Raw genomic sequence first — 123437 nt, forward strand, 5'->3', positions numbered from 1 at the left:
GTAATGCAGGTGGGGGATGTGTCTCCATAGGTTCCTCTTAGAGCATGGCTTAATTAGGAGAATTATGATATGTAAGTCCAAGAAATTGGTCCTGAACAAATGATGGGTGAATAAGGGCTTTCATAGGGGATTGCGATTGTGGTAGTTGGACTTGCAATTGTAATTCTTTAAAATTGTTTGCAACCATGGGACAAAATCATGGTCATGCACTTTATCAATTAGGCCATTTTAGAACTTGTGAGAAATTTTTTTACCACACAATATATATCAAATCAATAAGTACATCTATAGGTAAGTTTCTTGAACGTTTAGGCACACTATTAATGGCCTTTGACAAGTTAGTGTTCATGTGTCCCCAACAATGATCCTCCGTGTGTCTTCAACCACCTTTCTATTGGGAATTGGTTTATCCATTCAAATGCTTTTGCATAGTTTGTCTCTAATATCTTCATAAATAACTCAAATTTTCATAATTGCTTTTCAGTTATAGTGTGGTATATAAATTATTTTAGCTTTTTATTCTTGAAATATGTTATGAAGTTGTTGAGAAAATAACGTAGGTAGTATAGATGATGTCCTATCGGCACACACCACCCATTTTGTGAGTTCTCCACTTCATTAAGTATGTTCGCATGCCTATTAGAGATTAAACAAATATCATTATGCTCCTTAACAACCAACCAACTCAAATTGCTAAGGAACCATGCCCTTCTATTGTTCTCGCTCTCTACAAACTACAAAACAAAAACAAAAGTTATTTTTAGAGATGAGAAATTCGTTCTAAATAGTAAAATTTCGTCTTTAAAGGTTTAAAGACGAAATTAGAGTAGAAAATTTTTTCATCTCTAAAAGGGTCATCGCTAACCAATTAGAGATGGAATTTTTTCCATCTCAAAAAGAAAAAAAAATCTATCTCTAATTTGGTTTTGAAATCAATGATAGAACCAAATTAGAGATAGAAAATTTTACTTTTAGAGATTGAAATTAATTCCATCTGTAAACTTCAATTCGAATTTTAGAGAAGAATCCATTTTCATCTCTAGAATTGGCTCAAATTTGCCAAAAATGATTGATTTTTATCTTGGGTGTTCTCACGATACCATCTATGTGACTAGACTAGTTGTAGCCATTGAAGAATAAAGTCTTTGTAGCCTTGGCACAAGTAGGAAAGACCAAACCTTTTTCGGGGCTATGTTTTTGCTTTGATCTCTTTTACTGGTTTGTTTAAAACATTTATTCCCACAAATTTTACAACTTCTCTCATTCTCATTATCTTTGTAAAACAATATGAAATCATTAGGACAACAATAAATCTTTATACACTCTAACCTTAATTTTTTCACTGATTTTTTTTTTTTTGCACGGTATAAATTAGTGGGCATATAGTTACCACTAGACAACACATCACCTATCATTTGTACTATGCAATTAAAGCAACCCTTGAGCATATTATAATCACTTTTGAGACTTAAAACTCTCAATTGTCATAGATAACTCAGATAATTTTTACTTCCCACAATGGAGCTGGTGTAGCTAATAATATCTTAAAGATATTTTTTGCATTTGGATTGGGATCTCGTGTCACATTATGTCCATTTTCTAAACCATGTTACTCAATATGTTGAACAATTCTTGGTCTTGCAGCATGCATGACCATTTGCTCATAAAGATTAAATTCTTCTCTATGTCTACCATGCTTGGAGTATGAATTTTCAAATACTATTGACGGAAAAGGGGGCATTGATTCTCTATAATTAGTCTAATAATAATATTTCTTCATAAACCCATTCCAACATAAATCTTCCATCACCTCATCAACCAATTTGAATTTCTTATATTTGCATTTTAAACAAGAACATCTCAACTTTCCTAACCTCTAAAAGTGATCTTGAGCACATGCAAAATTTATTAGCTCTCTAACCCCATCAACAAATTCATTAGCCAAATGTTGATTAACAGTTAACCTATTATCCATCATCCTTTTATGCTAAGAGATTTCCATTAAATTTGATTCTAAAAATAAAATAAAATAAATAAAATGTTATCAACAACCATAACGGTCAATTTAAATGACCATAGTGGTTAACCATAGTGTTGTAATTGCACATGGTTAAATGACCAAGAGTAACATGTCCAAATAGCCAGCTTAACAGAATAAATTCAAATGTTAGCTAAGAAGTTATGTTAAATTGAATCCTAGATGCATACAATATACATATATAATATCCTACAATATGCACACATATATATACACATAATATATTACAATATACACATATATACAATATTTAACACATACAATACACACACATACATATATATATATATATATATTTTATACTTGTGTTTATAGCGAAGATGGTGATGACAAAGATAGTTGATGGCAGTAGATGGCAGACAATGAATGGTAAGAACGATCGAGATGGTGACAATTATGGTGGGCAACACATGCCGATGAGCGACGATGGGGGTAGCTAATGACAAGGATGGATCAGGTTGGATCGGTAGTCGATCCTTGGGGATTTTGCACCTTACCAAAATGTAGGAGGAAGAAAAGGATCGAGCATAACAAATATACAATATTTAGAGACTGATTTTTTTGTCGCTAAATTCCATCTCTAACATTTGTCTTTGACTGACATAGCAATTAGAGACAAAAATAATTTTGTCTCTTATGGAAACAAAATTAGAGATGGAAATTTTTTTCTTCTTTGAAGATGTGGAACATTTAGAGATGGAAAAATTCCGTCTTTGAAGGAAAAAGAGTTTCAGAGATGAAAAATTTTCATCTTTAATTCAGAGATAGAAATATGCAATCTCTGATTTAGAGACTAAAGTTTTTCATCTCTAAAGTTGTCTCTAAAGGCTTTTTTAGTTCCCTTTCAAGATTCGTCTTTGTTAGAGACAAAAATAAATTGTCTCTAAATTTCATCGCTAAAAATGATGATGATGATTATTATTATTATTATTATTTGTAGTTATAAGCTAAATGCCAAGGATACCAATATATTATTCCCATCAACAACCAATGCAATCAAAAGAGTTCCTTTGTTCTCGCTAATAATGTGAAAACCCATTAATATAATAAATTAAATGACTATAACATTAGAGAAAAGTAAACAACACTTGACAATAGGTATGAAAAATAATACTCAAGTTTGCTCTACAAATGACTTGCATCATAGGTTGTAACTCATTGTGAGATTCCTCTCAATTACCAAATATCAATGCAATTGTCCTTTATTTTTCACCCCATGCCTTTTAGTAGTTCACTTGGTACTCAAACCTTTCAAGGGCGTGTTATTGCATCACACGCATATAGATTTTTTTTTCCTTCAACACCAAGCCATTCATTACATGAGTAAGGTAACCAAAACCTAATTGGCAAGATCACTACTCATTACTGCATTCCAACACGTGTGCGATCTCTAAGGGCATGTATCAAACTATTTTCACTTTACGTATCACGTACTCTTTGAGTGCATGATGACATATGTTCGATGATCTCACACAAGATATGTCTTTACGACATGCAAAACTTGTTGCTTGTCCTCGAACTTTAATTCCTTTCAAAGACTTCGATTTTAAGGTGAATATGAATTTGACCCACTTCCATCTCGTTGCTCTTTCTAGCCTTGTGAACCCAATCATCTGTCAAGAATTCAACGGCTTGACAAGTATTGTGATGCTCAACTCCCAACCCTATGCCCGACTTATTCGCATGACCAAACTCATAGGTATGATCTACCCCCAAATTCACATCCTTCTACACTAGCTCATTGTCATAACATGAGGCCATTAACATAGCATCCACACCCTTTTTAAGAAGGAATCATCTTCGTAGTGTACTATCTCCTCCACATTATATTATGCATCATTGTCTTCATGACAACTTCTACCAGCCTTAATTTCCATGCCACTCAACATGCACAAATTGCAGTTGCCATGAGCCTCACAAAATGTAAATCCCCCAAAATACTTATGGTAAGTGATCTACTATCACATGGCTATATAGGAGTGATGTTTGAGGTATAAAATGACACATTAGTTGTGGTATGCATTGTTGGGAAACTTTTTGTTTGTATAATCCTTGACCTCCTCATAGGTTGCTATGCTTTCTTATTCAAGGAGATGCGTAGAAACTTAGAAGACATTTTGTTGTAGACCTCAATAGCTATCTCCAACAAATAATCATCCTCTATTGTCATATCCCCAAAAGTCCCTTCATGTTGAGTCAATGTTGATACCATCGTGACTTCTTCCAACTCCAAGTCAATCCCCTATCTTGTCATATGTTAATCGGAATAGTTCTTCATATGTCCTTCCTCTCCTTATCTTGAACATTTTTTAGTTCTCCCTAACATAGATTGGACAAATGCTCCCAATGTCCATTTTAATAACACACAACCCCTTAATGTTTGAGTCTCTATATCTAGCACAAAAATTGACAATACATAATATATTATATATGTATAAATGAACACACACATGCGTATATGTGATCATAATATTTGATCATATATTTGTTCATCCAAATATGCATATATTCATATATATACATGTATGTGAATTTATACATAATACATGCATACATGATACAAGATATAAGTACATATATTTATTTATATGCTTATATACATATTTATGCATTCTTATTCCAATACATATATGTAAATCAACATATATGTATATATTCATGTATGTGGCCATATATATGATCTAAATATACATGTATATATATGCATATGTACAAACAACCACATATATATACATAATGTGTATAGCATATGTATATATACGTGTCAATAGCCAATGTATACAACATATGAAACCTTAAACAAGCAAATCAATTCAGATAGCAATGGACCAAAAAATTGTGGTATACTTTAGAATTGTTGAATCTTCTAACAGGAGACCTAGGGTTCGTGAGGAAAAACCCTAGAGAAGGGTCTAGTTGTTCGAATACCAGTTGCTAGTCATTGTTCGCATATTGTAGTTGTGTTTCTATGGTTTGGGAATTGAGGAAGAAAATTGCATTCTAACTTAAGCAAGCATTTTTAGTTAAAAGGAGCATACAATTAAAAACGTACTTAAAAAGATCATTTCTCAACATAATTAGAAAGAGCTTTATATGCGTGGTAGCAATATGTACTTTACTAGTATAAAACTAAGAGCATTTCTTTTAGAAAATGAAAAAAAAAAAAAAAAAATCTTCCTAATTAATGTGTTTTTCTACATGGACTAGCTACACGGGCCACCTTGCTATGTGGTATGCAAGGTAATAATAGTCCCGCTGCTTTTTTGATAAATAAGTTTGTCCTAACACTAATTAGGTAATATTATTTAAAAATAATAGTATTTTAGCAAAAAAAAAAAAAAAAAAAACCATTTAACCTGATATTTGATTTAAAAAACAGTAATGCTATTTGTATGTAACTTTTGACATTCACAAAATTATAAATGCCTTTTAAAGTATTATAATTCTCGAAAAGCAATTGATGATTTGTGAAAAAGTGTTATTAATTTATTAAATAAAAACTGAAAATATTATGAATGTCAAAATTAAATATCATAAAATTAAATAAGGACAAATAACATTATGATTTGAAAAAGTGAACTAGAATAATTATGCCACGAGGGTTGAAGAAGTTCTGGTCAATCCGCAAGCTTGTACTAAAATTGGATATTTTAAAAGCTGAAACTGAAAGCTGGTTGGCGGTTGCGGTGATATTCTTGTAGAGCCTGGAAAAGAAGTTTTAAGGTTTCTTTTTTATTTTGTTTTTCTATTTTTTGAAATTTGGGTTCCGCTTTTGTAAAACCATAGAGAAACCTCAAGAATTCGATTCACACTGATCCCAATACGGCAGGGTTGAAGCTTCCACGCCTTAATTTCTCTCTCAGTCTCAGGTAAAAGCCCCAACACTTGGAAGTATTCTTTTCGTAACATGCGTTGTACGCAGTCGTGAAAACATACAATTAATATTTCTATGTACGGTTGGATATGTGGTGTTAAAGTCTAATGCTTTTGCTTCAAGTTTCCGATAAAAAGTATACTTTTTTAACGACTTTGATGTCTGAGTTCTACTCTTATGTAAACACACGCACAGAGAGATTATGAACGGTATGTTTTTTCTTGTTTTGGTATGAATAGAAGGGACTGTTTCGTGAAGACCTTTTGCTGGATTGATTTTGAATGGGAAATGTTTTTCCTTTTGGGTAACCTTTTTCACGGCGGATATAGAGTGATTTGGCCTAGAAAAAGGTTCTGATTCTGTTGACTTTTGTGAGAATTGCGACTAGTAATAAAGGATTTGTGGATTTAATTGGGGAGCTTGAGTATATGAGGAGATTCATGAGTTGTTTTAGTGAATTTGGATATAAGGGCGTTGACGATTTTCAGCAGTTTATGTGGAATTGAGCCATATGGAGAGGAGTGTGTTGTTTCCTGGATATTCATGATATGTATCTTGAGAATTTGATTATTCTCTGCACTTTCTGATCATTTTGGTAATATACTCAAACTTGGGTATATGATTGTTCTGAGCAACATTTGAATGTTGTGGTATTTCTGTATCAAAGCATTCTCTGGGAAGTTGTTGGAAGGTAAAAAAGATTCAAATTTATACGGATTGTGAAACTTGAGGAATGAAGTCAACGACTTGCATGCTGGTTCGGTCCTGGAGGTGGTTGGTCTGCTTTTGGTTCTGAATTGAAAGTTGTTCTGGTTTTGATATTCAATGGATGATCAATGCAGTTCAAGTGCGCTGCCTCCTTTCCTCGCCAAGACTTATGAGATGGTGGATGGTCCTTCCACTGACTCCATTGTCTCCTGGAGTCAAAGTGGCAAAAGCTTTGTTGTGCGGAATCCACTAGAATTTGGAAGAGATGTGCTACCCAGATACTTCAAGCACAATAACTTCTCAAGCTTTATAAGGCAGCTCAACACATATGTAAGCCAGTTGATGTTCAGTATTTTTCAAATAGTACCGTGTAATTTGGTACTTCTTTTTTCTCTTTTTCATATTTTCTTTTTTGATGGCCAGGGTTTTAGGAAAATTGATCCAGAACAGTGGGAATTTGCAAATGAGGGTTTTATAAGAGGGCAGCCAGAGCTTTTGAAGAACATTCACAGACGCAAGCCAGTTCACAGTCATTCCTCCCAAAACAACCAAGGGCAAGGAAGCTGTTCTTCATTAACTGAATCAGAAAGACAGGGGTACAAGGATGAAATTGAGAGGCTAAAATGTGATAAAGAATCACTTATTTTGGAGTTACAGAGGCATAAACAGGAGGAACAATGTATTGATCTGCAAATACGCTTTTTGACTGAATCTTTTCGGCATGTGGACCAATTGCACAAAAATATGTTTTCTTCTCTGGCTCACACCTTGCAGAAACCAGGGGTTGTATTTGATTTTGTGCCAGTGTCAGATGCACATGAAAGAAAGAGAAGGCTGCTGACAAACAATTATTTACATGACAAAGGAAGCGGTGGAGATATTCAAATTGGAACTTCTCAAATGGTGACCGGTGAAAACTCAAGTGCTAATTCCTTTTCAATGTTAAACAAGGAGTTGTTTGAGCAGTTGGAGTCTTCCTTGAAGTTTTGGGAAAATGTAATACATGATATTGGTCAAGCTTCCATGCAACAAACATCAATCTTGGAGGTGGACAAATCTAAAGATTGTGCAGGTAGTCCATCTTGCATGGAGTTTAATGTTAATTTTGGGTCCAAAACTTCTGGAATAGACATGAATTCTGAGCCTGCTGCTCCTGTACTCCCTGAGGTTGCTGCTTTAGAAGACAAGGCAGATAAACCTGTAACCACTGTACCATCTGGTGTCAATGATATGTTCTGGGAACAGTTTCTGACTGAGAATCCTGGTTCTACTGATGCTAAAGAAGATCAATCAGACGAGAAAGACCTTGATGGCAGAAAGAGCGACAGTGATCATGGAAAATTTTGGTTGAATATAAGAAGTGTAAATTATCTTGCAGAGCAGTTGGGACAGCTTAAGCCAGCACAAGGAACTTGATGGTAGTAGGTTTACTTGGGCTTTTCTTTTTACTCATAAATTCTCACGGGGGGGTGTAAATTTACTGACTTCTGGTTTTATCAACTATAAAGTCTCACTGATGTTGTATTATAATCTTTTCTAGTATATTATGATACTAGATTGCATGATATTTTCACCAACAATAATCTTTAGTTTTTATAGTGGTTCACTGATTGTTGAATTTAGTTATTCTATTTAACCTGCATGAACCTTTGCGTTAACATTGCCCACATCTGTCTTCTCTTTTTTCCTTTCAAAAATCATTCCAGTATATACATGTATACAGCAGACTTTCTGTATTTTTTTTTTTTTTTCACTTATGATGCTCAGAATTACTACGTAAGTTTATTATGAGAATTCCTCGCTCCTATGAACCTTCACAGTTTCCTATCTCATGCGGCATTTTATTGTTCCATCAGAATTTCATGGACTTACCACTTTGTACTCAGCATGGAAGAAAACCAAATGATCCAACTTTATTCTATTGGCAAAAAAAAACATATTTATGTTCCTAAACTTTTATGTTTTCTTTTTTCTTGTGAAATTCTAAATTTTTCGAGATTTCAAATGTCCTTTGAACTTTGACCAAAAGCATATTTATACGTCTAAACTTTTATATTTTTTTCTTGTAGAACCCTAAACTTTTTATAATTTTAAATGTGCCCCTGAACTATGGAAAATTACTCATTTAAACACCTAAAATGTGCTCCTATTTACTTATTAGTCAAGTATTTAAATAAGTGATTTTATAAAGTTTAGGGACACATCTGGAACTACAAAAAATTTAGGGTTCCACAAGAAAAAAATGTAAAAGTTCAGTGATATGCTTTTGGCCAAAGTTTAGGGACACATTTAAAATCACGTAAAGTTTAGAGTTTTACTAGAAGAAAAATATAAAAATTCAGGGACATAAATATAATTTTCACGCTATTCTATTCCATGGAGAGAGTCTTGATTGCCGAAAGGTTTTTACTATTAATTAGCCAAGAACCTTGTCACCAAATTCAAACTTTTGTAATATCCTGTTAATTATTTCTTTCCTAGATTTTTGTGTTCCTTGCAAGCTGAGTTTATAAAGCAGTATTGTTGTCCTGGAAAATTTTGTGCTTGATTAATTAGTGCAATTGTAACGTAAGAACTGTAATATTCTTGTATACAATAGGGCTAATCACCCTATATGTACAAGTAGAGATTTACAAAGTAGGAAAGATTACAGAAAGAAAACAATGAGGAAAATAAGCATAATCAAATTTGTACAAAAAAAAGTCAAACAATAAACATGGAAACCAATCCCACGCTCAATTCCATGATCACGAGAAATTGATTGGGATGAATTCCAACTAGATTGATGATTAATTCTTCAACACTCCCTCTCAAACTTGCATATAATCTTGCAAGAAAATATATGTTGACAATTCCTAACTTGCATATAATCTCCTGAAATCTTGCTGATGGAAGACATTTGGTTAGGATGTTTGCTAACTAGTTTTCAATTGGCATATAAGGAGTAGTTATTAAGCCACTGTCCAATTTTTTCTTCATGAAATGTCTATTGACCTCTATATGTTTGGTGCGATCATACTAGACTGGATTGTGAATAATACTGATAGTAAACTTATTATCATAGTATAGTTTTAATGTCCCTTCCAATTTGATCTTGAGGTCATTTAAAATAATCCATAGTAATAAAAGTTCACATACTTCATGAGCCATAACTCTAAACTTTGCCTCGGTACTTGATCTCGCAACCATACTTTGTTTTTTTACTTCTTCATATGACTAACTTTCCTCTTACAAATGTACAATAGCCTAATGTGGATCATTTGTGTAATACCATAGAATTCCCAAAGAATTCAAGTGTAATTTACCATGAGCTGTAAGTGAAGTTTTCAAGTAAATTCGGGGAAGATTGGTATCAAAATAGCTTGAAAAAATGATTAAATCAACTGTAGGGAGTGCCCTGGAATCGAGATATCTAAAAAAAACGATATGGTATTGGAGAGCATTTTGAGACGTGATTTATGGTATTGAAAGAAATTAGATCGGAAACGATTTTCGGTACAGCTAAAATACAGCTATGATTTAGGCTGAAAAATCGAATTGTCGTAAGGGACCTCCAAAAACTCAATGAAACCTTGAAGGTGTTTCAGTTTTTTGTAAGGATCAACCCTGAAGTGATTTCAGGATGAAACAAAGGTCCTGTGAGAGCTTAAGGACGAAATTGTCCTTATTGAGTAACCTTGGAGTTATTAACTTTGTGTTTTAAGTATCGTAATGTAAATTAATTTGATATTTGAGGGTGTAATTGTAATTAGAGAATTACGCAAATGAAATAAGGATGAAATATGGGATTTAAATGTGTAATTTACACACATCTATATATAGGTATGCGCATGAGACATGGGGGTAAGTTTTGCAGCATTTGAGGGCATTGGGCTGAGTGATTCCATAGAATTTAAGAGAAATGTCGGGAGAGAGAGTGGTGTCCAAGGCAGGTAAAGTGGTGGGTTTTCTATAAATAGGAGGAAGAGGTGGAAGTAATTAGAGGAAAGAAATAAAAATGAAGAAACATAGAGTTGGTCGAGAGGGGGAAGAGAGAGATTGAAGGAGATCGTGAGAGAGTTGGGAGCAATGTTGGTGGCTAGAGGCAGTCGCAAGGATGACAGGAGTTGGCTGCACAACAAGTAACAACCATAGTTGCAAGCTTAAAGCGGCCATGACAACATACAGTAAGCTTGAGCAACAACAGGGGGTGGCTGCGAACGGCAGGCAGCAGGAGGTGGCTTGGAGTGGTAGATTTCAGCTATGGCGGTAGCAGCTTCAAGCTACTGTGCAGCGGCAACCATTGCGATAATGGCAAGCAGGGGCGGTAACACGGTGGTAGTTTGGCAAAGCAGTAGTGGACGGAGTGGCGGCCGGTAAGGGCGGCAACGGTCGGTGGCTGATGCACGCAGACGGCAGTGGTCGTGAGGTCGTTCGCGCGTAGAATGAGTAAGGGATGAAGAAGAAGGAGAAGAAAAAAAGAAGAAAGAAAGAAAAAGAAATGAAAAGAAAAAGAAAAAGAAAAAAAGGAAAAATAGGAAAAAAAATGGAGAAAAATCTTAGAAAATTTTGGAAAAATAGGAAATCATATTTTATTAATTTTTTAGAGATTTTGGCAAGGAAATTATCCAGGCACGCGTTTTGAGGTCAAGACACGCATACCGAGGAAACTTGAGAGGTTAAGTCAATAGGTCGTTAAGGCTCAAGGTTGAGTATAAGTGTGATTATTTAAAGTGGGCACAAGAATTGAGAATTTGCATGCAAATTGAGGCATTATAAGTACATCTAAAGCTGAGTTGTTTTATCCCAAAATTTATTTATATTATGTTTTGCCTATATTCAGCATGATATTTATAATGGTTGCTAAATCATATGTAATTTATACACATTTTGTCATATCTGTATATATATTATTGCATTGATAGTGGTGATTATTTTCACATAGCACGATATTATTGGCATATTGATACTTGTGCATGAGATTGAGATGCCACCCTGATAGTGTAGCCGTAATTCCCCAAGGGTAATGATGGAACAACGTTTGGGGGTATCCCGAAAGCAAGTTAGGATTACTACTGAGGGTTCCGTATCGGGCAAAAGGGATAGGGAAGTTACACTGGGGCATATGTTATTCATGTATTTGCATCATGCATTAATGTATTTGTTTTTAAACACTCACTTTAAGATTCATCTTTTAATTGGGTTATACCCCTGGAACATTCAAAAGTTCCAAATAGGACTTGTAGTTTAGGCAAAGAAGTGATTGAGATGTGACAGCACGTGATGACGTGTCCGATAAATTCAACATGTTGTTCCGATATTTTGCTTATTTAGGAAGATTCAGTTATGTTTTAGTCATTTTGAACTTATGTTCCATTTGATGATCAATCTCGTAGAATAAAGTGTATTATGTATTTGAATAATGTTATGAGAAATTGATCATGTAATATTGTTTAATGTTGTTTAAGGTATTTATTGGTTATGTTGAGGTATCATTTGATTGTATCAGAGGTGCTTAGTTGTCATATCTGGAAACGAGTCTCCATGTATTTAAGTATTTGAAGGTATGATGGTATAGATTCTTATGTTATGATTAAAACGAATTCGGTTATGTACCATATTAGGTTTTGATTTTAGCTTCCGCATATGTGATGATTACCTGTCTTAACTTATTCATTTTTTAAGTTTAATAAGCTGAAAAGGTAGAAAAAGATTATTAAGGAATGATTTATGTTGAGTTTATATTAAAAAAAAAGTTATATCCCTGAAATTCCTTAAGTTATTTAACGCTTGGAAAAAGAGGGGCGTTACAGTTGGTATCAGAGCAAAATTTTAGTTGGAGACTTAGAAAAAGTCTGACTTGGAGATTAACTATTATCTCAGTTGAGGATTCTCATAGCTTAGCCCTATTTGGAGATTTAGGGAATAGCAACTTGGAGACTTGAGGGGATCTGATATAATTAGAGCTAATTAGTAGAAACCCCAAGTGGAGGCTTAGGAAAAAATAGACTAATGGTTCATAGAATGAAATCCCTACTTAGAGATTTAAGGATTATTAGTTGAGATTTAGAGGTTATTGATTTGAGGATTTAACCTTGTTAAGCGATAGAATAGCTGGTCGGAATGACCTAGCTATGAAAGTTAGGTTCTGATAATATGATTTGAATGTAAGGTTGATTTGGTAACCATGATTAGGGATCTATGAGATTTAGAGACTGTTGTTTTAAGGTCATTAGTCGAAATCCTTACGTTGAATGATGGGATAACTAGTAGTTATCGAGAATAATCGAGTCACGAATGGTTAGTCTGATGTGGCATGACCTAGCTGTCAAAGTTAGAATTGTGAACGACGATGTGAGTCATCGAGGTTCGAATTTAAGAACAGTTTAGTAACTTTGAAAATGAGATGTGTAGATCAAGGATCCAAGGGATTGGGTCAAGTATGAGAGACCAAAGATTGTCGAGTAATGGCGTATGAGTTATGTCAATTGATGAGGCAACAGTGGTACAACCAATATGAATCGCAGAGATATGACAAGGAACCCTAGCAGCATGATAGCACTATTGGTTCGATATTTGCAGTGACATATTTGAATCTAGGGACCCACGTGCAAAGGGTTGAGGGATGGCTTGCGGTGAGGTATGGGAGGCTCGTCGACCAAAGTATCATAGTGGACTGCCTGGGAGACAATCAGATGCTTAAGATTTGGGACATCATAGTAGGGTTTGTACCTTGTATGGGGTCCAAGTTTTAATGGTTTAAGGTGCGAGGTGTGCCACTAGCTTGTTGATTGAGGCCGAAAGCCTAGGAAATCAACCCAAAGTAAGATGGATCGTATTGTAGAGACACGATCTAAAGAGAGAGAAGCAAGTAATGTCTTGAATATGGACTGTGTGTTCTATTTAAAGAATTGCATTTAGGTTCGTGGTCATCTTGTGAGTTGGTGATGAGACGAGCATTATGAAGCTCGAGGGGTAGATTAACCTCGGTGTCTAGTGTGGCAATGCTAAGTGGGATCATGAGATGGTCGCATTTGTGTTTGCCTCAAAGAAAGAGTTGAGTTCCAAAGGAAGAGCTACCCGACGTGTGAAATGGATATGGTAGATGTGATGCATGCTTATGAGCCGGATAGGCACCACCTGAGTAGTGATGTGATCACCAGCCTTAATAAGGGCCTAGAGAATGGTTCTTATAGAATGAGTGAGACTTGTGGAAGCGACAGCGAATGATAGTTCTTAAAGGACTACAACGAAACCGTACAGTTTTGCTTGAGGTGTAACACTACAAAAAATCAAAGTTTTAGTGACGAAATTTTCTGTCGCTAAAACATTAAAATCCGTCACTAAACTTTTTAGCGACGGGGGACGACTCGTCGCTAAAGTTGGCGTCGCTAAATTTTAGCGACGGAAGAGTTTTGTGATGGATTCAGCAACGGGTAACAACCCGTCGCTAATCAGCAACTTTTTTAAAATAAAAAATAAAAAATAAAAAATAAAAAATTTTAAATTATTTAAAACGTAAATTAAAATTATTAATAATTTATATAAATAAAAAATTTTAAAACATTAAATTTTTTTAATTATTTTCTATAATAATTTTAATAGATAAAAAAATTAAAGTAAATTAAAAATAAAATTTTAAAAATTTACAATAAATAAAAATATATTTATAAAAGAATTCATATTTAATTATTATTCGAATTTTTTTATCTTTTATATTTATTTAAAAGAAAATTTCTATATAAATGAAATTAATGATAATTAACAATTTATTTTAATTAATTATTATAAATTAAAAATATATTATTTTAAAAAAAATCAAAATTCATATTAAATCAAACTAAATTCATATCAAAATTCATAACAAAACTGAATTTGTAAGTCAAACTGATTAATTCATAAATATTCAGTTACAATCATCATCATTTTGTTCCTCATCATCAAAAAACTGATTAGTCGGTCTTGGTTGAATCGATGGTCCAGATTGCTGATAAGACGGGCCAGGTTGTAACGCCATCATTTGTCTATTCATCTGCTCTTGCCATGCCATCATCTGTTGTTGCCACTGACACAGCTGCACATTCTTATTTCTCACCTCTGTCACCTCCGCATTCATCCGAGACTCGCTGGTTGAATCATCATCATTTTGTTCCTCATCATCAAAAAACTGATTAGTCGGTCCTGGTTGAATCGATGGTCCAGATTACTGATAAGACGGGCCAGGTTGTAACGCCATCATTTGTCTATTCATCTGCTCTTGCCACGCCATCATCTGTTGTTGCCACTGACACAACTGCACATTCTCATTTCTCACCTCTGTTACCTCCGCATTCATCCGAGACTCACTGGATTGCAGCTGATTTTTCACTTGGACGACCATGGTTTGAGCATAATGTAACTCCTCGTTCAGATGGGTGACCCTTAATCTTATTTGTTCTAATTCCGTCGACAAACCATATGAACCACTAGAGCTGCTATTAGATCCAACCGGGAAGGACTGCCTACCTTGAGAGCCGAGACCGTAGACACAACCTTTCTTGTTCCTACCAGAAACAACTTGATAAAAAATCTGACGTTCGTCGATTGTAGGTGGAGAGGACGACTCATTACCACCAGCTGACGCTGAAGATGCCTCTACACATAATCTCTCGAACGCCTCCTATATAAATTAAAATATTGACGTTGTCAACTAATTAAAAAAAATTATTAAATTATAATGTTTATTAAATTGTACAAAATACAATTACTGCGACGGTCTTTGATCTATTATCAACCCACATTTCTTGTCCTTGATCATTCTTTCGAGTGTGGGTTCTCCTAAAAATCTCAAATTCATTGGGCTCGCGGTCTAATTCCTTTGCCTGCATGACAAATATATGAAATAAATAAAAAATAATATAAACCATTATATAAATTTATAAAATTTACATTTAATTAGTAAAAAAACTAATTACCATTTTTCTTCGGCTCTTTGTGAAAGGAATGGATCCACTTGTGTGGATTAACCCACCAATCTCGGATGCGCAATTCTTTTTGTTTTGTTCTACTCTCTTCTTGTATTCATCTTCATCCCACTTGGCCTGTAAAGCTCGCCGCACCATCGGATCCATCCATTCCCCCTTATCTACACCTTATTTAATTTTGTTCAAATTATTTCTAAAACTTCTCCAACTAGATTTATTCCAAGTGATCCATATACGATCATTCTCATCGGGTTGCCACTTAAACTCCTTCTACAAACAATTAAAAATGAATAAATATGTATACAATTTTAAATTGAAATTTTTTATAATTAAGAATTGCAATTAAACTTACGCTAAATTCGTCTAGCCATATCCGTTGTGTTAATTCAGGCACGTCATCCCAATAAAGCCAAGCTTCAGTGTACCGTCTCTTCCAAATCTTGGACTGTACACCTGGTGAGCCAACCTCGGGAAAAAAACTATAAAACCAATATTTATCATGTAAGAAATTGCATTTATATGTAAAAGAATCACAAACAATTAATTAAAAAGAATATAATTAAGATACTCACTGATCATAGTTCTGATTGCAGGATAACTCTACTCGGTGATCAGCTCAGTCGGTATTAATTGGCTCAGATGGAGTCGGGTCAACATTCTGCTCAAGAAAAGATGTCGAAGGATGTGCATGTGGTGTTGGCATAAATGAGTATGGATATGAACCTCCTATGGGATGAAAAGTAGACCTAAGATAGAGGAAAAAATGTGGTGTAGTCTTAGGTGGGTGGGATGTGGGTGGGACTATAGTATAACCCATAGGATATGGCATAGAGGGGAATGGTTGTTGGAATTGAGGTATGGGAACGAAAATATGTGAGTGCGATGGCTGAGAATATAAAGGAGTAGACGGAACTATATGTGTGGAAACAGAAGGAGAAGACTGTGAACCAGCACTACTAGGATCTAAGGAAGGTGTGTTCTTATAAGATCGACGTCTTCTTCTACCCCTACTGCCCCTACCCCTGCTTGGTTCGGGAGATGAATGCCTTAACATCTGTTTTTGAAATTACATGAAACAAAAAAACACGATAAAACGTACAAGGTCACAGACATTAAAAAATACAAATGATTGATATTATATCATAATATATATATTTAAATTCACATGCATTCATAAATATATTAATCTTTTTCTACAAATTCATCACTATCTATGTCATCAGACAATAACTCTTCTTCATCGTCTTCTGATATAGATTTTTCCTCTGCATCATCATCTTCTTCTTGCTGAATAATATTTGAAATATCTATTTCCTCGACTATCCCATCTAAATCTTGTAAACTACCTCTAAAGTCATCAGTTTGATCAATTTGCGAGAGTTTTGGTATTTCATCCTCCTGGAAAGGTTCTTCCATATTAGCCTCGGGAGTCATTATTTTAGGTCGTGCCTTTGTTTTAATAACAACCATCCAATCATGTTTATCATGGCAAGTGCTGGGGTACGAGGCGTTATACACTTGTTCAGCTTGTTGAACAAAAATGAAAGGATCATATTTCTTATATCTTCTTGATGATTGAATCTCGATAATACCATACTTTTCGTGAATTTTGGTTCCCCTGGGACTTGGATCGTACCATTCACATTTGAACATAGCTATCCTTTTGATTGATAGGCCTGCATATTTCAATTCAATAATATCTAAAATTTTTCCGTAATAATAGGTCTCTAAGGATTCAACCCCTGTCCCAGGCACGCAAATACCAAAATTTTTGATAGATCTACTAGTACTCCATTCGACGGTATGAAATTTATATCCGTTCACGAAATACATTGGCCAATACCGCACGTTTGGAGTCGATCCCCATCCTATATTCTGAATTAATGGATCTGTAACAACTTGAGTATTCGACTTAACCTGAGAAAATATTTGAATCACATAATGTATTTTTAAAGTTTAATTAAAAAATAATCTAATATGAAGTAACATACTTGACGATGGAACCACTTAGGAAAATGTTTCTCGATTTTTTTGTTTATTTCTGCGTCAGTGATATTTGAATATAGCTGGCGCAATAGATTGGTGTACATGCTGAAAAATTTAAATGATATATCAATCATTTAATATGAACCAAGAATAAACTTATAAATATATTCATTTAAATTTTAATTCTTACTCGATATAAGGTTCGACCTTCGAAGTATTCAACAAGACATATAATTTGGCGGCTTCAAACTCTTTCCCATCCATCCACCTGATTTTCATTGCTCCGGCAACACGGCTTGGATAATTGAACACGGAAATTTGTGGATATGAATAATCTCCCCCATCGTCATTTCGAGGGACTCTTGTTCTTCTTGATGGAACATTTGGTGCAAAATAATATGAACCAAATGTGAACGTCTCCTTAATTAAATATGCCTCACATATGGATCTTTTTACACGAGCTTTATTGCGGACCTTCTTCTTTAAAGTGTTGAGAAACCTAAATCATTCGAAAATCTCATCAATATAAAAGAATTTTATTATCGTTAAAAATTAACAATTCAAATTATACTAGACGTACCTTTCAAACGGATACATTCATCTGTCTTGTACTGGTCCCCCCACCTTTGCTTCGTAAACTAAGTGCACTAGGAGATGCTTCATTGGGTTAAACCATCCGGGAGGAAATACACGTTCTAATTTACATAAAATGATGGGTATATTTTGTTCCATGACATCTAGGTGTTCAATCCTCAATATTATTGAGCAAATATCTTTGAAAAACTGGCATAACTTAGTGACCGAATTCCAAATTCGATCTGGTAATGCTGCAAATGCCGTTGGAAATAATCGCTCCATGAGAACATAGCAATCATGACTTTTCAACCCAACTAACTTTGTATTTCTGATATTAACACACTTACCTAATCTGGAAGCATATCCATCAGGGAGCTTAAGTTCTTTTATCCACGTAAAAAAACTTAACTTTTATTCCCTTGTGAACGTGTATTAGGCTTTAGGTTTCTAATATTTGCCCCCACCACGGTCTATTAGTTTAAGTTCTTTGCACCTACAATATTCTTTAAGGTCCATTCTAGTCTTGATCTTATCTTTAGTTTTACCTTTCAAATCCATAACTGTATTGAAAAGATTGTCAAAACTATTTTTCTCAATATGCATAACATCTAAGTTATGTCGGATCAGATTATCTTTCTAATATGGCAATTCCTAGAAAATGCTTGGTTTTGTCCAAATGTGCTCAACACCATACCCAGGCATCGCACAGTCCTGTAACTGGAAGATAGAGAAAAAATTACAGACTCTCTGAAAAATGGTCTCTCCAGTTAATCGTGGTGGTGGAGCAGAATTATCGACTCTGTTTTTTCTAAATGCACTTGTATTTCTCCGGAAGGCGTGATCCATAGGTAAAAATTGTCTGTGACAGTAAAAAAATAACGTCTTTCCACCATACTTGAGGTTGAATGCTTTACTTTTCTCCATACAATATGGACACGCTGATCTACCCGATGTCATCCAACCAGATAACATTCCATAGGTAGGAAAATCATTGACGGTCTACAATAGAGTAGCCTTCATGAAAAAATTATTTTTGGTTGATATATCATAAGTCATAACACTTTCGTACCACAACAATTTTAGTTCATCAATTAAAAGCTATAAGAACACATCTATCTTGTTTTTCGAATTTGATGGACCTGAAATAATTACAGTCAAAAAAAGAAACTCTCTCTTCAAACATAATTTAGGAGGCAAGTTATATGGTGTCACAATAACCGGCTAACAAGAATATGGGCAACCCAAATTACCATATGGAGTGAATCTATCTGCACAAAGACCAAGCTTCACATTTCTAGAATCAACGACAAAGTTAGGATATTTCTGATCAAAATGTTTCCATGCTTCCCTGTCAGACGGGTGAGACAAAACACCGGGCTCCCTCTGACTTTCATAATGCCATCTCATGCTCGCAGCTGTAATCGTAAAAGTATATATTCTCTACAGTCTTAGTATGAGAGGCAAATACCATATTTTTTTATAAAAAAATTGTTTAAATTTTTCTTTCCTACTTCTTACAAGTTTAAAACGAGGATGACCGCAAAACTTACAACTCATCCCGGATTCGTCATCCTTGTAGTACAACATACACCAATTTGAACAACCATTAATCTTCTGATAACCGAGGCCAAGCTGCGAAACCAATTTCTTGGTATGATAAAAATCAGTTGGCACCCGATTACCAGTTAGCATTGTTTGATGCATAAACTGCATGATTTCATTATATCCACCTTCGGGAATGTTGTAATCAGACTTTATACTCAACATTCTAACTGCAGCAGAAAGTTCACTTTCTACTTCGCAGTTTGGATACAACGGAGCTTGTGCAGTAGATAACATGTCATAAAATGCTTGTGCATTTTCATTTGGTGCTTCATCTACATTGTAAGTTTGATAACCACTTCCAGTACCAGTCTCTTGCATTATATATGACGCATTTGATGGCCCAGCCGCATTTTCATTCGGTGTTTCATCTACATTGTAAGTCTAATAACCACTTCCAGTACCAGTCTCTTGCATTATATATGGCATATTTGATGGCCCAGCCGCATCCATTACCATCTGTTCATAAGAATTAAACTGATCCCTAAAATTGTCTTCTCTATAATATTCATTTTCAACAACTGAATGAGGCACAACGGGCACTTCTTCACCATGATGCGTCCAATAATAATAACCTTTCATGAATCAATGTTTACAAATATCTCTTTTCACCTCATTGACTGATTTAAACATTATACACTCGCATTTCATACAATGACACTTTAACTTTCCTTCTAATCTTATAAAACTTTCTTGGGTAGACGCAAATTGAATGAACTCATCGACACTCTCATAAAATTCTCTAGTAATCCCACCATTTTTTGGGTTACATCTATTATCAATCCAATTACGATGCGACGAAATTTTTATTTTAAATTAAATAATATGTATGACGAAAAAAACTATCCTAAAAATTCATAAAACCATCATTTAGTATGTAATTTATAATTACACTTTCAGATGTACAGAACTTTAAATTTTTTAACAAGTAACAAAAGTTTAACCAAATAATTAATAACATTATATTTGTAGTTATAATTTTAAAATTGTATTAAATAAATAACTAACTCGACAACTATATTATCGAATATTCAACTGTTATATTTAAACATATTATTTATTGTTAAACTAATCATTTTTTCAATTAAACTAGACTATACCACAAGTTTTTATTTATTTCAATTATGTATTATTGTATAATTTTGTTAAGATTAATCTTCATTAAACCTAAAGTTAAACCCTGCTTAAATCTTGAAACCCACCAATTATTATTAAAAAATTAAAAATATATATTTAATATTTTAAATTTATAATATATAATTAATAAAATTAAAAAATTAAATTATTTTAATTTCTGATAAGAGATTTAATAAAAAATAAAGTTAGAAAATTAGGCTATATTCTTAGAACAATACTAATACACAAATATTTTTTGTGAATAATTATTTTAATTAAAATTAAAGTCAAAATATGAAAATTAATTAAGAAAATATTGATTTGGCCCTAAAAAAATTATTTAACAACCAAATTTATAGTAATATTAATAACTTGATAAAAATTTAATATAAATTATCTTACAAATTTTAATTTTATTCTAAATTTACAATTAACCAAATCCGTGAACCAAAGCCCCGACCACACCATATTTAAAACCCTAATTATGATTATTATTAATTTAATTAAAATTATATATTATTATCTAATTTTATTAAGATTATACATTTAAAACCCCAATTGTGCAAAATGATTTTATTTAATCCTACTAAAATTATTTAACTATATTATTAATATTAATAACATAATTTTTTTGAAATAATATTAAATATAAAATTAAAATTTTATTTTAAATTTATTAATAATTTATTTTTATAACACTCACCCACCTGAACCCCTAAGCAGCCCTATTTTGTTATTTAATTATAATTTTTTAATAATTAAAATTATTTTTTAATTTAAATTTAGCATTAATTAAACCCCATATATCTTATATATTCCAAAATATGAGACATGTAAGAAAATTATATAACTCTTCAAACTTTGCCATTAATTTTTGGCATCGCAATTCATTAGTATTTAAAAATGTTGAGTATTAGATAAATTAATTTGATACCTCATAACCCTCCCAGTCAACATGCCAAACATAAATGAAACTCCACACCTAATGCCAAAGATAAATTAATTTATGAATTTTGTACAAGCAATTGCAATTATAATGGGATCAACATGGAATATTCCATGTTTGATTCCAGTGCTTGTCGTGCCAGTGACTAGAGCATTGAATTAAATGATCACATCACAAATTAAATCATTTTTGAGTTATAAATTAAATCACATCATAAATTCTAAATTAAAACATACAAGAATCCACTCATTTAATGTTTTGATTTTTCTTTAATTCTAATTTGCCCAAATAATATTGATTAAACTTTTTATGACTTAAAAACTAAACAAAATCAGATAATATACATATATTATTAAAAATTAAAACTCCTATTCTTATTATTCATTCTATATGTCAAAAAAATGAAATTAAAAACAGTTTCATCCACAAAAAAATTAAAAATAAAAAAAGATATGTTTTAACTTAGAATAAAAGAAAAAGTCCAGATGAAAATTTACTCAAAAATTTTATTTTTTTTAAATTTGTTTAAAATCATTATAAAATTTATATCTATTTTTAGATTGAATAATTATTTTTGATATTAAAAATAATAATTACAAAAAACTCTTATATTTTTTTATTTACAATTTTTTTATCTATTTAAAATATCATTTACCTATTTTTATTCGTTTCTCATCTTTCTTATAATCTAAAATCTAATGTATAAAAGGCATAAGGAGAAGAAACTCTAATTTTTCCTCTATTAAAATTCTTACAAATTATTTAATTTCCTATAATAAAACTCCTATTTTTATTCATTTTTCATATTTTTAATCATTTTACTAATTATTTAATATAATATTTTTTATATTAAACATTTATTTTTAATTTAACCCCCTAACAGCCGCCCCTCCCCAAGTCACAAGGTTTTGAACTATATATTATTTTAAATTTAATTTATTTAATTAAATCACATAATAATAATAATAATAATAATACAAAATATATAATAAACTCTCCCCCTAACAGTCGCCCATTCCCCCACAGTCACTCAATTTTTAATTATATACTGTTTTAAATTAAATTTATTTAATTAAATCACATAATACATAATAATAATTTATAAATAATAAAAAAAATAATACTAACAAATATTTAAAATTATAACAAAAAATATACTAGCAGATTATTTATAACACTAAAATAACAGATTATACTAACAGATTATCTGTTATAAATAATACTAACAGATTTGTTTTTATTTTTGTTGTAAATAGAATATTATTTTAGTTATAAATATAAATCTGTTAGTAACATTAATAAATAACAGTTAATTAATATTATAATAAATATTAACATTATAATATCTCAAAAATTGAGAAATAAATAATGAATATTAATTCGGTATTTGAGGACATTAATGAATATTTGAGAATTTAAGAGGAAGTATTTATTTGTGTGGTTTTGAGGGAAATAAGGAATTAAAGATAATTAATTAAATTATTTAGGAATGGTTAATTATTATTAATTATTGTAATTAATGTCATTATTAAATATTTGAAGATTTAAAGAAAATAATTATTATTGGAGAGTATTTATGGAAATAGTAAAATAAATTTATTGGTGAATTTTTGAAAGTTTTGGGGGGTAAGGGAAATAAGAAGACATTGGGGTTTAGGGGGTGTGTGTGTGATTAATGGAAGTTATGGTGCTGAAATGGAATTTTTGAAAGTGGCATAGAATCATTTTAGGTATAATTATATATGCATATATGTTGAATGAGGGCAGCCAACGCGGATGGTCGCGCGCGCGAGGGAGCAGCATGAGGTCGCGGGTTCGAGCCCCGCGGGTGTGCGCGTGCTGTGATGGATTTTGGCTGCCAAACGTGGTGCCGAGCGTCCCTCTCTGGCCTTTTCAAGGCAGCAAAATATGTGTAATCGGCCAGCATATTCCAGCAGCAGAAGAAGGAAGGAAATTAAGAAGAAGCCGCGCGCAGCAAGGAAAATTGGGAGAAAAATAGGTAAAATAGAGTTAGATTAAATTTTAAATAAATAGGTAAGTAAGGTGATTTATGTGAATCAATTGATACGGTTCGAAATTTAATTTAGGGCGTATTTTTATTAATTTTGGTTGATTAAATTATTATTTTTGTAGCGTGTATTATTTTAATCGCGTGTGGGCGTATAAGCACTAAAATCAGCTAATTTAAGGCAAGTTCTTTACTCCCTTCGTGATTCTCATTCGATTTATAAATTTTATGTTCTCCCTCAACTCGATTTGGTTATAAAAATTAATTGTGTACGTTATAGTTAATTATTAACGGAATTTTATTAAGTTAAATTAAATATAAGACTCGTTGGGGTTTTATTTGTGGTGCGTCTACGTAAGATTTTAGACGGTTAAATTATTTATAATACACGGTTAGATTTAATTATGCGAACCATGATTTTATTAATTGCTATTAAACGTTTTACTTTGCAGCGGGAGTGCAAGAAAGAGAAGAAACGGTCGTATAAAGCCAAGCTCTTAACCCTCTTTTCATGCTCTTTAATTCCCGTGAGAGACTTCGTGATTTCTTGTATTTGATCCCCTCCCTTACTCTAATTCGACGTCGGGCATTATTTATTGAGGATTATTCGTTGTTTTAATTTAAATTAAATTCGAGACTTCTAGAGTTTTATTTATTGTGTGCCTACGGGGGTTTGTATTGCCCCCATTCCTTTCGAAATGATGCTGGACCCAGCTTGGGGACTAGGTTCCTAGACGTGTGGGTTTATTTCCAATTTTTTCTGATTTATTTATGGTTCGATTAGAGCTATCGAGCAGTAGGGCAGAGGTCGGTTGTTGGTGACGTTGGGGTAGACTATTGTACGGCCCTGAAGTGAACCGTCGGGTGGACACTCCTAGTCACTGGCCGTTGACCGGTGCCGGGCACTACTGACCAGCTCTGCCAGTATGTGATTTATTGCACGATTAGATGTATCATATTACTGTTCATGATTTGATATGCACATGGGTGCGGGTTGCATGCTGGGATATTCATTTATTGAGTATGCTTGGACACGGACATTCTAGCCTGGTTAGGTTGCATCCAACAAGGGCATATGCATCGTGTGTGGTTTAGTATGTGGGTAAAAGATGGCCTGATACTTGGGTGTATGGGCGTCATTGTATCACGTTGATGCCCACTACGCCATTGCATTTCTATGTGCATTACATGGCTACTGGTAGTTATTAGTTCTCGGACGGGAGTACCGTTCCGAGGGAGCCTATGGCTCGGGTGTCAAGAATACCGACATGGACGAGTGACGGGAGTATCGCCCCAAGATGGCCCACACAGATTTGCTGGAGGTATTTGTTACCATCCAGGGCAGTGACAGGTTGGTATGAGACTTGGGTGCCAGGTGTCTTATGTGGGCCCCAAGGACTGGTATGTGCTTTTATTATGCTATACTATTGTGTTGTAGCGTTTTACGGCTTGTGTGTATTTGGGGGTTGGTATTCTGGGAGAAGTTTATTGGCTTTGTGCAGCCTTCAGCCTTTTTTTTCCTCATGTTTATTGAGTCTCTCGACTCATCTTGTTTTTCCATTATTCCAAGCAGTGGCAGCGTGGGCCATGGGCAAGAAAGTCAACTTTTAGCGACAGAGTCAGTATGGTGTACAGGCAGTCCCGTCTATCTCTATCTACTTTGATGTCTGAGTAGGGTTTATTCTATTATTTTGTACTGTGCCAGGTCTTTTCTCGAGCCTCGTATATGTCAGCACAAGAGTCTATGTTTATTTATTTATCATGTGACCGTTGTGTTAGTGGGGTACCTGTAGTGTATGCATGTGTTTAGCTTCGCTTCCGTTGTCCTTATTTTTGTGTATGCATGCCTGGGTGGTTCTTGTATTGTGTTTCACTCTTTTCTCCTCCCGTAGGCGCTCTCGTTCGAGTAGTCCTGGTGGTTGGGGATATCCGGGCGATGGTGCTTACAAACATTAACAGTTAACATAAATATTAACGTTAACAACATTAACAGAAATACTAACATTAACAACTATTTACAACTTAACAATTAATCAAATAGTGCATATTATATATGTAAACAGTTAATAGAAATATTAATATTAATAACATTAACAGAAATATTAACATTAACAACTATTTACAACTTAAAAATTAATCAAATAGTACCTATTATGTAACAAACATTCAATACTGTAATTTAAATTTTAAATAATTAACAACTAAAAATAAAAAATACCTTCAAATGTTGATCAGCTTTGAATGTAAATCACAATGAAATAAAATCACTATCAGTGAGAGTGAGACAGTAAAGAATGGAGAAAGAAAAAGAAGAGAAAAACAAATTAGGAGTAAAAGGAGAGAAGAGATGTGAGGATCGGAGGGGAAGGGGAAGGGGGGAGCTTTAAAGGGAGAGGGAAAGAGGGGGGCACTTGGCAGAAAGGGCGAGGGGGGGTGGCGGGGGCGGGCAGTGCCCACCACAGTCAGTGACGAGCACTACCCGTAGCTGGCTGCAGGGGGCACAATGTACTGCGCCCCATTTATGTTAAATATATTAAAAATATTTAATATATATTATATATTATTTTAAATTAATATATATTTAAATATATATATATTTTTAAAATACTTTAAAATATAATTAATTTATAGTTATTTAATTTTACAACATTAAACTAATCAAGAAAAAAAAATTTTACAATCAAGAGAGAAGAAAAATGAAAAAAAATTAATAAAAATAAATCAATTACAATTATTTAAAGAATAATGACCAAAAAATAAATACAATATTTTTTAAGAATTTGTAAATTTATTATTAATTGTAGAAGAAGAGATAAAAATGTATTTTTTTAGTTTTTAAGTGATTAATAATATTTATGTTATAAATAAATATAATTTTACTAATTAATTTAAATTAAAAATTACATATATTTTGTAAATTAAAAATGATAAGTATTTTGAGAGAAAACTAAAATCAACAATCATCTACAAAAGACAGTCACCTATCGCAGATGGAGAATTATTGCCGAGTGATTGTTAGTCGGTGGAAAATAAAATTTTAAAAATTAATTTATTTTTTAACTAATAAAATTAATATAGTTCTTTTATAGATATTTGATTTTACGACTTCACATTAATTAAAAAAATAAGTATAAAAGATAAAGAATTAAGGAAAAAAATAATAAAAATAAAATACTAAAGAGTAATTATTAATTCCAAGTACTTTTAATGCAGCTCAACTGTCTTAGTAGTTCAACTATCAACTATAAATACTTAGATGCTGCAGCATTAATTAATTATGGAGTTAGAGAATATTCATTAAGTGTTCAAGTGTTCTAACTTACGAGTTCCTATATTTTATCTCTAATGCTTTAAATTGAGATAATTTTTCAATTACTATTGTTGCATTCATTATTATATGTAAGGGCTCACTCTCGAATATTCCCGCTAGCATAGGATATTCGAAAGGAGATCATCACAGAGATGATATAGAATAAACTATAATAAAACAAACAACTAAATTCATTACTAGCATTGGAAACTAAATTAAGGTTCAGTTACACTTCCAATATCTCATAAGTTTGAGCTCAAAGGCCGTACAAAATAATTAAGAGGCTCTAATGTTAACTAACAAAATAAAAATCATTTCATCTTAAGCCTCACCAAAATGCTAAATAGGATCTTCAAGTTAGGACGCGTTTTCGTACACCACTATCTCTGGGCTTTAGTTCCACTGGACTCGCCCTTAAAAACAGCCTTCCCTTTACCTGGAATGGCAAGGAAGATCAAGTGAGCCACAAGGTTCAGCAAGTTCGAGAAGCAATAAATAGCGAACAAGAATCAAGAATAGGGTCACACCAAAAAGAGTAATCAGGAACTCGACAGTTTCGTTCAAGATTCATAATTTATGACCTTATCAGTTTCAATTTAAATGTATCATGTCACCATATATTATGCAAATGTACATATAACATTAATTATCAGAATCCAATCTCGTAGACTCGCAAGCCATTAAACAACATATGCCAAAGTGCATCAAGAGAATAAAAACTCACATTCAATATGGAGCCAACCTATCGGGCTACGGCAACCTCGTCCCATGCTAGGTGCTCTAGGGTACCCTTCCCTCTGCGCAAAATAATGTGCGCAAAATTTAATAACAATAGTATATATATCATATTTTGACATGCCATTTATGAAATCACGCAAGGTTACCAACCTTGATGCCACGCTCTCAAATGCATAAATAAGTATCCATATGGTTTAATACCACGTATTGATGACAAATATACCTCCACAAAAGTCTCAAATTTATAATCAGAGTTCCCATGCAACTAAAAGAACCACATCAAGTACATTAGCTCTATTAATCTTTATACACAGTGGCATTTAATTTATTGGCCCTATTCCAATGACTATTAAAAAAAATGCAAGGAAAATTTTGATATGAACTCTCATAAATTTGGGCATATTCAAAAATTATTTAATAGATAATTAAATAATGCCTATGGCAATATACAATGGGTGCGTGAGTGTTAAATATGTGTATACATATATAAATATATATATTATTTGGGTGCTCTTAAACTTACAGAGAGTAGCAACACACATGTACATATATATATTTTAAGTGCCTTACGTTCAACTCACAGAGAGTAGCAAACCTACATATACATACATAAATATTTTATTTAAGTGTCTTATGCCTTCAGTGAGTGTTCAACATGGTATTAAACCTATATATACAGATATATTATTTGGATTTACATATTTGATAGCATGTAAAGATATTAAACAAAACAGAGGCTAAATGGGTGCTAAACGTGTGTATACAAATATATATATATATAAGCATAATTAAAGAAAGAAGGAGAAGGCTTCTGTACTAAAAGTCCACCTTTACATTAGAATAAAATAAAATCTAATAATATATTTTTTCTTGGGCTTTAATGCCCTCACTTTCTCTCTCTACTGGCGCATATATAAACCTATAAATGGATGGATAGAATATGGTCAAGGGAATAGTCGTGTAACAGTGAGGGGAAAAAGCTCCCATCCGGCCACCCTTTCACGTTTATAAGTATATGTATATATGTGTATGTATATATATAAATGGGTCGGCTGGAATGGGGCAACTAAGTAACGTATATACGTGTATATATATATATGGTCACTGGTTGTTCGATTGGAACAAGGGACCTAAATGGCTGAAAATGTATATATATATATATTTATATATCAGTGTTACTCAGCTGGATCAAACAATGAAGCTGTAAATATCAGTGTTACTCGGCTGGATCAAACAATGAAGCTGGGTCTTATAAATAAATATATATATATATACGAGTTTTGCTTGGAACAGGGCATCCATGGCCGAACGTGTGTATGTATATATATATATATATAAGATTCAAAAAGGCATGGGGGAATATATAAATGGAGCAAGCTGGGTCTTATATCGGATGGGTTCAGCGAGCTTGGGGTTATGGCATCGGATGACCAACTTATACAGATATGAAAATGAGCAAATCCTCGTATCTTCATTTACTAAAAAAATACCATTCATAGAAGGGAAACTCAAGGTGAAACGAGACCCCATTAGAGACCACAACGAGACCCAAAACCGACCGAAACGTTGCAGCACAATGTTTCAGAATTTATAATCTATAGACTAACATTCACTGCGTGCAGCGCAATCTATGTATATGTATATATATATATATATGGAACTCACTGGTATAGAGAAATGTATACTTATATATCTACATAGGGACATTCCTGGTTGAATAAGAACTCCATAATGAATAAACATGCTGATACGTGTATATATATATAGCGAATTTGGAATAGAGGCTAATGATGGAGATTAACAACTTGGAAAAATAGTCTAAGAAAACTTACTGAAAGTTAAAGAGGTTGAGTAAGACTTGCAGCAACAGCAGAGACAACAATAACCATTATGAACAGAGGAACTTGCCTGATGAGGTGCAAAAACTCCACCAACAACAAAAAACACACAGCAACAAGTGAAGAAGAAGATGCAATGCAACAGTGGGCAACATGGGTATATTATAGGTGCTGAAAAGTAGGGATATGGTCTCTGTAAAAAAAATATAAAAGATACAGCAGAAATGACTGCTAGACTGCACTGTTCCCCCTCCCAAAAGACTGATTTTCCACTTTTTTTTTTTTTTTTAATAGACAAGCTTTTTGGGGCGTTTTTGACATTTGGTAATTATTTTTATTTTTATTTCTTTTTCTTCTCTTTTTTTTTTTCATATAATAAAATTTAAATCTCTTTTATCATTGGGCCCAAACCCAACCCAACAATTTATTTAACCCACCTTATAAACCCATGAACACATTTAATTATTTAAATGGAGTCTAAAACATTAATTTCTCAAATTCTTAGAAATTAGACCCATACACTTAAATTCATGATCACATGCACCAAGAAAATTTCATATTAATCTAAAATCATTTCATATCATCAAAATAAATTGTTAAAATACTTCGACCCATATTTAGAATGCCCATGAATTAAAATTAAATATGAAAAACGCCTAGGCCTAATTTAGGGTCATTACAGTTTCTCCCCCCTTCAAAGAATTTGGTCCCCAAATTCATACCTCGTCATGAGAATAGCTGGGGGAAAAGACGGCTCATCTCATCCTCACGTTTCCAAGTAGCCTCGTCCGGAGAATGATGTTGCCACTGAACCCTCACAAAAGAAATCGACCGGCTTCGCAACACTTTCTCTTTCCATTCCAAGATACTGACAAGCATTTCCTCGTATGCCACATCTTCCCTGACCTCTATAGTCTGATAGTCAATAATGTGCTGAGGATCCAACACGTACTTCCTCAGCATGAACACATGGAAGATGTTATGAACGCCAGATAGTTGCGGTGGCAAGGCCAACCTATAGGCCAGAGTGCCAACTCGTTCCAAAATCTCAAACGGCCCAATATAGCGAGGGTTAAGCTTCCCCGACACCCCAAATCGACGTACGCCCTTCATGGGCATCACTCTCAGCCATACATGATCCCCAGTCGAAAACTCTAAGTCTCGCCTTCTCTTGTTCGCGTAACTCTTTTGTCGATCTTGGGCGGCCTTCATTCTCGCTCTGATGATGCGAATCTTCTACGTTGTTTGTTCCACAATCTCCGGCCCCAACAAGGCTCTATCTCCAACCTCCTCCCAACAAATGGGTGATCTACATGGCCTACCATAAAGCGCCTTATAAGGTGGCATACCAATACTGGAATGATGACTATTGTTGTAGGCAAATTCTACTAGTGGCAGGTGGTCATCCCAACTGCCATGAAAGTCCTCTAATGTCCGTATGGTCCTCTCTGTTTGCCCATCTGTTTGTGGGTGGAAAGCAGTACTAAATCTCAACTTCGTTCCCATGGCATCTTGTAACGCCCCCCAAAAGTGTGAGGTAAAATGGGGATCCCGATCCGACACAATACTAGATGGGACCCCATGCAATCTCACTATCTCCTCGATGTACATCTTAACTAAACGGCTCAAAAGATAAGTCTTCTTAATCAGCAGAAAATGGGTTGATTTAGTTAAACGGTCTACTATCACCCATATAGCATCATATCCCTTTTTAATTTTTTTTATCGCTAAATTTAAATTTTTTTTTAAGCGTGCTAAATTTTTTTTTTAATTTTTTTTCTTTTTAGTGACGGGTTTAGCCCCGTCGCTAAATTTAATTTTTAAAAAATAATTTCTTTTATTTTTTAGCGACGAGTGTATCACCTGTCGCTAAATTTAATTTTTTAAAAATAATTTCTTTTATTTTTTAGCGAAGGGTGTAAATTTAATTTTTTTTAATTTCTTTTATTTTTTAGCGACGGGCGATGCTCGTCGCTAAATTTAATTTTTTTAAATTTTTTTTATTTTTTAGCGACGAGTATATGCCCCGTCGCTAATTTTTTTTTTTTAAATTTCTTTTATTTTTTAGTGACAGTTTGTTCGTCGCTAAATTGAGCGACGGACTTTCTGTCGCTAAATTAAAAAAAATTAGTGACGAAAATTTCATCGCTATCCATCCCTAATTAGCGATTAGTGACAGAATAGTTCCGTCACTAAATTTCGTCGCTAAATACTAATTTTTTTGTAGTGTAACCATATGAGGGTTGATGCTTGGTGTAGGAGTAAGCCTACTATATGATCGGGTGGATGGTAACAGCTTGTCTGCTGGCTAACAATAAGTGTAGTGCCTAGAAGGAACTAATTTGATGGTCGCATGTCGATAGTTAGCTAGATCTGAAGAATGAAATGCGAGAGGCAGTAGAATCTTAGTGAGTGAGATTTCGGGCAGTAGAACATGGCTAGTCTAAAGCTTTGACGATGAATTCTGGATGACAATCTCAGTTCAAGGTAGAGTTCAGGTACCAAAAAGGTAAGAGTTGCTTGAAAAGTCGTATCAACATAAAACGAAGACATAGTTAACAGAGGTTGTGACTACAGTTTAGTGTGCCAAATGGTCTTGAGGATTTGAAAGCCTATGAGAAGAGACACGTGAATGGGTTATGTCTTGTGCAACTGCATGGGGACTTGAATCATTATTTGAGGTTTAAGGTATCCTTAGGTAAAGAGTCCTTGGAAGTTTTTGAGGTTCGGTTGTTTATAAAAAATGATTGGCACCAAATATCGTGATCTGATTCGAGGTTTTTGGAGATAAATCGGTTTGGCATTCCTGAGGAAATTCCTTAAAGGATTGATTTTAAGGGCTATTGAGAATCTAAGGACTCGTGATGAGACTTCAGAGTTTTTCAAAAAAGAAATCCAGCGGGTCTTTTGGGAAATATCGTTGAGGAAATAAAAGTTTGAATCTCTTAGAGTTGTGGAAGCCATTATCTAGCGAGGATTGGAGTACCATAGGTGACGTAAGTAACTACCCGCTCTAGTTAGTGAGATGGTTATGGATTGATATCTTTGACGTGCTTGCTAGGTGATGGCAGATGTGTCAGGATAATAGATTGCAGTAGGAAAAGTTGCGTTCTTAATAGACCTAAATCTATTAGAGATCCAAGATTTTTGATTTTGGAGAATGGAACTCTTATAGGGCTAAACGATTAGTCTAGTTAGCCTTGGTGGACAAATTGGGAGATGTATAGCTGGACAATCATTGAAGTGATGTCAACAAGTTGTGAATATAAGAAGCCTGTGAAAATGAGATGCAGGCGCATGCTGTCAGTAAAAGGCCAAAAGAAAATTGAGAAATGCCAGGATGTATTCTCGGGAAAAAATTATTTTTGGGATTATTTCTTAATGATGAGTCTGAATTTGCCAATGATAGCTTGAGATAATTGGATGCTTAGCCACGTGTGACTTGACTGGGGATGTAAATTATCAAGCTGGAATAAAATGATAATTAAGAGTCAGTATCTTTTACCTCGAATTTGATAAATTATTAACCAGTTGCAAGAGGCTGGGATATTTTTCTATGATTGATGTGCGATCGAGGGTAAGATAAGGGAATGAGACATTCCATAATCGGCATTTGAGTTATGATTTGATGGTTTGACCAATGCACCAGTTACGTTAAAGTCACATTAGTAATTATGTTTATTGATGATATACTGGTGTACTCCTCAAATAGGGAGACGAAGGAGGAACATTGAGGATAATGTTGGGAACTCTTAGGGAGCATCACAGTGGATGTGACCGAGATTGGTTTGCTAGGTCGTAAGCAAACTGTGAAAGAAATGATAAGAGCATGAGGCTCCATGATGGTGAACGTGAGGTCAAAATTAATTACCATAAGCACTACGAGGTTCGAAAGTTTCGAAAAGTCAGATATCTCGATAGGTTTCGGGAGACGAATCAAAAGTCTTTGAAAGGAAATTAGTCCAAGCAAAGTAACCTGAGTTGGTGTAACTTCGAAAAGGATCGAGGATCTGTGAAATTTGGAGATTTGGGCTGGTACTAAGAGAAGTATCAGAAGTGATAGGAGTTGGGTCAATTACAACTCTCGGAGACGGGACAAGGAGGCTCTAGCATGACGATAACACCATGGGTGTGTGGCCTATAACAACGGATTTAAGCCTGGGGACTAAGGCAGAGGACTAGTGATGAGCTCGTGACTAATTGTAATACCCGGGAATGATTTGAGGATATGAACGGTATATAATGAAGGGCATAAATGGAATTTGTGGAAAAATGAGACTATAGGGTACACTAACGCAGCTTTGGACGACTGAATTAGTCGGAGGGAGTACCTCGGATCCTAGATAGCTAAGGAAAATGGTTTAGTATTGACGAGTGATTCGAGTTATGGTTTTAGGCATCAAAAGAAGTTGGATTGGGAATAGTTTCCGGTACAACTATCTACCAGGTTGAGAAAATCGAATGATCGTAAGGGATGTAATACTCGAGATTTTTATATTCAAATACTTGAGGAAATATGATGTTTTAAGGGATTGTGGATGTTTGGAGATAAAAGTTTAATTTCTGAGCCAGGGGTAAAATCATAATTTTTGAAGTTCGGGTAAAAGTGTAATTTACCTAAAAATTAAGGGTATTAGCGTAATTAGTCCATTTTTCAAGGACTAAAATGCAATTAAAAATTAGTTCAGGGACCATGTTGAAAAGGGTCTAAGTGCAATTATCCAAAAAATTTGGGCCAAAGTGTAATTCTTGAAACCTTTTTATTAGGGGCATTTGGGAGATTCAGGAAAAGTCTTATAAATGACATTAGAGATAAGATGAAGTCTCATGATAACGTTAGAGATAAGATAAAGGCTCATGATGACTTTAAGGATAAGATTTGGACAAGATTTGATTGGAAAAGATTTTGTTGGATATGATTTGATTTGGATAAAGATTTGATTTGAATAAGATTTGATTTTGATAACAATGATTGCATAAAATCTTAAAAGATTTGGAAATGATTTGGAATGATTGCAAAATATCTTAGAAGATTTGGTAATGATTGTATAAAATCTTAAAAGATTTAGAATGATTGTAGAATATCTTAGAAGATTTGGTAATGATTATATAATATCTTGAAAGATTTGGAATGATTGCAGAATATCTTAGAAGATTTGGTAATAATTATATAATATCTTAGAAGATTTAGAATGATTGCAGAATATCTTGGAAGACTTACAATGATTGTAAAAGATTTTGGAAGATTTGAAATGATTGTAGAATATATGTTTCTTGGTGGCTAAGTTTTCCAAAACCTATAAATAGGGGTTCATGGCTAAGGATTCTCTCATTCGAAATTGTTAGAAGTTCGTGCTAGACACGAGTGCTTCGGGTTTAGTGGATAGAGGGCTTTTTAAGCATACCCGAAGCATCACACGTGCAGAGCACTTGGGCAGCGCGTAAGGGCGTGTAAGGAGGTGGTTTGGTCAAAATACTTGAGGAGTTACACAAAAGTCGAGGTTGGGCACAAGATTCAAGGTGTTCAGAGTTTCGTTCAAGGTGAGTGTTCACCCCCAAAACTTGATTTATTATTCTTGTTCTATTTGAACATGTGTTGATTTCATACAAAATGGTTTTGTGCATTGAAATGGTAACCGGTGACGGTTGGTTTTTATAAGGGAGGTTCGTCCCTAAACATTTTGAACTTATGCATTGTATTTTATAAATGTTGTTTATATGATGCATTGAATTGTGAAATGTGGCATTGTCTTGCGTTTTATGTGTACGTATGGAATGTCAGCCTAAGATGTTGTCTGGATAGTGTAGCCATAATTCTCCAAGGGCGTGACGGAATAATAGGGGTATCTGATGCTGGTGTGCATGTCAAGATAGCCGCATTGGTTTTCGTGCCAGACTGTTTGGTCAGGAAAGTTGCACTAGGACGACTAGGTGGTCCATACAGTGTTGTTCATGTGGGATGTCAGCCTAGGATGTTGTCTAGATAGTGTAGCCGTAATTCTCCAAGGGCGTGATGGAATAATAGAGGTATCTGATGCTGGTGTGCTTGTCAGGATAGCCCCATTGGTTTCCGTGCCAGCACGTTTGGCCAAGGAAGTTGCACTAGGATGACTAGGTGGTCCATGTGAAATTTTGGAGTTGGGATTGTATGGTGGTTCCTGGATGCTTAAGGTGGGAACGTATTCTGGTGAGATGCGTTGGCAACCCCATTTAAGCTAGAATCGCGTCGCATCGTCGTGTCGTCAAGTCGGTATGGTGGCATAGTTTTTAGAGAAATTACTTTTTTCCCGTGGTAGGGTTAAGCACGTGGGATTCTCTTGGGCTAGGGCTTACCGGGTGTATTGGTTTATTTCATGTCTTGCATTCATTCATGAAAAATGTGATTTTGAACTCTCACTTGGATGATTCATCATCTAATTTGGACTATGTCCCTGGAATATTCAAACGTTCCAGGTAAAGACAGCGGTGTGAAAGGAAAGGGGATTGCCGAGGAATGACGGCGATTAGTGGATAGTTTACTTTATGTCATTTTCAATTATGTTGTTTATTTTGAAAACATCATGTAAACGTTGGCTCAGCTTTATATTATAAATAAAGTGGTTACGGTTATGACCTGTTAAGGTTTCGATCTAGCTTCCGCATTTGTGTTGGGAACCTGTCTTAGTTATTGATGGTTCACAGTTGATATACTGAGAAGGTGTAACGGGATCTTTGGGGAACGGTTTATGTTGAGTTTCTGTTGTTGGTTGGAAAAAAAAAATATCCCCGGAATCTTACGTTACGTAATGCCCTCCCGGGAATTAGGGTGTTACACTAATGACCGTAGCAGTTGGGCTGACTTGCGATATGGGTCGGGGACCCATGGGTCAGAGCTGCATAGTGAACTACGAAGGCGGTCAGATGCCAAAATTTAGGTAACATCGTGACGGTTATGTTTTAACTAGGATCCAAGTCCTAAGGGACCGTAGCACTATGATATGATCCCTATCTATCTAAAGATATTTGATAAACTGTTGTCAGGGGTTCGTGATAGGACTCCCTAAAATAGTTGTGTCCATGTCAGGACTCGTGAGAAGAGTCAAGTGAGTATGGTCTGTCGGATGTGGGGAGAGCTTATGATAGCTCAAATGACTGGGTTGCGTGTTAATGCAACATAGACGGGTGATCATGTATGGGTTATGCCAAGGCACAAGGTAAACTACCCAATGTATGACTTGGAGCTAACAGCTGTGGTATGTGCTCTTGAGATTATGGAGGCATTACTGGTATGGTGAGACGTTTGATGTGATCACAAACTACAAGGAACCTGAGGTATGTGTGCAATGAGGTGCCTGACGCTTTGAGTAGAAGTGTGCCTACTGTAACTGGGTGGATAGCTGTGAGTGACAGTTGTTGGAGGCTTTTAGCCTGCTGACTATGAGTGTAGTGCCAAGGGGATTGTTTATTCTTATCGCTGGCTTGACAGTTTAGCTGGATCTAGTGAACAGGATATAAAAGGCATGTGTGGATGACAAATGTATTTGTCTAGGGATTGATGAACGTGGCCAGCCTAAGGGTTCTGATTTTTGAGATGCGAGGTGACATTCTCAAGCTTTGGGGTAGAATGCACGTGCCTAAAAGTTTGGGATATGTGTGGTCTCCAGTAAAGAGCCACAACAGAAAATTCTATGAATGACACAGTATGCTCGTAAGCACTGGACGTGTAATAAGTGCAAACTAGGATGTTTGCTAGGGTTGAAATGATACGTGATTGAGGTGTTCAGGTAATGAGCTGTGATTTGTCATAGTTACTTGATTGGGCAGATGAAAATTTTGAGGATGAAATTTTTTTAAGAAGGGGTGAATGTAATACCCGAGAATTTTCAAAGGACTCAAGTGTAATTTACATTGAGCCGTAAATGAAGTTTTCAAGTAAATTCGGGGAAGATTAGTAGCTAAATAGCCCAAAAAAGTGATTGAATCGACTGTAGGGAGTGCCCTGGAACCGAGATATCTAAGAAAAATAATATGGTATTGGCGAATATTCTGAGATGTGATTTATGACATTGAAAGAAATCATATCAGAAATGATTTTCGGTACAACTAAAATACAACTATGATTTCAGCTGAAAAACTGAATTATCGTAAGGGATCTCCCAAAAGTTAATGGAACCCTAAGAGGGCTTCAGTTTTTCGTAAGGATCAACCCTAAAGTGGTTTTGGGACGAAACAAAGGTCCTATGAGGGCGCAGGAACGAAATCGTCCTTATCAAGGAATCTTGGAGTTATTAATTTTGCATTTTAAGTATCGTAATGTAAATTAATTTGATATTTGATGGTGTAATTGTAATTAGAGAATTACGTAAATGAAATAAGGATGAAATATGGGATTTAAATGTGTAATTTACACACGCACACACACACACACACACACACATATATATATATGTATATATGTATGCACGTGAGACATGGGGGCAAGTTTTGCAGCATTTGAGGGCATTAGACTATGAGGCTTGGGGATAAGCTTTGCAGCATTTGGGGGCATTAGACTATGAGGCTTGGGGATAAGCTTTGCAGCATTTGAGGGCACTAGGCTGAGAGATTACAGAGAATTTGGGAGAAATGTCGGGAGAAAGAGTGGTGGCCAAGGTAGGTGAGGCGATGGGTTTTCTATAAATAGGAAGAAGAGGTGGAAGCAATTGGAGGAAAGAAATAGAAATGAAGAAACAAAGAGCTTGTCCGAGAGGGGGAAGAGAGATATTGAAGGAGATCGTGAGAGAGTTAGGAGCAATGCTGGTGGCCAGAGTCAACCGCGAGGATGGCTGGAGGCGGCTGCACAACAAGTAGCAACCATGACTGTAAGCTTAAAGCGGCCATGACAACATGCAGTAAGCTCGAGCAGCAATAGGGCTGTTGCGAACGGCAAATAGAGGCGATGGCTAGCGCAACGAGGTTGACGGTGGCCGACAGAGGCCCAAGCGACGGCAACAGAGGTGGCCGGAAGTGGCCTGCAGTTGTCGATTTCAGCCATGGCTATAACATCTTCAAGCTGTTGTGCAACAACAACCATTGCGATGATGGTGAGCAGAGGCGATAGCGAGGTGATAGTCTAGCAAGGCAATGAAGGACAGAGCAGCGGTTAACGAGGGCGGTAATGGCAAGAGGTTGGTGTGCGCTGGCGGCGGCGGTTGTGAGGCTATTCGGCTTGCAGAAGGAGCATGGGGGAAGAAGAATGAGAAGAAAAAAAAGAAGGAAGAAAGAAAGAAAAAAAGAAAAAAAAAGGAAAAATAGGAAAAAAATGGAGAAAAATCTTGAAAAATTTTGGAAAAACAAGAAATCATGTTTTATTAATTTTTCAAAGATTTTGGCAAGGACATTATCCGAGCACTCGTTTCAAGGTCAAGGCATGCACATCGAGGAAGCTTGAGATGCTAAGTCAAGGAGTTATTAAGGTTCAAGGTTGAGTATAAGTGCGATTATTTGAGGTGGGCACAAGAATCGAGGATTTGCACATAAATCGAGGCACTATGAGTACGTCTAAAGATGAGTGGTTTTATCCCAAAATTTATTTATGTTATGTTTTGCTTATGTTGAGCATGATATTTAGATGGTTGCTAAATGATATGTAATTTATGCACATCTTGCCATATTTGTATATATATTGTTGCATCGATAGTCGTGATTATTTTCACATAGCACGATATTATTGGCATATTGAAACTTGTACATGGGATTAGGATGTCGTCCTGATAGTGTAGCTGTAATTCCCCAAGAGTAATGATGGAATAACGTTTGGGAGTATCCCGAAAGCAGGTTAGGATTACTACTTAGGGTTTTGTACCGGGCAAAAGAGCCAAGGAAGTTACACTGGGGCATATGTTGTTCATGTATTTGCATCATGCATTCATGTATCTGTTTTAAACACTCACTAGAAGATTCATCTTCTAATTGGGTTATATCCTTGAAACATTCAAACGTTCTAGATAGGACTTGCAACTTAGGCAAGTAAGTGATTGAGATGTGACGACACATAATGATGTGTTCGATGGACTCAGCATGTTGTTCCGGTATTTTGCTTCTTCAAGAAGATTCGGCTATGTTTTAGTCATGTTGAACTTATGTTCCATTTGATGATCAATCTTGTAGATTAAAGTGTATTATGTATTCGAATAATGTTTTGAGAAATTGATCATGTAATATTGTTTAATGTTGTTTAAGGCATTGATTGGTTATGTTGAGGTACCATTTGATTGTATCAGAAGTGCTTAGTTGTTATCTCTGGAAAGGAGTCTCCATGTATTTAAGTATTTGAAGATATGATGGTACAAATTCTTATGTTATAATTAAAGCGAATTCAGTTATGTACCATATTAGGTTTCGATTTTAGCTTCCGCATATGTGATGATTATCTGTTTTAGCTTATTCATTTTTTAAGTTTGATATGCTGAGAAGGTAGAACGAGATTGTTGAGGAATGATATATGTTGAGTTTATATTAAAAAAAAAATTATATCCTTGAAATTCCCCAAGTTATTTAAAGCTCGGGAAAAGAGTGGCGTTACAATTTGTCCATAGGTGAACCTACATAGTCAGCATCAGAATATGTTTATAAAGTCATAGCACTATTGTTCCAAAACATGATTCCTTTTCTTGGAGTTGCCTTTAAGTAATGTATGATGTAGTTTGTAGCCTATAGGTATTCTTCCTTTGGATCATGCTTAAATTTGCTAACTATTCCCACAGAGTAAGCAATATTGGGCTTGGTATGAGACAAATACATGAAACCTTTGGTAATTGCCTTTGTTAACTGTGTTATCTTTATCTTTTGACCCTATTCTATGATTTGGCTCAATGGGAGAACTTGTTGTTAAGTTTGTATATTTCCTTTAGCATGTTCAAATTATACTTCCTTTGGGATAGGCATGCAATATTTTTTAAGTATGTTACTTTAATTCATAGAAAGTATCTCAACTTACCAAGATCTTTAATCTCAAATTCTCATGTTAGATGTTCCCTTAGAGCAAGTCTTTCAGTATCATCAATGAAAATAATATCATTGATATAAAGTAACGAGCCTGTGATCTTACCTTCTCTATTATGTTATATGAACAGGGTATGATTTCCTTGACTTTGTTTATATCTCATTTGTCTCGTTGCCTATGCAAATCTTCCAAACCATGCATTCGAAGACTATTTTAACCCACACAGTCTTTTTCAAACTACACACCTTATTATCCCCAAATAGTTCTTCGAACCCAGGTGGAGGCTCCACATAAACTTCCTCTTCCAAGCCACCATGGAGGAAGGCATTCTTAACATCAAATTACAACATGGGAAAATTAAAACAAACAGTAAAAGAAATGAGTATTCCAATTGTATTCATCTTGGTTACATGAGAGAACGTTTCTTCATAATCGATCCCATACGTTTATGTGTATCATTTTGCTATTAGTCTTGCTTTGTCTCTTTCAAGTGCCCTATCAAATTTGTATATATTTCATTGTAAACACTCATTTACTAGTTTCTTATCATTTGGTCTAGGTATAACCTTCCAAGTTTTATTCTTTTCTAATGCTCTCATTTCTTTCTTTATAGAAAATGTCCAATTCTTATCCTTAAATGCATTATGAACTGACTTTGAGATTTCTATAGTGTCTAGTGAGGTAAGAAATGATTGATATTGTGAGGACAGTCTATGGTTAGATACAAATTGGGATATGGGGTAGATAGGATGTTTTGTGCATTCTCGAGTGCCTTTTCTTAATGCAATAGGTAGGTCAAAGTCATGGGACTTAGGTTCCTCCACAAAGATTGGAGAAGGGATAGTGTTATTACTTTCATTCAAGCAAGAATCTTGAACTTGTGTTGGTCTGGGATCAGTTTCCGTCCTTCTTGAGTAAACAAGGGTTTCTTGTGGATTTAAGGCTGGTTGTTGTAATTTGGTAGTGTGTTCATCACAATCAATATTTGACTAAATTGGGGGAGATTAAAGAGATAAAGTGGAAGGTTGCGATGGAGGGGACCCTAGTGAAAGGAGTGAAGAAGGTTGAGAAGGTGTGAGAAGGTTTAGACGGGTGTTTAGAGTGAGGTCCCTATCTTCACAATAGTGCTACCCCTAAAGATAAGGTTGGGGAGAGAAGAAGAATGGGGTATCTATTAGTGATATATGCCTTAATGTTGGATTTAGATGACATCTAGTATATATAATAAGGATACATGTATTATATTTTTGCAATTAATAAAATAGTTATTTCTTCATTCATTGCTTTCCAAATGTGTATGAATAAGTCCCTATATTTCCTAATGGTCATATTCTTGAGTTGATAAGAATATATGACAAGGATTTACATCATAGGATTTATGGTCCTTAGATTTATCAGATGAGGATTGTGATTGATTGATTATGGACTAGCACATGGGTTACTACATTTAATTAGTATGAGATACTAATGATAAGTAATAATGAGTCGCATGCCATATTACATGAGATGTAGCTAGTAGACATGTGGGTGCATGTTGGTTGAACATCTATTGAATGTGACATTTGTGACAAATCATATGGCTAAAAGGATTAATGATCTATTGTTGGTTTTTGATTGTGTATCTGATCCTCAAATAAGATGTGACAAAGTTGTATTGTGCATTAGTGTAAGAGATTTGTCATTAAGCAAAACTATTTGGTGTAAAAGGTGAGAATGCTCTCTTTGTGGTATCTGCGTAGTGGTGTATGATGACAAATGCTCACCAATGGGATCCATTAACCTCCGATAATGGGGGTGAACATCCTATGCAATTGCTGTTGGTTATGGTTGGAAAACCCCTAACCAAGGTGAGCATGATAAAAAAGAGTTGCTGATGTCGAAAGGAGTTTCGATGTATTATCTTGATCACACCGTACTAGATCTTGGTATAGTTACCGAGTCCTTTGAGTTTATCAATCAATTACTCTCACTCGATCAGGATATTAATCAGTGGAAGGATTATATTGCATGGTAATCTAGAGCCCAAATAGGTTCATTTGAAGTATTGACTTCATTGTTATTAAGATCGTCCTAATACTATGCTAGAAATCACTCAAGACCTTTCGAGGTGTTATGAGAAAATTGAGAGTTTTTCATAGTAAACTGAAATGTTCAGTTGGCATTAAAAATTTTAACATATCCTAATTGTTACATGACAGTGAACCTAGAAGGTCATACACATACTGGGTAATGCATTGGATTAGTGAGTCTTTACTACATGTGTTCTCAATTATCATTAAAAGTTAATAATATTGATGGATGTATTGTTAAGAGTTAACAAATGGATCAACAAACTATTGAGAGTTAACAAAAGGACACCATTAAGAGTTAATAGCAAGTCTTGGTTCCATTAGGAGTTAGTGGAAGGGTCATTAAGAGTTAATGGTAGGCTTTGATGCAATTTGGTGAAACTTTGAAAGAAAGGCTTGAAACAGTAGATAGTGGCTCTTAAGTGGTCGATAATTTGCTTGAAATTGTCGACTGATTGTCTCGAACAATTAATAGTTTCACTCAGTAAGATTTGATCTCGCGTGCTTTTCTTCCGTCATTTCAGCCGGCAAAGCATTAAACAAAAGAGAGAGATGAAGAAATAAAATAAGAAATGAGAAGAGAGCTTCTAGGGGTTGCCTCATACTTCTTCTCCTTTGTCCGATTTTCAATAAGGGTTGCCCATCCTATTTGCTCTTCATTTGCTTTGTCGCCCTTCTCTTCTCTCCTTACTCCCTATTTCTATTGGTCCCAAAGGTTGTGAGATGACCGGTTCATCTAAGGAGAACCTAGCTTAGCTCAAAGTTATTTTCGTTCTTGCTTGTTTAGCATGTGGGTGAGGCAAAGGATTCTAGTGTAGCTTAAGTGTGGACCAACTTGGTCCCCCCTACACTAATGGGGGCTGGCTTGGCCAGCCAAGGAAGTAGGTACCGGAGTAGACTAGTTTGGTGGGAGTTGTTCGTGAACAGAAGAGTTTAGGTCCAAGTGCATCATAGGCGTAATCAGCAGCAACATTTCAACAGAGTGAGGTAATCATTACTTCTATATTTTGTTTTGATGCGTATATATTTGCAAATGGTTGTCTATACCTAGTCTTACAAGGGCTATTTTGTATTATTTCTGCTACGTGTGTGTGTTTTTGAAAAAGTTTTGAAAACCACAATGACTCATTTTCATGATAAACTAAGTGTTGGTGCATTCCTTTCAATATTTTCATGAAAGGTAACATCCATGGAAACAAAAAGTTACGAGATGATGGATGACATTTTATTTTCCAATGGTGCTCTCATTTCTTCATCTACAACAACTTTCCACTTAGGATCTTGTAGAGCTTTCTGAATATCCTTTGGAATCTCTACACTATCTACACTTGCAACAAATTCCCTGTATTGAGTAGACAATTTAATGTAGGTTAAGTGATTTGATTTAAGGTATTGAGTGCATGACCATACTCCTTTCCTAAGAGCAATTGGGAGGTTTAAGTCATCAATCATCATATCCTCGTTTGTGGGTTCTAGACTTGGTCTTGATTCAAATGACTATACAGCTTGGGGATCTTTCGGTCTCCTTGAATAAACCATGGTTGGTTTAATAATACTAGGTTCTCTCTTTCTAGTTAATACCTAATTATGTGCTGAAACTTCTAAATTTGAGCTATGAGAAGGAGAGCTTTGGGAAGGAAGAGAATTTTGACAGGGAGATGAGTGAAATGAAGGTGATATGGGTAGAGAGATTGAAGTATCTCAATGGTTATCTTTACTTACTTTCTTTCTCTGAAGAGAACCATGGGGAAAAAAGGTTTGGTCCTCAATAAAGATAACACCATATGAAATATAGAATTTGTTCGATGAGGGTACCCTTTTGTGGTTGGTGAATTTCCCATAAACACACATTTAATGGCTATTGGATAAAATTTTCCCTTGTAAGGTTGCTGATTATGGACCTAGACAATGCATTCAAAAAAAATTTTGGAGATAATGAGTTGAGTAATTGGGCTTGAGGGAATGTATTGAGTAAACAGTTGAGAGGAATACAAAGATTAAAGGTTTTTAAGGGTAAGCAGTTGATGAGATAGGCTACTATTAAAATAGCTTCCCTCCAAAACGAGTTAGGAACATGGTTAGCAAACATATGGGATTGGGCTACTTCTAGTAGGAGTCTATTTTTAGCCACTCTGTTTTATTGGGGTGTGTGGGTGCTAGAACTTTGATGAAATATACCTTAATCAATAAGGTATTATTTTAGATCATTTATAAAATATTCTCTTCCATTGTCGGTTTGCAAAATTTGGATGTTGACTTGAAAGACATTGGTAATATGTTTATGAAACTATTTGACAATATTGTTTGCCTCATTTTTCTTTCATAAGGTACACCCAACATACACAAAGATGGTCATTAATAAAAGTAATAAACCTGTAACTACTCATTTATTGAATATTTGAGGATATTAGAAAATTATAATTTATTGTATATTTGTCCATGAAGTGATTGGAAATTTGTGAAATTTTAGGGTTGAACATACTTTTGGGAATTGGTATAAAATTAATTATTGCGAATACATATCATGAGGGAGTTAGTGGCTTGGTGGACACGTGCATGCAAGGAAAAAGCTTGGGTAAGGCAGGTCTTGGTTCAAACCTTGTGATAAAAATGTTTTATTTTATTTCCAATGAAAGGATATGGGATTAAAATAAATATAAGTTGCGCATATATAATAGCGAAGATACTTGCAGTTCAACTGATCACGCACGCATAGTGAAGATACTTAGAGGTGATAGGTCATGGGTTCGATTCCTTGGAAAGGCAGGCACGAGAATTTTTTGGAGGAAAGCTAGATTAATTCCAACTAAGGGAGGTGCCAAACGACCCCGTTTCGGGGCCGCCATGCGAGACACCATATGTCGACATATGTTGTCATCCGCCAAACTTCAGAATTCTCCAGAATTAAGATGCAATTTCAACCATGTAAATTGAGGGCCATGTGAAGAAAATAATGTTGTTCACCTGTATGGACTTTCTCATGATGGGCTCAAGGATTGAGGAGGAAACCATGGGCCTAGGAATTGCAACAAAGGAATGGGTTGAGAACAAGATGGACGGCTAGGCTATAAATAGGGGGAAAAAGAAAGGGAAATTAGAGAATAAAAGGCAAAGGGTGAGGAGAAATTATAAAGCATCCAGCGTGAGTTTTAGGAAAATTAAAGGGAGAAAGTGGCGCGAGGAGGAGCAAAGTAAATAGGGTATTATCTAAAATTAGATGAAATTAGTGTTAGTAGCACGTATCTAAATAATTCTTTTATCTTGTTGAATTCTTTTATCTTGTTGTGTTAGAGGAATTTCAAGGTGTATTGACGGTGATTTTAACAGTTTAAGGGATTTTGCAAGGAAGGCAAGTTCTATATCTCCTTTTCCTTCGAAAGCAAATTCCTCTCTCTTCTTGCTCTCTCTATGGTTTGAATTCTCTATTTTATAGTCTCTTTTGGATGTCTTGAGTCGTGAGCCCTTTAAAGGGCAATTTTGTTGTATTTCTTCCAAGAGCTTGAATAGGGTTGGTTCTCCCTATGTTTCTTCATGGAATGATGCCTAACCATGTTGGGGTAGGTTCTAGTTGGATGCATGCATGCTGGTTCTTATGATTTGGGTCCTTTATGTTGCTATTCAGATTGCTAGATGAATGGGATGTCGACCAATTGGGCATGGTTGTCGACTGTTTGGTGTTATGGGAGGAAACTGTCGACCAGCTTGAGCAAGCTGTTGACCGATTGCCCCTGAGACAAACTGTTAACCAATGCTCAGGAGTTTATCGACCGATCTTGCCTTGTCTGTATTTTACAACATGTTAATGTGATGTTGGGGGTTGGGTTTGCATCTGGGGGATCACATGTTATGAATACTTGGGCACGGGCATGTTAGAATGACTAGGGTTGCGCATGAGCATTGCATTGCGTGTGTATTATTATGCGGACGAAGCATGGCTTGATGCTTGATTTTATGGGGCCTTGTATCACATTCATGCTTACTACACCATTGCATTTCTTATATGTTGCATTACATGGTGCGCACAACGGATTTATCCGCGAGATGTACATTCACAGGCTTAGGTGACAAGAGGACAGTCTTGAGGGCTCAGGTGACAGGAGGATTGTCTCGAGGGAGCTTCAGCTCGATTGTTGTTGTGGGAGCTTTGGCTCAGTATGTTGGTATGAGGATTGGAGCACATGGTGCAGATTTTGGAGCAGCGACTGATGTTGATTTACTTGCCAGTTCATGGTAGCAGACAGGTTTGGATTTAGGGACTTGGGTACCGGTGTGTCTTATGTGAGCTCTAAGAACCATTATATGCATGTTTACTTATGCGTATATTACATGGTTAGATGTTCATAGTATGGATGTGTATATGTATATGCACGTGTTGCGCAAATGGTTTATTCCCTCAACTCTATTACCCTTTCATTCTTTATATTTGTTGAGTCTTGTGACTCATTGTTGCTTTATATCATTCCAAGTGAGGGCAAAGTGATCGTTGAGGGTAGGTCCAACTGAGTCTAATCCTTTATGAGTAAATGGTGTGTACAAAGATTCCTTGACCGAAAGATGCCTGAGCGATTTTGTGTTTGTGTCCAAGGAGGATGCTATCATATTTTGTTAAATTATCTTGATTTGGGCAGATGGGCATGGACGTTATGCAAGAGAATTATGAATATATTATGTCATCCTTCCGTTGCATAAAGGAAAAATTAAGGAAAATTTCTGGTCATTATAGAACCATTTAAAACTCATTAGAGAATGAGAATGAGAAGAACCTCAAATGTCACTATGAATGAGATCGAAAGGTTTTGACATTTGATATGGATGAGAAGGACAATTGCTCTTGGTTTGTTAAGCATAAATATAATGTTCATATTGAAATTGGTTCCATTTAATTTGTATCAAATGATCTAGAAAGAATGGTTTTCGAGAGATAGTAGTTGGATAGGGTTTGAATAGAATAATAAATACCTTATAGGGAAATGGACAATGAGGAATTGGAAATAGTTGGGCAGGTTTTGAATAGATTAATAAATACCTTCTAGGGAAATGGACAATGAAGAATTGGTAGAAGGATTAGTCCTGACCATTGATAGCTCTAATATCATGAATAAATTTAAACATGCTAAATGATAAAAAGTTATGTTCGAGTATCTTAGATGAATTACCCAAGTATGAAGAAAAATTAACTCAAGTAGGAAGAAGGAATACTCGATTGAATATGAATGTTTTTCTCTACCTTAAGTTGAACTCTGGAATGATGTATTATATACACAAAAACATCTAAAATATCTTCTTAAAATACATAAATACATTTGAATTATAATATAATTAAGATAATCAAAAAAATTAAACTTCATTTTCTACTAAAATTATCTTCTACAAACTATTTAATCTCTTTTTCCAGAACCTTATCCTCTTATCTTATAACCTTTTCTTATCTCTTATCTCCTATTACTTTATCTTGAAAATATCCCAATCACCTTATCAATTGATTTTCAGCTATGAGAGATAAACAAGATTCAACTTTTAATTTTTCCAAACAGTTTATTTTTATTTCAATGATTTTCTAGTATTAAACGATTTGAGCAAACACACTAAACTGTTTTTTCATTAAAGTGATTCTCTTAGAAGTGCTTTGTTGCAAAAAGTAATTCTCACGATATCAAAAAAATTTAAAACAATACCGAAGGGAATCCGCAAAATGGTGGATGAAGAACTAAAGGGAATGACGGAGACTGGGCAGCCTGTTAGCTTATGCTTACCGCATTTGAGGGCCGGTAATTGCTTTATCAATCTTCAGAGTAATAAATAGCATTCTGCCAACGTAATTACAGCTCACTATACTACCACATTACAAATAAGAGTCTTTCATGTTCAATAAACCTGGCTCCTCAACCTCAAGCTAATTAACCGGAAAATTTGTCCATTCTCATAATTTACAGCTTCTTTGTTAGTAGATGATGATGATGCAATGCAACTAATGTGGGAGGAAAAAGGATAATTCGACCAGTGACTGCGAAGGAAACAACTTAAATTTTCATAAATAAAAGCTGACGCATTCATTTCTTCTTCCCTAATTTGTTCTTATTGATCGAATCAATGTGCAATTGAATGCAATTACTTGCCTCTACTTCGGGGTTTTAGCTTGAAGGCACCTTCCACAGGAGACGAATCTGAGGAACGTTTGTGGCTTCCTTGTCCTAATCTTCAAATGAGAAAGCTGAATAAAAACAAGTTTTCAGGTAACAACTTCAATATCACCAAAAAGAAAACAATTGTAAGTTAATAGCTGATGTTTCAGACGACTACATAATGTTCTCACAGATGAGTGCTGCTAAAAGAAACCTAAAGGATACAAATTTGTGTCTAGAAGAAACCTAGACAGTAAAGTGTTCAAAGGTCCAAGGAATATGTTGTAGTGATGGAGGACCTTCCCTTCCACTCTTTTGGGCAACGACTTCAGACAAAATTGAAAAGAACGTGAAGCCTTTTTGCTAAATAAGACATGTTTTATATACACATATATATTATCCTGTAATAGTCATTATCTGCAATATTGTCCTTGCATGTCAAAAGAGACATGTACATGCAAATATATGATATGATGTCCTGAGGTGATACACTGAGAGGAACACCAGCCATACCAATATGTATGGTCTATTCAATAGAATCCCTGTTCCAATATGGTCTGATATGAATGTGGACAAGGCCCGGATACATCAATTATAATAAATGAATGGATAACAATTACTTTGCATTTCCATGATAGACTAAGTGAAATCCAACAAATGAAGAAAGATGAGAGAAAATAGTGCAAGAAGAAGGGAAGAGGAAGAAGGATAGAGCTCAAAGCTCTTCTAAAAATTTCACTTTAGGCTAACTCTTAAAACTGCTAGAACTACGACAATAACACACCAAACCTTAGTCCCACTAAGTTGAGTCAGTTAAATAAATTTTAACTTGTCAACCACCTATAACTATACTGCTGTGAGTGAAGCATCAATACAGTGCCGTCTTGATGGAGGGTAGAGTTGGCAACCTTAGCTGCCCAATATGGACAGCTGATCAATGGCCACTTGGCAACCATCAAGGCCACACCTCTGCCTGATGCCTCTTGATTGTCCTTTGGCCTCTTTCTGTTAATTGTGTTATACGATCATCCCGTGGCCGTCGATTTTGCCTTTATTGGATCAAATCTCAGCTGCTCAGAAGATATATATATATATATATATATACTACAGTGCATCGGGATTGTGAAGGAGAAGAAAAATCACAGAAAGAAAGAGAAAGGGGGGAAGAGCGATCGAAGTAGGGTTTTTCGCTTGGTGAGCAAAGTTTTTCATTCTTGAAGTTTTTCTGTTCTCGTTGTAATCTTTGGTTTTTAGGGTTTGCTTCTAATCTGTATTTGATGATTGTGAGGCTATTTTGTTAGAGGAACCATTGATGCACAGTTTGTATGTATTGAGAGTGTAACCTTACTCGAAATAGTGTAGTGAGTTCTTTTTTCCTGAGCTCAATGTGGATGTAGCCCAATTCTGGGGTGAATCACGATAAATCTTGTGTGTCCCCTTTCTCGGTTCTGTTTTTCCTTTCTTGTTTGCTTGCAATTTAGTTTTTGCGTAAGTGTTTGTATGATTTTCTTTTCCCGAAGTGTTTGGATTCTGTGAATACTTGTTTTCTATTTGTTTGGGTCTTCCACTCGTTACAACATATACTTTTTGTAAGGCCATTATAGAGGTCTGCACCATGATTTTCTTAGTCTTCTTCTACCTCTTTTACAACTCCTTCCATTCCATTCACTTTTCTCACAAAAGAGTTTATTAGCCTTTTTTTTCCCATGTCCAAACCATTTTAATTGCATCTCAGACATATTATCTTCAATAGACACTATTTAACTTTATCACAAACTCATCTAGTTTTTAATTGTATCATTTCTTTAAAATCCCAAATATCCTCATCTTAGTTACACTCAAATTTTCTATAGGTTCAGGTTTACAATCCAACATTTTGTGCCATACAAAATATTTATCTATTGCCAACAATATTTTTATCTAAACAAAAAATATTAATGTAAGAAAATTTGAATAATATTCATATATTTTATATGTACGTTTTTTCCTATATTTATATGCAATGGGCTGCACTTTCTAAGAAAGAGCATAGATCCTAAATCAAAGGAATTGATTCCTAAATAAAGGATTCAAATCCTTAATCAAGGGGATTAATCAATCAGATCTCATATTATAGGAATAAATCAGGAAAAAAAAACATATGAAAGAATTAATTTTCCATCAATCAGAGATAGAGAAGATGGCGGTTGCAAGGCTGTCGTGAATAATCTTTAACACTCCCCCTCAAGTTGAGGAATGAATATCTGTCATTCCCAACTTGCTAGTCAGGTTCTAAAATCTGCTTGGAGGAAGTCCCTTGGTCAAAACATCTACAATTTGTTCTTCAGAAGGTACATAGGATAGGCTGACAAGTCCCACTTCTATCTTTGCCTTGATGAAATGTTTATCAATCTCCACATTAGTATGGTCATGTCCCACAGAATTATGTGTAATATTTATGATTGACATATTATCACAATACAACTTCATGTTTTGATTCATCCGAATTCTCAAATCATCTAGAATGATCTTAAGCCACATTAACTCACAACTACAAAGGGCCATTGACTTGAATTCTGCTTATGCACTTGATCTTGCCACCACATTCTACTTTTTACTTCTCCATGTAACTAAATTATTCCCTAAGAAAGTGTAGTAACCCGAGGTAAACCTTATGTCAGATAAAGAGCTTGCATAGTCAGCATACGTATATGCTGTTAGAGATAGATTTTGATCAGGTCTTAAAATAGGATACCTCTCCCTAGAGTAGATTTTAGTTAATGGAGGATTTTGTGAATACCCTACATGTGTTCCAACCTTGGATTATGCATAAACTGACTGACAACACTAACTGTAAAGGCTATATCCGGCCTTGTATGAGAGAGATAGATCAATTTACAAACTAGACCTTGATACCTTCCTTTGTCAATTTTACTATCGTCATGCAATTTAGTCAACCTATGATTTTGTTCAATAGGGGTATTTGCACCCTTACCACCTAGAATACCAATTTCTTTCAAAAGATCTAGCACATACTTTTGTTGAGATAAGAAAATACCTTCCTTGGAATAGGCTATTTCAATCCTAAGAAATATTTCAACCTTCGAAGGTCCTTGATTTCAAATTCCTTAGCTAATGTTTCTTGAAGACATCTTCTTTCAACCATATCATTCCTAGTTATAATAATGTCATTCATATAAACTAGAAGTGCAGTAATTTTACCTTTGGATGAGTGTTTTATAAACAGAGTGTGATCTCCTCTGCTTTGGCAATACTCCCTCTTCGTCATGACCTGTGTGTATCTCTCAAACCATGTGTCCTTAGGGACTATTTTAAGCCATAGAGGGCCTTTTTAAGGCGGCATACTTTATTATCTTTAATATTATATGCAACTATTGGCGGTAACTCCATATGCACTGTCTCCTTTAGGTCTCCATGTAGGAATACATTTTTGACATCAAATTGTTATAGGCTCCAACCAAAAACTGCAGCCAAAGATAATAAGACTCTGACAGAATCCATCATTGCTATAGGTGCAAAGGTCTCTAGATTGTTAACCCCATATCTTTGAGAATATCCCTTAGCCACAAGCCTTGCCTTGTACCTTTCCAAAGAGCCATCTACATTATACTTCAAGGTATAAACCCATTTGCATCCTACCAACATAACTCCCTTTTTGGTCTCGTGACAATGTCCCATGTCTCACTCTTCTCAAGTGCTTTCATCTCCTCTTTCATGGCTTAAACCCAATTTTTGTCTTTCAAAGCTTCTTGTATATTTGTGGGAACATCAATAGAATTGAGGGTAGTAAGAAAGGCTTTATGCTAAGAAGACAGTTTATCAAAAGAAAATAAAGTGGGAAATTGGATGCTCTGTACAGCTCTGGGTTCCTTCTCTAAGCCAATAGGGAGATCAAGATCATGTGAAGTATTATTTATGGAAGAGTGAGTAGGGAGATCAAGATCATGTGAAGTATTATTTATGGAAGAGTGACTGAACCTGGTTTTGAGTTGAATTAGACTTCCCTTTCCTTGAGTAAACATGTAGTGGATTCTTGAATCTTTGCTGCTTCTCATTAAGATCCGAGTTGAGAATCATAGTCAGTGTGGCTGGGTTCTGAAGAATTGGGTTCTGGAAAGGTTTGCCCAGCTAATCCGGTAGATGGAGGAATTAACTGTAATGGAAAATTGTCATCATCCTTGGAGTGAATCTCCCCCTGATGATGAGAAACAGATGGACAAAAAAAGGGATCAACTTCATGAAAAGTGACATCCATAGAGACAAACATCCTTTTGGATGAAGGATGGTAACACTTGTACACCTTAAAGGCTCTTGGAATTTGCTTATGTGTTGCAAGGATATGTGAACAGAAGCAACACATCCAAACACTCTAGGTGCTGGAACAATGTGAGGGACAGCATTAGGATAGGCTTCGGAGAGGAGTTGAAGTGAAGGTTTGTTTCCCAGAAGCTTAGAATGAACTCTGTTAATGAGAAAAGTGGCTGTAAGAACAGCCTCCCCCCAAAAATGTTTTGGTATGTTCATTTGGAATAAAAGGGAGTGAGTAACATTGAGGAGGTGTTGGTTTTTTCTCTCTGCAATCTCATTTTGTTGTGGGATATCTACACAAGATGATTCAAGAATAATCCCTTCATTTTGAAATAATGTGTTGAGAGAATGATTAAAGTATTCTTTTCCATTATCTGACCGAATATGTTTAAGACACCAAACTGAGCATGAATCATTTTGTGAAAAGATTGAATGGTAATCCCCACCTCTGACTTTTCTTTCATAAGATAGACCCAAGTAGTTCTAGTGTGATCATCAATGAAGGAAATAAACCAAGGAGAACCGTTGACATTTGGAATTTTAGTAGGACCCCATACATTGGTGTGAATCAAGAAAAATGGCTGAGAAACCAATTTATTGCTGGCAGGAAATGAAACCCTATGATATTTAGCATACTCACATAAATCACAATAAAGGGACTCAATAGCAACATTCTTAGAAAGAAGGGGAACATTTGTTTAAGCAAGACAAATGGTGGATGGTTGAGCCTACAATGCTCTAGCCGGATTTTTGAAACATTAGAAGACACAACTGTTATAGGAACCTTAAGAATTACAGCTAAGGGAGAGTAAGACACCACGTCTTCTTGAGGTGGTATAGTCCATCCTTCTCCTTAGCATATCCAATCATCCTCCCTATGTCCCGTCCCTGAAATATGCAATGAGTAGAATGAAAAATGGCTAGGCAGTTTAAGGACTTAGTCAACTGATAAATAGATACGAGACTTGTGGATAGATTAGGAACATGTAAAACATTCTCAAGGAAAGCTGAAAGTGTCAAATGAGTATGACCAAATCCTGTAATTTCAACAGGTTTACCATCAGCAACAGTTATTTTTCTCTTTCTAAACTGGGTTGATAGGAGTCGAGGATTTTTGAGTTGTAGGTCATATGGTTAGTTGCTCCTGAGTCAATGATCCAAGAATTAGCATTGAAAGTAGCAGACATGAGGCATTTACCTGATTGAGCGAGTGAACAAGAGTTAGACGAGAGAGTGTCAAGAAATCCTCTTAACTTTCCATCTATTCCTTGTTGAACACTTTGAAGTCAGTGATATCGTGGCTGCCTTCCTCTTTTGTAGCACAGTTTGCTTTACCCCTCTGATTTTTAATTCTGTTCAAGACTTGCTCCTTACCATGTAGTTAGAAACATGTCTCCCGAGTATATCTGGACTTTTTATAGTGAGAGCACCAAAGTCCATCTCTATCAGATTTGGGGGTTTCTTGTCATCCCTCATGATTCTTTTCACCCCATCCTTGTCTCTGGCCATTAGGTTTGTCGGAAATCATTGCTGATTCAGAAGTTGGATGGAATTCTAGCATAACAACCCTTCTACTCTTGTCTCCTCTTATAGAGTACACTTCACTTAAAGAAGCCAACTTCTCCCTTCCCAAAATCTGGATTCAAGCTCGATCGAATTCTACATTCAGTCTGGCTAAAATTGAAAAATTCTCTCTTTCCATGACTTCTAGGAGGATCTTGGCATCCTCACTGCACTTCATTTTCAGATTTTGATAGTGGTCTAATTCTAGTCATAGAATGTTCATCACATTGTAATAATCAATAACCGAAAGATGAGATTCTAGGCTTAATCTCATATAAGACTACTGCATCATCTATCTTTGAATATGTCCTCTGAACCATGTCTAAAATCTCCTTGGCTGTAGGAAGGAACATGTAATGCCTGCTTATTTCCGACTACATGGAGTTCTAAAGCCAGGACATTATCATTGAATCATCAACATCCCAATCTTGGAATTTTGGATCATCATGGCTCGGGCCACTTTTGATGCAGGAGCATACGTGAGAGAAGAGATCCGTGAGAGAAGAGAAGTCTATTTAATTTTATTTTGTTTTCTGGTGTTAGTCTTTGAAAACCTTTTGACTTCTATGTCTTGTGAATGTGTGTTGTTTGTCTTGGAAATATGGCTTGCTTTGGAAAGTCCTAAAGCAATAAGTGTCTAGGGAAAATAACTCGGTGTATCTTTTGTAATCTCTATATATATCTTTGAGAATGGAAATCTGGAAAGTTTTTGAGAATATATATATATATATATATATATTGCAAGTCCTCTCCTTGCTTGAAGTGAGTGAGTCCTTCTAAATATCAAGCGCGTGGCTTGGTCGTGTGAGTGTTTTCGGCGATTAGCAACGTCGAGTGACGTCTGTTCCCTCCGGTTGAGTGATTCCTGGAATTATCCTAACTTTGCAGGTTCCGGCCTGCATCAAATTGGTATCAGAGCAAGAAAATCCAGATTTCGGGCAATTTTTCTTTGTTCCAATGATTATGCCTCCTAGGAGGCGACGAAATGTTGAGGATATCACTTTACATGACGAGGTCGCTAAATTGCGACGGTCTAATCAAATGCTTCAAGAAACGATGACTAAGATTCTCCAAAGGATGCAAAATTCCCCCACACAAAGTCAAAGAAGTCACTCCAAAAATTCAAGAAGCCAAGATGACATGGAAGAGGAATCTGATTTGTTTAGTTCGAAAGAAAATTCAGAAGCAGTTTTTAGTGATCGTTGGGCCATGGAACGATTAGCAAGAGCTCTTGAAGGGACAGATAGAAGTATCCAAGTTCACGTACTGGACTTCGAAGGAAAGTTAGATCCTGATGAATACTGTGACTGGATTGCATCTTTGGAAGCATTCTTTGAATGAAAAAACTTGACAGAAGAAAGAAAGGTGCAATTTGTCGCTACAAAATTGAAGGGCCATGCTTTGGTTTGGTGGCAGCAATATCAACGAAGTTGAGATAGACGAGGAGTCCCAAGAGTTCACACATGGGCAGAGATGAAGTTAAATTTGGATGAGAAATTTCTTCCGCTAGATTACTCACAGTCCTTGTACCAAAAGTTCCACCGTCTTCGCCATTGCAATGAACAATCTGTGGCTGATTACACAGAGCAATTCTACAAGTTGTTGAGTCGGATTAATCTTATGGAAACAGATGATCAGCTTGTTGCGAGATACACAAGTGGCTTGAAACTCAATCTTCAAGGGGAGTTAATGATGCATCCCTTCCATTCGTTTGAAGAGGCATATCAAATGGCACTTAAAGCAAAGGAAAAAGTTAAATGGGCCTCTTTTGGAAAAGGTGACAGCAGTAAAGCTTTGAAACCAAAGATAGTGATCCCCAACAAAAAAAATTCAGCACCCAACTTTGAGCGTCCAAACCCACATGCTGGGGGAGGAAAAAAGGACCTTGGTAAGACTAGATCTTTAGGTTTTAAGTGTTTCAGGTGTGGTGAAGCTGGTCATCGTGCATATGAATGTCCTTCCAAGAAAGCCGAGGTGAATGTTGTTCAAGAAGGGCAAGAAGAAGAAGAGGAAGAGCCTATTTATGATGAAGAGCCTGAAGGTGGAACTAAAAAGGAGTATTGTGAACCTAACTGAGATGCTGAAAGTCTTGTGATTCGACGGGTAATGACTGTTCAAGAAGATGATCAATGGCTCAAGCATAACATCTTCCGAACTTATTGCTTGACCAATGAAAAAAAGTGTATCTTAATGGTTGATTCTGGAAGTGTAGAAAATATGGTGTCCAAGACGATGGTCAAAAAGCTGAAACTTCCATGTGAGCAGCATCCTAAACCCTACAAGGTGTCATGGTTCAAGAAAGGAGGAGAGGTTTTGGTAACACAAAGATGCCAAGTGAAATTCTCCATTGGAAAGTACGAAGACAAGCTCTATTTTGGCGTCCTTCCTATGGACGCTTGTCCCTTACTCCTTGGGAGACCGTGGCAATATGATCGATGTGCTCAACATGATGGGAGAAAGAACACCTACACAGTTAAGAAAGGCAAGGTAACATTTGTGTTGAACCCTTTGAAGGATGTCCCCACGAGTGTGGCATCTCAAGGCCCAGTTAGCTGCTTGTCCTATTGAGCTTTCGAACAAGTTTTCAATAAAGAAAAGGTGGCATATGCTTTGATGGTTGTGGGGGAAGATAAGGAAGATGCCAGAGATGTTCCTGAAGAAGTTTTTCTATTCCATAGATTTGAAGGTTTAGTTCAGGATGAATTTCCTGCTCGCTTGCCTCCTCTTCATGATATTCAACATCAAATTGATTTCATACCAGGTGCAATCCTTCCTAATTTGCCTCATTATAGAATGTCACCTAATGAACATGCTGAATTGGAAAGACAAGTTGAAGAATTGCTAAAAAAGGGGCTGATTAGGGAGTCATTAAGTCCATGCGCTGTACCAGCCCTTCTAACACCAAAAAAGGATGGAACTTGGAGGATGTGTATTGATAGTAGGGCAATAAACAAGATAACGGTGAAGTATCGGTTCCCAATCCCCTGTCTCGATGACATGTTTGATATGCTTTGTGGTGCAAAGGTCTTTTCTAAAATTGATCTTAGGAGTGGATACCATCAAATTCGAATTAAATCCGGAGATGAATGGAAAACAACTTTCAAAACAAATAATGGCTTGTATGAATGGCTAGTCATGCCATTTAGGCTTTCTAACGCCCCAAGCACTTTTATGAGGTTGATGACTCAAGTTTTGAAGGATTTTTTGGGAAAATATGTTGTTGTTCACTTTGACGACATCTTGGTGTATAGCCAGGATAGAATTTAGCACGTGGAGCATCTACGAAATGTGTTCAAAGTCTTGCATGACAACCAGCTCTATATTAACCTGAAGAAGCGTTCCTTTATCACTGATTGGGTTGTATTTCTAGGTTATATTGTGAGTGCAGAGGGGATGCAAATGGATGAGAAAAAGGTAAAGGCAATTCTTGATTGGCCAACCCCAAGAAGTTTTACGGAAGTGCGAAGCTTTCATGGCTTGGCTTCTTTTTATCAACGTTTCATCAAAAACTTCAGCACCCTTGTTGCTCCTATGATTGATGTCTTGAAAAGCAAGGAGTTTTAGTGGACTAAGGAAGCACAAAGGAGTTTTCAACTTTTGAAGGGAAAGCTTGTGGAAGCTCTAGTGCTAGCTCTGCCCAACTTTTCAAAAATGTTCCAAGTTGAGTGTGATGCTTCAAATGTGGGTATAGGTGCTGTCCTAATGCAAGAAGGGAGGCCAATTGCTTATTTTAGCGAGAAATTAAGTGATGCCAAGAAGAGGTATTCAACTTATGACAAGGAGTTGTATGTGATTGTGCAAGCCTTGCGACATTGGGAAGAGTGCCTCGTTGGTGTGGAGTTTGTTCTCTATTCAGACCATGAAGCTCTAAGATTTCTCAAGGCACAAAAGAAGCTGAATTCTCGACATGTTGGGTGGGTATCTTACATGGAAAAGTTCAGTTTTGTTCTAAATCACAAAGCAGGTTCCTCTAACAGTTGCTGATGCTTTGAGTAGAAGATATAGCTTGTTGAATGCACTCTCTTTTGAAATTGTTGTCTTTGATCTCTTACCAGAATACTATGCAGTGGATGCTTTCTTTTCAAATGTTTTGCAAGAGTTAAGTGATGGGAAAAGCCAAGACTATTTGCTCATGAATGGGTATCTTTTTAGGGGAAATCAGTTGTGTGTTCCAGAGGGATCATTGAGGCTTTTTATCATTCAAGAGTTGCATGGTGGTGGACTTGGCAGGCATTTCGGAAGGAACAAAACTGAACTGATTTTTGGCTGTCCTTGAAGCAGGATGTTGCTCGTTTTGTGCAAAGATGCTTGGTGTGTCAAAAGGCCAAAGGAGGAGTGCAAAATACAGGTTTATACCAACCACTTCCTATCCCTAATGCTCCTTGGGTGGATATTTCAATGGACTTTGTTATAGGCTTGCCAAGAACACAGCATGGGTATGATTGCATCTTTGTAGTTGTTGAACGGTTCTCAAAAATGGCTCACTTTATACCATGCAAGAACTCCACTGATGCTTCCCATGCTGCTACCTTATTTTTTCGAGAGATAGTTCGTTTGCATGGCATTCCGAAATCAATTGTATCAGATCATGATGTTCGATTTATGAGTCACTTTTGGAAGACACTTTGGAAGCTTTTTGGAACTCAACTGCAGTTTTCTAGTGCTTATCCGAATGGCCATACTGAAGTGGTGAACAGGTTGCTTGGAAATTTATTGAGAAATCTGGTGGGGGACAGTCCAAAGAGATGGGAGTTCATCATTCCTCAAGCTGAGTTTGCCTATAATAGTTCTTTCAATCGATCAACTAAAAAGGCCCCATTTGAGTTGATTTATGGCAGAAAACCCCATCAAGTTATGGATCTTTTGCCATTAAGTAACCAAGTTCAGGTTAGCATGGATGCGAAGGAGTTTGCAGCCCACATCAAAAGCATTCATGATCAAGTTTGAGAGCACTTAAAGGAAGCTTCTAAGTATTACAAAACTAAGGCCAATGCACACCGGAGGAATAGCGAGTTTGAGGAGGGTGATTTGGTTATGGTTTATCTACACAAGAAGAGATTTCCAGCGTGATCTTATAACAAGCTCAAGCAAAGGAAGTTTGGGCCATGCCAAATCATCAAGAAGCTTGGGCCAAATGCTTATCGATTGGAGTTGCCACAAGGGTTATCAATCAGCTCAGTCTTTAACATCAGTGATTTGTATGCTTATTATGGAGATGGCGATAGTGATTCCTTGAAGTTTGAAGAATTGATTGCTTCACCAGAAAATTGCCATCAAGAAATCATTGATGTCCTGGATGTTTGTTCAACCACCACTCGACGAGGAACCTATACGCAATATCTGGTTCATTGGACAGGAAAAGCGCATTGTGAAGATGCATGGGTGTCAGCTCAAGAACTCAAGAAGCTTGATGAAAGGCTTTGGGAAGATTTGGTTACAAATTCCAAGAAGACTTCTTTTCCAGCGGAAGAGAATGATGTAGGAGCATACTCAGGAGACGAGAAGTCTATTTAATTTTATTTTGTTTTCTGGTGTTAGTCTTTGAAAACCTTTTGACTTCTATGTCTTGTGAATGTGTGTTGTTTGTCTTGGAAATATGGCTTGCTTTGGAAAGTCCTAAAGCAATAAGTGTAAGGAAAATAACTCAAGAGTATCTTTTGTAATCTCTATATATATCTTTGAGAATGGAAATCTGAAAAGTTTTTGAGAATATATATATATATATATATATTGCAAGTCCTCTCCTTGCTTGAAGTGAGTGAGTCCTTCTAAATATCAAGCGCGTGGCTTGGTCGTGTGAGTGTCTTCCGTGATTAGCAACGTCGAGTGACATCCGTTGCCTCCGGTCGAGTGATTCTTGGAATCATCCTAACTTTGCAGGTTCCAGCCTGCATCAACTTTTAATGAGATGGCCAATCTTCCCTTGTCCTTTTAGGAATCTCCTCACCATCTGTGACATTGAAGATAGCTCTTCCCATCCAAATGGTAGGAAGAGTTCATGTTTTGGAGTTCTCCAATTGAGGACTGACTAGATGATGCATCAAAGTGTGGTGCTGTAGGTTCAGTCATAGTCTGTGAAGAGGAGTCCGACATCTCTAGGCTGTGAGGAATGAGAGTAATGGTGGTTGACAAGAGGAAAAGAACAGATCTGAGGCAGCAACAATGGTGGACAGAGCTAATAACCAGAGATAAAGGCTGGAAGAAAACAAAATTGGTTATCAACAGGAAGCAATGAAGGCTGACAAACGGGAGAACCAGCAATGAAGGCTGGAAATCTCAAAAAAAAAAAAAAAAAAAAAAAAAAAAAAAAAAACAGCTTCTCCATCTAACTGAAATTGCCAGAAGTCGGTGGCTCTGATACCATGTAAGAAAACTTGAATAATATTCTGTTGGAGAATCATGAGTGATAGCATTATCTTTGTATTTATTCCTTTTCCTATTGTAATAAATTTATAGCTTAGGAAATCTTTCTAACTTTCTCACAGTCAACCTTCTAGATTAGGAAGGGAATCCTGTAAATATTACATTCTCCTAGAATAGGAGGCATATTCTGTATATTATTCAGCATCCTAGATTAAGCAATGTTTTCTGTATATATAGCTGAGAGATCAATGAAATCAGTGAGGTCAATTTATTCTAAACCCTATTTTGTTAATGGTATCAGAGCTAGGTTCTACCTAGCTTAGAATAACCAGACACTATGGCTGCCTCCAACCCTGAGAATGCAGTCCAGACAACTGCAGAATCCTCTATCATCTCCCATGCACCATCTACAACCATCTCACCCATTCCTCTATCAACCGACAGTCATATTTTGCAGATTACACAACATAGATTGAACAGAAAAAATTTCCAGGAATGGTCTCAATCTATTATTTTGGTAATCAAAAGCAAAGGCAAGTTTGGCTATCTGTCAGGAGCAATTTCAACTCCACCAAAGGATACAGTAGATTATCAAATATGGGAGGCAAAAAATCCCATCATCATGGCATGGCTCATTAACTCAATGGAGCCAAAGATTTGACGAATTTACTTGTTTTACAAGACTGCTAAAGAAGTATGGGAGACAGTTTAGGAGATATACTTTGATCTTGAAAAAACGGCGTGGTGTTTTGAGATTAGATCTGCTATTCGTACCACTAGACAAAGTAGCGTTACTGAAAGTTATAATACCTTGATGGAACTATGGCAAGAGATAGATCTTTTCTATGATCCAAGTTGGGAATGTCCTACTGACAGCCAAAAGTATAGTAAGATGCTGGAAAAAGAAATGATCTTTGACTTTCTTCAAGGACTCAATGTTGATTTAGATGCAGTTCATGGCCACCTATTCGGGATGTATTTATAGAAGTCAGAAGAGAAGAAAGTAGAAAACGTGTGATGCTCCGTTCGTTTGTGGACCCAAGTTCCAGCTCTGTCTACATTTAAGTGTGAAGAATAGCCTAGGGACAAACAGTGGTGTGAGCATTGTAATAAACTATGTCATATAAAGGTAACCTGTTGGAAAATACATAGGAAGCCAGCAAATTGGAAGCCAAAAAATAAAAGAGAAAAAGAGCGACCAGCCTATACCACAACAGTTGCTCCCACACTGGAAAAAGGTATAAACTTGAATCTCACTACTAAGCAACTAGATCTCCTACACAAGCTATTGAGCAATACACATCTGACAAAGGGATCATACACCTCAGCCACTAATCCCACAGTCTCCGTGGCCCAAAAAGGTAATATAAAATACTCCTTATTATCTAGAAAACTGAATGGAAATTGTTGGATCATAGATAGAGGAGCATCTGATCATATGATAGGTTCTATAACTACAATAAACCAACTTCAGCCTAGTGATAAGGAATTAGCAGTCTTGATAGCAGATGGTACTACATCTCCAGTTATGGGATAGGAGACCATTTATGTGTCTAGTTTGCAACTTAAATCTATTCTATATGTGCCTAAGTTCAAATGCAATTTCTTGTCTGTTAGTAAGCTAACTAAGGACATGGATTGTATTGTGACCTTCTTCCCTTCTCATTGCATATTTCAGGACCAGTCTTTAGGGAATATGATTGGCAATGCTTAGGAAAAGGATGGGCTCTATTATGCTTCAGGGGATGATGCTTTTACAAGACATTAGTGACCACATAAGATTTCTCTCACTTTTGTTTCTGATTCTAATATTATCTTGTGGCACAAACGCCTTGGTCATCCAAGTTTCTCATATCTAAGACTTTGGTACCCACATTTGTTTATCAATAAAGAGAAAATGTCTTTCAGTGTGAGCATTGTATTCTTACCAAACAAACCCACAACAATCACCCAATCCATCCCCGCATGCCTTCCAAACCCTTTTACTTGATTCATAGTGACATTTGGGGACTTGCACACATTCCAAATTTTTCTTGTGAATGATGGTTTGTCACTTTTATTGATGATCATATAAATGTTTGTTAGGTGTATCTTATGAAAGAAAAATCTGAGGTGTGTGCTATTTTCCAAAGCTTCCACAAACTCATTCTCACTGTTTTCAGTCCCCTATTTGTATTCTTAGGACTGATAATGGCTGTGAATATTTTTCTCATCCTTTCACCCAATACCTCGCCACTCATGGGATTTTTCACCAAAGTACTTGTCCCTACACACCTCAACAAAATGGGGTGGGTGAGAGAAAAAATCACCATTTACTTGAGATTGTTCGCTCCTTAATGTTCACTAATTATGTTCCTAACAAGTATGGGAGAGAAGCTGTCCTAATTGCTTCTTACCTAATAAACCATTTACCATCCAAAGTCCTCAACTACAAAACCCCTCCACACACCCTTCTGGCCACATTCCCTCATGTTCAACTCTTAAGTTCTCTCTCTCCCATGGTGTTTGGTTGCATTTTGTATCTTCACCATGTCAATCCTACTCGTCACAAACTTGAGCCAAAAAACCTCAAATGCATCTTTGTTGGATATTCTCCTACTCAAAAGGGATACAAGTGCTACTGTCCACTCTCACAAAAGTTTTTTGTCTCTCGTGATGTGACCTTTGTTGAAGACCAATTCTTTTACCCAAGTGCTCCTATTAAAAGGGAGATATCAAAGGACGAGTGTCATTGGAATCTCACTATTTCTATGCCTATTTCACTTCCACCTATCTTTCTTTCACCATCTTCAAATTTTGACCTAACCCAACCTATTGCTCCTAATCTCACCTAACTAGCTACCCTTGAACAACCCAAACCAACTACTCCTAACTTAACTAAGCCTACTGTCTTTACCCCAATCCACCAACCAACCCATCCAATTGAGCTAGAGGTCACTAGTTAAGGAGGAGAGTTAGACTCAGAAAAGCCTACTTTGGTTTATTCTAGGCAACCCAAAATTCCTGCTCCTCAACTCAGCCAATCATTAGAACTAGAGACTGGTCCATCAAGAAAGGAACACACATAGGCTAACAATGACTTAGATATTCCCGTTGCTCTTCGAAAGGGGGTAAGGTCCTGTGTTAAATATCCAATTTCTAATTACTTAACATACTCTAGACTATCTTCACAATTCAAGGCCTTTACCACAACAATTGATAAAGATTCAAAATATTTAAGATGCTTTGAAAGATTCAAAGTGGAAGGAAGCTGTTATGGAAGAAATGAAGGCATTAATTGAAAACAATATGTGGGATGTTGTAGAATCACCCAAAGACAAGAAAGTAGTGGGATGCAAGTGGGCATTTATAGTCAAATACAAGTCAGATAGGAATATAGACAGATACAAGGCAAAATTAGTAGTTCAAGAGTTCACACAAACCTATGGAATTAATTATGAGGAGACATTTGCTCCTATGGAAAAGCTAAATTCCATAAGGGTGTTGTTGTCCCTTGTTGTTAATTTGGATTGGGAACTATTTCAACTAGACATCAAGAATGATTTTCTCAACGGTGAGTTGGAAGAAGAAAATTATATGAAGATTCCACCAAGTTTTGAGAAAGGAGAAAATGTTGGAAAAGTATGTAAGTTGTATCGTTCACTCTATGGATTAAAACAATCACCGAGAGCCTGGCTTAAGAGGTTTAGTTCTACACTTACAAGGTTTGGGTACAAGAAAGGGGAAGCAGGTCATACTTTGTTTACTAAACATGTTGCTAGCGGAAAACAATCCATTTTGATTGTGTATGTGGATGATATTATTATAATCACTGGTAATGACATTCAAGAAATTGTTGCACTTAAACAGTGATTGAGAGATGAATTTGGGGTTAAAGACTTGGGTACTATGAGATATTTTCTAGGAATGGAAGTGGTCAAGAGCAAACAAGGCATTCTAATCTCTCCAAAAAAATATACAATTGATCTCCTAAAGAACACTGGAATGCTGGGGAGTAGACCAACAGGTACACCTCTTGAAAGAAACTGGAAATGGAGAATAATTGAGAATGATCCCCCTGTTGATAAAGGAAGATACCAAAGGTTAGTTGGAAGACTTATTTATCTATCTCTTACTAGTCCAGATATTGCTTATGCTGTGAGTATTGTGAGTCAATTCATGCACTCACCTACTCAACAACTTCTAGATGCAATATATCACATCATAAGGTACTTAAAAGGGACACTAGGGAAAGGGTTACTGTTCCAAAAAAGTGATGCTAGAGGAGCTGAAGGATTTGCTGATGCTGACTGGGCAAGTTTTGTGATGGACAGTAGATCAACATCTGGGTTTTGCACTAAATTGTGGAGAAATCTAGTCACCTGGAGGAGTAAGAAGCAATTTGATGTGGCACATAGTAGTGCAAAAACAGAATTCAAGGCTATTGCTCAAGGAATCTGCAAGTTAATCTGGTTGGAAAGGCTGATGGAAGACCTACAGATGCCCCTGACTTTACTAATAAGGTACATAATGATAGCAAGTCAGCTATCAACATTGTTAACCCCATCTAGCATATAAGGATTGATGGAAGTTTTATAAAAAAAAGGAAACTAGACAGGTTCGGATAAAACTCACTTATCTTCCAACAACTAGGTTAAGAGGCAAATGTATTCACCAAGGCCGTGCCAAGATCAGGTTTTGAAACACTTATTAGCAACCTGGGAATGAGGGACATCTATTCATTAGCTTGAGGAGAAGTGTTGGAAATCACGAGCGACAGTAATATCTTAGTATTTATTCCTTTTCCTATTGAAATAACTTTAGAGGTTAAGAAATCTTTCTAATTTTCTCACAGTCAACCTTTTAGATTAGGGAAGGAATCCTGTAACTATTACATTCTCCTAGAATACAAAACCTATTCTATATAATCTTCAGCATCCTAGATTAGGCAATGTTTTCTGTGTATATAGCTGAGAGATCAATGAAATTAGTGAGGTGAATTTATTCTAAACCCTATTTTGTTCATATTTATATATTTTATATGTACATCTTTTCCTATATTTATACACAATGGGCGGCACTTTCTAAGAAAGAGTGCAGATCTAAATCAAAGGAATTGATTCCTAAATAAAGGATTCAAATCCTTAATCAAGGGGATGAATCAATCAGATCCCAAATTATAGGAATAAATTGGGAAAAGAAAAAATAGTAAAGAGTTCATTTTCAATCAATCAAAGATAGAGAAGATATTGGCTGGCGGCTGCAAGGCTGTTGTCTTGACTGCATCACCTTGTGAGGATTAAGTTGGTGATCTTATCAATTTACACACACAATACGAAATGCACAACTCAGTGCATAATTCTCCTGCCATTGCGAGGTGGACAGGATCAGATGTACATTATCTTACCAATGCGTGTGGATCAATGGTTTCAGTGGTTAAACGGATAAAACAGCTAGAAGTAAATTTCTGTAGTTTAATGTGGATGGTACTACACCCCTAGCATTCTTTGTGGACAACACACAGCTAGCAGAGTTGGCTCTATGATAATAGTAAATTTACACATTACCTTTCTGCAAGTTACTCTAGATGCCTTCCAGCAAAGCAAGGTTCTTGATCTAGATTCCAATTTCCTGAAGAAACAGATACCACAGCCCTTTCAAGTTCATGACCATAATCCATATCAAAGAGATTAATTGACTGCACAAGTAGCATTTTCATGACACTATTGCCCTCAACATTACTCTGCCTGAGATTGTAGCACAATTATCCATTGTGGACTATACTAGACTTTGAGCATTTCAAGAAGGCTGTCTTTGTGGTACAGATGTAACCATGCAATCTAACAGTATACAAGATTAAGTTTATCAAGAAAACATCAAACACTTAGTATCTTGTTATTTACTTTTTGAAGCTAGGCAAGTAATGAAGACTCTTGTGCCTCTTAGGTTAAGCCTATCAGGGCAACTGCACACTAATTGGCCTACAAGTCTATGAACTCTATAAACCACCAATGGCTCCTGATACTCGAAACATTTAGGGCCTGTTCAGTTGTATAAAACATTTCCTAAGTTTTCAACTCCAATTTTATAACTAAACATGAACATTTTATGTTTTAAAAAAAAATAGCATTTGTTTCCAAAAAATTTAGAAAAAGTCTTTTTGATGTTTTCCAATTCATAGTATAAAGTTAAAAAATTAGAAAATTGAGCTTTATATTTTCTAATTAGAGATTCAATCATTCAATAGAAAATTGGAGTTGGAAAATTATAAAATGTTTTCTACAACTAAAGATGCCCTTAGCCACTCCGTGGTTTTGTATTATTGCAGTTAAGAAGTTCTATTATTGCTTGTCACCAACCTATTTCTCTGTAAATCTCCAGTAGAGAAGCAGGGGGAAGGAACATTTTAAATGTAAGAAATGAAAGGAAAAGTTATGCAAAAGGCATCAGAAAACATACAGATTCTCTTGTTCAAGTCTTTCTGCGATAGAAATTGCTCTGCGTTTTGACCACCCATTTTGCTGTGTGCTACCTTCTGCCTGATGAATTACATGTGCAAGAGATACTTTGCTTCTCACAAGGCTCTGGCTCTGGCTCTGATTCTTTCCACCAAATTTTCTTTGTTCTTGTAAAGAAGCTGTGGGGGATTTCTTATGCAAAGCTTCTGCCTTGCTTATCCAAGCACTTCCCCCATTGCTTCTATCATATTGTACATTATTGCCATTACATCCATTACCTTTTGGATCTCCAGGATAAGATATTTCAACAATTTCATTCCTCCTAGGTTCAACTGAATCAGACTGCAACGTCTGGGCTTGAATTAAACCATCTCTTTCTGTTGAATGCCTGTTGTTAATATTATTACTATATCCTGCCATAGCCATCCTGTTACCACTCTGGAGCCCTGTACTTGTATGCATATGGGATGAACCATAATGATAACCAGGTGAGACAAGTGACAAGTTAACCTGGTCTGCATCTTTCCTCAGTTCACATCTGATTTCGATTGTCACAGGGGACCCAAGAACAGACTCAAATGCTTGTAATATGTGCACTCTATACTTCTCTGCCTCCGATTTTGTCCGGCGTGAACTGAACATTAACTGAACAGTTGGGGCTGCTAGAAAGATTAACCAATCAGACGCATCAGGAAGTGTCAACTATGAAAATGAAACAAAAAAGAACACCAATGAATTGGCACCTTAATGCTTCAAAGTGACAGATAGAGGTTATAATATTCTCAGGAGAGAAGCAATGAAGAAACACAAACATTATGACAAGATATACCAAAAGATGCAATTAAGTGAGACACTCATGAGGATCTTCTGAGAATATAGAAAGTAGTGCAGGCAACAAATATATCTGGCTGCCAATTGTCTCTTAATGCTTCGACATTCAAATTATTTTCAGGCATAGAATTGGCATACAATCATTTAATATGTTCAATTCAGTACCTGCACCAGAGCTGACTGATATCAGCTTTCCTTCTTGGTGGATGAACTCTTTTAGGCTACTTATTTGAATCCTATCAAGCACTTTTGACCAAATTTCTTCAATTTCCATATGAATTCTGTCAGATAATGGCCTCCCTCTCATTCTTTCCATCTCAGCAGAAGGCATGAATGCCTGTGGAGGTTTTCTATTATTATTATTACAATAAACATCAGCAGAACCTCCAGTGTGAAGGTTTTCTATACCAGTATCATGTGTAGACAATCTTCTCTCAGTATTAAGCATCTCAACATGCTCAACACTACTCTTCCTGGGTCGCTCTCTTACACCAGCATTACTTTGGCCAACGGGACTAAGCTTAGAAGTGGTCTCTGTAGAGGAATTGGATAACATATACTGTTGATCAGGAGCAAGTTGGAGCAATGCAGCAGTTAGCCATGTTAATCTGTCATTTGACATTCTCAGCTGCTTTTCTGCTTCAGATAATGTCTTCAGAGCTTGACGTAGTTTTTCCATATCTTCTTTAGTCACTGAAGCAACAAGTTTGCTACTGTCAGTTTGGCAAAAATGGAAAAAATAAGAAATTTATATTGTACTGAAATTTTGGAAACACTGGAATCTTAAAAGTTAAAAACAAATGTTTCTAACTTGGCTACTTTACATAAAAGAGTGGGAATTAAAAAAGTACAGCACTTCATACTAAAAAGCTCCAGATTGACTGAAAAACAAGTATGATTAATGATATTTTATGCCCTTTTTTTACTTTAAAAGTCATAGATTAAAGAGAGGCAACATTAGAGCCATGGTGACTAATTTAGTTCATTGAGCTATTCTATTAGATCAAATAAATGAACCAGGCAATTATTATCGACAGTATGTGCTGTACAACTAATCTTCAACTTACAAGTTTGTTTTCGGAAGAACTTCCTTCTAGGCCTCTCTTTTGTCAAATCATAACTACCAGCCAAAATATCAGTGATTACTGTGGCGAGTTGTGACATTAAAGCCAATGGCTCAACACCAGATCCCATGATCTCTCTCAAATTCTTTACTGTGTTACTTGTATCTGCTGATAATGCCAAATCAAGTAGATCTACCAACTTCTCATCAGAGATAAGCCCAACCTGCAAAAACAACAGAAAAATGTTCGGCCTTGACATATACCACAACACACAAGATTCTTTTTTTTTTTTTTTGCTGAACACAACACATGAGATTCACTACATATAATAATGTCCTTTTTTTACATGTAGTACATGCATTATAAAACTAGAGGAAGGAAAAATAATTTATTCTCTATTAACCTAATCAACTTAAAATCTCTTATATACAAATTACCATCACTTATTCTCCTATCTTTGAAAACTAAATCTTCACAGAATAAGGAAAAGTCAAGAGAAAAGGAATCAGAAAAAATAGAAAAAGGTAATTGCAGCACAATTGACTGACAAATGATCCCATAATTTGTGGGATCATTATTCAATTTTCCTACACTCCCCCTCAAACTGGTGAATAAATGTTAGTCATTCCCAGCTTGCTAACACAGAGATCGAAACTTGATTTCTGAAGAACTTTGGTTAGAACATCAACTTCCTAGAACTTGATACATATGTGGGACAAGGCAATAGTTCCATTCTTAATCTTGGTCTTGATGAAGTTTTTGTCAATCCTCACATGTTTCATCCAATCATGTTGAACTAGATTATAGATTGCACTGATTGCTAATTTGTTGTCACTAAGCAACTTCATAGGCCCTATTACCGATATGTTTAAATCTATCATCAATCCTTATATCCAAATGAGTTCACAAGTCTCTTGAGCTATGGGTCTATACTCTGCTTCTGCATTGCTTCGAGCAACCACAAACTATTTTTTGCTTCTCCAAGTCACCAAATTACCTCAAACTTTTGTGCAATACCTAGTTGTTGACTTGCTATCATCAACAGCTCATGCCCAATCTATATTTGAAAAACCAACATCCCTAACTCTAGTCTTTTTAAACAATAATCCTTTCTCAAGACTTCCCTTTAAATACCCCAAAATCTAGTTTGATGCCTTCATGTGCCTTTTCGTGGAAGCATGCATGAACTGGCTTACTACATTCACACTAAAGGCAATATCTAGTCTCATGAGTGACAGGTAAATGAGTTATCCTATCAAATGCTGATAACTCTCTTTATTTACCAGAGGATCACTATTGCTTCCAGTTATGTTCCAAGGGTGTATTAGAAGGTTTACACCCAAGTTTTCCTATCTCCTTAAGCAAGTCAAGTGTGTATTTGCTTTGTGAAATGAAGATCCCTTTATGACTTCTTGCAACCTTCATTCCAGGAAAGTATCTAAGTTCTCCAAGATCTTTTACCATTAATTTAGCTTGAAGTCTCTCCTTGAGATTTCCAATCTCCATTTTATCATCACCTATGATCACCATATCATCTACATATACAATGAGTATTGCTTGTTTTCCTGACTCATTCTTCTTCACAAACAAGGTGTGATCGGCTTGCCCTTGGTTGTATCCAAGACTCTTCATAACAGTGTTGAACCGTGTAAACCAAACCCGAGATGATTGTTTCATACCATAAATGGCCTTTTTTAGCTTACATACCTTGTCTAGATCTCCCTTTGCTTCAAATCCAGGAGAAGCCCTCATATACACCTCCTCCTCTAATGTGCCATTGAGAAAAGCATTCTTAACATTTAGATGGTGTAGTCTCCAATCTTAAGTTAGCAGCAATGGTCCATAGAATTCTGATTGAGTTAAGCTTGGTAACTAGTGCAAAGGTTTCTTCTTAATCAATTCCATATGTTTGAGTAAAACCTTGTGCTACTAGCCTTACCTTATATCGTTCTATAGTTCCATCTGGTCTATACTTCACTACCAACTATTTTCTTACTTTCTGGTAACTTAACCATCTCCCAAGTCTCATTATCATTCAACGCCTTCATCTCTTCTAATTCAGATCTTTAAGTGTCTCATGAAAATTTCTATGAATTTGAATTTAATCAATCTTGGCAACAAAGGATCTGAAATTTCTTGATAAATATGTAACCTAATCTATATAGGATACCTAGAATTTTTCATACAAGACCTTACCCCCTTCCTTATGGCAATCGGAAGATCAATGTCATTAATAGGCTCTTCTTCCTCACAACATGGCTCATTCTCCTCTTAATTGTCCGTAGTAATGGGATCTGCCATCGATTCATACTCTTGAGTTTGCATTAGAGCTTGTGGTCTCCTAGAGTAAACCAATTTTTTGGTTTTGGGCTATAGTATTGGATTCTCTCCCTTGACCTAAATCACCACCGTTTTTGGACTTAGACTCGGATTAGGAAGGAAAAGATGAGGAGATCCAAGGGAATGGTTCAAAAAATTGGGGTTCCAATGTTTGTCTGCTTGAGTATCATTCTCCCCATGGAGAGAAACTTAGGGGTAGAAGGTTTGATCTTCCACAAAGGAATCACATGAGGTCAAGAACCGTTTCATGGAAGGAACACTTATAGCCCTTTTGTGTGGAGGAGTAACCAAGAAAGACACATTTGAGGGCTTTAGGATCAAACTTTCCCCGGTTGGGTTGAACATAATGGACAAATACCATACACTCAAACACACGAGATTCAAGAGAATTATGAACCCGAGAGGAAGGAAAGACAAAAAACAACGCACTAATGGGTGTTCGGTATTGAAGAACTTTAGAGGGAACACGATTTATAAGAAATGTTGATGTAAGAATGGCTTCACCCCAAAAAAAGTATGGAACATGACTAGCAAACATGATGGATTGGACAACTTCCATTAGGTGACGATTTTTCCTCTTAGCAACCCCATTTTGTTGAGGAGTATACGCACGTGAACCTTGATAAAGTATCCCATATTCTTTGAGATATTCATTTAGTTCATGAGGGAAATACTCTCTACCATTATCCGTTCAGAAAATATAGATGGATGACTGGAAAACATTTATGACAAGCTTATGGAATTGTTTAAAGATTGTAATCACTTTAGATTTTTCTCTCATCAAGTAAACCCAACATATTCGGGTATGATCATTAATAAATGTAACAAATCATCGTTCCCCATTTAAATTTAACATTCATGATGGTCCCCACACATCACTATGAATTAAATGGAATAGAGTAGAAGGTTTGTATGTGTGAGGTGGATAAAATGCACGGGTTTGTTTTGCAATAATACAATGATCACACTGTAACGATGAAGGATCCTTATTAACGAACAAATGAGGGTATAGATGCTTTAAATAAGAGAAACTGGGGTGGCCTAATCTATGATGCTACAGTAGAACATTGGAATTAGAAAACAAAGAAAAAATAGTAGATGACTTTGGACTTGAAGGAGAACCAACACCTGACAAGTAATAGAGGCTATTTTGCTGCTCAACATTCCCAATTGTCCTCTCCGATGACAAATCCTAAAATTTGTAGCAAGAAGGGAAAAAGTTACTGAACAATTTAAGTCTTTGGTTAATTTACTCACTGAAAGCAAATTGCACTGCAGATTTGGAACATGAATGAGATAATTCAACTTCAACCCATTAAGTTCCATATCTCCTCTCCCTGTTGTCGTGCATATAGACCCATCTGCTATAGGAATACCAACATTTTCCTTACATGGTTTATAGTTACTAAATCCTATATTGGAACTTGTCATGTGGTCAAAAGCACTTGTGTCCACTATCCAAGTATCATGTGGGTTTTTACATGACAATAAGAAAAAAATATCTGTATGTATTGTAAGGGCTGCAGAGCCAGTAGAGATTGATGGGATAGGTTTGGACGCGTCTGTAATTGATGAGGAAGTCATCAATTTTCGAAAAATCTCCATATGCTCTGTTGTGAATGGTTGTGTAATAACCCAAAGGTAGTATATATCGAGAATAAAGAAGGAAACAACACCAGCTGGATACCTTTTAGGCTGAATGTAGGCAAAAAAACTCATGGGTTAAGCGTGCTTAAAGCTAGAGAATCTTAAGAATGGGTGACCCCTGGGAAGTTCACGTAGGCTTATCAGGGTAAGTTGTTCCAGTCCTTCCTATCGCTCGATGCGGGATATTACAGGTGATATCAGAACAGACCCTTGGTGAAAGCGGTCCAATGAGGGCGGGGAGTGACGACGAGGCTCGAGGTCCTGTACAAGGAGCGGCTTTTGACAGGCATCTAGAATGACAGCTTCCAAATGGGAGAAGATCTGGAACCAGTTGTAAAGTCGCATGACAAGCATGTCATGTGCTAAAGGGGGGGGGGGGAGAATGTAATACCCCAAGAGTCCAGAAAAGAGTAGTATATATCGAGGATAAGTAAAGAAGGAAGCAACACTAGCTGGATACATTTTAGACTGAATGCAGGCAAAGAACTCCCGAGTTAAACATGCTTGAGCTGGGGAAGCTTAAGGATGGGTGACCCCTGGGAAGTTCGCGCAGGCCCATCAAGTTAAGTTGTTCTGATCCTTCCTATCGCTCGATGCGGGATATTACAGGTCGAGAGGAAACACCTGTTGTTGCCTCAGGCACATGCATTCTTTCTCCTTTGACTTCGTGATTTCCAATCTATGGGCTTGCCATGAATATCCCAGCACGTGTCTTTGGTATGGTAGGGCTTCTTTACAATGCTCACACCACAACTGCTTGTCCTTTCCAAAAGTTCCCTTTGGATTATATCCTTATTTTCAGTCTACAACTAAAGTAAATCCCTGGACTGCTATCTCCGTGGTTGAACTCTGTACTAGATAGGACATCACCTTTCTCCTTGTTTCTTCACGCCGAACATTAGCAAACACCTCATTCAGTTTAGGTAGAGCCTTTGTGCCAAATATACGTCCTCGAACGTCATCAAGTTCTTGATTTAGACCTTGTAAAAAATCAAATATTAGATCTCTTTCTAGCATCTTGTTGTATAGGACTCCATCATCCAGACACTTCCAATTAATATTATGAAACAAATTGATTTCTTATCACAGTTCTAAGAGCGTATTAAAATACTTGGTTGATAATGTGTATTGCCAAGTGTTTTGAATCTTGGAGCGAACTCTAAAACTTTGTGATATATCCTCAAGATCCGAGTGCATCTCTTTCACTGCATCCCACGCTTCTTTTGCTTTTTGGTAGGACAGGTGTAAGCGCCCAATCCTTTGCTCCATCAAGTTTATCAACCATGCCATCATAATTGAGTTCTCTACTTCCCATACACTATAGGTGGATGAATCTAATGGAGGTGCTGCCATTACTCCTATCAAATATCCCATCTTTCCTCTTCCCTTGATCACAAGCAATACCAATTGATACCACTCTAAAATTACTCTCATTCAATTTATGAGAGGTGATTTGGATCGAGGGGTTTTCGAAATGACCAGGTACTAAGGATAATTAGGGGTTGGAGACAGTCGGAATCCTGGACGATTCCACTGTGGACGAAATGGAGTTGGCCATTTGATCGATAATGGTGGCTGCTAGTATTCATGCTAGTGGAAGGACCAACTCTAATACCATAAAACCAGAGAAAGGAAAAATAATTTCTTCTCTATTAACCTAATCAACTTACAGCCTCTTATGTTCAAATTACCATCACTTATTCTCCTATCTTTGGAAACTAAATCTTCACAGAATATAAGGAAAGTTAAGAGAAAAGGAATAAGAGAAAATAGAAAAAGGAAATTGTAACACGATTGGCAAATGATCCCATGAATTGTGGGATCATTATTCAGTTTTCCTATACATTATAATAAAATGATTTTTTTTGTTAGAATGAAACTGATTCTTTCTAGTCATATTAATCAGTTGGTGTAGAACAATAGAAGCAGAAGAGAAGAGATAGAACAAGAATAAGAGGAGGAGCAGTGAAGAGAACAAAATTCGATAGAAGAAGGAGAAGAGTAGCAATAAAGCAATAAAAAGGACATGTTGAAACAGAGGGTAGTAGAAAAGATGAGAAGAATTACGGAAGAGAGAAAAACCAGGAGCAATTCTCTAATGGTATATATTCAATTTTGATTAATAAACCAAAATTTGAATATTTCCTACATTTATTAGGTATTAATAATATCAAAAACCCCTATCAAACAAGGAAACCAAATTTAAAACAAAAAAACAGACACAAAAACATCTTACTTCTAAGTAAACTTGGAATTCATATTCAAGTAAGCATACAACATTAAGAGTTGACATGCATAATGAAAGTAGCTTATTGGGCACCCTACATATGTCAAGTTCACATTCTCCCAATTTTGTCATTCATTTATCTTACTGAAGCCCCAGGATTTCATCATTTTGGCAGTTTCACCCAATTTGGGTCAAAATAATTGTTTTGCCCTTGGTTGAAACAATCGATTTTTTGACTTCAGATATTCATCAGTATCTCTCAAGAGATCCCTTCTCACTTAATCCTCAAAATACAATTTGGTACTTTTTGTTTTTGGCAGTTCCTATACCTAAAAGCACCAGCTAGGCTCACTCTTTCACTTTATAATAAGCCAAAAACTTCCATTCTTGGTAACTTGTCATTATACTTCAGTTTCCATCAAATAAGGGATCAATATGCCTCATTTATCCAATAAGGAATCCATATGCCTCATTTGCTACTTCCTACTTTCATTTGCTTACCATTGGCGAATCTCCAATTGACTCATGAGGTATCCAACCATATTAGTGTCACACTCGTCGCCTCATATTAATGTTAAATGTAATGTTTTTAGTATTTCCATCCATGAACAGTAGTTCTAATGTTACAATGCTTTAGAATTAAAATATAGGAAAAAATTATTTCAAAGTCATACCAGCATCAGAAGTATTAAAATAGCCAAAATTGAGTATGTCATGGAATGAATAAATTTAAACAATTAAGAAAATCATGCACCTAATCATTTGTTAAGACACTTGTAGTAAACATCCAGTACATAATGCAGTTTGGAACTTTTTCCACAAATTCACATCAAAGTCAAACAAAAGTCCATGCCAACAAGCATGGGAATACATATCACACACGTACATAAAGTTTTAAGAATACAATGATATAACATTGCATTGAGATGACCAAAATAAAAGTATACAGCTATTAGAAAAGTAACAAGATCATTTTCAGCAGTAAGAGTATTTTAGATTCACACTCCTGGTTCAATATGGTTCTCATACAGATGAACCAGGAATGTGAACAAAAAGTACTCTTCAGGAAGAATTTTTTTAGAGCACTACATTTGTGAACAGCTTGAAATTTTGTTTTGCAATTTAGAATCCCTTAAACTAAAGGGGGAAAAAAAAAGAATGTCTTAAGCCAATTTATATCTATAATCTTATAATGTATTTCATCCTTCTCTAAGCAACGGAAGCATGCTCCCCTACAAAAGCAATGTGCGTCCCTAGATGTCCAACTTAAAAAACAATAATAGGACGTGTTTTAACACATGCCAATACACACCAATAACACAGATTTCACATGTAGATGGCATATTCTTAGAAATGTTTATGCTTCTTAAAACCCTTTATTTAGGACTGATGATCTAAAAAATTTCCTGGTCTCAAAGTTGTAAGTGCTACAGAGAGAAGACTGATACCCTGGTGGCTCTGAGTTACTCAAGTGTGAATGTAACATAGATAACTAACGACAAGGTTAAATGTTAGAAGTCATCATGTGCTACCTAGTGTAAGACAACTAGAAGGATGACAAAGCTTACCAGTTCTTGAACCAAAGGAACAGAGATCCTCTGCCCAAGCAAGCTCAATTGTTCAAGAGTCATCTCAGCATCCCTCAAAGATCCGTCTGACCTGGATGCAATAAGTTTTAGAGCATCCTTGTCTATTTCAAGACCTTCTTTGGTTGTAATCCGCTGCAAAGCATAGACAATATCCGCATCCTTCAACTTTGGGAAAAAAAATTTCTGGCATCTTGATATGATTATATGAGGTAAAACATGAAGACTTGAACTGACAAGGACAAAAACCACCCGCCTAGGGGCCCGATCAATGACCTTTGATATAGCATTCCAGCCATCAGGAGACAGAGTATCACAATCATCAAAAATAAAAACCCTGTACTGTGATGGCAGGTGAGACAAAATCATATTGTCTAGTAGATCCATAATGTTTTTGAAATCAAAATTACTAAGAGAACCTACTTCCCTTATATTGCGACTCTTACCCTTATCAGATGCAATACAAGAATGGCAAATCCCACAAGGTCTGGGTTGTTCCAGAGACTGGCAATTTAGTGCTCTAGAAAATATGCGTGCACAAGAAGTTTTCCCTGTACCATGAGGTCCATAAAACACATATAGCAACCCAACCTTCCTTTTAGCAACAGCATTTGAAAGAGCTTGGGCCACCAAATTCTGCCCCACTAGATCTCTGAAAGTTCGTGGCATGTATTTCTGAGTCAGGTTCTGGTGCCTATTCTTATGATGCCGTCTAAACTTGTGCTGATCTCCTGATCTAGCTTCCGAAGCAAGGTCTGAATCAATCTCACAATTTAGTAGATTATCAACATAAATGCCCAACTCCCCAGAATAGTCATGAATCCAATCAGCATTATCAGTGCTGCCTACAGATCCAGATGCCTCCATTAATAAAGGTAGTGTTTCTGTATCAGATTCAGTATAGGAGCTTGAGAGCCCAGACAGGATGGGCATATCAGCAGCATCTCTACCTTGAGGAATAGAACCCCCCTTAATTAATTTTGAGTCTGATAAACCACAAGACAAACTCCTCCCAGCCATGTCAAGAAATGACCTTCCACGGTGATGAATCCTTGACCAATTCCAAGGAATGCCACACCCATTTCTTGGAACCCTTGTGACAGTCTGCTCATCGTACCCTTCTTCTCCCTCCTCCATGCCATGTTTGGGGCGAGCTGAACTTTGAGCTAAAGAATTAGAGGCCACCGACATTTCATTTTTAGCCCCAAAATTGCTTGGTTTTCGAGTTCTTGTTGTCCCTCTAAACTTGAATCTTTTTACCCTATTAAATCCACCGTGGCGACCATGAATACTGGCTTCTGCTTCTTCACGTTTACCGTGACGATGGACATGAGATGATGCTGCATCATCACTATAAGCTGGGACATTATTTAACTGCTCACAGAGAGATTTGAGGCTACCATCTTTTTGATGCCTGCCTTGTTCTTCTGCTGTCTCATCCTTTGGTTCAGAGTTCCCTGAAACAATATCTTGAATTAAGGAATTATCATCTTGGTCTTGTGGATGTTGATCATTACCACCAGTAACCAAATTCCACTTACTACCATATCCGTTGATTCTCCTGTTTTCCCGAACTCGTTTGCTTATCCCATCATCACTCACAGGAGCTGCCCCATCATTATGCCTGCTCGCCTCCCCATGACCAACTTCTGCACTTGATGAACTAGCTACGATTGGTGAGCATACTGACATCTTTCTACCATCGTTCTGATGCTCAACGCCCACAGACTGTCCTCCATTCTGCACCATGGCATACTTTTCATCTCTTTTAGAAAGTAGATCGACAGCAGAAGTAGAATAGCTTGAGTGTGGACTTGCAGAAGGATCCCTGAGAGGTCGCGACCTCTGAAGGACATGAAGGTCCCTCATGAGTAGTTTATCTGCCAATAGAGGGCTATGCTTATGCATATGATTCTTCAAATGAATACAATTGGCCAAATGAACATGGTTGCTTAGATGATCGCTAATACCACCATTGGCATCTTTTAGTATCCGGTCACAGACAACTGTGCTCATGATCAGAATATAAATAAAGGTGGCAGAGACTTCAGCAGATTAAGGTAAGATGGCAGTGGACATTACATTTTTCTTGGTTTTATATCTGTTCCCTTGATCATGGCATTACTAGGACAACAAAGCCGACCAGGGATTTACCAATACTAGTCTCTCTATCATATTACTGCCCAATCCAAGCTATCTAGATTCAACCCATCAACAAATTTTTACATACATGCACGAACAACCTCACTAGAACCCACCAAGTGCAAAGCACTTAGCCAAATCATTTGCCACTCAAATGCAAATATCCACAAGTTCAGGCTTTGGCGACTCTGAAACTCAAATGGGACTTCACGGAAGGGCAGTATCAGCAACACCTAGCCTTGGACATTATAAAGGGAATTTATACAAGCAAATCACAGAGCACAAGAGAGACTGATAAAATGACCAATCTATTCCGGAACCAATTATTTTTTGGCGCTAGAACAAATCATCGTTTTACCACAGAATGGCAAAGACCCACACAAGCAACAGAATGTAAGCCAATTTCCAGATGGCTAATAAGCTCGAAAATCCAAATGCTTACCTCAGAGAGACCAATTTACAGCTCTGAGTTTTCTGGACGAAACGGGCTAGAAAAATGAAACGGGCACTCGTAGTTTGAAGAACTGATCAGGGTCCAAAGGGAAACAAGAAAAGCTAAACACAAAAAAGCAGGTCGGGGAGTTTCATTAAACACTATGTTATCCTGTAACAGAGGCGAAGCAAGCAACCCGCTTCTGCCATCAAATCTCAGATCTCTCTCTCTCTCTCTCTCTCAGAGCTTTCACATGAACTTCACGAGGGCCCTTCCTTTTGAAAACGGAAGAAGATGGACGTCACATATGGGGCAGACATTGTGTAAGACGTCATAGATAGAGAGAGAGAGAGATTATGAACGTTAAGAGAAGAAAGAGACGTTATGGGGAAGAGAGAGAGAGAGAAAGAGACTGTTGTTGCTGGCGGTGGCGCTCTGAACCTGGGAAACAGGACAACGATGCAAGTGCTGTGTCCGTTTCTTCAGGGACAAAGTCACAAAGAGACAAGGAGAGAGAGATTCAGAAATGGGTGATTACATATCCTTAATATTTTGATATATGGGACATGACAGGACATTTAATTTCATCTGGTGTGCATTTTCATTACACTTTTGTTAAGTTAAGACCATACCCGAATACAACCGTCCTATGCCTGGGATTCACATAATAAGGCCACTGTTGTCACTTCAAAGGCGGTAGCTAGCTAGCTTCAGCTTTTTTGAGTTCTAAAAACAATTGAGGGTTGGACCCTCACTTAACTTCAAATCACCTTTTACAATTGTTTTCTTTTTAAATTTTAATTTCTGTTGAATTGTTTTTAATTCACTTTTTTTGTTTTATATCCTTATTGATTAACACTTATATAAAGTTGAATAAAGACAAATCATATCTATCAGAACAGAAAGACTCATCCAATAACCATTTTTTAAGTAATTATTTATTATAAGAGAGTTTTTAGTCCTCACTATGAAATATGAAAAAGATAGTAATGGAATTAGGAGTCAGTCAATCAACCGATTAGCAGAGAGTGGATGAAAACCCATTTTTATCCTCACCCTTGCTAAATAAACCACAGTGGATATATAGATCCAGTCTACTCATATAGTACCCGGTACAGTACAGTCCACTCCACTCATATATAATTTTTCAATATGAAAACCAAATAAATGTGGAAGAAGAATGAGTCCATTTGTTCGTACGTTGCAGCAGCAGCATGAAAAAGAAGAATAAAAAAGAATTTCAGATTCAGACTCATGTGAGGTGAAGTGAAGGGCAGAAGGGGGTGCCATTAGAAAGCAAACCACCCCAAAAGTCTAATCTCAGTCGATTGTACCATTTTTCCCCCACTACTTACACTGATAAGACAATGGTGGGTGACTCAATGAATTAAGAGGATTAAATGTACTTTTATTCTATTTTATTTTATTTTTATTCGCACTTTTACATACATGGTCCATAGTCTGTCAAAATAATCAAAAAGAAAGCTGGCTAGGAATGGTAAAGTGATCAAATAGGTGCCAAGGCCAACGGAGGGTGTGATTATGATAATTACCCTAATATTGTGGGTGATTTCAAGTATTAATGAAGTTATAATAAGTTATGAGATTAATTAATGAGGCAAAAATACCGAATTTCTTCTTCTTCTTTTTTCTGTTTTTTTTATTGTGTTAGTGTTATTAAAAGACAACCTTGAACCAACATTTTATCCTTTTTATCCGAAAATCAAATAGCAAAGGAAGGAAAGAATCAAAGCTTAGAAAATGCAATTGATAAAGAAAAGGTGAAGTGTCTGAGCACACAAATGGGTGATCCCCTTTGACCTGCTGTTTTAGTTAATAAATTTAGTCTGAATATCACTGACCATTCTAAAAGAAATAAAGTTCCCACGTAATCCTATAATCCATGAATGAAATTGACGAAAGCTTTCCACTCTTTGCTGTCTAGTCTTTGTTTGGTAGGTGTACTAATCTATCTTCCTCAAGAATGCGTGTGTGTGTGTGTGTAGAGAGAGAGGGGGAGAGAGAGAGAGATTACCAAATGCAGGTGCAGCCTGCAGGAGGAGCCCATACGTCCTTTGCTCAACTGGCCCCAGCTGTGCCGAACTTTATCAGGCACGCAAGGTTCAGGCCAATTTAGTCCCATGCAAGTGTGCTACGCTAATGTCATAATTTAATTATATGTTGTGATATTACTCATATAATTGGATATAATTTTTTATAAATTTAAAAATTAGGATAAAATTTATTCTCACCCAATATTATGTATGATGGTTTAAATACATAGTAATATATAACTAAAATAAAATGACTCGTTAGACTATTTTCAACTACATTTTTTATTTTGTTTTCTATTATATTATAAAAAAAAAATCAATCTCTATTGTTTTTACTTCGAAAATTATATTTACTATAACCACACTTTATATTTTACTCTCTCTTTGATTCCCTACTTCATTTATTTATTAATAAATTTTAATTTTAATCTTTTTTTTACTTTATCTATAAATTTTACTACTATACAAATTTAATATTTATTTTTTAATTTAATAATAAATATTACTGTATTAAATTTTAATATTATTTAATATATTTTTAAAATCAATTTACTAATATTTTTAAATAAAATTATTTAACAAATTATTTTAATTAATTCCATAATAATAAATTTAAAATTTTAATATATTAAAAATAATTTTTCAACAACCTTTGATTTGTTCATCCCCTCAATTCTCCTTTGATTTGTTTGTCTCCTCCTTTGATCTATTCATCTTTATCTGTTTTCTCCTTCATTGTGACTTTTTGTCTTCTCTAACTGTAGACCTCTTCTTTTTCATCATGTCTGACTGCCTAATTCAGTAACTAACAACAAATCGGTTACAACATGCTTTGTCATGTTTGTCTTCTCCAACAAAGTTTCGTGTTTCAACAAAAACGATTGCAATTGCGATGGTGACGGTTGCGACGATTACCATTGTAGGAAAAAATAGCGAAGGCTATGATGGACAACAACAATAGCCAAAAACACCAAAGGTTTTGACCTTTGCTATTTGGATGACGAGCAAAATCAACAATAACAAATTACGTTAGAGTTAGAGTAACAACGTTGAGACAACCTTAGCATAATGACATGACATCATAATTATAGTGAATATTTTCTCATAATATTGTATTTCAATTATCATTATCATCAACTGTATTTTATGCTAATCAACCAAATTATAATAGATAACATGTCATTCATAATAGCAATAAACTTTTAAAAAATAAATTAACAATATAAATCAGGTAAAGGAAGGTGGCTAAATTTTAAGCTAAATGTCCTTCCTAATGCAATTCTTTGTAGAAAAATGAGATTAAATTCTAATATTATTTTTAGATAAAAAATTTACTAAAATGTAGATAAATGAAGATAATTGATAAAAATAAATCTCGTGATTATAACGTTTCCCATTTTTTAATTTTAATTTTCAAAATGCACTCGCTAAAGGATACTTACCTCTGTGCTTAGACAGGGGAGCTGAGGCCTGCCCAAATGAATTATGGGCATTCACCTAAACTCCAATAGCTTAAAAGCTGCTGACTATTGACCATCCAATAGATATCAGGTGGAGGGAATCATTTTTATTCGTGGGAAAAGCCAAACAGTGTCTTGTTCCAAGGAGGCAATTTCTTGGGTATCTGTTCCGAACATGACCAAATGCAACTACTAGAATCTTGAGAGAACCCCTAGTTCGTGCATTTGATTAAGAAAATAACACTTACTCACATGGCCCCGAGCGGCGGCGGCCGCCTCTCTATGGTTCCAATTATATTTCCAGGCATCTAGCGCCGCGCACCCCCCCTCCTCCCCTCCGCCACAAAGCAGGGGAGCAATTAGGGATGCTAAAGTCAAATAAACCAACCTTGTCATTTGATAAGCTCAACCACAAGATTTCATGAACAGAGCCACTTGAACACAAAGCCAGATTTAGAACAACTCAGGCAAGTCCCAGAGCCTAACGCGTCTGCACGTTCAATTTGCAACCAGTTCCGTGTGCTTCTTGTTTCCCCTTCGCATAACCATTTTCTAACCTCACTTGCATCGCATCAAAAACATTACCGAGCTATCTTTCCTTCTCTATTTTCTCTTTTCATTCCAGCCATTAAGAAGATCATTTTCTGAGCGGCTCAAAATTTACATGTCAATGAAAACAGAATCAAGTTCAGCATTATTAGTATGCCTAACAAGCACTATGTGACATGTAAGTAAAATATTGGGGTTGTTTCCTTTGGTACAATCACAAAAGGAATGTAAAACAAATATATTCGTTAATAACACATGCATACTAAAATTCCAGTCGAATATATCCAATATAATTTCATAACTGTAGCGATCAATCAGCACAGACAATGTCATTTAGCTATCGGAAATGGAATTAAAGAGCAATGAGTATTAGAAAGTATTATTAAAACAATGGGTCCAATTTACATGATTTACAGGCTGAAATCGCCATAGTTTCTTCAGTGTCAACTTTCAAGCATCAAGTTGGTTGGTTCACTCAAGACATACTTGGGCAACTCATATTTTGCACCTGCAAACAATTGTATACAGTTGAATAGAATTCTGAGGAACAGAACAACGTAAACATAGGGGTCGCAAATTAGATTTCACACCTCTCTCATCATAGCAAATTGTCAAGTCTGGGGCTTGAACAATGACACCAGCACTGTCCACAATTGCTTGAGCAAGGCTTAAATCAGCCTCCGCAGCTGCTCGAAGTGCATCCCAAATCTCTGAAAAAAAATACAGTACTTATTCTTCGAAACTTTTCTCTTTGTTTCCAACCATGTTTCATTAAGTAAAAATGACTAGAGTTTCACCAATATTATTGCCTGTCCCCATCCATGCAAGCAGACACAACCAACAACGTAAATATAGCTAAAACAAGTAATAACTTCACATACAGATTGAGTAATCCTTTTAACGTAAAGTAATATTCTAAACACTCATAGTGTTAAAGAGGTATCACTTCTTGGATAGCTGAGCCCAAGACACGATGGGTCGGTAAGAAGGTTAAAACGGTAGCTGAGTCGGAATACAAACTTTATTACATAGTAAAGGACTGTACAAGATAGAGATTATTATATATAATAGTTTAAAAGATGAGGTAGTAGATGTAAAGGAGCTAGGCGATAACTATCATAGTAAAAGTTGTTTTAGGATAAGGGTATAAATATTATTAGTACCTAAACCATAAGTCAAAATAGGAAAATGAGATTATGACAATTTTAAACTAACTAGAAAAGAGAAGATCATTATAGGAGGTGATTGAAGGGTCATGGAGCAAAAAAGTGCATGGCAAGTCATGGTTTTAAGGAGAAATAATAACGAAAAAGTTATTTCAGATCTTGCCATGGCATATACTCTTCACATTGTTAAGACCATTTTCAAGAAACAAGATCAATACTTGATTGTGTTAAATAAGATAAGTACGGGGTGGTAGTGTAATTAACTTAAAATATTTGTATACAAATTCTCTTGCATTACACACTTTTGGATAAAATACACATTATTTTATTCACATGATATCAAAGCTATCATACAAACACTAATCTTAGATGCAGCCACCGCCAATTAACGCTACCATCGCTGGTCACCTTGTCTGCCGTTGCTATCCAACGCCGGTTTCTCAAATCTCGTCCCTCACGGTCATTTCAGATCTTGTCAACTGCTTGCGACCCCTTGCCATCAATCTGTCCCTCTAACGCCGCCATCGACATTCTCTTCCGTCGTCGGCCGCCTTTTCTTTGTCAGCATCATCCCCTTGGTCAATCAACAGCCTCTTTTCAACAGCCACCATCGGTTTTCCACCTTCTTGCTTCTTCGTCAAAGCACTGTTGTCGCATACGCATCCGCCATCGTCGACCAACCTCAAATCTGCTTTTGGTCGCCTCATCACTCGTCGTCGATTTGCCTTTATTGGCCACCATCATCTCTATATGTCATTTGCAGCAGCTGCCTCCTCCATTCGCAGCCCTCGTCGACCCGCCTCTGTTCTTAGTAACTCACCATCATCGCCGATCTCCCTCGTCACTAGTTGTCGTTCCAACTTAGCCGTCGACCAAGCATTGCCTACAGAACATATAGCTTCAAGTTTTCAGCCATTGCAATAGCAGCCAAGATTGCTGCCCAATCTTCAACTTTCTCATCTAGCCCAGATTCAATCAGCCAGAACAGTGGGTTGTTCTTTTTGTATCATGTCTTCATCTATAGCACACTCTTCATCCACAAGCCTCTCCACCACGTCCATAACTTTAACTATTCTCCATTTTTTGGGCACACTAGTTATTACCACGGAGAAATTGAATGGACAAAATTATTCTGCTTGGTCATCCGCAGTTGAAATTTGGTTTCTTGAACATGGCCTTGATGATCATTTATCAAAGACTATTTCAACTATTCTTGAAGGAAATCAACCTCTTTGACAACATGTGGATGCACAATTACTCAGCTTGCTGTGGCAGACTATTGAGCCAACTTTGATGCCTATATTTCGACCTCGACCTCTTCGTGAGTGTGGTGTTCTATAGACCTAGGCTCGTGAGCTATATACAAGTGACATCACTCGCATTTATGATGTGATTGGTGCTTTGTTCAATCTACAACAGGCTGATTTAGATATGACCACCTATTTTGGTAAACTCCAAACTTCCATTACAGATTTTAATGAGTTAATGCCCTTTGATACAGATATCAAGAAACAACAACAACAATATAATCAAATGTTTACAGTCCTCTGTCTTCATGGGATTCGACCTGATCTTGAATCAGTTAAGACAAATTCTCGATAGTGCCTCTCTACCTCATTTGACGAAGGTATTTGTCAGGTTACTTAAAGCCTCTTCTATTACTACTGATCGTGGCACATCTGTACTTGGAGATCACTCAACCCTTGCTACTACCCAGACTGATCTTGGATGTCGTGGTGGTGAGCGTCGCCGTCCTCGACCCCAGTGCTCCTATTGTAATCGTCTTAGTCACACTCAAGAGACTTGCTATCACTTACATGGTCACCTACCTCAAGCAGCTAGTATTGCTAACATTGTTGTTGGCGTTTTCGAGGGTTAGACATCTATCACACCCAATGATTCCTCACCGGTGACTATCTCCGAGGGGGAGCATGCTCAATTTTGGGCAGCACAACAAGTCACTTCACCTGTCACATCCCTTGCTCATACCAGTAACCCTACTGCTTGCTTTACCAAGTCCTCATCTTCTCTTGGCCCATGAATCTTTGACTCTGGTGCCACCAATCACATGTTTGGTAATTGTTCTCTTCTATCTTATATTCAAACTTTGAAGTCTCTATCTCCTGATACATTGGCTTATGGCTCTCACGCCTCAGTCGCGAGTATTGGCACAACATCACCCCTTCCAACTTTATCATTGTCATCTGTTTTACATTTACCACAGTGTCCCTTTAATTTACTTTTTGCCAGTCAACTCACTCATAGTCTTAATTGCTCTATAAATTTTTTGTCTAATTTTGTTCTTGTTCAGGATCAAAGGACCAAATGGACGATTGGCACAGGACTTGAGTCTCATAGACTCCACTATCTGTCTCACCCTGCTTCATCAATGGCGTGCACAACGACTGCTTCCCCACTACAAGTCCATTGTCGATTAGGGCACCCATCTCTAACCAATCTCAAGAAGATGGTTCCTAGTCTCTCTAGTATTTTTTCCTTGGAGTGAGTATTGTCAACTTGGGAAACATAGTTGTAATTCTTTCCCAAATAGAGCTGATAAACGTGTTAGTTCTCCTTTTTCAGTGGTCCATTCGGATGTAAGGGGTTCCAGTCATGTCAATTTAAAAGATGTTTTTTGTTATCTTATAACCTTTATTAATGATTTTTCTTGAACTATATGACTATATTTAATGAAAACGCATTTAGAATTGTTTTCTGTCTTCACTACATTTTGTGTTGAAATTAGAACTCGGTTTAATATGCCTATCCGTGTGCTCCGTAGTGGTAATGCTCTTGAATATTTGTCTTCACCATTTAAATCCTATATGGCATCCAATGGGATTCTTCACCAAACTTCGTGTCCTAGAATCCCACAACAAAATAGGGTGGCTAAACAAAAAATTGCCATTTAATTGAGACCGCCCACACGCTTCTTCTTCATATGCATGTTCTACTTCAATATTGGAATGATGCTGTTTTAACTGCATGTTACTTAATTAATCAAATGTCATCTTCTGTCCTTAATGACCAAATTCCTCATTCTGTTATTTTTTCTCGAGCTGCCTTATATTCTCTTCCTCCTCATATCTTTGGGAGTACCTGCTTAGTTCACCATCTTGCCCCAGGTCATGATAAGCTATCCGCTCATTCTATCAAATGTGTTTTTCTGGGTTATTCATGACTTCAGAAGGGGTATCGTTACTACTCTCCTTAATTAGCTCACTATTTTATTTCAGCGGATGTTACTTTCTTTGAGTCATCTCCTTATTTTCTCTCTTCGTCTGAGGTCTCCAAGTTTGTGTCTACTGGCTTACCTTTGCATGTTTCTCTTCTTGACCTTTCCTCTTCTCCTTCTCCTTCTCCATCGCCCTTTATCTCTCGCTTTGATCGCCTCAATCTTCAGGTATATCAACGACGTCCTCGACTTGTGGCCCAACCAGCAACTCCTGTCATCGCTAGTCCGAGGGAGCCATCCACTGACTCATCTTCTGTGCTCGTTAGTTCTTCCTCCTCTGGTCCGTCACCCTCAGTTTCTGATCTTAACTTACCTATTGCTCTTTGTAAAGGTACTCGTCATCTAGGTAGTACAGAAATGGAAAACGATACGTTTCCGAAACAATACGAAAACGCTAAAACGACATTTTTCTAAAAATGTAGGAAATAGAAACGCAGAGTGAATTGTAAATTTAAAAAATATAGGAGAATTTTTGTAAATATAATTTTTAATATAGTAAATTATAAAAAATAATTCAAATATAATTTTTTTAGTAATATGCAATGTGCCATATTACTGAAAAATTTAATTAATTTAAAACTAATTTAGTTTTGATATAAATAAATTAAAAACAAAATACCAAACGGAAATTAAACAAAGAACATAAAACACAAAGAATGCATACACCTCCAAACACAAACACAAACACAAACAATCTGATGAACACACACACACACACATAGAGACAGAGAGGGAACGACGACCTGAGAGGGAACGACAGCGACGATCAATTGAAGGAACTACAAAGCTTTGGGGTTCGACTAGAAGTGATGGATCAAGTTTTGACCGAAAGCAACTGAATGAACGATCTTCAGCAAGGAATGGCGACAAGCAACTGGAATCGGAAGTGACAGGTCGACGGTCGGCAATGAGTGACAGCAGATTTAGAGAAACAACCAGAAAGAAGAAGAAGAAGAAGAAGAAGAGAGGGAAAATGAGGGGGGTCTAGCCGGATATAAAAAAGAGGTGTATATGGACCAACCTTTTCTTGTCCCTTGCTACTATATTTCACTAACATCTTCATCAACTGGACATAAAAAATGCATTCCTTCACAGCGATTTACAAGAAGAGGTGTATATGGACCAACCTCTTGGCTTTGTTGCTCAAGGGAAGTTTGGGCTAGTGTGCCGCCTTCGAAAATCCTTATACGACTTAAAACAATCTTCTCGCGCTTGGTTTGGTCGATTCAGTTCAGTTGTTCTTAAATTTGGGTTAATTCATAATGAAACTGATCATTTTGTTTTTTATCGCACTCTCAATCTAGCTGTCACATTCTTCTAGTGGTATATGTTAATGATATAGTATTTATAGGGGATGACGATGTTGGTATCACTGAATTGAAGGCACATCTTCACCAATAGTTTCAGACTAAGGATCTAGGTTCCTTAAAATATTTTTTAGGTATTGAGCTAACTCAGTTAAAGCAAGCCATCTATATTTCTCAAAGAGCCTTGAATATGCTAGATGAGACAGGGTTGCTTGGATGTAAGCTAACAAATACCCCTATGGATCCGAATATTAGACTGTTACTGGGATAAGGGGAGCCTCTTTCTAATCTCGGGCGTTACTATCAACTAGTTGGGAAACTTAATTACCTCACAGTTACACACCCCGATATTTCATTTGTTGTGAGTGTGGTAAATCAATTCTTGGATTCACCTTGTGACAATCACTGGGATGCAGTGATTCATATTCTTCGGTATATTAAGGTTGCTCCCGGTCGGGGTGTAGTGTATCAGAATCATGGACATAGTCAAATTGTGGAATATATGGATACTGATTGGGGAGGATCACCTACTGACAGACGATCCACATCTGGAAACCTAGTCTTTTGAAAAAATAAGAAACAAACTCTTGTTGCCATGTCCAGTACAAAAGAAAAATATAGAGCAATGGCCATAACATGTGAGTTAATGTGGCTGAAACACTTAATTGAGGAGTTAGGAGTTACACAAGTCAAGTCTATGCAATTGATTTGTGACAATCAGGTTGCAATGCATATTGCTTCTAATCCTGTGTTTCATGAGAGAACCAAGCACATTGAAATTGATTGCCACTTTGTTAGAGAAAAGGTGTTATCTAGGGATGTAGTTACAACATATGTAGGTTCCAACAATCAATTGGCTGATTTACTCACCAACTTACTTAGAAATTCTCATGTGAATTACATTTGTACCAAACTGGGCATGCTCAATATATATACTCTAGTTTGAGGGGAAGTGTTAAATAAGATAAGTATGGGGTATTAGGGTAATTAACTTAAAATACTTGTATATGTATGTTCTTGTATTATACACTTTTGGGTATAATACACATTATTTTATTCACAGATTGTATGTGAAGTGGCTTATCAACTACACAAATGGGTTTCTTCTCATGTAGCAAAATAATCTCATCTTGTAAGGACTATATAAAGTTTTATCAAAAAGTGTCTAACCACTTGTAAAGTCCAATTATTTGGGATTTATTTTTTCTCTTCTTTAAAAGAAAGGACAGACCCATTCTTCTAAACCCATTAGGTTCTAGATTAGGGGATGTTAGAGAGAACCTACCCTGCCTTGTTTAACCAACACTCTCCTTATCTCTCCCTTTCAATCTCCATCTTTCTCATTCTCTCTCTCTATTGTGATTCTTGTGTGCAATTGTGTGTTTGGCACTAAAGATTGTCAAGTATGTGAAGTTTGGGTTTGTGTTTTGGAATTTTTGATTTCAACTTGAATGGGCCTCTCTATTCCTTGATCTGTTGGTGGGTTTTGGCAATTTTTCTCATTGTGTTGAGGATATTTTTGTCCTTGACCCCTTAGTTTCTCCTTGGCTTTTCTTGGTCTCAATCTCATCCTCAGTAGGCCTTTGTTATTCTAGTCATTATATCCTTGGTTGCGTGTTCGATTTAGGGTCTTGTTCGTGGCATCTCTTCATCCTCTTCACCCCTAGTTTTTGGACTCTCTTTTTGTGTCGTTACCTAAATCTTCCTCCACCCAAAACCCTGACCATGGTTGTCCTCTACAAAAAAGTAGCCAAGGCAAGGTGACTACGACCATGGTGTGGTCATTAGGCACTGCCAAAAGGCACACACTCGCCCATCACATGCCACCAACACACACACACACACACACACCCTTAAGTGCTTCATGAGAGTGTGGCAGCCATGTTTGCATAAAACCCTAAGTGATGACTTGGGGTCGGACTTAGGTTGTTTGGTCATCCAGTTAACCCTATTAATAGAGTTGTAATTTTTGTTGTATTTTGTTTTCTGTTTTGCATTGTATTTTACACATTAATGTTGTTGTTTGTTAGTTTCTTATCATTTGTATTTTTGTTGCTATAAGGGCATTTTTGTAATTTGACTGTATTAGTTCTAGGTTATATTTAATGCCGAGATCTCAATAAGTAAAGAGGATCGATGAGGCTTTTATATCCCTTACATGTATTTCCTCTCTGTTATGGTATCAGAGCAAACCCTCAAAACCCTAGACTCGATTCCCGTTCTCTATTGATCTCCGACATCGTGAGTTCTAGGTACACTTCCTTCTTGGATCGACACCATGTGTTGTTTTTTTTCCAGTGTCGTTGTGAATCTCTATTGTTCGGAGTTCTACAAATCAATATTACCATCTTCCTTCTTCACTTTTAGCAATCGCAAATCTTGCGATCTTATTCCATTATTGTTTTCCTTTCCTTCGAATCTAATCGATCGCTCATACTTGTTCTATGGCGACTTCATTTCCGAAAATTTCTTCTCCGTCAATGAGCACCTCTGCTATTGACGATGCCTCAAGTCCTTATTTCCTGCATCATTCTAATAGTCTTGGATTGCTGCTGGTTTCTCAACCACTGACTAAAGACAACTACGCATCATGGAGCCACGCAATGCTAATTGCTCTCTTGATAAAGAACAAATTAGGTTTTGTTAATGGCTTGATTTTTCGGCCACCAGGTGATGATCCTCTTTTCAATTCTTGGATCAAAACAACAATATTGTGATCTCCTGGATTTTAAATTTTATCTCTAAAGAAATATTTGCAAGTGTGATATTCTCTGAATTTGCCTATGATATTTGGAATGATCATAAGAAAAGATATCAACAATCTAATGGCCCTCGGATATTTCAGCTTAGGAGAGAATTGATGAACCTAACACAAGGCCAATTATCTATTAGTGCTTATTTTGCAAAACTTAAGATCATATGGGAAGAACTTAGCAATTATAGGCCAAACTGCTCTTGTGGAAGATGTTTGTGTGGTGGTATAAAGGCCTTAGCAGATCACTATCACACTGAATATGTAATGTCATTCCCGATGGGCCTAAATGATTCTCATGCACAAGTTAGGGGACAATTGTTGCTAATGGATCCAATTCCTCCAATTAACAAGGTGCTTACCCTAGTTACTCAAGAGGAAAATCAAAGGAATATTCATACTGTTGTTAATAATTCTAATTTGGTCACATTCTCTATCAAACATAACAATAAAGGCCAAATCAAGGTAGATCTCAAAAGAGGGAGAGGTCCATATGCAATAATTGTGGTTTTATTGGGCATACAATTGACAAATGCTATAACCTTCATGGGTATCCTCCTGAGTATAAGCCGAGACAAAGAAACATTACTTCTAACCAGATATCCCCTAACCAGCTGAAAAATCCTATTGTGAGTCAGGTTTCTGGATCAAATTCTAATTCTTCTCACAGTCAGGAAGTTGAAGGTTTTATGCAATTGTTAAGTCCTCAACAACATCAAAATTTGTTGAGTGTGTTAAGCTCACATCTCACTATTGCTAAGACTACCAATGCAGAACCTGCTTCTGATGCCTCTACTTCTGATTAGGCTTCAAATATATGTTTTTCTATCTCTGTTGGTTCTTTGCTTAGTGACCCTCGATATTGGGTTTTGGATTCAAGAGCTACAAGTCATGTATGTTTTAGTCTATCATCATTTGTTGAGCTAAAACATATTTAGAACACTTATGTTACCCTTCCTGACCATACACGGATCTCAATACTCTATATGGGTTGTGTTAAACTTGCCTCACATCTGGTGTTAGACAATGTCCTCTATGTGCCTCAATTTAAGTTTAATCTCATATTTGTGAGCACATTGGTTGAAAAGAATACAATGAGTCTCAATTTTACCCCTCGTGCATGTGTTATTCAGGATATACACACTTTGAAGATGATTGGCAAGGGTGACTTGGTTGGAGGCCTATATATCCTTAAAGCTGCAATTGATATGTCTGTTAGTACAAGTGTAAAGTCTATTCATCATGCCATGGTAGCTAATGTTGTTACTAAAACTACATGGTATAAGAGACTATGACACCTTTCTTTTAAGTGGCTAGACTTAATAAAGGATCAATTACATTTTCATGATACTAGCAGTGATATTTGCTCTATATGTCCATTGGCTAAGCAACAATAGTTGTCTTTTGTGTCAAATAATCAATTGTCAAAGTGTGCCTTTGATTTAATTCATTGTGATACTTGGGGGCCATATCATACACCTACTTATGCTAGACATACATATTTTCTCACATTAGTTGATAATTGTATGAGGTTTACTTAGGTTTTCCTTATGAAACATAAGTCTGAGGCCAAAACTATTGTTCCTAAGTTTTTTTCCTTGGTTGAGACTCAATTTAGCAAGGTGATTAAGAAATTTAGGTTTGACAATGCCCCCGAATTGAGATTTGCTGATTTTTTTGCTTCTAAAGGAGTCATACATCAATTCTCGTGTGTAGAGAGGCCTGAACAGAATTATGTGGTTGAAAGGAAACACCAACATCTCTTAAATGTGGCTAGGGCACTCTACTTTCAGTCCCGGGTTCCTATAAAATTTTGAGGTGATTGTATCCTTACTGTTGCATACTTGATTAACAGATCACCTACCCCTCTTTTACACTCCAAAACCCCCTATCAATTGTTGTATCAAACTCCCGTAGACTATTCTTCATTCAGAGTTTTTGGTAGTCTTTGTTTTGCCTCTACCTTTCCCTCACATAGATCCAAATTTCATCCTAGGGCCAAGGCTTGCATTTTTATTGGCTATCCACCAAACATCAAAGGCTACAAGTTGTATGATCTCATAGCAAAATCTACCATCATCTCTCGGGATGTCCAATTTCATGAGTACATATTTCCCTTTCATTCTATCACCTCTTCTGATGAGATAGTTGACCCATTTCCTGATTTGGTTTTACCAATCTCTGTACATGATTTGATTCCTCCTTCCTCTTTACTTACCAGTCCTCACAATCTCCCTAAACCTACTGTTGATCTATCTTCTTCTCATTCCATTTTCCCTATTCCCATCCGTAGGTCTTCTGGGCTACTCAACCACCTACATATCTACAAGATTTTCATTGCAGCCTTTTATCTTATCACCCACCTCTTTTGACCAAAACTTCATATCCTTCACATCATTATGTCTCTTATTCTAAACTTTCTCCTACTCACAGTTCTTTTCTTCTTCAAGTCTCTGCTAATTTCGAACCTCAATACTACCACCAAGCAGTTTAGTATGCCCACTGGAGAGATGCAATGAAAGCTAAATTAAATGCCATGTATCTTAATCACACTTGGAGTGTTACATCCCTACCTTCCCACAAGCATGCTATTGGGTGTAAATGGGTTTATAAAATTAAATACAAATATAATAGTTTTACAGAAAGGTACAAGGTTCACTTGGTAGCTAAGGGGTATACACAACAAGAGGAGTTGGGTTTTCTTGATACATTTTCTCCTATAGAGAAATTGGTGACTGTTAAGGTCTTGCTTGCCCTAGCTACTAGCCGTAAATGGGTTGTTACTCAATTGGATGTGAATAATGCCTTTCTTAACGGGAATCTTTTTGAGGAAGTCTATATGGAATTACCACTTGGTTACAATCCTTCACTCTCAATTGGTAATAAGGGGTAGAAATTAGTTTGTTGGTTACATAAGTCTATATATGGGCTGAAACAAGCTTCAAGGTAGTGGTTCTCAAAATTTCCTCAAGCTATTCTTCAGTTTGGGTTTACACAGTCCAAATCGGATTATTCTCTCTTCACCAAGGGTAGTGATTCTTCATTTGTGGCTCTTTTGGTCTATGTAGATGACATCATACTTACGGGTCCTAATCTTTCAATCATCAATGATCTGAAATCTTTTCTACATAATCAATTCAAGCTTAAGGATCTTAGTAGTTTGCGTTATTTTCTTGGTCTAAAGATTGCCCAGTCTGCAAAGGGGATTTTCTTCTCTCAAAGGCAGTATACCTTGCAGCTTTTGGAAGATTCCGGTCTCTTAGCCAACAAACCTGCTTCTATCCCAATGATTCCTAATCTAAAGCTTAGTGGTAGTGATGTAGGACGGATCTGGGGCTCAAGCTCAAAATAGCATTTATAATACTAGTCAAACAGTATTTTAAATTATGTCTATTTTTTGTCTTTTCAGTTTTATGTTTATTTTAGGGTTCTTAGTAGTATTTAACACATGTTCTCCTCGTCATTAATAAAAACTTTGAATGAAATTACTTTGTGAGTTTTACTCCAAATTGCTGGCGGATTCCAGTTTTGTTACTACTATCACTAGTGGATTCCAATTTCTTTGCTTTTGAAGGATTTCACTAGAAATACTTTGCTTCGTGCTGCGTCAAGTGGTATTAGAGCAAGTTCTCATAAGAGCCAATGCAACAAGCTTAGACTTGTTTTGCGATTCCTTGTGGGTGCCAAGCTTGAGGATTTTGTTCTACTGCAACATTTCTCTAGAAATTTTGAGTGGAAGATCCTCAACACCAGCGATTCCCAACACTAATATGCTTCCGATAATCTTCTTCACATCAGAGCAGAAAACTTCAAATCCGCCATCCCTCAGCAACACACTGCCTAGATCACTAGAGTTTCTAGCGCCACCGTTCTTCCAGATCTAGCACCAGCGACCCCAGATTCGACACCTAGTGACTTTAGATCCGCCATTGCCACCCAGATCTGTCGTCGCCAAGCGCCTCACCACCTTTCACTGTCGCTAACCATTGCCGTTTCTTCCTTCATCGTCGTCATCAACTGCACCGGCCACTACCACAGCCTGCACCTCCATCTGTTGACACAGCTGCTGCCCAAACCCACCACTCAGATCCACCGTCGCCGAAGTCGCTGGTGCCACTGCCACTTTCAGATCTGCCATTGCCAGATTTGCTTCCACCTCATTGCACCGTCACTGCTCCACCAGTGACTTCTGCTCCGTCCAGTGCCTCCCCCCCGCCAAATCGCAATGCCCAACCACGCCGACAGCAACCATCTCGTCGCATCGCACCGTTGCCAACAACCACTTTCAGATCTGCCTTCGTTGCAGTCAGATCCACCATCACAACAACCAGATCTATTGTTGTTGCAACCACAGCTAGATCCGCCATCACAACAACCAGATCTGTTATCGTTGCAGCCAGATCTACCATTGCAACAACCAGATCTGTTGCCATTGCAACCAAATCTCCCACCGCTGCTAATACCCAGATCTGTCGTCACCAGTGATCACCACCTCTGATCTGCTGCCGACTGCCACCTCGCTCACCCAAATCTGGCGCCTATTGCTCAGATCCGTGCCTCGTTTATCCAAATCCGACCACTGCTGTTCAGATCCCCACCTAGGTTGCCCAGATCTGACCGTTACCGCCCAGATCTGCTACTTCTTCATCGTGTTTCAGTGAGTCTTATCCATGGGTGACGCATCGCTACCAATCACCAGGGCAGATTTGGATGCCCAAAACAGACAGATTGACGATCTCACTACTCAGATTGGGGAGATCCGTCAACTATTGTTACAAATTGTTGGACACAATGGAGGAAACAACAATGAGTTGAATGTTAATGCTGATGGTCGACGAGGAAATAACAGGAGGCCTACAGTAGGAGAGAGTGGCTCAGAATCAAATGATGTTCTTGAGAACATGCCCCGAAACCACAATCGTCGAAACTGAAACACCTTTGATGATTATAGGATCAAGGCTATCCCTCCATTCTCGAGAAATTTGAAGATCGAAGATTTCTTGGATTGGCTAGTGGAGGTTGAATGGTTTGTTGAGATCATGGAGGTTTCAGAGGAGAAAGTAGTTAAGATGGTGGCTTTCAGATTGAAATTAGCGGCTGCCGTGTGGTGGGATCAGTTGCAGAAGAACCGCCAAAGACAAGGGAGGAGTAGGGTTTGAACCTGGAGAAAGATGAAACAACTTATGATGGATCGGTTCCTACTTGCAAATTATGAACAAATTTTGTATCGCATGTACTTAGGATGCATGCAGAGAAATTGTACAATGTCAGATTATACCAACGAATTCATGCGACTGGCAGAACGTAACAATCTGTTAAGAGTCTGAAAATCAGAAGGCTGAGATGATGGAGGCCGATAAGAGAACGATCAATTATCGAAGGGTTGCTCAATCTACAAAACAGTTATTGTTCGTTCCGATGAACAAAGGAAAGACCCCACAACAAACCCAAGTTAACCCTAGTAACGGTGTTGCTGAGAGTAGTAATAGGGTTACTAATAGAGATCCAACCCAAAATCCACCTCAAAGGCAGAATCCGCAGGCCAAACCCATGGGAGATATTTGCTATAGGTGCCACATGCCTGGTCATTGCTCCAATAATTGTCCAGAATGGAAGCAGGCCAACTTACTAGAGGTTGATGGAAACGAAGGAGAAGAAGAAAATGCGATAGTGGATGATGGCTATGATGGGGTCGAGTTTGCTATTGAAGAAGGAATGGAGAGACTAAATTTGGTATTACAGCGAGTCCTGTTGTCACCTAAGGAAGAGGGACAACGTCATAGCATTTTTCGTTCGCTTTGTTTTATCAAGAATAAAGTGTGTGAAGTGATTATAGATAATGGAAGTTATGAGAACTTCGTTTCGAAGAAATTGGTGAACCTGTTGCAATTACCAACTGAGAACCATCCCAGTCCTTATTCACTCGGTTGGGTGAAGAGGGGCACTTCAGTCTGGGTTGCTGAAACTTGCAAAGTACCCCTTTTTATTGGCAAGTATTACAGAGACAATGTGGTATGTGATGTTATTGACATGGATGCATGCCATATTCTTTTAGATCGTCCATGGCAGTTTGATGTGGATTCAACCTTTAAGGGGTGTGATAATGTAGTGATTTTCACATGGGACAGTCACAAAATCACCATGGCTCCTCTCAAGTAGATCGAAAAATCAACTAAGCTACAACCAGAGAATTTCCTTACTCTTACAAGTGGCAAGCGAGAAATTGCAGATTCTATACGAGACACTAATTGCAACTACCCGGTAGTGATTAAGGGGCTTATGGTGGCTAGTAAAAGGGAAGAAGACATTCCGATTGAAGTATAGAAGATATTGAATGATTTTTAGGTTTTGACCTCAGATGAGCTACCAGACGAGTTACCTCCCATGCAAGACATTCCACACCAACTTGATTTAGTGCTGGGGACCATTCTTCCAAATTTGCCTCATTACCGAATGAGCTCAAAGGAGAATGAGATTCTGAGAGGGCAGATTGAAGATCTACTGAGGAAAGGATTCATAAGAGAGAATATGAGCCCATGTGCAATACCCAGCCTAAGAAAGGTGGGACTTGGTGCATGTGTGTTGACAGCCATGCCATCAATAAGATAACTGTGAAATACATGTTTCCCATTCCACGATTAGAAGATACATTGGACGTGCTTTTGGGTTCTAAATTGTTTTCGAAGATCACTAAACGCATTCTTGGAAATATGATTCAAAGTGTATGTGGAGATAAGCCAAAACAGTGGGATTATGCGTTACCTCAAGTCAAGTTTGTATACAAGAGTGTAGTTCACACAGTCACAGGCAAGACTCCATTTGCTATTGTGTACACTGAAGTTCCAAACCATGTAGTCGATTTGGTGAAGCTACCCCAAGGTCATAGTAAGGGTACAATTGTTGAATGCTAGGCTAAAAATGTGATTACTGTCCATGAGGAAGTAAAATAGAAGTTAGAAAAGACTAATGCAAAGTATAAGGCAATGGCAGATGCTCACTGGCGGACTAAACAATTTCAGGAAAGGGATTCAATGGTGTTTTTGAGGAAGAAGAGATTCCTTGTTGGTACCTACAACAACGCCTACATTCTTGATCTGCCCGCTTCCATGGGAATATCGAGTACCTTCAACGTGGCAGACTAGTTTGAGTTCCATGAAGATAATGAGCCTCTCTATCTAGATTATAACTCAGGGTCGAGTTCTTTGGAGGTGAAAGGGACAGATGTAGGACGGATTTGGGGCTCAAGCTCAAAATAGCATTTATAATACTAGTCAAACAGTATTTTAAATTGTCTATTTTTTTGTCTTTCAATTTTATGTTTATTTTAGGGTCTAGGGTTGTTGGTAGTATTTAAAACATGTTCTCCTCTTCATTAATAAAAACTTTGAATGAAATCACTTTGTGAGTTTTACTCCAAATTGCTGGTGGATTCCAATTTTGTTACTACTATCACTGGTGGATTCCAGTTTCTTTGCTTTTGAAGGATTTCGTTGGAAATCCTTTGCTTCGTGCTTCATCAGCTAGTGAAGGGGATTTGGTTGCGAATGCTTCTCTCTATCATAGGCTCATTGGCCGCTTACTCTATCTTACAGTCTCTCGACCGAATATCACTTATGTGGTTCACAAACTCAACCAATTTGTGTCTAATCATCAGAAACCTCACCTAGATGCTGTCTATCACCTATTGCAATATCTGAAGGTTGCTCCTAGTCAGGGATTATTCTTTTTTGTTGCTTCTTTGCAGCTTCATGCCTTCTCCGATGCTGACTAGGGCTCTTGCTTGGATACTCGTCAGTCAGTCACCGGATATTGTGTTTTCCTTGGAGCATCTTTGATTTCCTGGCGTTCTAAGAAGCAAGATACTATTTTTTGTTCCTTAGCTGAAGCTAAGTATCAAGCTTTGGCTTCTACTACCAGTGAACTTACCCAGCTTACTCAACTTCTCTCGAATTTCTAGGTTACTCTTTCTCCTCCTGTTTTACTTTTTTGTGATAACCAAGTTGTTGTTCATATTGCAACTAATCCGGTGTTTCATGAGTGCACCAAGCATATTGAACTTGATTGCCACTTTGTTCGTGACAAAATCATTGCTGGACAAATCAAGCTACTTCCCATTCGATCACAATACCAGCTAGAAGATGTTTTTACTAAGTCTCTCCCAGGTTCTCAACTTTTCCCACCATTGTCCAAGATGGCCATCATCAATATTCATGGTCCATCTTGAGGGGGAGTAATAGAGTTGTAATCTTTTTTGTATTTTGTTTTTTGTTTTGTATTGTATTTTACACATTGATGTTGTTGTTTGCTAGTTTCTTATCATTTGTATTTTTGTTGTTGTATGGGCATTTCTGCCATCATCAATATTCATGGTCCATCTTGAGGGGGAGTAATAGAGTTGTAATCTTTTTTGTATTTTGTTTTCTGTTTTGTATTGTATTTTACACATTGATGTTGTTGTTTGCTAGTTTCTTATCATTTGTATTTTTGTTGTTGTATGGGCATTTCTGTGATTTGACTGTATTAGTTCTAGGTTATATTTAAGGCTGAGATCTCAATGAGTAAAGAGGATCAATGAGGCTTTTCTATCATCCCCTTCGTGTATTTCCTCTCTGTTACCTATTCTCAATTTGGTTATATCTTCTTCCCATTCAGTTTCAGTTATTCCCATTGCAGAATAGGTTATGTGGTATTATAAGTTTGATCCATTAAGTTATGGTGTCAGCAAAGACATCACTGTGATGACCTCATCAAGTGACATCATCATGAGATTCATGACTGTTAGAATGACATCATCAAGACAAACCTTAGGTCATTCGGCTTCATTTTTCGTGCTCTTTCCATCTATGCAGTTCATTCATTGTATGGGTCATTCAGGTTCTAGCACTATTTTTCTCACTTCACATTTCCCTGGTAGTAATTTTTTACCCCATATTCTCCTATTATTACTAGAAGAAGCATAACATAAGAAGAAGTGAAACTTGAGGAAAGATAAAAAGCCAAAAAGGAATAAGAAAATAAAAGCAAAGAAACTCAAGTTATGTTTATAGGAAGTTCATTCTCAAGCTTACTGGGGGGAAAATTTCACTCTCAGCAGCAGATATGCCTGCTTCAAATCCTACTAGAGGAATTGCAAGAGTGTCAATTAACTCTCTTATTATAATAGTATATCAAAAACATGTAGCATAATTTCTTGCTCAAATATGTTACACGGACATGGTTTCTAAATAGAGGATGACATATTTTGATCAAGCCTGCAAAAAAGGCAAATAAATGACTTCCAACATACTTCACAAAAGATAAATCAAACAAAGAAATGGAATTACTGACAGACAAAGAAAGGGAAAGGGCATACAGGCTTTCTGCAAATATTCTTTACAAATTTAAAAATAGCCAAAGTCAATGGGAAAATTTTGTGGGTAAAAAGTACCTTTTTGGCCACCATAGTGTGGAGCAGTGTCCCAGAACTCCTCACGCATCTGTATGAGTTGTGCTCTTGTTATTGCTTCTGAATGCTTCCAAGGCTTTGGCTTTCTTATTTTCTTAATATTTTCTGTGATCATAAAATAAACAACAAAGTGACTATAACAAAGAATATGGCTCTAGGACAATAATCAACCTGGTAATCTTTTAAGTTGTACATTAGTATCACATGTATGGTGAGAAGTTTAGATTTATAGAGAGACACTTTTCTACCAAATAAAAGCTAAATATAAACAGGTTGAGGGTCATTTTGTTGCATTATACAGATACACTAAATAAATTAAGGCAGCTTTATGTGCTTGTCACATTTTGAAATGATGGTTCTTCTCCTTAATTAAATTTCATTATAGGGTGTTGCCAACAAATTAGCATGTTGAGTGGTTGACAAATTAACAATTCCAAACATGCTGATTATGCAACTTCTCTTAATGACCAGATATCCTCTGAATTTTAGTTCAGCAGAAACAGATAGCAGCAATGATAGCCAAATCATGGCAAATAACTCAACAAGACACACGATTAGTTAAATAAATAGAAGTTTTATGTGAACATTAGAGCGAGTATAATTTTTTTTAAAAAAAATAGGAAATACCAACCATAAGTTATGGTGAGAGCTATCCACGATTTGACACTAACATGTGTCTATTTGTCTACCTGTGAACTTGCAAAAATGAGAAGCACCAAAAAATAAAACTAGAATGTCTGAACTCCAACATTAGCTGCCTATCATATCAAATAAGTGCATTTTATCTAATGGAATGTACGTTTTAAACTAATGCCAACCAAGGCCGCGTTGCACAAATAACCTGTCACCAACTAACTAACCAACAAATTTGAAACATATAAATCTCAACTAATCTGGCTGATATATTGAACTTTGTATAATGAAATTATAAACTAATTAAAAAGTGAAATTATTTAGAAATAGACATTGAATGGTAAGATTCCCTATAGAATTTTTGGTAGTAGATCCATAATCAAAAAAGTGTCGGAGATTGTTCCAAAAGATAAGATAGAGCTTAGACAATCATTGTACCAAGCTCCATCCAATGCTAGATTCAGAGGTGCATAACATCATGAATTGTCTTTAAACTGGTTATTTCTTTCTTCTCCTTCTCTCATAACCTGAGTTTAGAGAAGGAAGAGACGAGAGGATGATAAGTCATGATGATTGGGTTGGGACTTACACAATAACAAATGAAGATACTAGTTTTATGTGACTAGGAGAAAAACAAACTGTTTTCAAGGAAAAAGGGTAAGGTTGAAGCAAATGGACCATAGAAGGAGAGGCAAACCAAATGCGAATTTAAAGGGCTACTGCTATTCAAAACACAACAAAAATGGTTCTAGGGGAGTCAGAGGAAATAGTCTCAAATCAAAGAGTCTCGGTGGTGGAATGAAGATGTAAATGCAATACAAAAGATGGGAAAAGAAATATATTAAACAAGCCAAGCAAGAGAAGGAAAAACAAGGGATTGGGCCAAGTAAAATGTATAAAAGATGAAAACCAGAAGTATCAATAAATGAGGAAGCAATTAAGGAGAGATGGAAGGAGTATTTCTTTAAGTTATTTAATGAAAGTGGGAGAAACGAGCATTATGTTGGGGGCATCTTAGCAACTCTGAAGAATATAAGAACTATATATTCTATAGATGTACACATCCAAAGAAAATAAAGCAAGCATTGAAAAAGATAAAGAATAGTAAAGCATTTCAACCAGATAATATCCCGATAGAAGGAATGAAATGCATGAGAGAATTGAGTATTTTTTGGTTAAAGAAATTATTCGAAATGATCCTTAAATCAAAAAGGATGTTGAACGAGTGGAGAAAGAGCACTTTAGAACCTATTTAGAAGAATAAACAGATTTACAAAGTTGTAAAAATTACAAAGGAATCAAATTGATGAGCCACACAATTGGGAGAGAGTGGTTGAGCAAGGATTAAGAAGAGAAACCAACATGTCAGATACACCAATTTTGTTTCATGCTTAATAGGTTAACAGCAAAAGCTATATACTTGCAGAAGGCACAGAGATAAACAAAAGGGTTAACATACGGTGTTTATGGATTTAGAAAAAAGCTTATGGCAAAGTTCCTAAAGAAGTCTTATGGAAGGCTTTAGAGAATAAATGAGTTTGAATTTGCTTATATATGGATTATGAAAGACATGTATCTTGGAGCATTACTTGACAGAACATGCAGAGGATATAGTGAGGCTTTGCCAATTACAATTGGATTACATCAAGAATCTACATTAAGCTCTTACTTCTTTGCCTCTAGTAATGGATGAACGCATGAAACATATCTAGGAAGAGGAGCATTGATACATGCTATTTGCAGATAACATTGTGTTGGTGGATGAGACAAAAGAAAGGGTGAATACTTATCTCGAGACTGGAGGAATACTTTAAAATGTAGATGATACCTAACCAAAAAAAATAAAAAACCTAGAGGTTTTAAGTTAAATGAACATATGAAATTGAAAACTGAATATATAAAATTTAAGTATAGTAAAAATATAAATGTGGTTTATGTAATGGTAAAACTTGAAGATCATATCATACCAAAAAAAGATTAATTTAGACACCTTGGATCAATCATCCAAAAAGATTGAAAGATTACTGAAAGATGTTACCCACATAATTATGGAAAAATTGTTCAAATGAAATAATGCATCTAGTGTTTTCATAGTAAAATGTTTCCGCTAAAACTAAAAGAAAATTTTTATCATATAACTATAAACCAATTTTGTTATATGGCACAAATGTTGAACAAAGCCCCAACATCTGCAAAATATAAGCATAATGGAGACAAGAATGTTAAGATAGATGTGTAACCATACAAAAAAAAATTAAAAATAAGATTATTTATAATAAGGTCAAAGTGATTCCTATTGAAAATAAGATGGACAAGACACAATTCAAATGGTTTGATAATGTAAGAAGAAGAATAAGAGACCCTATGGGGAGAGTGGATGGAATGAAATAAATATTTAGCAAAAGAGATAGAGGAAGGCCAAGAAAAACTTGGCAGAACACTATTAGGTATGATATGAGTTAAAAGGGCCTTACAAATGATAAGTCATTGATAGAAATGATTGGTGATCTAGAATTCATGTAATAAACACTGCATAGTGGGATTAAAGCTTGATATGTAATTGTTCTTGTTTGTATTTTAGTTGCACCAAGAATGCCCCTTTTTATTTTAGTTTTATTAGGATTTTTAGTATATTTGTGAGAATTTAAGTGGTATTAGGTTACCACTAGCTAAGTGTAATATTTTTTTTTTTTATGGGTAAAAGGGTAAGAATAGTTTTAAAAGAGTTTAAGTTGTTTCAGGAGTTTTATCAAGCCTATAAATATGGCTCATAGGAACAATTAGAAATTATGATATTTGGAATGAATAAATCTTGAGTATTTAGCAGAGTTGGACCCACCCCCCCACCCAAAAACCACCACCACCTCCCTACCTCCTCTATTCTCTGTTGCTTTCTTCTCACAGTTTCATCTTCTTCTCCATTTCTACACCACCTCTACTGCTATATATATGTGTGTGTGTGTGTTTGTCACAGGCGTGACTTCTAGTGCTGAGGGCCAGCCATATGTCATGAGCATTCTCCAGGTTCCTGTGAGTTTACTAATATATGGTCATGTATGCAAGTATGTTTCTATCCAAATGCCTTGTTTTTGTTGGAATCCAACCGATAGGAAGGATCTCCAATGGATGAAATGGATTGAATGGCACTTCAGAATTGGAATTACAGAAATTAAAGGTAAGTACAGAAGCAATTGGGCATTCGAGAGACCCAGAACTCTCCTACAATTACTCCAAATTCTTCCCCCCCTCTACGTCTCCTCCTACCCCTTTTATATGTTGTTATTCTCCTCTCTCTCCTGCATAACCGTATTTGGTTATGCAGGCGTGTCTGCTGGTTTGTTACACAAACCAGCCAAATGTCTATCCTATCCCTCGCGCACATGCTGGTCGAAGCTTCCTCCAGCTGTACTTCCAACTCCCTTCAGCTGCTTGTGACGCCTAGAGTAAGCATGCAAAACCAGGGGCCTAACAGTTTTGTAGAGTTATATGCTTGACACCCAAGGAAGAACACTGGCCTCGCATGGTCAAGCGAGGCGTCACATGAGAACAACTGCTAGCCTTGTGACAAGTGATATCAAAGCCAAGTTCACGGTAGTTATGTGGAGGCATGCAATACGGGACTTGGGGTCAAGGTGTTAACAAGTAGAGAAGTTTGCATTGGATGGTTGTGTAGGAGACTACATACTGAATTGGAGGCATTGACACGCCAAGCGCTCCTTTGGGATGGAGTAGGCAGGGGTCACCCTGCAACGAGGGCATTGCAGAATTAGGCGGGGGAAGTTTGTCACAGGTGTGACTTCCCAATGCTGAGGGCAGGCAGCCATATGCCATGGGTATTCTCTAGGTTCCTGTGGGTTTACTGATATATGGTCATGTATGCAAGTACATTTCTATCCAAATGCCTTTTGTAGAGTTATGTGCTTGATGCCCAAGGGAGAAGTCTGGCCTCGCATGGTCAAGTGAGGCACTGCACAAGGACAACTGCCAGCCTCATGACAAGAGCTTGCAAATCCATGCTGTCCCAAATCAGTTTTGGTATCAGACCAAACCCCAATCTACAGCATCCCACGTCCATCACTCTTTATCAGCAAACACAAACGCCCAACATCAACAACCAACACGCAGCAACAACATTGCAACAGCATTGTGACAGCTACTGCTGTTGAAGACTCATGCAATCACTGCTGCTTGAAGCTGATTGTAGCAAGTGATGTAGAACAGGAGGTCCTATGTCAAAAGTCTTCTTAACGGTGAAAATTAAAAAAAACATATGGTTAATTTTTCCTCAGCAAAGGGAGATTATTGAAGTCATGATGATCATGGATTAAGGATTAAGAACAAGAATTAAACTCTATGGCATTGCTCCTGAATATGATTGGTCATAGGTTCAAAGCTTACTACAGAGATTTGATTCATTTTGAATCCTTTAATTGAGAATGAAAGAGCTCATTTTGACCATTAAGAGTAGGTAGGTCTTTTCCTGCTTTTGGTTTTATTACATTTTATCTCCTCATATTACATTAGATTTTGCAATATTTGAGAATCACCATTAATGCCTTATAGGCACCAAATAATTTTCATTCAATAGCCTTAGGCCTATTAACAGCTAGTCACTTAAGAAAAGAACTCACAAACTTAGAAGTGCATCAAAATGTAGTCCTTGATTCTCACAAGAGGCAACAATTACCACAAGAAAACATATTAATGACAAGGTTCAAAATGCCATCAGATTAAGAAGACGCAAAAGTGCATTTATTTCTATATGAACAATGTGTTCCAAGGTGTGAAGTAGAAGAAAGGCATGTCATAAGGATTATGAATTAGATTATCTTTTCATTTTTCATTTCCCTTTCCTTTTCATAATAAAAAGTGATAACAATAGGGGTGTTAAGCTTTCATAAGACCCCGCTTACAGTATCATTCAAGTGTTGGCCACTGATTCTGATTGTATGGAATTCTTGACTGGTGAAGACACCAATGGCCTCTTCTCTTTCATTCCTTTGAGAGAGAGAGAAAGCGGGGTCAAATCCTTTGATTTTTTTCATTTTGTTAAATAATGTAACAAAGGTTTTTTCCAGGTTTTCAAAAAGTTAAACAAGGAAAGTGTAGGGTGAGCATCTGATCTTGGCCAGGTCATGTAAAAATAAGATCAAAGTCTATTAGTATGTTAAGATGCCTCGGTTGTATAAATCACTAAACTTCCACTTTACGCTTAGCATAATGATAAACGACTCGTCTTGCCACGACTTTCTCTTGAATCCTCCAAAACTTGCATAGCTCTATCCCTATGGGGCAAATAACCCACTGTTGTCCCAACTGTGCTACCAAATAATCTAGGAATGACAGAATCAGAATAAGAGAGCAATCATCTTGGGTAGACTTGCTAAAATGCTTTCAGCATTTACCTACCTTGCACTTGGCTGCCCACTATTTAAGGGAAGCACAAAAACTAGTAAAACAGATGTGCTTCCTTCCTAGACCTCTCATATTAGGGAATGGGCTTATCAATGTTCAAACACCCACACCATATCACAACATTCTAACCCCAGCACTTGTACTTGCTTTAACACGCAAATAATCCAACTCTTGAAACACTACAACCCCCAAGTGGTCAACAACCAACAGCAAGGAACAAACCTTCCCATTAGTTAATAGAGCCCCTGGGGAATATCAACCAACAATCCCTGGACTAGAGTAACTTTTGCCCTACTCAACAGGTATTTATCATTGTCAAAGGCCCCCTGCCTTTTCAAAACTTGAATCACCTAAATAAAAGTTTGTATATAAGAACCTTCATGTCCTCATTTCTATTTTCTTTTATTCCTTTTCTCTTCTAATAAATGGGGACCCTAGTGTTATTAAAAACCCAAGGCGCACTAAGTCGCAAAAGGGTGCTGGAGTTTAAGGCCCAAATCACAAGGTGAGGTGCACACCTAATGGAACTAGATGCATGCAAACTAAAAAAAAAAAAAAGAAAAATACATATTCTAATTGAAGAATAAAGTATAAAATAGATCTTAACTCCTAATAATATATTCACAAGCATGTTATCAAAGAAATTAAAAAATTCATCATATATTAATGAAAAGAACAATAAAAAATGCCAAAAGATGCAATCTAAAAGTCTTCAAGTCAACTTGAATTAAATCTTAAACAATTTATAGGTCTTAAATCTTAATCAAGATTAACTAATTATGCATTTTAAATAATCTAAAAATCATCCCCATCATCAAGATCAAACATTTCCATATTTTCATCATTAGAAGCATCATCTCTAATATCTCCTTCCACATCATCGTCCTCTCCATTTTCATCTAGTTCAAATTCAATTGGAACATTTGAAGTAGTAACACTTTTACTCATTATCAAATTTGTAGTTGAAGTAATAAATTTAAACCTTAAACAGTAAAAAATTAAATAAAGTAATAAACAGTTAAAAAAGCCCAGGCGTGCCTAACGCCAAGGTGCCTTGGGCCTAGGCTCGCCCAGCACCTTCATGATTTGCGCTCGCCTGGAAGCATTCCAAGCGCCCAAGGTGCGCCTTTAATAACACTGGGTGACCCTTCAAATTATTAGCACACCAATAAGAAAATTCAAGCAAAAAAAAGGCATTGCTAGAGATTAAACTCTATAATAGAGCACTCTAATTTCAACACTGCATAATGTATCAGTCCAACCTCCCAGGTGGAATGTGATTTGGCAAGATCATAGATGTTGCAACATTGACATGGAAATAAGGGGCTGTTTACTTCCAGAAAACAGCCCCAGTTTTCTAGAAAATTACTCCAGGAAAAACAAAAAATTAGAAAACTTGTTCAAATAGAAAAAGTAGACACGGTTCTTCAAAATTGTAGTGAAGTTGGATAAGTCCTAAAAATGAATTTTCCAAATTTTCCTTACTAATTTGGAGACTTAGAAAATGTGATTTTCCATAAATTTTTCCCTAAATCATTTCAATCTTCTTCTCTATCACAAGTTTCCCAACTCTCTCTCTCAAACTTGAGCATATGTTCCAATATTTTAGATTGAAAATTGGTTTTCTGTACTTCTAACGTTTCTACATGGTTTTCAAATTTTCCATGAAAACGAAAACTAAAATTTTACAGAAAATTCGAGATAGAGAACTAGAAATCATTTTCTATAACTAAACAGCCCCTAAGGGTCTCACAGAGGATATGGAAAAGGATAGAATGCTTGAAGAGCTAGAATTCATGTAGCTGACTTCACTTAGTAGGATTAAGGCTTGTGATTGTTGATATATAAATGTTTGAACACTCAAAAGTATTGGATCAACATCCAATTTCTTCAAGCAGATAATGTAACTTAACTGTTACATTGGTGTTGGTAAGGGGAGAAGAGAGAGAAAGAAAACATGGGTGAGCCAATCAGTTAGTTAGTTGAAGATCCTCAAATGAAAAAAACAAAAAACAAAACAAAAGAAACAGAAAGGCAATAGTGTCACAACCGGATAAGAAGGTGGTCGCACATATATTCATAATTCAGGACCTCCAAGCATCAATAGTCTCATGACCAATGTTTTGAAAAGCACTAAGCGCTTTTAAGCACAAAAGGCCTATGAAGCTTAAGCATGAAGCGCACAGCAAAGTGCATGTTTAAGCAAAGTAAAATGCATATACATAAAATAAAGAGTATAAACTTTTATAAGGATCAAAACTATAAATTGTTAAAAAACAATCATTAAAAAATAAATAAATAAGAATGAGGTATACCAGTTTACAAGTTCATGCAACATAGCAAAAACACATCAGGGACATAAAATAGGATACAATCTGATCAATTGTTGGCCCTGATGGAACTTGAAAGACAAACTAGTATGAACCCTTGGTTGAAAGGATCTGAATATGCTAAGGCTTCTTTTTTATTTTTTTTATTTTTTATTATGGTGAGTCTTCTTTTTTTTCTAAAAGTTTGGCAAAAAACCTAGTCTATTTCTTTAACACGATTTATACAAAGGATCTGATAGAAAAATAAGGAAAAAAGTCATCCTTAATTTACAACAATCCACAATTAATCAACCTCTAATTTACAGCAATCCCCAATCAATCAACAATCCCTAATTTACAGCAATTAGGAATAAATTAGCAGCCCCTAATTTACACCTAATTACATATTTTCTTCAATATTTTTTGCTTGGTAAATACAGTTGTCTTCTTTTTTTCTTTTTTTTTTTTTTGTCTTAAACAAATGTACATGTTTGTGATTTTATTTAGATCTAATAATAGCTTTTTTTAGGTAAGGATTCCATACAAGCAGCCACACTATTGCAAAATTTAAACAAATCAAACCATTCATATTGTTTGATAAAAAAAAGAAACCACGTCTATTTCTGAAGTGCACTTTTTTGGGCTTCGAAGCTCAAGTAAATGCAACTTGAGCACGCTTTAGTCACACTCAGCTAAAGCCGCTGATAGCACACTTTTTTAAACACTGCTCATGACATGCCCAAGGCTTTAGGAGAGAAGTTATTGCTTCAACTTCAAACATCACACATTCTCTCTTTTTTTTTCCCCGGGGGGGGGGGGGGGGGAGTCTCTTTCATATTAACGGAGTTCCATCTCTTTTTTATTTCACTCATACATTGCTTTTAATTTTATATAACTCAAATAAAAAGTTCAACGTTACTTCCTCTGTTTCATCAAATTTTCTCAGAAATTAACCATGAATTGAAATGTTCTCTAGATTTTCAGCAAAAGAAGAAATAGAAGGGTGAGGAAAAGTACTTAACTGGATATGCTCTAGATCAGCCAAAAACAATCTCTTGAAGGTGAGCACGGCTGAAGGGCCAAGTAGCAAGTGGCACCTCAGCGTAAGCAGTAGCATTTGCTGCTGTTATATATACTTTCACTTGTGGAAAAAGAGTATCTCACATCTAGTACTATTATAAATGAGAAGCAGGTGAATTTGAGTCAATAACTAGTCATTTGGTAATGCTCGGAGAGGATTTCGGTCCTTATTTCTAATAGAACATGAAAGGTATTCAAACAATGAGCCTTGCCATTCATTATCAGGAAAACAACAGAGTTTCAGAGAATAATGAACTTGAACGGAAATATCTCACACCGAATTTTGGATGAAATCAGACGCCACACCAACAGTAAGAGCAGAAGCACATTACCGAGTACCGAAAAACACATCGAACTCAACAAACTCGCGCTAACTTAGCAAAAAAATAACATCGCGGAGACTCGATCGGTTCGTCAAAACATAAATGCGTAATCATGCGCACTGTAAATCGATTGGAATCAGAACAGAGCACAAACGCAGAAACAAGGCGAATCAATATCTATATGCGCAACGTTGCATCAACACAAATCAAAGACTGAAATGCCGAAGCGATAGGTGCTGACCGTCTCCCTTGTCACGCGATCCAGTACAGCCCATGGAGATGGAGTACACTCAGTGGCCGAATCTCCGGCGCCGGCAATGAATGGAGAGGAATTCCGGCAACTTTTCAATCCGATTGAAATTATTACAATTCTATGGAACCACGGCTCATTCGGGGTTCAGACAAGGTTTTTTGAGGAGAGAGAGAGAGAGAGAGAGAGAGAGAGAGGTGGGAGTCCACTTTGTTTCTTTGAAGCGTCCTCGAGGTCTAATTTTATCTTCCACCTGGATTTGCGTGAGGAACACGACAAAATTGCTGTCCGTCTCACAAAATTTGCAAGTAAATAAGTGCCACCTGGAAAACCCCTTTTCTTTGGAGTATTTGCATTTAGGTCACAATAAGTTCAAAATTTGGCAATGTAACTCCCTAAAAGTTTCGTATACCAGTAGCACTGACTTCCCATCGCCACAAATTCAAATCTTTGAGGTGGATTTGATTGTAAGTTCGAAATTTATATGAAAAAATAATATTTTTTAAATAATTAAATTATTTAAAATTAAATTTAAAAAAATATCAATTAAAAGTGTTTGATTATTTTAATTTTTTATCTAGAAATTATAATATTTTTTCAACTTTTAAGGTATATTTGATTGTATATTTTTTCTTAGAAAATGATCAATTTCCACCAAAATTCTAGTTTTTATAGCGTTTGATTAGCCAATTTTTTGTGAAAAAACATTTTCTCACTTTGACTCACGTGACCTATTTTTCCCATTTTTACTGAAATTTATTTTTCTATTAGATGACTGAAATAGATTTTCAAGAGAAATGAAAAATCAATCCAATGAGAGATGTGATATTTTGCTCTTATATGATCATGAGTACGGGATATGATATCAAATGTTTTTGAACTATTTGAAGATTATTATGGCATATTATGTGAAAGACTTATGAATGACTATGTATATGGATTGTGCACACATTACATAACTTATCAATTTCGATTCCTTAATTGGGAACTTGTATATGGATTGTGCATATTGTATATAAATGTATGAATATATAGATTATGTGCTTATTGATTCTTGATTGTCTAACCTTGTTGGTTATATCATTTAAAGAGGAGTTTGTGAAATATCATGTAGGTATCCCTAAATCTCCATTATTATTGAATTGTTAGTTTTAGGGGGAGTATCTCGTCCAAGTGCCTCCGTTTGTTCTTATGAAGTTATACTTAAAGTATGGTTAAATCTTTTCAATGACTTGTTTAAGAGGAAGTTTTTGAATATAAAATGATTGTAAACATTTAATTTCCAACATTTCCTCCAACTCATTATTCTTTTAAAAGAATTGATTTAAAGAGGAATCTTGAACTTCATTTTTGAAAACCCACTTTTTTTTACTTATGAAAAAAAATGGGAGAAATATGTTGAAAATTGATTTTGAAAAAGAAAGGGTTTTGTCATCATAAAAAAGAGAGAGATTGATATTTTATTCTTGTATTTAGTTTTGATAATAAAAAATAAAATTAATTTATTCCCTAAGATGGAGATGTGCACAAACAAGCTTTAAGATTTTTAGAATCTCCTAAATGATTTCACTAAATTGGTTTTGAATAATTGGATAATGGATGTTCTTGCCTTTAATATAATTTTTCTAAGTTTGAAAGATTAGTGCATTGTAAGAAGAAATATAAAAAAAGGTTTCATTTTGAAAAATTATCTCCTGATATTTTGATAGCCAGTATTCATTGTTGTGAAAACGATTTTTATTGAATTTTCTAATAAATAGAAAGTATGTATTTTGAGAATGACAAATTTGTTAAATCTCGAATTTGTATTAAAACCAAAATTATATTTTCTTATAGTTATGGATTTTAATTTTTTGGATATTTTTATTAAATTCAAATAGGGGGTATTTTTTTATTTATATTTATGTATTAAAATAAATGAAAGGTAAAATATAAATTAAAGAAAATGAGAGCATTTACTTAAACTAAATAAATGTAAACATATTGTAATGTATTATATCTTCTAAGTCTTCAACTATCAACTGGGTGCCTTCAAATTGTCGATTAACCCTTCCATCTGTCGACTACATGCTTTCATTCTATCGACTATCTCCTTCAATCTATCGACTATGTGCCATGCATCTGTCGACTATGCCTAAGCATCTGTCGACTATTATGTTGGTTCTGTCAACTATTAAAATCATTTTGTTGACTATTTGTGTGTATGATATTAGAAATTTTCTTCGTATTTTGGGTGTGTCGACTACGTGAAAGTGTTTATCAACTATTAGTAGTTTTGATTGGTTATCTGTCGACTATGTCTTATTTTTATTCAAAAATATAATCAACTAACCTTTTTAGTTTGTCGACAGTTTATGTCTTTGACAGTCTCAAACGGCTAGTTTCTCATTCTCCAACAGTTCAAAAATGGCTAGTTTAAGGCAAAGCTTTTGGGAAGCCTATAAATACAAATCAAAGAGATCAAGAAGAGACTAATAGATGAGAATGAAATAATTTGAGCTTACAGTTATTCTCATTTATCTTTACATAGACTGTGCTTTATTTTTCTCTCTTCAAGGTTTTAATCTTTATTTGTATCAATTCATTCAAGTCTTGTTTGTATTTTGAGAGACACTGTAACTAAGAGATTTATCTCTTAGATCCTCTCTTTATTGTACATTTCTTGTATTTCTTAACTTGTTGTGCTAGAAGACTTGTTCTTTGAAGCAAGGGGTTGTAATACCTAACTATGTGCTAAATTACTTACTTGTATAAGCAAGACGATTGCAATTTCCTAGTCTTGGATTAAAGGGCCTACTTGGTTAAGTAGGAGGATTTTTAGTGGATTTGTTGAAAAATTCTTAATGAGAAACTAAGTTAGTAGGCTAGGCTTGGTTAAGCCGAACCACTATAAATCTGGGTGTTCTTGTGTGCTTGTGTTCTTTAAATTCTCTTTATTATCAAGCACCTATCCATTCCTCACTTGCGTCACATATCAATATTTCATTATACTCTTATTTGTTTTGAAAAAGATTTCAAGGTTTTCAAGTTATTTTTAAAATAACCAATTCACCCCTCTTGGTGTGTGCCATAGCACCTCCTGGCCTAACAAGATGCAGCAATCTGGCAGAGGAGAAGAATAATGGTCGGCTATCGTGAGGAAGAGGAGAAGTGCAGCCGGCAATCGCAGAGATGAGGGGAAGCTCGGCCGGCGGTCTGAGTAAAAAGTAGTGGCAAAATGGTGAATAGCGATAGCGACAAGGGAAGCTCGACAACAACGGGCAGTGATGGCAGCGATAGCAGCAGCGGCGACGAACTAAGCGAGAGAGATGAACTGAACGAAAGAGAATGAAAGCAAGAGAAGCGGCAACGGCGGCCAGTGACGACGGTGATGGCATCCTCAAGCTATGTATGTATATTTGATTTTTTAAATATTTTGTGTAGTATATTTGATTTATTTTTAGACAATTCATTGGAATTCAATTAAGCCAATCAAACACCTTCAATTGATATTTTGCCTGAAATTTATTTCTAGGTAATTCAATTCTTCATAATTCATTTTCTTTCCACTCAAATTCCAGCATTGCAATCAAATGCACCCTTAAGGTGTGTTTGATTGCATTACTTAGAATTTAATTCTAGGTAATATTACATAGAAAACAAAAACCACCCCACCCCCTTAGAAAATGAATTCCATGAAAATAAACTTTAAATGTTTGTACCATACATATTTTTTCATAGAAAAATTAAAAGTGTTTAATTATTTTTTATAGAAAATATGTAATAATTACATATTTTTCATAAAAAATGTGTGCAATCAAACACACTCTTAATGTTTGATTGCCATTGAATTCCAAGGAATTGCCTAAAAATAAATAAAATATACATACACAAAATATTCAAATATTGGATTTCAAAGTAAAAATAGCTTATCTCAATAAGAAAGACAACACCAAAACTTCAACAGTAGTTGAATCCGGTGCAGTAAAAGCAGAGCCTCAGAGAATACAAGACAACCACTTTAAGGCATCGAAAATCACCATGGAGAGAGAAAGCACGAATACGCATATATGTCAAAGATTTGGAAGAGGTATAGGGGAAGAACAAACCAAAGAAGGAAGAGCGAATTCCTTGCAATCTCTCTCACTCAGTCCATCATTGCCATCATTGGTCGCTGTTGCTGCCATCGTCGTTCACTCCTCGACTGCTCATCGACGCTCTCGCTCACTCAATCCATCGCTGCCTCTCATTCCTAACGACTGCCGACAGAGCTTCCTTTCTTTCTCACGACTGCCGGTCACGCTTCCCCTCAGCTTCGCCGACCACCAACCGCTCTTCTTCTAATTCGTATTTCCTCTTAACTACATGAGTCTTCAATGATTTGCATAGAGAGGATGATTTCCAATTCTCTGGAATTTCTTTTCCAACCTCCTTGAAAATTTGTTTTCCAACAAAAGTGAGAAATGGCCATCATGTGACCAAAAGTGAGAATTTGTATTACCTAGAAAATATAGCTAATCTAACATTACCAAAATTGGAATTTACATGAAAAATGACCATTTTTCATGGAAAATATGGCCAACCAAAGAGGCCCTAATTTTCATTTCTCCATTGGCTCAGTATCTCGAATGACTAATTTGCCATTTGGTTTTGGTTTGGATTATTATTATTTAAAAGGTTATCCTAAGGGTGTACAAATGGTTTAATTTCAACTAAAATTCATTAATCAATTAAACCGAATCAAGGAGTAAAATCAAATCGAATTGACTAATTAACCAAAAAAATCAAACTAACTGATAATTGAAAAAATTGAACTCAAACTGTATAAACCGAACAAAATTGATTAGATAGAAGAAATGTAAAAAAAATCAAAGAAAACCAAATTAACCGATAGACCGATGTCATTTTAAATCAAATTAATCGGTAAAAATGCAAAAAAAAAAAAAAAACAACATTGCTTTAAAGTTTAGTCGATTTGGTTAGTTCGGTTATTCCGATCAAAAAAATCAAACTGAAAATTGAATTTTAAAAAGAACAACAAAACTGAACCGATGTAAGGAAAAAATCAAATTAATCAGACAAATTTAGTCAGTTCGATTCAATTAGTTCGAGTAAACCGAACTTTTACTATTCCCTAATTCTTCCTTCTCAAAGCCTTTCATAGTTGTCATTGAATTAAGATTTTATTGGCATCAATACACTTTCTTGATTTCTTGATATTTCAATCAACATACATAGATAATGTATCAAGTTTCAATTGGACAAAACGAAATTATTATGTTGCTTGTGTCGGACAACACAACGATTGTTCGACGTAGCCAAAATCAAAAGTAAGAAGTGGACCCACCCCATAACATGCCCACGTCTAGCAAACTAGTTGCGGGTAGGAGAACATTTCTCTTGGACAAAAATAGAGATCCCATTAATATGAATAACTCTAAATTAACCAAATTTTGGTTACAAAAACACTTGAAGACATATTATTATAAAAAAAATCAAAATTTTAATTTAAACCAAACATTCGTACAAATTACTAAAATTAGCAATACATTAATAAATTTTGATTTGATTACTTGACAGACAAATCATACTATGATATATGTTTAATTATGAATTAATTAAGTTATAATCCTCTTTGGTGGTTAAAGTTATCCTTATTGTTATTGCTTAAGATATAACAATTAATTTATTTGATTGGGAAATATCGTTGTCAAGCTACCTAAGTCTGTAAGGAAGAAAATTGTTAGAAGATGCGAAAGGGTCCTCGCGCAAATGCTTTGATTCTTAAGTCAAACATTAAGAGTGATAAAAACCTAAGAGTAGTATTTACACCAGTATTAGAGACATACATTTTTCTGAAATGAGAAATATGGAGTGATCCAAAGTGTTCCATAATTAGAATTCTTGAAGATAACACTTATCTTGATTAATTATAATTTAATTAAGATTAGAATTGTTATGGATAACATCAATCTTTTATAGATGATATTTATCTTGTCCTTTTATAGATAAAATTTCTTGTGGATAATTATCTATCTTTTTTTAAAAAAAAAATTAATTATCGAAGTCATCATGTTTACACGTTATATGGATCCTTGTATTCCAAAAAATATTTTGACGATGCACCGAATTTTTTGTGCACCTCACGCAGTAGGACCATAAGGTCTTTGGACTCGGTTAAGATGCAAGGATGCCGCCCATCTTCTTTTTGCTTAGTCCGTTTGATTTATCAATTTCATTAATTTTTTCTTTTTCTTTTTGCCTTTTTATGCTACGGTGTATCAATTTTTCCTCACTTTTTTCCCTAGGTTTCCAAAGGATAAGAGTAATTCTTTTTAACTGATTATTTCCCATGTCCTTCTTTCTTTGTGGGTTCTTCCGAATGTATTTTCTGTAAAAAAATTTACTGAGTGAAACATTTATGTATGTGGTCCCCATTATAAAATGGGGAAGGGGGTCACTTTTTTGTCTTCACTTGCCCACTGACTTTCTTTCTCCATAATTTTTTTTTCACATTTTTTCTCCCAATCCTTTTTTTTTGTGCTATTTCTACAGCTATGAACGTCTTCATCCATCTTCTTCCTCGCTCACCAGCTACAGCCACAGCCGCTATGACCCTCGCCTCTAACTACCACAGCCGTAGCCATCGCCGTAGACGTCGACTCCAATAGCCATAGCCATCGAGCACCACCGCTTTCAAATCTACCACAGGTCATCGCCCCCCTTACGGCTGCAGCTGTTGTTGCCTACGCTTACCTCTGTCGCTGCCATCGCTTTGCCTTCCACCGCTAGTCGTCGCCCACTACTGTCAAATTTGAAACTCGTAGTTTCCACCTGCAACCGACGCCAGCCATCTGCTGCTGCTGCCATTGACTCGCGACTATCCCTTTTCAACATGCGGCCATTGCCAGCGTCCAGTGGCTTTTGGCTCTCCATGGCTCGTGGTTTGTCTTGTGCTATCCTGTAGACGCTTTTGAGTTCCCAAGTTTTTTAATTTTCTTGATTCTTTTACTTTGTTATTTTTCTTTTGATTTTCTTCTCTTACTCTCTCTCTTTCTTCTCTCTCTCTCTCTCTCTCTCTCTCTCTTTTCTTTCCAGAGTGTTCAACGTACAGTGGTAGCTCATGCTCATGCCCAATCCTACTACCGATTCGTTGAAGAGAGGATTGCATATTGGCATCGTAAGTGTCGCAAATGGGCTACCCAGTCCCACCACACCGATCAAGCCTTTACTGACACCCAGAAGGAGATTGACTTATTATGTCGATCTTGTGAGAGTCTCCAGGAGCAACTTGCTCACTTCGAGGAACGACATGCTGATCGGGAGCATGAGGTAGATCAGTTGAATCAAGCCTGTGCTTCTCAACATTTGGAAGTTGAGCAGGGTCATGCTCGGGAGGAGGAGATGAAGCGGGGCCTAAAGATGAGACAAGATCATATCAAAGCTGAGGTGATTCGGGAGTACCGCCTTTCCCATGATTGTTTTGAGAGGAAAGAAGAGTATGCTGGGGGGTTTTTCTAAGCTCGAATTTTATCTAGGTCATTCCTTCTTAGTGTCTGAGAAGCTTGGAGAGAGTTTTGATGACATGATATACTTTGAGGGCACTACTAGAGCTGATTTTTTAGATTGGCGTGAGTATGAGCCGGTGGCTTTGAGCCCCAACTCCTATCTTAGTCGCTTTTTGGTAAACAATTGGAGAACCTGTTAGGCCTTTAGGAGCCTTATGGCTTAGACGAGGGCGAGATCCTGATCACCCTGTTATCCTTCGTATTGATGATTGATCATGTGTCGTCCTCTTCACTATTGTACTTTTGTTTTCTCGTTCATTGTTTGTACTTGGACATGTACTAAGACGATGTCTTTTGTTCGTATCATCTTTCTTCGGTTGGCTATTACTTGTTTGTAAAAAAATCTTTAACTTTATCACCTTTTGAATTGCATGCCTTTCAGCTTTATTGCCATTTGACCTATATGTCGTATTTGGTTTTAATGCCTGCTGCTCCCCAATTCTTCGGCTGAACTGGTTTAGCCGGAGAACTTGTTAGGTATTCCATAGTGTCATCGTGTCATGTCTTGAATTCCACACAACTATTGGGAAAGGCTATTTTGTCACTCCTCAAGTCCTACCTTTGTGTTCTAACTAGTGATTGTGCCTTGCGAGTTTGTTATGTCTTGGTTGCGTGTGTTCAAGGCAAGTTTTTTTGCTTATTGACATTGTTGACCACCAAACATCTTAATAGTGTGTTTTTGTCGCATGTATATGAAACGAGTCTTGTTCATCTACTGACCCCCAGCATCTTAACGGTCTTTTATCACCGTGTGTATCCAAAGTAAGTCTTTTCTTCTATTAACACTATTGACCCCCAAACATCTTAGCAGTTGTCGCGTGTGTCTGAGGTGAGTCTTTTTCATTTACTGACCCTTAGATATCTTAATGGTCTTTTGTTGCCACGTATGTCTAAGGCAAGTCTTTTTGTCTACTAATGCTATCGACCCCTGGACATCTTAGCGGTTGTTGTGTGTGTCTGAGGCAAATCTTGTTCATCTACTGACCCCTAAACATCTTAACGATCTTTTGTCAGCGCATGTGTTTGAGGCGAGTCTTTTTGTCTACTGATGCTCCGAACATCTTAGCGGTTATCGCGTGTGTCTAAGGAAAGTCTTGTTCATCTACTGACCCCAAACATCTTAATGGTATTTTGTCATTACGTGTGTTTGAGGTAAGTCTTTTCATTTACTGACGTTATCGACCCTCGAATATCTTAGCAGTTATCGCGTGTGTCTGAGACGACTCTTGTTCATCTACTGACCCTCAGACATTTTAATGGTCTTTTGTCACCTCGTGTGTCTGAGACGAGTCTTTTCGTCTACTGACGTTATCAACCCCCGGACATCTTAGCTGTTGTTGCATGTGTTTGAGACGAGTCTTGTTCTTCTATTGACCCCTAAACATCCTACCGATCTTTTGTCGCCCCGTGTGTCCGATGTGAGTCTTTTCATCTACTAACACTATTGATCCCCGGACATCTTAGCAATTGTCACGTTTGTTTGAGTTGAGTGTAATTCATCCACTAACCCCCAAACATCCTAACGGTCTTTTGTTGTCACGTGTGTCTGAGGTAAGTCTTTTCGTCAACTAACGCTATCAACCCCTAGACATTTTAGCGGTTGTTGCATGTGTCTGAGGTGAGTCTTGTTCATCTACTAACCCCCAGACATCCTAATGGTCTTTTGTCGCCGCATGTGTCCAAGGCGAGTCTTTTCATCTACTGATGCTATCGACCCCCAAACATCTTAGCAGTTGTTGCGCTACTTTTTGCAAATGGCCTACATCATAGAGAAATGAAAACTGCGAGAAAAGATTATTGATACATCCTTTGCCAAGTTTAAGGATTTATTTATTATTTTAAAAACTATTCTCACAAGTCATAAGAATAATATAATTTGAGATGGTTTTGCTGAGATCGTCTCTTTGTGGCATTTGTAAGATGCACGTATTTTAGTTCAATTGTATTTTTCGTCAGGCTGTTTTGGAATTAGTGAGGGTTTCCTCTTTATCTTCTCTTTGTGGATGTGATATAACAGTTCCGTGTTTTCTTTTGATAGCCTCGAACTTACCTTATTTCGTGGGTTGTTAGGAACTTCACTAACAGGTATCTAAATGATATCACTACCCTTATTTCATTGAAAAGTGGTTGTCCTAATATAATATGATATTAACGAAAGTTGCTAAGTTATATGTAATTTATGTGCATCTTGACATATCTGTACATGTATTGTTGTATCCATAGTCGTGATTTTTCACTTGGCATGATATTATTGATATATCGATACTTGTGAATGGGATGAGATGTTGCCTTGATAATATAGCCGTAATTCCCCAAGGGTGTTGCCGGAACAACATATAGGAGTATCTCGTTGCCTTATGTGCATACCGGGATGACTGCCTAGGGTTCCGTGTTAGGCTAGATTGCCAGGGAAGTTACACTAGGGCGTATGTTTGTTCATGTTTTTGTATCATGCATTTATGTAACTGTTTTTAAACCCTCACTTAGATGATTCAGCATCTAACTTGGGTTATGCCCTTGGAACATTCAAATGTTCCAGTTGGGACTTATAGCAAAGGTAAGGGAATGGTTGACATGTAACAGCACAAGATGACATGTCCGATAGGTTTGGCAAGTTGTTCTGGTGTTTTGCTTTTTCATGAGGTTTCAAATATGTTTTAGTCATGTTGAGAAACTTATGTTTCGTTGGTGAACAATATTATAAAATAAAAGAACGTTACGTATTATAATTGATGTTTGAGAAATGATCTTGTAATATTGTTACGTTTCAATGTCAGTTGGAAGTATTTAGTTGTTATCGCTGAGAAATGAGACTCCATGTACACTTCTGGGATAATAACATGTTGAATAAATGGTACGGTTTGTTATCTTATGATTTAAGTGAATTAAGTTATATACCATATTAGGTTTCGATCTTGCTTCTGCATTTGTAATGATATGTTGGGGATTTTCTTTCAAACATGATACTTGAGGTGTTAAGAAATGTATCGTGGAAAGAGAATGTGTAATTTTATGTTGAGCCCCAGCATAGTGACACGCCTTGGAAAAATAGGGTGTTACATGGGGGATTTCATCGTTCCTCTCCTCCTCCATCATTCTCTTGCCTTTCATCTATACATTGGTCCCATCTTCCTATCTCATCTTCATGTCCCTCTAGTCTCTTCTTTTTTCTGTTTGAACATACCTTTGCAATTGTCATTTTCTAATTAGCGATTCAATTTGGTTCATTAATTCTCGACATCGATCCGTGTTGTGTCCATTTGTTTTATGAAATCAACAATAAGCCTCCATGTTTCTTCCTATCGATTCACCTATTTTCTTTGGAAACTTCATTAGATCTGTCCTCTCAATGGCCGCTAAAATATGAGAACATGAATCGAAAAGAGGCATATAATTTTTATACAGTAACTTCGAAACACCATCATTTCTTCTTGTCCTGTCTACTTTTATATTGTTATGGTTTTCAAAGTCTCGCCCATTCTATTTTCGGTTATTTTCTTCAGTTGTCCCCATAGTCTTCCTGACATCTGGTTGCAAAATGTATTTGTTTTCTCTCACAAACAAATCAGCCAAAGAAGTTGACGACTCTTTAGCCATGGATTTCTATAACGACATAGACCATGTTCCATGTAATAGAGCTGCCACAGCTACTCCCACTTGCAAATCTCGAACCTCCAGTGTGGTGTTTCAAAATCTATCAATGTACTGGCACAACGTTTCTTTATTGCTTTGTTTGATATTGAGGAGGTATGTAGCATTTTTCTTCTGTTGGCTATTTATGGTGAAAGCTTTTGTGAACTTGTATTTTAACTACTCAAAGGTGGATATGGAATGCTTGTATCAAGCTCGAGCATGTTCTATTAGAATTAAGGGAAAAGCACAGCACATGATCTCATCTCCCCATCCATGTAGTATAATTAGGGATTTATAATTTTGAACGTGGTTATAAGGATCACCCTTGCCTGAGTACACACTCATCTGTGACATCTTAAATTTCCTTGATAGAGGCGTATCCATGATAGTCGACATGAAATGGATGCTTTTTTTATACTGCTCATTGGGTGTAGGCAATAACTTTTTTTTGCTCAAGGACCCTCTTGATCATCTTTTTCATGTTTGTTTTTTCACAAACACC

General features: G+C 36.4%; 4 protein-coding genes across 5 annotated transcripts; 1 reads left to right on the plus strand and 3 right to left on the minus strand.

Moving 5' to 3' along the window:
- The first annotated feature begins 5718 nt into the window (after positions 1–5718).
- Positions 5719–8288, plus strand: LOC127794091 (heat stress transcription factor A-4c-like). Its single transcript, XM_052324982.1, has 3 exons — positions 5719–5907; positions 6152–6950; positions 7044–8288. Exons 2-3 carry the CDS (start codon positions 6738–6740, stop codon positions 8034–8036), a joined length of 1206 nt encoding a protein of 401 aa, XP_052180942.1. The 5' UTR covers positions 5719–5907; positions 6152–6737; the 3' UTR covers positions 8037–8288.
- A 22120-nt stretch (positions 8289–30408) lies between these two features.
- LOC127794676 (uncharacterized) lies at positions 30409–30894 on the minus strand. Its single transcript, XM_052325923.1, has one exon. It carries the CDS (start codon positions 30892–30894, stop codon positions 30409–30411), a length of 486 nt encoding a protein of 161 aa, XP_052181883.1.
- Positions 30895–48443: 17549 nt separating this feature from the next.
- LOC127795411 (protein STICHEL-like 3) lies at positions 48444–80324 on the minus strand. Of its 2 annotated transcripts, none has more exons than XM_052327071.1 (6): positions 77185–80324; positions 69406–69625; positions 68504–69031; positions 67509–68166; positions 66617–66680; positions 48444–48925 (listed from the first exon to the last, which is right to left on the minus strand). In XM_052327071.1, the coding sequence occupies exons 1-6, from the start codon at positions 79216–79218 to the stop codon at positions 48833–48835; spliced, it is 3597 nt and encodes a 1198-aa protein (XP_052183031.1). In that variant the 5' UTR covers positions 79219–80324; the 3' UTR covers positions 48444–48832. The 2 variants fall into 2 exon arrangements, with proteins under 2 accessions (XP_052183031.1, XP_052183030.1); XM_052327070.1 differs by having other exon boundaries at positions 67509–68169.
- Positions 80325–84100: 3776 nt separating this feature from the next.
- On the minus strand, positions 84101–111961 carry LOC127794509 (uncharacterized). The gene is made up of 4 exons (XM_052325667.1): positions 111747–111961; positions 101728–101850; positions 84431–84550; positions 84101–84348 (listed from the first exon to the last, which is right to left on the minus strand). Exons 1-4 carry the CDS (start codon positions 111778–111780, stop codon positions 84284–84286), a joined length of 342 nt encoding a protein of 113 aa, XP_052181627.1. The 5' UTR covers positions 111781–111961; the 3' UTR covers positions 84101–84283.
- Between the last annotated feature and the right edge of the window lie 11476 nt (positions 111962–123437).

The sequence above is a fragment of the Diospyros lotus genome, chromosome 2, assembly GCF_014633365.1.
Source record: "Diospyros lotus cultivar Yz01 chromosome 2, ASM1463336v1, whole genome shotgun sequence".
Classification (NCBI taxonomy): domain Eukaryota; kingdom Viridiplantae; phylum Streptophyta; class Magnoliopsida; order Ericales; family Ebenaceae; genus Diospyros; species Diospyros lotus.

Excerpts from the sequence above, each read along its gene's own strand:
- LOC127794091 (XM_052324982.1), top strand. The coding sequence starts at position 6,738 with ATGGATGATCAATGCAGTTCAAGTGCGCTGCCTCCTTTCCTCGCCAAG. Across the intron at positions 6,951-7,043 it reads TAAGGCAGCTCAACACATAT|GGTTTTAGGAAAATTGATCC; the intron begins GTAAGCCAGTTG and ends TTTGATGGCCAG.
- LOC127794676 (XM_052325923.1), bottom strand. The coding sequence starts at position 30,894 with ATGAAGGCCGCCCAAGATCGACAAAAGAGTTACGCGAACAAGAGAAGG.
- LOC127795411 (XM_052327070.1), bottom strand. The coding sequence starts at position 79,218 with ATGAGCACAGTTGTCTGTGACCGGATACTAAAAGATGCCAATGGTGGT. Across the intron at positions 69,032-69,405 it reads GTTCTTCCGAAAACAAACTT|TGACTAAAGAAGATATGGAA; the intron begins GTAAGTTGAAGA and ends TTGTTGCTTCAG. Across the intron at positions 48,926-66,616 it reads CTAGAGTAACTTGCAGAAAG|CTTTCTCATTTGAAGATTAG; the intron begins GTAATGTGTAAA and ends GTTTTTATTCAG.
- LOC127794509 (XM_052325667.1), bottom strand. The coding sequence starts at position 111,780 with ATGGGCTGTACTGGATCGCGTGACAAGGGAGACG. Across the intron at positions 101,851-111,746 it reads ATCGCGTGACAAGGGAGACG|AAAATATTAAGAAAATAAGA; the intron begins GTCAGCACCTAT and ends TTATGATCACAG. Across the intron at positions 84,551-101,727 it reads ACACTATGGTGGCCAAAAAG|AGATTTGGGATGCACTTCGA; the intron begins GTACTTTTTACC and ends ATTTTTTTTCAG.